The sequence below is a fragment of the Solanum lycopersicum genome, chromosome 2, assembly GCF_036512215.1.
Source record: "Solanum lycopersicum chromosome 2, SLM_r2.1".
Lineage (NCBI taxonomy): Eukaryota > Viridiplantae > Streptophyta > Magnoliopsida > Solanales > Solanaceae > Solanum > Solanum lycopersicum.
This window is the reverse complement of record NC_090801.1, coordinates 67,495,113-67,639,150: the sequence shown is the minus strand read 5'-3', so window position 1 is coordinate 67,639,150 and position 144,038 is coordinate 67,495,113. Positions and strand designations below refer to the sequence as shown.

The window sequence follows — 144,038 nt, the reverse complement described above, 5'->3', positions numbered from 1 at the left end:
TCAAAAAGTGAAGTTATTTGGAAAAGTATTGCAGGAAGAAAAAGAATGATAGCAAAATATCAAGATTCATGCAAAATAGAACAACGTATAGTAAAAAACATTGACAAAAAAGAACCATGTGATTACTAAATTATACTAATAATTGAGAAAAGAGGATATGAGGTTAGCCCCCTGCCACTCCCAACTAATGAGTGACCACATTCAGGTACCTACTAACCTTCTACCCTAATCCTCGATCTCCAAACCTTCTTATCTAGGGTCATGTCGTCAATAAGCTGCAGTTGTGTCATGCCTTGTCTTGTCTAATCAACTCCCTCCCCCCCACCCCAATTCTTTTTTGGTCACCACTACCTCTCTTAACTCCTGCTACAACCAACCTCACACCTCCTAACTAGCGTACTATTTGAGTCCCACTTCCCTCATCTTGTCCATCACGAATATCATTCCCACCTTGCCCCATATAGCTTTGATCCTGATCGTGTTTCTCCCAATAGATATACCATTTCTAACAACGTATACCTATATTAAGCTTGTATTCTTTATCAGAAAAAGACATATTTGGAAAAAGAAATAAATCCTTAAAACCATCACCGTCTCAAATTCAAACACACTTATAAGTTGAACCATAACAAACCGTAACATTAGATGTTAGTATCATATGTTCGAAACAATAAAGCAGAATATATGAAATAATCTAGAAAGAAAAATTTAACGAAAATTATGGAACAGCGAATTAATTATCCGAATTCGCTATGTGTCCTTAATAAGGCCCTGCCCCATATAAGAGATCTAAAAAGGTCATTTTCTTCTTTTCAATTTGTACGTGGTCATAAGAGATCATTTCCTCTCTATCATTAGATAAAAGATACATGCCAATATTAGGACATCAAATCAGTTGCCCAACGTACATTTTTCAAATTTGAAACAAGATCTTTTATCGTCCATTGCAGCACCAATTATTTTCTTTTCATGTGGTGCTGAGTTTCTTTTCCTAATGCTAGTAGAGCACCAAGTCTCAAAGTCTTTCAAATGAGGTGTTCTTTGAGAAAGTTCCTCTATATTTTCTCAATTACTATTTTCTTCTCCTTCCTAAAGTCTAAACTACCATTTTGGAATCATAGAAAGGGAAAACGTCAATATTACAGATGCTTATCAAAGTACTGAATTCCGAAGTTATCTTCAAAACAGTATTAATTCAAGTATGCCAAACTCAGCAAATCTTACGACGAAACAATAATAATCTTGCTCTCCAAGAACAAAACTTCCTAATTCTTCCACTCCAATACTATATATGACCTTTAAAGCATTCTTCCACTTTAACCTGCTTAGGCATATATTTTGATCATTTGGGTTCTATTATGAGATACAACGAGAATCACATCAGAAGAGTATTTTAAAAACCGAAATTACGAAATCAAAGTTTTCAATACCTTGCCGTACATGTCTGTACCATGCCCACCACCCCTAACAGTGAAAACCTAATAAACTATGGGAAATTTGTCGGTATAATCTCCCCCTAAAAGGCAATCCCTTGAACAAAGTTCTCCCACAATTGATTCCAAAAGCCCAAGGCCCCTGGACCCACTTGTTTCAATCACCTTGTGGCCTGACCACCATCTGGCCCCACCAGAATCACCAGCCATCACAAGATGATGAAAAAACTTTTCCTACCCATTAACTTCTCTCCACGTGTCGCCCTTGGATTCTTCCCCACTTGATAGTTGCCTACTGTTATTTTCCCTCCTTTCCCCCTTCATATTCCACAGTGCCCCATAAGTCTGCAGCATACCTGCTAAACTTCAGTATTCAAAGTACAATAGAAAATAGAGAGCAAGAAGAAAAAATACGCCAAAAATAGCTCAATGTTAAAAAAGGAGAACAGTGGGGGTTTAGATGGCAGCAGCAATTACTGGGCAAGGGTGTGTGACAGTTGCCGTTCAGTTACCTGTACCATTTACTGCCAGGCGGATTCTGCCTATTTGTGTGCAGACTGTGACGCCCGCATACATGCAGCAAGTCTGGTGACTTCTCGTCACAAGCGTGTGTGGGTTTGTGAGGCCTGCGAGCGTGCCCCTGCAGCCTTTCTTTGCAAGGCGGATGCTGCCTCACTTTGTGCCTCCTGCGATGCTGACATCCATTCTGCCAACCCCTTGGCACATCGTCACCACCGTATCCCAATTATTACCATTCCAGGTAGACCATATATACTCCTACATGAGAAAAATAACAAAAATTTCAATATATATGGCTTCTAAACCATAATATCAAAAGTGTAATGTGTTAAATAATAAAAAACATAAAATTGAACTCATCAAACTTAAATTCTAAATTCGGCTCTGATTCCAATCTCCAGGAACCCTTTACGGTCCTCCAGCTGTTGAAACTGTTGGCGGTGATTCTATGATGATTAGTGGGTCCACAGGGGAAGGAACGGAGGATGATGGGTTCTTGAGTTTGACACAAGATGCAGATGATACGATTATAGATGAAGAAGATGAAGATGAAGATGAAGCAGCTTCATGGTTGTTACTGAATCATCCTGTTAAGAACAACAATAAGAACAACGTTAACAATAACAACAATCAAACTAACAACTATGATATGTTGTTTGGTGGGGAAGTAGTCGATGACTACTTGGATCTTGCAGAATATGGAGGGGATAGTCAGTTCAACGATCAGTACAATGTTAACCAACAGCAACAACAGTACTTTGTTCCTCAAATGAGCTATGGTGGAGATAGTGTGGTGCCCGTTCAGGACGGACAGGGAAAACCTCTAATTTTTTACCAGCAACAGCAACAACAACAACAAAGTCACCACCAGAATTTTCAGCTGGGGATGGAGTATGACAATTCTAACACTCGACTCGGTTACCCTGCTTCTATGAGTCACAGTGTAAGTTTTCTTCACTTTATCCATATATCTCCATTCAAGCAATATGCACTTTCAATTCACAAGTTGTCTTAAAGATCTTCACCTTTTTTGCTTTTCCTTTGGCTTTCTTTTGAAACTTGATTTAACATAATGTTACAACGTTCATGTTGTTAATCAGTGACATCCTACACGGATGTTGCTGTAGTTCTATGTCCTGATCATCAAGATAAATCCTGCTGTCTTGCTAGTCTGTTTTCTTGAATGGACCAAGGGAATATTTATAGATCTAAACTTTATGCCTAATTTTTCAGATAACAGATTTCAATTTTTATGGACAATCAACTGTTGTTATCTTTTAAGTGATAGTTAACTGGAGCGATGACCCCTTTTGTTTTCTATATCAGGTTTCTGTTGTGTCGATGGACGTCAGTGTTGTCCCAGAATCTGCACTATGTGAAACTTCAAACTCCCAGCCACGGCCTCAAAAAGGGACCATTGAGCTTTTCTCAGGCCATCCAATACAGATACCTCTCCTTACTCCAATGGACAGAGAAGCCAGAGTCCTAAGGTACAGAGAGAAGAAGAAGAACCGTAAATTTGAGAAAACCATACGGTATGCTTCAAGAAAAGCCTATGCAGAAACAAGGCCAAGAATCAAAGGTCGATTTGCAAAGAGAACGGACGTAGAGGCTGAAGTAGACCAGATGTTCTCCACACAATTAATGACAGATAGCAGTTATAGAATTGTCCCTTCATTCTGAATGCAACAAAGAGAAGATCAATTACAAGTCTCTAAACCTAGTATTACTAGTGTATCTCTTACATTACTATCAATATAACTAGCTCTTGAATAATGACAAATGTTACTAAAGTAGTTCACCGAAGAGACTTTATTAAATTCTCTGCATTGATGTATATGCAAAAGGAGTTCGTCCTTGTAAATTATGTTGCAGAAAGTACGTAAATCTTTCTGAGGAGAAAGGAAAGAAAGAGCCCCTCTAGTGTAAATGGATTGACCTAAAAAGACAAAAAATAGTAGTTCTGCAAGAGCAAAGGATTCACTGCAGAATCAAGGAGGGGGTGATGTGGATGAGAAATCAGCACCCTAAAACCTTTTGGTACAAAATTTTACCACCTTAGTGGACCTACCCGGGACAATTTCATATACCAGATGCCTAAAGGGAAAAGAAAAAGAAAAGAAGAATTGACCACAGTTATCTTTTCCAAATTAAAAGAACTCGGTGCAGCCACAAGTAATAGGAGAAGCACTACTACCAACGACCTCTGGATGCTCAGTGGCTGTATATGACATAGTGAGCTGGTGCAATATAATTGAAGCTCAATTCTGCTTTCTGCTTTCCACTGTGGTCATCCTTCTGTTGGAACATACTCCTTTGGTCCAGGGGCTCTCTCTCTCTCATCTAGTATTTGTCACAGATTCTCTTTCAGCACAACGAACGACCCATCACTGAAGATAAAGAATAAAAGGTCCACTCTCAAAGGATAGGAAAGCACCGATGCAATACTTTTTCCTAAAAATGGTAGTTCATAAGCAACCATGTAAGTAAAATACTGCAATGGTCAGCAAAAGTTTAGTTGTAGTGAAGAATCAAGTTACATGATACCCCCTTAAAACAGCTAAAATACAGTTTTTATTCTGTAATCAGCAAGGACATAGGTTTTTTTCTCTTCACCTTTACTGAAACTTAAAAGTGAAAAGTGCATCAATTCAATTGACTACTAAAGTGATCATCCTATCTTGGGATCTAAAGGTTCTTTGTTTCATCCATTTCATTAATGTTAATTGACCAAAAAAAACATGGCAGTATGAACATTACTGGATGCTGGACTGTGAACTCTAGTTCCCACAACAGAATCAGAATCGTGTTGCCAAAAGCAAAAGGGAAGAAGAGCACCCCAGGGTATGGTCGGTTTTAAGTGCAAAGAACGATTAAAAAGCGCATGTCAGTGAAGGAAGACGAATATGAAGATGAAGAAATAAAAATAACCACAAACAAGCCATTATATGGACAAATGAACTGAGAAAAAAATTGCAAGTGAAACATAAATATCAAAATCCGTTGCAAAGATGCAAATTAAAGTTTCTAATTCAATTTTATTGACTAATTGTCCTTGACTAACTTTGTTCACTAAGTTTCTACCTACCTGTTTTAATCATTAACATTTTTTTCCATAATGCTTTTTTAACAAGTGATAAATAACTTGCTTTATAATTATTTGTTCTTTGACTTTGTCAATGTGAGCTTGTTCAAATTATTGGTCCTAAACCCAAATAAAGAGAGGAGGATTGCCGAAGGCATACGGAAACAGCTTCTCCACCCCATAAAGTTAGGGGTAAGATTGCATATATCTTACCCGCCCTAGACCCCACTTGTGGAATTACATTGGTTTTTGTTGTTTTTTAATTATTATTTTATTATTGCTCTCTTCATAACAAAACTTACAGGCATTATAAATTATTACTTAAACTTATTAAGAAGCAATTAGTTGGCTGCATCTTTCTAGGCACAGACTTACACTTAAGCACTGCCTAAACAATGCAAAGAACCTAACCTGCGACGCATCTAGCTTTGAGGTTTATGCATGCTGCATTTGCTCTTTTAACAAATTGCTAATAATCCAACAAGTTCGGTCGCGGTTACATAAATTGACAATCTTCTATCTCTTAGCAATCCATGTGATCCAGTTCATCGGATTTCCAGTCACAGTAAACCATGAGGCCTAAAATGAGTAGGTATTCCATGGCCCCAACAGTATGAGTGATCAAAACACAATGTCCATTTATCAGTTTTAAGCTGTACTGAGGAATCAAAGTGTGCAACTGCCTAAACAAGACGCAGAAGGAAAGCATATTGCACTTTTACCTTTTCTGATGTGAAGTAATTGTCCTGCATATCAAGGAATAAAATGGAAGTGTAGGTAAGAACTTTGTGGCTAAGAAAATTCATCCAACATGGCTTGGATGTCCACTTTTAGGTCCTTTTTGATCATTGAGTACTTTTAATATCCTATTCTGCACTGCTATTCGTTGGGCAGAAGAACTTTTATGCACCTCACAACTCACTAGCAAAAGAAAAGAATGAGCATCAATGTGTCATGGCCAATATTATTCGTGCCAGAATAAAGGACAAACAAGTGAGATTGTTTGAGATATTCCTGATCCAGACAACAGGATATTCAAGATGCTCTACTATCTTATACTTCCTTTTAAATCATGTCAAATTACTTTTCAGGACTTCAATAAAAATGTCTCATTTTAATAGTATCAGTTGACTGTTAAAGGACCTGGAGGCTAATCTAAATCAGCATTTAAAAAAGCATATAGTTTATAAACAAATGTAGCACTTTCTACTTTTGTGGAGGTAGAGTCCTGAGAAAAAGTGAAAAGTGTAGGTTCCGCGTAAGTCACCTGAGCACAGCTAAGCCTTTCAAGTTTTAGGTCCCTCAGATTCCAAGGGAACTTTAGCTATCTATTTCTGCTCTGCCATTTGCTGAGCCTTAGCACTTTTTCACAATTCATAAATGCCAACCAATCCACCATGGAGCAATTCTTGTGATTCCTATATGCTTATAAAATTACTAGTTTTTGGGAACACATTTATCGTGCATCAATGAGAAGTGATCTTCTTAAAACAATATACTAGTAATATATAAAAGATGTGTTCCATTATAAAATTAAAATTTCAAAAAGTTTCAAGTTCATAAATATAATGAACATTAATTATCTTTTGCAATTTAAATTAAACCTACTTCAGTGATTCTTCTACTAGTTCGCTCCAAACTTGCTTTCGATCTTCATAATTCGTCATAATAAGATTGAAGGGCCGCAACTCGTTGTCACAAAAATTAAAAGCGACTACCACTACTTTTTCTTCCACTACTCTTCTTTGAAGAAATTCCTTGATTTACTTCGCTATTTCTTAATGCAGTCTACTTCACAGAAGTTCCAGGTTTCAGTAAAATGTACTCTGTTACAGAATCAAGCTTAAAGTTGACATTAAAAGAATCATAAAGAAGTCTATTGAATAATAACACTGATTAAAAACCTTTCTAATCCTTGGGTTACAAAGCAAAGGACAATGAAGCATTAAGAAAAAGAACGCATCTTTAAGTTTTAAGGTCTGTCATTGCTTCTGTTAAATAAAATTCCATACTTGATATAAATTGATTTCATTTCTTAGTAAATTGAGAAGCAAAATTAAATTATTACTTTTTAAAAGATATTTAAGTTATTTCAATTCCCTAAAATGACTTTTCCCTGCAAATTTAGTTGCAGTAGAACTTTTAACTAACTTAAGGGAATATTTAATGAAAACTAACAAAACTATTTATAATTGTGTTCCTATATTTTATAAAGGCATCCAATTTTGAGTTGGAGAACATATTGATCCTGAATCTTTAAACTCTTAATATGTGAATACAGGGAAAGTGAATTAGAGGTAAGAAACTTGAGCAAAGCAGTTAAGGTAAAAGGAGACCGATTCTATACTAAATAGATCTTATAAAAACTCTTTTCTGGAAAATTCCTATTTCTTGTCATTGCTAGACTTTATTTAGGGCAAAAGATTTATTGATGGTTCATTCCATTCCAAAGTTAGTAATGTCTGGCGAACTTTCCTCTAAATAGCTAGTTGGATGATTGTTACCTATGGTATTGTATTGTATTATGTTATTAGTTTAAATATACTTGGTTCATTCCATTCCAAAGTTAGTAATGTCTGGCGAACTTTCCTCTAAATAGCTAGTTGGATGATTGTTACCTATGGTATTGTATTGTATTATGTTATTAGTTTAAATATACTTGGTTCATTCCATTCCAAAGTTAGTAATGTCTGGCGAACTTTCCTCTAAATAGCTAGTTGGATGATTGTTACCTATGGTATTGTGTTGTATTATGTTATTAGTTTAAATATACTGTTGTTTTAGTGGTTCAATAAATTTTAGAGTCAATAGCAAAACCACGCCTGAACTAACACTTTTTCACGAGTTTCACACCCAAATTATCAATTGTTCCCTTTTCCTACCTGAACTATCACCCTAAATGTATTAAAATACACCTCGACGCTGATTAGTTGTTCCCTTCCCACCTGAACTATCACTATCTACTCAACTAGTGTTTTATTTATGACGCAATTATATGCATCAAAGAATGCACTGCGGATGCTAATCCAGATCAATATTTTAAAACATATAGTAAAGACAATGTAGAGCTTCCTAACTTTTGTGGATGAAGAGTCATACCGTAAAGCTGAAAAGAGTAAATTCTATCTTAACAAGAACATTGAAGTTGTGGACCTGTGGATTCTCTTCCCACTTCGTAGTTGCCTACTGTTATTTTTCTTTCTTCTCCACCTTCACATTTCACAGCACCCCATAAGTTTACAGTATACCTGCTCAAGTTCAGTATTCAAAGTACAATAGAAAATAGAGAGCAAGAAGGAAAAAGAAAAGAAACAAAAAACAGTTCAATGTTGAAAAACGAGAACAGTGGGGTTTTTTATGGCAGTAGAAACAACTGGTCAAGGGTGTGTGACAGTTGTCGTTCCACTGCATGTGCCGTTTACTGCAGGGCAGATTCCAGCTTTTTGTGTGCCGGCTGTGACACCCGCATGCATGCAGCAAATCTGTTGGCTTCTCGTCACAAGCGTGTGTGGATTTGTGAGGCCTGCGAACGTTCCCCTGCAGCCTTTCTTTGCAAGGCAGATGCTGCCTCACTCTGTACCTCCTGCGACGCTGACATCCACTCTGCCAGCCCCTTGGCGTGCCGTCATCACCGTGTCCCAATTATGACCATTCTAGGTAGCCACACAAAACTTATACTCCTACATGTAAAAAATAACAAATATTTCAATAAATATGATTTTTGAACCATAATTTCAAAAATGTAAAGTATTAAGTAGCAAGAACAATTAAAGATTGAACCCATCAAACTTAAATTTTAAGTTCGTCTTGATTCCACTTTCCAGGAAGCCTTTATGGTCCTCCAGCTGTTGAAACTATTGGCAGTGGTTCTATAATGATCGGTGGGCCCACAGGGGAAAGCCGGAGGATTATGGGTTCTTGAGCTTTACTCAAAATGCAGATGATATGACTGTAAATGAAGAAGATGAAGATGAAGCAGCTTCATGGCTATTGCTGAATCCTCCCGTTAAGAAGAACAATAAGAACAACTTTGACAATGACAACAACGATCAAAATAACAACTATGGGACGTTGTTTGGTGGGGAAGTAGTGGATGACTACTTGGATCTAGCGGAGTATGGAGGGGATAGTCAATTTAACGATCAGTACGGTGTTAATCAGCAGCAACATCATTACTCTGTTCCTCAGAAGAGCTACCATGGAGATAGTGTTGTGCCAGTTCAGGAAGGACAGGGAAAATCTCTGATTCTCTACAACCAACAACAACAACAACAAATTCACCACCTAAATTTTCAGCTGGGAATGGATTATGATAATTCTAACACTAGATATGGTTAACCTGCTACTATGAGTCACAGAGTGAGTTTTCTAATCTGTATCCATATATCTCACTTCAGGCAACATGCACTTTGACGAAATTCATGGACCAAGGAAATCTTTATGGATCAAATTTTTTATTCCTTATTTTTAGATCACTGATTTTCACTTTTTATGGACGAAAAAACTGTAGGTGCCTTTTAAGTGATACTTAATTGGAGTGACTTATCTTGATGTATTCTCAGGTTCCCATTTCGTCAATGGATGTCAGCGTTATCCCAGAATCTGCACTAAGTGAAACTTCAAACTCCCACCTGCGACCTCCAAAAGGGAACATGGACCTTTTCTTAGGCCCTCCAATTCAGATACCTCCCAGCTTACTCCAATGGACAGAGAAGCCAGAGTCCTTAAGTACAGAGAGAAGAAGAAGAACCGTAAATTTGAGAAAACCATAAGGTATGCTTTAAGAAAAGTCTATGCAGAAACAAGGCCAAGAATCAAAGGCCGATTTGCGAAAAGAACAGACGTCGCTGAAGAAGACCAAATGCTTTCCACACAACTAATGGCAGATGGAATTTATGGAATTGTTCCTTCATAGCAATGAGTAGATCAACTATGAGTCACTAAATCTAGTAAAAGTATTGTATCTTACATCATTATCGAGCGACTAGCTATTGAATAATGAGAATGTACTAAAGTAGTTTTCCACAGAAGCTTTTTCAAATTTTCTGCATTTTTGTATATGTTCAAAAATAGTTCTTCCTTGTAGACTGCATTGCAGTCAATACGTACAATTGTCCAGAGGAAAAAGAAAAGAAAAAGGCCCTTCAGTGTAAAGGGATTGGGATTGACCCAACAAGATAAAAGTACTAGTTCTGCAAGAAGCAAGGAATTGACTGCAATATCAAGGACCAGAGGTTTTGGATTAACGCAGGACCTTTTTGGTATGAAGTGTTTATCTTCTTAGTGGACCTACCCGTACAAACATAGATACTGGATGCCTAAAGGGAAAAGAAAAAAGAAAATAAGAATTGACTGCAGTTAACTTTTCGAAAATAAAAAAGAACCGAGGCCAGCCACAAGTAATGGGAAAAGCACTATTACCAACGACCTCTTGTCGTCCAGTTGTATATGACAATGTGTGCTGGTGCAATATAATTGAAGCTCACTTCTGCTTTCTGCTTTCCACTGTGGTCATCTTTTTGTTGGAACATATCTTTTTGAATTTGATATATAATGTTCATCAATAGCAGCTTTTGGTCCAGAGCCTTCCCCAGATTCTCCTTCAGTACAATGAATGTCCCCCATCACTGAAGATAAAGAATAAAAGGACCACTTCTCTTCTCGAAGGATAGGAAAGCATGGATGCAATATTTTTGCCTAAAAATGGTAGTCCATACGCACCATGTAAGCAAGATATCACAACGATCATCAAAAAACTTAATTTAATGACGGAATCAGGGATATCCCCAATTCAGCTAAAACACAGCTTCTAATTATTTATCGGCAAGGAAATAGGTAATTTCCTTAAGGAATATACGAAGCACGTTAGTCAATTGTGAAAGGAAAATTCAAGGCAATAGAAGGGGAACGACATGGAATAGATGGATAATACTATTGAATTAAGCTAGTGAATTTATCTAAAAGACCAATCATCTGGATTTTCCTTTCACTTCTACTGAAACTTAAAAAGTTTAAAGTGCATCAAGACGATCAACTACTAAAGTGATCCTCCTATCTTGGAATCTTAAGTGTTCTCTGTTTCATCTATTTCATTAATTGTTTATACATAATCAACTTAAAGTACTTGGCAGTATGAACCTTACTGGATTCCACTGGGCACTAGTTCCCTGCAACAGAATGGTGTTGTCAAGAGCTAAAGGGAAGAAGAGCACCCCAGGGTATGATTGGAATTTAAGTGCAAAGAAAGGCTAAAAAGCACATGTTAGTGAAGGAAGATGGAGATGAAGAAACATAAATAAAATAAACACACACAAGAAGTTATATGGACAAAGGAAATGAAAAAAAAAATTGCAAGTGGAACATATATGAAGAGTATAATCATTTTAAATTTTTATTCAGTTGCACAAATGCAAATTTAAGTTTCTAATTCAATTTCATTGACTAATTGTCTTTGTGCTAATTTTCTCTAATGAATTTCTAACTCGCTGTTTTTATTTTTTTAACAAGTGATACGAATTGCTTTTTAATTATTGTTTAATGTCACCCACTTCAAAATAGAACTTAAAGGCCTTATAAATCAATTCTTTTAAGAAGCAATTATAGTTGGCTGTGTTATTGTAGGCACATGCCTTGCACTTGAGCGCTGCCTGAGCAACAAAATGCAGCTAGCCTGTGATGCATCTATATTCGAGGTTTAAGCATGCCTCATGAGCACTTCTAACAAATTGCTACATAATCCAACATCACTCTGGTTAGTATTAACAAATTCTATCTAGTTCAATTACAGAATACTTTTGTTTAGCAGAAATCAAAAGGGCAAAAAGTATTTATGAATACAGCTGCTTTACAAACAAACCAAAAAGATGTAGCTTAACATAAATGACTTGGGTTTCTTTATTAGATTCTCACCCATTATTTGGCTCAGTTATTTCTGCACTAATCTGTTTGCAATCAAAACAGCTTAACACTAAGAAATATGAATAAAGATACTTGCTGATCTCCTCATACGTGTTTGCAGGCTAATAAATTGCTAATCTATCTTTAGAAATCCCTGTAAGCCAGTTCATTCGATATTCCAGTAACAGCAAACTGTGAAGCATAAGATGAGGAGGAATTCCATGACCTCAACAATATCAGTAGTCAAAACACAGTGTACTTTTATCAGTCTAGAGCTAATATCAGGTTTACAACATATGCAACTGATTGAATAAGACGCAAAAGGAAAGCATATTGCACTTTTACCTTTTCTCGATGTGAAGTGGTCATTGATAAAGTAACAAGGCAAGTTCCATCTTATTGAAGAATACGACGAAAATGTAAGGAGGTAAGAACTTTGTGGCTGAGAAATTTCGTCCAAGAACGGCTTGGACGTTCACTTTTAGGTCCTTTTTGATCATTGGGTACTTTTAGTATCCAATCCTGCACTGCTATTCGTTGAACAAAGAACCTTTATCCACCCCACAACTCACTAGCAAAAAAAAAGAATACTCATCAAATGTCACACAGCCAGTATTATTCCTGCCCAAAGTAACGGACAAACAACTCATTGTTTGAGATATTCCTGATCAAGATATAGTTGAATAATTTGATTAACAACAGGATATTCAAGGTGCTCTACTATCTTATACTTCCTTTTAAATCATGTCCAATTACTTTTCGGGACCTCAACAAAGATGTCTCATTTAAAAGCATCAAGTTGACTACCAAAGGACCTGAGGCTAATCTAAACCAGCATTTAAAAGCATACAAAGTAGTTTATTAAAAAAATGTAGCACTTTTTGCTTTTCTGGAGGTGGAGTTCTGAGAAAAAGTGAAAAGAGTAGGTTCCACTTAAGTCACCTGAGCACAGCTAAGCTTTCAAGTTTGAGGTCCCTCAGATTCCAAGGGAATTTTAGCAATCTATTTCTGCTCTGCCATTTGTCTGAACGTCGGCACTTTTTTCTGAAACTCATAAAAGCCAAGCAATCCACCGTGGAGCAATTTTAGTGATTCCAATGCAATTAAGTTATTAAAGCTACAAACAACCTTTAGTGATTCCCTGATTCAATGTGAAAAAATTAACTGCATTGGTGGTTCATTCGACAACAAAATCCAGCTATAGTAATCTTATTTCTTGTCTATGAACTGCTAATTTCATAAAAGTTTGCTGCTGCACTAGGTGTCAAATAATTCTGCACACCAATATTTAGGCAAATGAGATACCTAATGATAATTTTACTTGTTTTACGTATTATCCCTCGTTAAAGATTGTATCAGTTGTTCCGGTAATCCTAACCAATATTCTAAAGACATGGTTTAAAAGAAAATTTAGCATTATAGATTCTATCTCAGCAAGAACATTGAAGTTGTGGTCCTGAATTTCGGAAGAAGTTACCAGAGCCGGGCAAGTTTGAGGTCCCTCTTGATCCATTGCACTTCAGTACCTATTTCTGCTCTGCCATTCGCTGAAACTCAGCACTTTTAACACAGCCCACATATACCAAGCATTCAATCATGGAGCAATTCTTGTTATTCTGACATTCATAAAATCATTAAACCAACTAAACATCTTTCAGATCCTTAGGACTTTATGTATCTATTTCTGCAATGCCATTTGCCAAACATCATTACTTTTTTTTATCTGATTTACAGCCACAACAAAGATTCTTTCGTGTCGTATCATCAATCTATCCAATAGTACAATTAAGAGGTAGCAAACACGGAATCAAGGGTGGCTAAACCCTAAAACCCAAGGGCCTCAAAATTACAAATCCTCCAAAAGAACCAAAAAAATCCCCAAATTTAGTTAACTCAAATACGAAAACATGCATGTAATGCAGAGAACATAAATAAATTAGAGCAAGAGGCGACAAAACGAAGAACCAAAAGCACTGGACAGAAGACGAAGCAGATACATATATATATATATATAAAAAGAGGCAACCAATCTGTATTTTTATATATTATTGTTAGAAGCACCGTAATGAGTACGCTAACTAAAATGTTAATACCGTATAGTTGTAGTGAGAAGCACCGTAATAAGTACGCTAACTAAAATGTTAATACCGTGTTGTGAAAATCACGCGTAATAAGTACGCTAAGAAAAATGTCAATACCGTATTGTGAAAATCACGCGTAATAAGTACGCTAACTAAAAATGTTAATGCCGTATATTGTAAGTAGAATATAAAGTGTTACTACTGCTCCCATTAATAAAAATTAATGTAATTTGTTGGTAATCTCTTACTTATTATAATGCATATGTATTTTTGAAAATTTATTATTGATGTAGTTATAATTAAAAATAGTAGTTAATTGTTACTCTGTCTCATATTATTTGATTTTTTTTCTTATTACACGTAATAAATAAAAATATAATTTTATTAGTTTTTCCCTTCAAAAATTTTACAAACAAATGTGTACACTTTTAAAAAAAATTAATTATAAAAGAGTAATGTAGACAAAATTTACACTATGTTTGAATTATTGTTATCTATTGTATTATATTGTATCGATACTATACCTACAATATTTATTTTGATTGTACCTTAAAATATATTGTATTGTATTGTTTAATTTCGTCATTACGTAACAATAAAAACCCCTATATTATGGAACAACCAATTTGGTGTGTTCCCATTGTTAAATTTTTTTTTCAATTATATATTTACATAATATTTCAAAATATTATTTTACCCTTTATCTTAATTATTTAAATCTAATCAAACCTCCTACCCTAGAATAATTAATCATATTTTCGTAAATTTATAAATTACAATACAGTACAATATGATCAAACCAAACAATTAAAATGTTATTAAATAACATAAACAATACAGTCTAGTCAAATATTGTATCTACCAACCATACAATACAATACAATACATTATGAAAAAATTGGTAACAATTATTCAACGAACTTGCTGATGAATACTATCTTAATTTAGTAAAATGGACAACTACTACCTGGTTAATTAATAATTTCTCTAAGATAATATTTTCCTCTGATTCTGACCTGGACAACGAAAAAACATTTATTTCAATAAGATAATAAAATAGGGATCCCGAAAAATAGAATATTTTTAGAAGACCCTATATAAAGATATGATCTCATTAATATTATAAATTAATGCTCCCTTCGTTTAAAAAAGAATGACCATTTTCCTTAACTTTCCACGTGACATGTTTAAGACCACAAGATTAAAGTGCATTTTGGTACATTTGACATAACTTTAATTTAGAACCACAATATTAAAAAGTTTTCTTTCTTTTCTTAAACTCTGTTTCAAGTCAAACTATGTCATTCTTTTTTAAACAGATGGAGTAATTCTTTAAAGTGTATATATATATATATATATATTGAAATACGATTATATGATTTTCTGTTTTTTCTTAAAATTTATATTTAGTTAAAGTTGATCATCTCTAATTTTTCTTAGTGTATCCAAAAGTTATGGTGTTATCTTTTTTAATTGCACCATAAAATTGTGGTGTCTTGTAGATGCGACAAGTGTTACCTTTCGCGTAACTAGTTCTAAAGGTATTATATCGTCTTCAACTTTATCATCCTTATTATTTTTTTCAATGGTATCCACAATTTCTTCTAAGATTTGGACCTATGAACAGATATCATTTTCATCCATTCAATAGGGTACCAACGTTCCTTTTAATGGTAACTGAGATCATTAATCATAACCTCAACTTCTTGCATGACGTTTTCACAAGTGATTCATTCAAATTATTTGAGATTTCATCTTTGAATGAGTTGTGTTGAAACACATTTTAAATGAATAAATGAAAATTTATTGATAGAATAATACCCCTACAAAATAGTAATAGCTCATGGTCCCACCTATATTGATTTGATGGGGTTTTATTCTATGTGGCACCTATTTTTAGTAAGATAATAAACTTCTATGAAGCGGAAAGAGTAATTATTATGCACATATTTTTGAAATTTTACTATTGATAAAATTATATTAAAATCATAAATGATTTAATTTTTTGTTGATTTCTATTTCTTAATTTGCTTAATTCACTTAAATATGAATCAACCATGTATCAATATTAGTTTTATAAGTTTGTCTTCAATTCTTTTGAAATATTTTATTTAGACATTTCAAGCTCAAACTAATTAGATTATCAACTAGTTAAATTATTAAAAAATATATTATCATTAATTTTAAATGTCTTCTAAAGTAACATTCACTATAATATTGATTTTGTAATACAATATATTATATAACTAAAAGAAATACACTTTAATAGATATATTAAGTCAAGCGAAACCTTAATTTTATTTGAAAACACTTTTAGAACAACTTCAAAATATTGTATAATAATTGAGTTTTATGAAAGGTTTTAAAACTATAATCAATAAAAAAAATATTTAAATACTTGTGTTATTAGGTTACGTAAAATAATTCATACATGCATATATTTGTTTTGCAAAATACAACAAATATTATAATTTCAATTAAAAGGAAGGAAATAGTTATCAAGTTACAATAAACCATCATATAATTTTAGAATTTATCAAAATAAAAATAAAATTAAAAAATTAAACGTAAATTTTCTTTTCTATATTTTGGCTTTAGATCACTTTATTTAGCTACCATTGCAATAGACTGAGAGTAGATTTAACACATAAACTTGTCAAAGCTATTCAAATCAAGGAATATAGCCCGTTATTTAAGATTTTCAATTATTGTTTGAAATAAAATAAGAGTTAATTTTCCTCAATAATAACTCATAATAATCAGCCGAAACACAAGCAACTACATATATTCTTCAAAAAATTTTAAAAAAAGTAATTTTTTTAAAATTTATTGTGTCCACCACCTACTTTACACGAATTACAAAATATTCTAAATCATTATCCTCACAATTTATATTGCGAAAACAACAGAGTTTAATTCTCCAAGAGCACGCTGAAATGAGAAGTACAACACACATTATTTGGCATCATTCACTAGAGAACATATGGTATGCAAATGATTTATCAAAATTATGAGAAATCATCAAGAACTATAAATAAAAAACTTTGACAATGTATTTATTGTTGGATATGTCGCAATAATTGATGGGAAATAGAACGAAGAAGAGGAATTTGAAAAGTTGAGAATTTGAAGAGTTGGGATCTTGAAAAGTCCTCTTATACTTTAATGAAAAGGCATTTGTCCCTCACCGGTGATAAAAAGAAAAACGGAGAGGTTAAATACATAAACACTCCTATTAATTGTTAAAAGGATTGGAAAGAGAGATCCCCTCGTGCCGTCGTCGTCCCTTGCTTCTGCTTTGGCAAATGATCGAGAGATTACTTTTTGGACAAAGTTTATTTTAATTATTTATTTAATTAATTAAATGGCCAAAAATATTTTCTTTAATTAGTTGATAACAATAACAGAAGTTTTTAGTTAATCGAAATGTTTTCAACTTTTTAGTTGACCGACCCGACTCGGATCCGCGCGTGACCCATTTTATTTTTCGTTTTATTTAAATTTTTCGCCATAACTATTCTGAAAGGTTGCAACTTTCAGGAACAGTTAATACCATTTGAAAGGTTGCAAACTTTCATTAATGGTCGTGTCAATTCTGAAAGTGTTGCAACCTTTCAGAACATATCCTTCTCGCCTATAAATACCACTCAGTTTTCAGAATATTTTTTAATAAACTTTTTGATCTTCCTTCTTCTTCTAAACACATTTTTCTTCGTGTACTTTCTTGTTGTGGATTGATTCGCTGACAGTAGAGTTTTTGGTATCCACACTCTACTGACTAAGATTATTTTACCTTAGAAGGTTATATTCCAAATCAAACCTCGGATACTAGAAGGGAATAATTTTTTTAAAGGGACACTGTGAGTTCAGTGGACTTGATTTTCTTCCAAACTAAAAGGTTATTTCAGATTCTTGTGCGTTTTTACAGATTTAAGTATTTTGTGAAATAAATTTTTGTTCATCTCGTTTACTAATTCTATAAATTTCAGTTACTTCATGTTTCTGAACAATTTATTACAATCAGTAATTTCTTATTTTGATAACAAGTAAAAACAACCCCGACATTAATAAACCACGAGCAAGTCAGATTGGGATCCCCAATGGACAACATCTACAACTTATAATTGATTTAGAGATTAGACGCGTGTTACAATGAATTCAAACTCTTCAATGTTAATTAGTTTGAAATCAAATTTAGCTTGAGTTCACATGATGAATTGGGCTACACATGAGCTTTAAAAACTTATGTATCAACAATTAACCTTCCATACACAAATAACTTTATTTTTTCGTGGTCTTTACATTTTATAATTCTAACTTTGTGATTTTTTATTTTTGTCCCATTGTGGTTTTAATGATTGTCCTCCAAAGCTTAGCTAAATAAAAAAATCAAAAGGAATTTTTTTTAAAGTAACGAAGAACTTCATACATTAAACTTATGTTAACTAGTTTTTCTTTAGCCTCAGACATATATTAGTATGAGTTGTATCAACTTCTCGAAGGCATAAAATTCTAAAACTGAACTAATTATATTAAAAGGCACGAGTTATACCCTAAAAAACATGAGTCCAATTCAAAAACATTATGCCTAAAAAGTTCATACACTGAAATATGCGTTGGACATAATTAAGTTAAATAATATGAACTCGTGCCTTGTAGGGCATAAAATGTGCTTAGCATTTTATTTTTTATTATTATTATTATTACTATTAAGTGTAAGATTTATCTTGTGAATTAGATAGCATTGAACTAGTGAACTTATGTTTTCAAGCAAACATTCTTATAAAAAACGTCTAGCGAAATTAAGTTATAATTAAGGATGCTTTTGATAACAAATTTTAATTAAAGGAATAGTAAGAATAAAAATTTAAAGATCACTATATACAACAAAGATACTTAATCAACACAGAGTTATCATCAAATATGGGATTACTTAGCTGTTAATTAAGAGATTTTTAATACCTGAATTTGATCATAAGAAAGTCATCTTATTCCTCTGGAACCTTGATTTATATATATATCACTTTTCTGTTAAAGCTACAATTCTTTTATCCTTCTTTTATGAATAAATAAATTATTTATGAGCCTATCATAAGTATGACTTAAAATTCATGAACTGAATTAGATTCTTAACCCGAAAGAACACGTTTAGCGGGCCCTATAGGCCCATTTCACAAGAAAATCTCCTTCAATTTCTTCAAACATTCACAATTACACATTATTGTTCATGTTATTTTTCCATACCATTAAATTACACTTATACCCTTTCAAAACCCATTTTCAATCAAAGTTGGAACTAGAACAGGTTCAGTAAATTTATTTAGACAGATTATTTTAAAGTTAGATTCATTCTTATTCCTACGATTTTAAATCTTTGATCCGTCTATGTTAAAATTAAATTATAGGATGTTATGATGTGCCCTATATTTTGTCCGCCGATTGTTTTTGGATCATATGAGATCTTAAATGGGAGATAATATAAAAAAAATGATTAGCTTACGATAACAATAGAGACATTAGAAGAAAACGTCACTAGAGTATAATCCACATTATCTTTAGTTGATTTTAGATTTAAGTAGGGAAAAAAAATAAGGGACCGATCGAAGAGCTTATTTAGGAAAGTAACACTTGCATAAATAGAGGGTTATTAGATTGAGATGACTATATTTATCATATTTTTTTATTAAACTTTATATACTTTAATTTCTTATTTCATATTAGAATAGAATGATTATCACCTACAAGTCTCCTAATTCTATTGTCCAATAAAGGATTGGATGACACGAGAAAATTCTTAGGTATACTAATTAGTACATTAAATGTCATTCCATATTTAAGTTGAAACGCAAATTAATTGTTGAAAACGTGTATTGTTAATCGATTTACATATTTCAATAATGATATATAATTAAGAAAAGGTCATGAAGGCAAGTTAAAGTCCAAAAATAAAATATCACTGTGTTTGACACATGGAGGGAAAAAAAAACGAGTCTGAGTAAAAGAAAGATTTAATTTGTTGTAAACCTAAATATTACCAAGCAAAAAATTAAAGTACACCCTCAAATTATTTGTCTTTCATTCTAAAGTAATAATTTCAAATAATTTGTTATTTTATAAATTTAAAATAAAATTCATTATTTTTTTTCTCAAATTGTTAGAGTTGTCCCAATTTCTTTTTTCCAATGATTTTGCCTATTCATGTCAGCATGTTTTAGCTTGTTTTGAGACTTCCGCAACTTCAGAAAAGCTGAACAGATCATGAGATTATAGTACAGTAAACGGGCACCAATTTTCACTAAAAGTGGAGCCTATTTTTCTGGGAATTTTTCTATCTTTTTGTGGCAGAAAACAAAAGAATTGAGTTATCTTTTTCTCTTCTTTTTTTTTTTTCATTCTTGAGTTTTGGAGAATTTGAAATTGTACTCTACCTTTAACACGGTGAATTTGTTCGTTTTTACTTATTATTTTTTTCAAGTTGAATTTTTACATTACATTATATTTCATTAATTATATTTCTAGATTCCTTTCTCGATTATTCATATTCGTCTTGTTTTTATACATGTTATTTCCTGACACAAATTAATTGCTTTTGAAAACTATACACACCTCAATTATAAGAGATGACACATTAATAAAGTGAATATCAAATAAAGAGATATTATAAATTAAAACAAAAATGAGTGTAAAATATTCACAGTCTCACCTGATTATTATGTTCTACGAGACATGTGCCAAAAACAGGACACATATTATGATAGAGGGAGTAAAACTTCCTTTTGTTCAGATATGACAAATCCTTTTAAGGATAATATCATGTAAGGACAAAAATCAAATAATACTTCTGGCTATTATCCATTTGATTATTCCTAAAACTCTCTTAAAAGTAGAATAGTTTTTTAAAAAATTATTATGTGAAAGGGTATATACAGTGCGGAGCTACACTGTTTGGGAATTCGAACCTCCTTCGAAGAAAAAATTATATTATTTGTAAATAATTAAAATAACTTTTTAAATATATATAGTAGATATCGAACTCCTTCGACTACTTTATGTATCTATTTCTTGAATTTGGAACCCTAAACTGTATCTCTGGCTCTGCCACTAGATATATATGGTAATAACTTATTTATTTTTAAACTAAAAAAAAATAATTTCACTAATTTACTTAATATGGATCAGAGTAATTAAAGAAACATAAATATGGTAACTAGGGGTAAATATGGAAATTCAAGAAATGAAAAAAAAGCTAGACAAGACTTGAAAAGTGATGCACCGTCGAATTTTTGAGTGCATAGATCATCAAGGAATACAGTATACCCAAAGAAAGAATCCTAAACCTTTTTTGAGTAGAAAACGGTTCCATTATATGGCAACTATTTCTCCTTATCGATGCACTGTTAAAACCCATCTTATAAATACAACAAAAATAACATATCATATCAATACCATAAATTAGAGAGAGAGAAAAAATGTCAAGTAATATGATGATGATGAAGCCATCACATAACGCAACTTCAACATTACTAGTAGACTCAGGTATTACCAAATGGAATTCACCAGTCCCTTATCTTTTTGGTGGTCTAGCAATTATATTGGGATTAATCGCGTTAGCGTTATTAGTCGTAACTTGTTCATACAAGAAACCTTCAACGGAAGAATCATCGTCGCGTTCAAACAACGTTAATGATTTGGATCACGGTCAAGACAAGAAGACGATAGAGTTGATGAAGCCGGAGATGGAACCTAAATTTGTTGTGATCATGCCCGGAGATTACAACCCTACGTGGTTAGCCAAGCCGACTTTGCCTATTCGCTATGGTCCCAACAAAGTCTAAGCCTGGATCAACAGTTCAAAATGAACAATATCACGTATTATGATAAAAATATTTTTAGATTAATTATTTTATTTTATTTTTTGATCTTTTGATTTGTTAAAACGTGTACATAGGGGTGGTATATTTTTTGTTTCAACTAATTAACAGCTAGTAGTATATTTTTTTGTATCAACTTCTTGTCATCCAATTTTTTTTATATATATATTTTATAGAAAAGAATATGGATCAAGTATCGTTTATTTGAATGTCAAGCAAATTAATTTAGGGCTTAATTTCTGCATTAATTAAAGCAAGAGAAGCACCATTGTCCACAGTTAGTTTCGAAAAAGTCAAACAAATTTAAGTTTAACTGAAAATTTATACATAAAATTTTTATTTTTTAAAAATAAAATTTATATATTTGTAAACTATTTAAAAAATAATATAGATTAGAATAATTTATAATTCAATATATTTAAAAATTTACAAAAAATTTATGTTCTAAAATAAATTTATTTTAATTTCAAAATTTAAAAATACCATATAAAATATGAGACAGAAGAAAATAATATTTAAAGCAACGAGACCCAGCCACACAATAAATTAAGCAAAAGACGGAACAAAACAGAGAACAATAATTGTTCCAATATTATATTTAAGTAACAATACACTTCTTTTGAGGAGATCAACAATAAACTTGGTAGAATAGAAAACGTATATAATTAGGCTTTAGCTAGAAATTTAATTGTAACTTTGGGTGGAAGTTTTATTGATTAAATTCTGGCGCTGCTTCCTTTTTTTTAAGAAAATCCCTGTGAAACTGGTCAATGACTCTTTCAATATCGACGAGTAGATGTTTGCTTCGTCACGTAATTAATTCTTACAATATGACACTTAATGCTTTTTTTTAATTTCAATTTGCATGTCATTGTTTGAATTTCAAAAGATAAATAGTTTAGATTTAATCGTAAATTTAGATATCAAAATCTTCAAGTTTTTAAAAATAATTTTATATATTTAAAAATTAATAAAAAGTGTTATAAGTCACAACAATTGACAATTCAACATATTAAAAAGAATATGAATAATTACAAATTACAGTGAAAGATATATTATGATTTAAATCTCGAAATTAAAAAAAGTACCACCTAAATAGAAGGAATATTTCTTCTTCTTTTGTTTGAGTTGCCTTATTGAAACTCTAGATTCAGCACATTAGAGTACTATCCTTGAGTTAAATTTCTACGTAGCTTTTATCTTTCTTTTCCCCTTTAATGTTGTTGAGAGAGAAGGGATATAATGTGAAAAATTTTGATATAATGTGAGGGAGTGGAGTATTGGAAATGAGATTTTAATTAAGAGAGAGTTTGGTGCATTAAAAGAAGGAATAGGTTGAAGGGGGACCAATATTTTTTTTTATTTGTAACATGGGAGACTCGTGGTTCCATCTTTAAAGGCTAGTAGTGTTTGAGTCTTTAATTTCCAAAATAGATTTTCTATTTTCGTGAGATAAAATAAGATTTACGTATATTCAATTCTTTTTAAATTTTATTTACGAAATTTTTACTAGGCATAATTTACTTTTGTTTGCTACAATGAAACTAGTGCACACTCAGTGCATAGTTTTTATGGACTTGAAAAATAATTTGAATGAGTAGTTATTAACTAACATTAAAGGTAAAACAAGATTATTTTTGGAAAAAAAGAAGTTCATATGCTAAAATGTATAACAGCATAAGTATAAGTGAAAACATATTTTAGACAATTATTCTATTGATTTGAAATGGAAAAGGTATTTATTTTGATTATAGCAAAGAAAGGTTAATCAGATGAAATGGAGCTATACAAACAATTATCCCAACAATTAACACCTTTTGTTATGCCCTGGCCATTTCACTCGTACTAGGCTACTAGCTAGATTTTATTTTATTTCTCAAATTCTAAGCTAATTATAGAAATTAATCAAGGCGGTAAAACGAATTAATAATTTGAGTAAATTGAAAATGAATTGCAATAAAATGGTCATCTTAACTCATGAATTGATAAGCACTTGTGATGTGCAATAAATTATTGAAAGAATCAACTTAATCAAGATATGACCAATTGGCACGGAGGCACATGGATTAGGTATTGGAAAGACTACTAATTAGAGATTTAAGTAGAGTAATCAACAGATTATTTAGTTGAATCTAAGAGATTAAGTCATAAATATATAAATTATGTTATGTTATGTTAATTAGATTGCCAAAACAACGAGTCTGTTACGCATGATTCAATTTGAGTTTCACCGGAAACTTACAGTGCTTGGAAAATGAATAAGGGAGTAACTAATTAAGTAAAAAGTATTTCTGTATTCATTTTATTTGTTTGTTATTAATAAAATAATTGATTTTTTTTTAATATTTATCATTTTCAATATATTACTAATTACTAATGAAAGATGATTATTGTTATTTTTAATTTATTCTTAGCATAAGTTACTTATTTTTTAAATTCTAATACTATACATTAACCAACAAGTGCATTTACAATAAGATATTTATTATAATTATTATTTTTAACCAGCACATAAAATTTGATATATATAAACAAATAAAATTTAACGAATAAAGAGAGCATGATTGTGAAATTTACTGCTAAAAAGAAGCGGGAGAGGACACTAATGAGTCAATCAGAGGAAGTTACATTTACACCACAACAACTTCAAGTTGACATTAATATACTCTTATCACCTAAGTTTATAATATATATTTTTAATTTTAAAATGAACCAATTTTTTTAAATTAAAAACGTATTAAAATTAAAAGGTAAAAATATTTTAAAAAGTTAAATAACATGGTATGAAATATATTATTTTACCATTCTGGCCAATTCTAGCTAATTTTTCTAGTCAAAAGAATTAATAATAATAAACGTAGTAAATTTATCATTTTAACTCTATTAATTGTTAGAATTTCAAAACCCCTTTAATCACTAAAGAGATTCTATCTTTTTCAAAAAAAAAAAACTCTAAAAATAATGAGGGTATAATAAATAAAAAGAATTATCCTTTTCATAATTTATCAAAAATGACAAACACAAAAAGAAAAACTAATAAAAAATCAAAATTGAACAAATACTAACGAAACAAAGTGAGTAGGACACATTTTTATGGCAATGTTTATTTTAGTTATATCTGAAATTGATGGTAATTAACTAAAATAAAAGATGAAAAAATCTATAAACCCAAAACTAATTATAAGTCAGTTTAATTTGATCAACTTAACGAAATACCTTCTTCTTTTTTTTTCATTTTCACATAAATTCGGTTAATTTAAGCGCATATTTTTGCTTTTGAGACTTCAAAATATATGAAGTTTCTTCTCTTGTTGACAAAAGGAAAGAAAAGAATAAAGTAAAATAGAATTATTGGCAGACAATTTATTGTTTGGGGTTGGTGGAACTTACGCGATGACTCAGAAACGTAATGTTTTAATTATGCGGAGTACTATTTATCCATTACTTTTTCTTCTTTTTTTTTTTGTATAATTATATTGTACTATAAAATAGCAAAAGACGATTTACCCCAAAAAAAAAAAAGTAAAAGAAGAAACCTTTTTAGTGCTTGGTAGCCAATCGGGGACGGAGTCTCTTTGATGAAAAATTATATTATCTAAATATAATTAAAATAATTTTATATATATATATAATAGATATCGAATCTTTTTCGATTACTTTCTATATCTATTTTTATAAATTTTGAATACCCTTATTAAAATTTTTAGTTCCGCCTATTTAGCCAACTAGTATTAATGGCATATTAGCCAGTTCATTTTCATATACTATGTACTACTTGGTGCGCTAGTTGTTACCTCTATAAGATTTATGACGTACATTCTCCGTCCATCGTTGTTTGTTATGATTTCTATTTTTAGAGTTAAATCATAAGAATTTTGATTAATGTTTTAAGATATATATATTTTTTATATTGATATGCAAAAAGTTGCAATTTATAGTATTTTTCATATAGTTTTTGAATATCTCAGATTTTTATTTGAAATATTGAATTAATGTAATCTAATTTAAGTTTGAGAATTAATTAAATTGACTTTCTAAATGCGCAATATGTGACAAATAAAAGTGGACGAAGGGAGTATTTCTCATCCAAGTCATCTTCCACACTTGTTTTTTTTTTAATTATAAATTTTAAGAATAGCGTAGTTTTAATATGAAATTATAATATATTCCTCTTTAATTTGTAATTACATTAATCCCTTAAAAGTAACAAAAACTAGATACATTAATATGTAGCTCAAATACATAAAAGAATATCTTTAATACATCATAAACTAAACTGGATACATAATATGTAGTTTGGATACATTAAAAACTATCTCAGATACATTATAGAATAAACTGGATATATAATATACAGTTCGGATACATTAAATAGTGATTTGGATATATTAATATGTAGCTCGAACACATTAAAGAAATTAAATATTTTAAAACTTTTTTAAAATAAAAAAAGATATTAAAAATAAAGAAAATATATTTCAATTATTTTTTCTTTTTTTTTTTTTTGGATAGAGAGTAATGCGACTACAATTAGTCCATGGGTCCAAAAGGAAGCCCATTTTCCTCTATTCGGTGGTTTAGCATTAAAGTTAGCACTTGTCCTCATCGATTATAAGTATCGTACAATAGTGTTCCGTTTTATTTTTGGAAGAATTAATTTTAAGTCTTTATACAATTGTGGAAAGATTATTTTTTTAAAAAAATATATAATTTTATATGGGCTCAATCGAAAGAGAGAAAAAAGGAGCCACTTCCGAAAATGTCATGGATGTATTTGCTTTTGGTTCCATATTAGTTGTAACACTATTAAAACTTAATATCGAATATCTATCCCAAAAAAAATTATCAATTTTTTAAAAATTAAATTAGAATTATAACAATTCATATGAAGATGATCATTAAATATATTGCTTAATCAAACTATAATATAATGGTGGAACAGAGTATTTGATATTGTCAAATTCTTCTTCTTTTTATTTATATATATCTTATGCTCCACTGAAAGCAACGTGATTGAAATTAGACAAGTGAGTAAGTAAAAAGTGAAATTGTTGATTGATTTTGACTTGGCATAACATTTAAGAAACTATATAAGATTTTAAAATTTTTTAGTTTAATAAGATTTAATTCTGTATTCATAAATATAACAATTAGAATTAAAAAGATATTAATAACGAAAGAAACATTCTTTTTAAAGTCGAACTAAAAAGAAAAAACAAAATAAATAAATTAAACTAATAAATAAATAAATGTGAAATATTTTTTTACTTCTAATGAAGGCAGAAAGGATACCTATGAGTCAACGAGAGAAAGTTACACACAACAACTTAATTAACATTTTTAATTAAGTGGAAGACCTAAACTAATAATTCCACATTACCCACTTCCACTCATTATTTTTTAACTCAAATAACACATTTTGGTGGCTATGTTTATTTTATTTATTTTTGAAGTTGATGGTAATTGACTTATTGACCTGGGTATTTTCTGTTTTCCTTTAGAGCTCCAATATTATGCAATCATTAGTGGAGAATGTAGTCCAATTTTTTCCGCTAGCTATATCTTTCTCATATTTAATGTTCCTTTTTTTAAATAAATTTTTTATTTGCTTTTCCGGTGAGATTCAAATATATCATCAATTTTGAGAAAATAAGTTAAAATTTTTATTTATTTATGTCAAAATTTTTATAAACGACGTAGAGAGCCTTTTCTCAAAGGTTGATAGCATGAATAATTTTTTTTTAAAAAAAATAATTTAACTAATGACGTGACTGTATCATTATTGACTATGTGGAAAATGATTTTACATAATTGGAACGGTTTTCCTTGACAAATAATGACACAAATAATCTTTTTCTTAAACAAAAATGACATAAATAAATCAAATTTTTAAATAAATATTTTCTCAAAATTTCATGGCATATTTAAGCATTTCGCTTTTCTTTTACTTGATCATTTTTCCATATTGCACATCAATTCCTATGCCAACATCTAACTAAAAATAGCGCAACTGCTCTTTAATGAAACAATAAAACTTTGACAATCTTGTTGAGTAGCGAAATAGTATCTTTATTAGTCAAAGCATGTTGAAAAATAAAGTAAGCAACATTACGCGTATGTATATATATGATAATGAGCGGTTTGATATGTTTGATTAAAAAAATATAATAATAATTAATATATATATTTTTTGTTGATAAAAGACTAAATTGTTTTTATTTTTTCATAACAAAAATAATACTCAAATTAAAAGTAACAAAGAACATGATGAATAACTTGCCTGAAATGGAGAGGAGTTAGAGCCTTAAAAGATTTTATTTGGAAATGACATTTTGAGAATTAAATATTCAATACGAATAAAAAAAAAGAAAATTAAATTAAAAGTACTTATAAGCATAGATATTGAAAATATACGAGATTCTACGTATGTGTTCAATTCGAATTGAGAATCTATGTTCAATTTCATTTAAAATTCTTGGAGAATACTTAATTCTAAAACCTTATTCATGCCTATATAAAGAGTACAAATTTCCATAAATTATTGGATATTTTTAAAGATCAAAATCTTAAATATTCCACAAATTGATAAAATCATCCTAAAATCTTAGGAAAGTATAATCAAGGAAGGAATAAAATTGTACCCGATTACCCGCAATATTTATCAATATAATTATATTTCTTCATATTTTATATTTTATTATGATGGTAAAACTCTAATTTTTTTTGCAAACACTAACAAATCATAAATTGAGATGACCAACTTATTAGTTTTGATTAATTAGCTTATAATAAGCACTTCAAGTCTAAAAATGTCTATAAATCACTTTAACCAGTTTATACTTAATTAAATACTTTCATAATATTCTTGTGCAGTTTTGTTTCTTTTTTATTTATTTACTACAGAAGTTCATTTAATTTAAACGCATATTTTCTTTTTAAGACTTAAAATGCATGAAGTATGATTACTATCTTTGGCAAGTTTCTTCTCTTGTTGACAAAAAACAGAGAAAAAACTACAACTGCCAGACGATTTTTTGTTTGGGGGTTGGTGGAACGTACGCGGTGTCTCGGAAACGTAATGTTTTGGCATAATTCATTGCGTTCACACTAAATTCAAGAATTTTTTATTTTTAAAAAAAATTAAATTTAGTATTTTTTATTATTCATTTACTTTTTATTTTTTAGTTATTGTCCATTTTGACAGATTAAAAAGAAATAAAATATTTTTATATATTATATCTTCAGTTAATTACTTATACTTTTAATTAATTACTTAAAAAAAATAAAACATTTTAAATATCTTAAATTTTTAATTAGAGATTGAAAGAGTAAAATATACTACTAGATTATTCCTTGCGAATGTTCTTTTTGAAGTAGATATTTTTTTAAAAGAAAAACTTCACAAATAAATTTATTTTATTTGGGAAGAAGTGTACGGAAACAATGGTATAGCATGAATCTTAGTTATGATGACTGATGCATAATGAGTTACAGTAATATGACAGCTAAATAATCCGTTTCAAATGTGACATTATGTGCACATTAAGAAGTAGAACGCCTACTCTTTTCTCTATTATTTTATTTTTGCCAATTATTTTTTCTCCTGTGTACAAATAGGAAAAAGAAAAATATTAAAATGGAAAAAAAAGTTTAAAATTTCTAAACCATATCCCACTAATCAGTCATTAAATATTAGGACGAGAATTAACATATTCATTGTACGAAATAGCAAAAGAATAAACTAATACAGAGTTCCTAGTACTAGTGGGCATATTAGCCATTTCAATTTTCATAGAGCGTAGTGCTTGGGGCTCAAGTTGTATTATCTCTATAAGTTTTATTGAGTTATTTCAATACTAAATTCTATCCCCCCTTTTTCTTTTGGTATTATAGTGAAAGTTATGAGAGAAACACCAACAAATTCAACCATTTACTTGGATCAAAATAATCCTAATTCATTTTGGCAATGGAAATCACCTCTTCCATACCTGTTTGGTGGTTTAGCATTAACAATGGCACTCATTATTGTGGCTATTATACTCCTCGTATTTTCCTTCTATCAACCGTGCTCTGACGACGACGAAGAAGATAAATCTGCAAGTAGGGGGAGCAACAGTTCTTCAACGGCGGAGATGTCTCCGAGGATCATCGTTATCATGGCCGGTGAACGGAAACCCACACACATCGGAGTTCCTATTCCTGATTGACTAATTCATACTCCGTCGATCGATCGATCGAACGACGCTTGCTGATCCGGTCCAAAAGTTTTGTTATATTAGCTCTCTCTCTATATATCTCCTAGAAACAATTGATTAGCTGGGATTGCATTTGTAATTTTCTTCTGGAGTTCTAGGATATATGTAAAATCAATCTCTGTAATACTTTATGTGAATCAAATCAAATTACTGTACAATTGATTCGAGCATATATTTTTCAAATTTCTTATAATTATGAGTACTTTAACTTTAATTTGATAAGAATTAGCAATTAAAAATTACTTCTTCAATTCACTTTTGATAAGTAGAATACAATTGGCAGAGGATTTTCTGTTTAGGGTTGGTGTACGCGGTGGCTCCCAAACGTAATGTTTTGGAATCAATATGGGAAAATGAAAGGACAGATACAAGGGATATGTATAAATCATTCCCTTTTAATTACTATTAGGGTTGGATCAAATGGATAAACGATAATAATTATTTTGATATGAATAAAAATTTATTGGGTAATAAATGAGTTGGATAAAATACTTATTTATATATATTTTCATGAATAAATAGTAATTTGCTAGTCTTTCTTTTAGATGAAAAATGTTCGACATACTTCATTTAGTTTTATTGTATCATAAAAAATTAAAAAATTCTATAACTTTTTAATATAAAGTAAATATATATAATAACAAGATGAAAATATTTTTAATTTCAAAGTAAATGTATATTTGCATTTTAGTACTAAAATATGCTTAATTCACTTTAAGCAATGCAAATACTAATACATTATTTGTTTATTTTATGTTATTATTGATTATCCAATATAAAATTAAATAAATAAATAAAATATAATTATAATTAATATTTTTGGAGGGTCAATGACTTCACCTTTTCAATTATAGAGAAGAAAGGAAGATAAGTTACACTATTTTTAGTAATATCATAAATTTTGAGTGGATAAAAGCTAGAAGTTCAATCCATTTGGCTAATTCATATTTTACCCATATTTTTATGGGTCAAATATGCATAACAACCCATATTTTATACATGTGAAAAGTCACTCACCCGACCCATTAAAATATATACCGATTGAATAGATCATCAAAATATGAGCCTATTTTGTCGGTACTAATTACTACTCATCTTAAAATTGACACTAAATAAAATTCTTGTGATCTTAGATTAATATTTTCACTCCAGACCATATTTTATGGAGATTTCATTGGTATTAGGTATGTTATTGATCTTAAACTAAATAGGTAGAAAAACTAAGTTAATGAGTTGAACAAAAAAAGAAAAAGAATATATTAAAAGTAAAAAAAAAAAACAAGAAAAAGTAAGATTTACAAATTCAAAGGAGTATATAGGTTAATTCAAATAAACTTGTTAAATTACTAATATAGGAAACAAGTATAAATAAAATATAAAAGAAAAGGTAGATTATTATTTTTCTATTTATTTTAATTGATCGAACATGTGAAATCAATGAAATAAAGGAATTATGCAGTGGGAAAGAAGCTTACTGAAAAAATGATATGGCATGAATCATAGCAATGATGACTAATCCATCATAAGTTAATTGTTTTCCTATTGTGTTACAATTTGTTAAAAGAAAAAAAAAATTGGATATAAAGATTTAAATGGAAAAAAAAAGAGAGTAGAATTTCTAAACTATATCCAATAATGAAGCATTATATTTTAGGTTGAAAATTAATATAGTCAACGTACAAAATTAAAAAGAGAAAAACATATTTAGCCATTTCATTAAGTGTAGTGCTGTAGCGCAAATTGTTACCTCTATAAGTTTCATCTGGGTAATTTTCAATTTTGATTACTTTTTTGTTGTATAAAAAAAGTTACGAGAGAGACGCCAACAAATTCGAGCATGAACAGGATCCAAATGGTACTGGTTCATTTTGGACACGAAAATCAACTCTTCATTACCTGTTTGTTACTTTGGCATTAACATCGGCGCTCATTATTGCGGCTCTTCTCCTCCCCCTCTGTACCTTCTACCGACAGTGGTTTGAAGAAGACAAATCTGCAGATCGGGGGAACAACAGTACTACAATGGCGGAGATTTCTCCGACCATCGCCGTTATAATGGCCGGTGAACGGAAACCCACGCACATCGGAGTTCCAATTTCTTCATCTGATAAATGTCCCGATTGACTAATTAATACTAGTCGATCGATCGTTTATTCCTGTTCCTGATCCTATCTATTAAGTTTTGTTATATAAGGGCGCTATCTGTATATATTCGATTCTCCTAGAACCAATTTAATTAGCCGGGTTTGCATTTATAATCTTATTATGATTTCTGTGTTAATTCAAACATTTCTTATAAATATGTGTATGTAAAAGTTAAAAATTAATTTCAATTTTATTTGATAATTAGCTGAGAGTCGAGTATGTCTATTTAACTAAACTAAAGTGTACCGTTCACCTTTATTATTCACTATAGATCTTTGATATGCTAATCTCTTAATATGAACAAATATATAATTTGTAAGTGCTGAAGTACTATTTGTGTAAATATGGATAGAAATGCGGTGAGCAGTTCACGCAAAATAGAGATATTAAGTGTGGATGAACCAATAATTAATTAGACTATCAGTCTTATCACAAAAATGTCCTGATTGATATATTTAACATTGGGCGAAAATCATTTTTTGCAATTTTGAGTCATAAATATCGTGGGTGTTTAAATAAAAAATATATTAATTTATCATTATCAACTTAAAATGAAAATGTTCAGCGGCAAAAACTTTTATGCGATATATAAATAAACTGTTAGGGACTTATTTCAAATTCAAAATAAATGAATTATTTATGATTAAAAAAGATTTTCATATTTACTATTCAATTAATGAAATTCTTAATTACTTTATATTTTTTAGTAGAATAGGTTAAGAATAGTAAAAAGGTAATAGTGAATTTGTATCTATAAATATTTTATAAAAAAATATATCAATACCTCAGCAATTCAATACAAATTAAAAGAGCAAAAAAGGCAGAGTAGAGAAATGAGGAGTAATGGAGTAATAATAACTACATATTGGATTGACAATAATGTGCAGACACATTACTCAACAATATATCTCTTCTACGGTCATCCAAAAAGTTTCTTTTCTTTCTATTTTAATGAAACTATTTTATAATAAGATTTGTTATAATATAATTACCATGAGTAATTTGATAATATGGTGTGTTGGAAATATATCTAATTGTTCTTCTCATTCTATTTTTTGTAAATATGATTTTGTGCCTCATTGAAATGATATACATGAAGTTACTTTTGAAAGTTGGTTAAAATGGACAAAGAAGTAAAAAGTAGTCTATGTTTCTTTTTTCCTAGGAAAAAGTAGTCTGCGTGAAATTCATTGTAAAATGTGGAGTCCCAAACTCAAAGGGTAGAAAATATTAACAAAAATTTCAAAACGGTATATAAAATTTTATATAAATCAAAATAATAAAATCGCTGCCGACGCAGCGATTTACTTCAACTGAAAAAGCAAAATCGCTGCCTCAGCAGCGATTTTGCCAAAAAAATTTTTTTTTAATAAAAAAATGAAATCGCTGCTCAGGGCAGCGATTTAACATTATTTTTTTTTTAAAAAAAATAAGGTATATCGCTGCCAGGGCAGCGATTTATGAAGAAATTTTTTTTAAAAAAAAAATCGCTGCCAGTGCAGCGATTTATAAAAAAATATATATATATATATTTTCCAATATAAATCGCTGCCTTAGCAGCGATTTATAAAAAAAAATAATTTTTTTGTTATTAAATCGCTGAGCAATTTTTTAAATAATTTTTTTTTTAAAAAATGTTAACTTATATATATAATTTATAAGAAAATATACATTATTTTTAAAAAATTAAAAATAAGTAAATATATTTTCTTTCTAAAAAAAAGATATTATATTGAATTTAAATTTAAATAATATTTGAATTCAAATAATTAATTTTTTTAATAAAAAATTAAATGAGAAAAATTATTTAATTTTTTTTTAAAACAAAATTATATACTTTTATATATATATATATATATATATAAAGTGAAAAGGATCACATGAAAATAGTAAATTTTTTTGTTTTTATTGTATAATTTGAAGAAAATTTTCACAAGTTAAAGTGGATGACATCACAATAGTAAACCTTTGTTTTTATTGTAAATTTTGAAAAAAATATTCACATGTAAATAGTACATCATACTTTGAATTCTATAAATTGGTACTTCAATTTTTCATACTTTGAATTCTATAAATTGGTAGTTCAATCTTTCAATCTTCCAATCCAATCTACTTTCAATCTTCCACAATCTTAAAATTTTTGTTATTCTTCAAATTTTCTAAAGTTTTTAAAAGCATTTTCTTTATAAGGTGAGTTTAAATTTATTTTATTTTTAATTTATTTTAATTTATTTTATACTTTTATATGATATTGTTGATATATTCAATCGTTTGATACTTATATTAATGTTAATTTTTATTTTTATTTTTTGTGTATAGATATGGATCCATCAAATTTATACGTACATCCTGGTCCAGTAGAGCATGATGTATTAAAAATTCAAGTTCATCATCATTCCGAAGGAATTTGGAATGGTAGCATAAAAGAAGAGAGATGTTGCTTATATACGCGTCGTGGTGATATTGAATTTTGGCAACACTTAAAATATCATCCATTACATTCTCGCATCCTTCAATATTTTGAAAATTGTAGATTTAAAGGAATTCTTGATGTTGGATGTGTGCCGTATGACTCCGGATTAATTTCTGTTTTAATTGAAAGGTGGCGTCCGGAAACTCATACTTTTCACATGCGAACTGGCGAGGCTACCATAACTTTACAAGATATTGAATTTTTATTCAGAATGGTAGTAGATGGTAGTCCTATAATTTTAAATGGAGCTGATTCTTTAGGGATTATAGGTAGACAAGAAATGATTTTTCAATTAACAGGATGGTTACCCGATACTAGTTGTTTTTCTGGTGTTAGTAGATTGTCAACATATAAATTGATTGAGTATATCGAAGGTTTGGAAGTTATTAACGATAACTCAACTGAGCATGAAGTTCAACAAAGATTTAGATTATATTTATTATGGTTATGTGGTGGATCAATATTTTCGGATAAATCTAATAATAAGATTAATTTGGACATTTTGATTGACATGAGAAATTTAGATTTAATGTCAACTCAAGCATGGGGATTGGCCGCATTATCATATTTGTATAATTGTTTATGCCGTGCGTCAATGAAAAAATCAAATGAAGTTTGTGGATTTCTCTCTTTAGTGCAGGTATACATATTTTTTGATTAAATATTTTTTATATACTAGTAATATGCACTTTTAAATTTAAGTGCATTATAAGTAATGGTGAATTTATTTATTGTAGATTTGGGCATGGGAAAGAATTATTCCCCTGCAACCATTGCCAAAGCCTCTAAGAACCAATCAATTTGAGACTTTAACTGCACTTGCACGTAAATGGATGCGATGTAGAAATCATCAAAATGAGGCACGAACTGTAATCAGTGTGATTAGGGATGTACTTGATAATCTAACTGATGAACAGGTATTTAATATTATTAGTATCTTATACTTTTCATATTTTATTTTATTTTAAATAAGAATATATTTTTTTCTGCCAATGTTGTTTTTATAATTATCTTACTTAATTATTTTTTTATAGTTTATTTGGCAGCCTTATTCGGAAGATGTTATTAATAGATTGCCTGAGTGGTGTCGGTCAGGATAACGTGTCTGGATGGCACAGGTGCCACTGATTTATGGAATTTATCGTGAGTGGCACATGGTTGATCGTGTTGTGAGACAGTTCGGTTATTTACAACATATTCCTGGATCGTGTACCCAATTTTTCGAATATCATTTTAAGCGTGATAAACGATCAAAAATAAAACAAGAAGATATAGATGCATTTAACTATACACAATATTTATGGGAACAACGTCAAAATCGTATATTTCGACCTGCATTTGTAAGTGATCAAACAGATTACTTCCGTTGGTACATGAGGCATACCCGCATGGTCATTGGAAATCCACAACATGTTGTACAAAAAGGGTATCAACACATGGCAGGAAGACATGAGGCATTAGTATGTATATTACATAAATTTCAAATTATTATGTCAATCTTTAATAAATTTTTTTTATTAATATTTGTTTATTCATTATAGGCTAGGGGTCATGAAATGCAGTATCGTCGAGCTCGGATGATTGAAAATGATGAAAATCAATCTAATGAAATGAGACAATATGCAGCGGAAGTCGCTCGTATTTCAATGGAGTCAATGAATGTGGCCTTTCAGGGAACGCGATTGAGCTTTGATCATGATTACAATTCTCCCACTCAATATGATGAACCACCACCAGTACAAGTATCTCGCCGATCACGACAAACAACACCGAGAGAGGGTGCTCGTCGAGGTAGAAGGACCACTAGTGAAACAACTGATTTTTCTGCAGGGCCCTCTAACACTAATGTGGCGACTCCCGAGCCTTATTATCCCACATTTGATTTTTCTGTAGTGCCCTCTAACACTAATCCAAATTTTTCTAGTCAGCAAACAGTTGGTTTTGTAACTCCGCAGGTTCCAATATCTGGGTTTGCACAATTTAGTGGTTCTCAATATGGTTTTCAACATGGTATGCGTGAATTTCCGATACATAATTCTCCATTTGGTGGAAGATTGAATTTTTCGAATGCAAGTATAATTATTTTCATACAATTTTTTTAACTTTTTATAATTTTTTTTTATTTTTATTGCATGTTTATTTGATTATATTATGTTATATTGTATTATAGGTAACTGCGTTTGATGATTCAAGATTTAATGCTGGGGCTTCACAAAATTTAGTTCTTAATAGACAAAATCCACCTCGGAGAACATCTAGGCTACACAAATCAACTAGATGTGGAACAGGCAGTCACTATCAAAATGAGGAAGATTTTGAAAATGAAGATGAAAATGAAGATGAGAATGAAGATGTAGAAGATTCGGATTCAGAAGAATAATTTTTTTTATGCACCTTTATTCTAAAAGGCTGAAGATTCGAATTTTGAAATATGTAAATTTTGTTGTTTCGTGCAAGTTTGAACAAAGTAATGAGATTATGTTTGAACAAGTTTGCAGGATTTACTTTTCTTTTTGTAATAGGTCAAATCAATACTTTTTATGTTATGTCAAATCAATACTTTTTATATTAGGTCAAATCATTATTTTTTAATAGAGTTCAAATCAGTAATATAATAATAATGTAAAGATATTATACGTACAATATTTAAAATGCACAAGACAAATTAAATTCATGTTAACAAATAAATATAAAAGATATATCATATGTCAAATCAATACTTTTTGTCAACATTTTTGTATGTTTGAACAAGTTTGCAGGATTTACTTTTTTTTTATCTCAAATCAATACTTTTTGTCAACATTTTTGTATGTTTGAACAAGTTTGCAGGATTTACTTTTTTTTTATCATAAGTCAAATCAATACTTTTTATGTTAGGTCAAATCAATACTTTTTATATTAGGTAAAATCATTATTTTTTACGTACAATATTTAAAATGCACAAGACAAATTAAATTCATGTCAACAAATAAATATAAAAGATATATCATAATATTAATAACAAGATAATAAAAACACATTAACCTTAAAAACATATACAAAATATTTAAAATCGAGTAGGACATCGTGCCTCTGTGTGACCTGTCTCCTTACAAACACTACATTTTCTAGTCATGCGAGCCGGAGCTATATCCATATCATTCTTAAGTCGGCTTCTTCCTTGCGTACCACTTGTCCGCAAATATTCAGTATTTGCAATTAAATTAAAAGGAGCTGGTGGCCAATACATTTCATCACCCACTGGATTAAATGTCTCACTGTATGTTCGTTTGTAATATTTTGCACTGTAGAATTTACTTACATAAGATTTTGGCTCGATTCCGCGAATTCCACAAAATTTGATGGTATGCGAACAAGGCATATGATAGTTCCTCTATTTTCCACAAGAACATTTCTTACCTTTTGCAGTAACCTTGTGGACATTTCCACCTTTACCATCATGAGCAAAAGTAAGAATTTCAAAAACTCCATCACCTGTGTTGTAAGTCATCATATCTGTGTGCCCTTGAGCTCTTTGATAATAATCATTAAATTTTTTATCTATCGCAAGAGGCCATGGCATATTACTTTGAAGTAATGCAATTGCAAGATTGTTTCTTTCGACAAAACGATCAACGAGAGCTTTGAACGTCATTCGAACCATGGCAGTCACAGGAAGCCCCCGAGCTTTTTTCAATAAATCATTATATGACTCAGACACATTTGTCGTCATGGCACCCCATCTACGACCACCATCCTTATACATCGTCCATTTTTCCAAAGGAAATTCATTTAACCATTCATATGCTGCAGGAGACAATGTTTTGATTTGTTGCATCCGTTGCATAAACTTTTTCTCCTGATGCTCAGTAGCAGCCAACCACATTAGATTTTCGAGTTCACTATTTACAATTTTTTTATTAAAATTTGCTTTTAAGTGTCGAACACAAAATCTATGATATGTGTTGGGTGGACTCAACCAATCATAAGATTGAACGCACTGCAAGATTCTTTGACGACGGTCAGAAATAAGACCAATTCCTTGTCGTTCACAAACTACATGTGTCCATAATAACTTGAGAAACCATGACCAAGACTCAAAACTCTCACGTGCAACTAAAGCATATGCAAGTGGAAAAATATTTCCATTCGCATCAATTCCAACCGCAATTAACAATTTGATATCATACAAACCATAAAGATGTGTGCCGTCGATAGAAATGACCGGCCTACAACTTTTGAAACCATCAATGCTCTGTTTAAAAGCCCAAAAAAGAAATTTAAAAATTTGCTCACCTTGCATTGTTGTAGAATGATGCTCCCACTCAATAATAGTGCCTGGATTGAATAATTGTAGTGCAGCCATGTATCGAGGTAATGCCTTAAATGAACTTTCAAAATCACCATAAACCATTCGAAATGCTTTTCTTCGACCTTTTTGTGCTTTTCTGTAACTAGGAGTATAGTGATGTTTTCCTTTGATAATTTCACGGATCATCTTAATATTTATGTCCGAATTTTGCATAACATATGGTATTAATGAAGTGGCAATCATGTTATCATTCAAATTGAAATGATCCTCCTTATAGTTATCTGTAAGACAAGTATGCGGTTCAATCATTTTTCCTGTCTTCCACATACCGCTTGAAATCTCTCTAACCCGAATCATCCAATCACACCCAAACTCATGACGCTTGCAAATAACTTTCCAACTTTTACTTTTGGATTGATTACAAAGAAATTCTTTTTTAATAGCAAGACTGTATGCTCTTACTGCAGATTTCATTTGCATCTTATTCATAAATAACATACCTAGTTGCATATACAAATTAAATTAATCAACATGCAATAAATAAATAAATAACCAACTATAAAATATTTAGTTTTCAACAATCGAACCTGACTGGATATGTTTAGGATTGTTTGAACTCCAAAGTGTCGTTCGAATGGAACCGTCATCTCTCGTGTACATAAAATCTTCTGCATTTTCGTCAGTGTGATCTAAGTATGGAATCGCTGTAGAATGATAATTAATACTTTGATCTTCAACGGATGCATTAGGTGCATTATCCACATTATCATCATCGCCGTCATACATATCATCACTGTCTGTTAATTCATGCTCGGAAGGTTCATCATTGTGCAACTCACCAACTCGTTCATCACCCATAACATTATTATTTACAATTTGTGTACAATAACTCACTGCATTTTGAATTTGATCATACCTATAAAAATAATAATATAAATATATTACATATAAGAAAAATAATTTTTAAGAAATAAGAAAACATTACTTTATTTACCTATTAGTTGAATCCGATGAGAAACAATTCAAATGACTGAAATTTTGGCTAGACTCTCCCATAATATTCAAATGTTTTTACCTAAAATTGTTGGTAGATTGGAAGATTGAAAGTAATATGAATATGAAGGATAAGTTCCAATTTATAGAATTGAAAGTCTCATGTACTATTTACATGTGAACTTCTTCAACTATTTACGATAAAAAAATAAATTTTACTATTGTCATGTGATCCTTTTCACTTTATATATATATATATATATATATATATATATATATATATATATATATATATATATATATATATATATATAAAAGTATATAATTTTGTTTTTAAAAAAAATTAAATAATTTTTTTCATTTAATTTTTTATTTAAAAAAATTAATTATTTGAATTCAAATATTATTTAAATTTAAATTCAATATAATATCTTTTTTTTTGAAAGAAAATATATTTACTTATTTTTAATTTTTTAAAAATAATGTATATTTTCTTATAAATTATATACATAAGTTAACATTTTAAAAAAAAAAATTATTTAAAAAATTGCTCAGCGATTTAATAACAATTTTTTAAAAAAAAATAAATCGCTGCCTAGGCAGCGATTTATAAAAAAAAAAAAATTTCTTCATAAATCGCTGCCAGAGCAGCGATATACCTTATTTTTTTTTTAAAAAAAATAATGTTAAATCGCTGCCCTGGCAGCGATTTGTAAGAAAAAACATTTTGAAATCGCTGCTTGAGCAGCGATTTCATTTTTTTATTAAAAAAAATTTTTTTTGGCAAAATCGCTGCTGAGGCAGCGATTTTACTTTTTCAGTTGAAGTAAATCGCTGCGTCGACAGCGATTCTACCGTTTTGGTTTATATAAAATTTTATATACCGTTTTGGAATTTTTGTTAATATTTTCTACCTTTTGAGTTTCGGACTCGTAAAATGTGGGGATAATAAGTCAATTAAGAGAGGAAGTTACAATACTACTTTTTTAAAAAGTGGAATTATAAATTCATTATTCGATACCCACTCTGAAATAATTTGCAGTTGATCCACTTTGTTAGTATTTTAAATGCTAGACACCTTTTGGTTGATTTAACTGTTGCAATCGAAGGAAATAGAATTGTATTCTTCTATTTTATATCAGACGATGTATTTTATTTGAATACATATGTCAATTTTTTTTAATCTTTATAAGATAGAAGACGATAACATATATTTTGCTCTTTTCAAGCTTCACTTGTAAAAATTACACTAAATGAATTATTGATAGCTCAATCTATTTAATTCTAATTTTTAGAATTCGTTTAATTATAAAAAAACGAATGAATAAACCTATTTCTTTTCTTTTCTTTACTTTTCTAGTTCTAGATATAACACAAACTAAAGTATTTTAGTATGGATCACTTTTTTTTGGCATTGCCACAATTTTTAGCATGGTTCATTTTGGAACTATATATTTAACTGATATAATTAGTGAAACTGCTAGATTAGCGGCCTTAACCTTTGTCCAAATTGACTCTCTGTAAAAATATATGACCCGACCCGGTTGGGTTGGTAGAGTGCGGTGGCTCGGCAATGTCATCAAAATTGTAAAATAAGTATTGAGCACTAAAAAATGTTGGTTAATCTAGAAACAAACTTGATTTATATTCCATTCAGTTACAGTAATTATATACTTTCTGTTTTCTTTTTAAGATCCAATTAATTCAAATCTATATTAAGAATTTTATTTTTGACATAAATAATTATCTAATAAATAAGATTTTTATATTCATAATTCAAATTTTAATGTCTAAAATAAAAAAATACTTGTTACGTCACCGCGATTTTTTAGCGGTAAGATGATCCGTTTCAAAAGCGACATTGTACTGTAATATGTACCCACATAAAGAAATCTCTTCTTCTTTTAAGTGGCAGACACTTTTTGCTAATTATTTTCTTGTCGTGTCCTACAATATGGAAAATGTGTTTAAAGTTGATTATTAACTTCATCAAATCTGCTTCTTCTTTCCATATCTCAAATCCACCCAAATTTAAATAATAATTTTTTTTTAAAAAAAAATCAAAGCTGGGGGCGTTATCTATTAGATTCATGTGGTGAAAATACATATATTTTTTAACTTAATTTTGTTGTCACCAGTCACTAGAGTCAGTTGTGGAACTAGTGTAATGCGTGGGATTTATCAATAAAATACATATATATAAACTATCACAAATGAGGTTTAAAGTATTTATTTATTATGTTTTAATTCAATATGAAGTTTAAGAAATTAAAAAAAAGAACTTTTAATTTATGATATAAAGTTGAAAATATATTAAAATAAATTTTATGATCTTAAGCATATTATATGAAAAAGAAATTTAAAAATTATCAAACAAAGGACAAAAGTATTTTTTTTTAAAAAAAACTAAAAAAAATAGAATTACTTGAAACGAAAGAATTAATCAACTTATATTACCAAAAATAAAAAGAATTACTGAACTTATTTTTTATTCACAGTGGGTTAGCTAATAGCAGGGTTCAAAAGTTGCTGAAATCACAGGTTTAAACTTTAAACTTCATTTGCTAAATTTTACTAATTTTTGCTATTTTAATTTGTTCTTTTATGTTTTTAGAAAATACCTATTTCTATATTTAAAACTTCATATCAAACATTTGAATTTTAAAAATTATTTTTTAAGAAATCAAACTTTATTTTTAAAAATATTAAGTCGAGTTAGATTAAGATATATATATTCCTATCCCTTACCGTTGAAAATTAAAATGTTTTCCACTTATATAACACTCTTTTATTTAAGATAAATAAATTAAAATGAAGAAATAATCTTCACTATTGACTAAAATCTAGACGAAGACGAATGTAGACTTGAAAACAAGAGAGATTCATAAATAGTTGAAGTACTAATAAGTACCAAAAGGATGTAAGGACACGTAACGATAATTGTTGACATAGGCAAAAAAATTGTCTTGTCTTCATACAATTCTATGAGCTGGTTTATTCAAATTTCTTCTGTCTTATTTTTATTTGAAAAAAAAATCAAATTGTTTAAATTCCTCACAAGGCCACTTGGTAATCATGAGTCCAACTGTATTTTTCGTTTGGTACGGAATATAAATATGAAAACTATCTGTTTATCAGAAAATTTCTTTATCAAACACATCCTAAATTCGAAGTAGTACTCTTGTTTCATCTAATAAAGGATAATTTAATTGGTGGAATAACTATAATATTTTATAAGATATATTATATATCATACGTTTAGTAATGAGTATTGTTTGGTTCCAATCATCTGTTACTTAATATAAATAATGAAATAAATTATATTATATAAAAAAATAAAATCAGATAATCGATAAAATATTATTATGTATTTGATCTCAATCAATCAAACGACCCCTTAAAATTTTTACTAGTTAAATTGGTCTAATTAAGCCAACTACCAACTTTATGATGGAATGTTAAATCTTTACAACTAAAAGTGGTATGCACAAAAGGAAGTTGTAATTGTTACGCTTAACTCTAATGTCATTTCGTCTCATGGGATATCTTCGGCCCATCCCATCCCTTCATTTAATTTGTTACTTTTGTAACTTAATGGCAAAGAAATATACAGTACTAATTAACTTACTTTTTACATACCATGAAACTACACTATGAGATTTGAAACATTGAATACAGAGGACTTAACCAAAATATTTAACGCCCGTTAAAACAAAATCAAAATAAGATATCTTTAAAAGATATTGTGCAATAGATAAATTTATTTATTTATCGTTAATCAGACGTTTCAAGTTTGAATAAAAGAGTCAGACTCCCATACGAATATCGAGAAAAAGCAAAAAAATATTTACCAATAAAATAAAATAAGAGGAGAGAGAGTATAAAGGTAGTGGCAAATAAGCAATTTCATTGAGTGTGGAAGTTGTTCACCTCTATAAAATAGCTAGAAATTTCCATCATCTGCCTCAGAGCTCTTTTGTGTAACAGAGCAGAGAGAAAGAAAAAATAATGAGAGATTTAAGTGATACAGCAAGCTCCTCCTCATTCTGGACATGGAGATCTCCACTTCCTTATCTTTTTGGAAGTTTGGGGATAATGTTGCTTCTAATTGTTGTTTCCCTCGTCATCCTCGCTTGTTCCTTCCATAAACGTTTTTCCTCTAACTCCGACCCGGAGAAATCTGCATGTACGCCGCCGAGCAGTACAATTGTTGAGATGTCTCCCAGTATTATCGTCATCATGGCCGGAGATCACAAACCTACCCACATCGGAGTTCCTGCTTCTGATAAACCTACTCACTCATCCGCTCCCTAATTTTGCTTCCCCTGAATCTCTCTCTTGTAAGCCCCAGCTAGCTTAATTTTGTAATTTTCCGGATTATGTAAAACAAACAACGTTGAGAAATTAGATCAGTCATGACTTATTTTTGCCGTAATCAGAGTTATGATTTGTTATGTATAATCTTCTCAACATGATATATACATATACACAGTTGAGTTCTTCACTTGTTTTTCCTTTTTTTTTTTTTTTTTTAGTATTAGTGTAATCAAAGCTGAGACTAACAAGAATTGGGCAAAACTAAAATCTATTTGTTTTTTACAAAATTGTTCTCTGTCCTGGTGTTTGTGGTGTTGAAGTCCATTTCGGATGAACCCTCTTCCGTCTTTGTAGCTCCTCTTTACTTGTGGGATTAATGAAATTTTAAAATTTGCTAATAGAGGATTGATTCCGTATTTGATTACTTTAATTAGAAGAACAAAGATTGGATTAGTGGGTGTTGTGATAAATGCCAAAACTAACTTTATGTGGATAGGGATGCGGCGAGCCGTTCACGCAAAAAAGTGTGAAAAGATCGATGAAACGAATAATGAGTAGATGATGACAATGAAAGAGAAAGAACACAAATTTTATAAAAAATTTCCTTGGGAAAAGAGGCACGAGTGTCGCTACTATCAATAATCAAAACACTTGTCAGTGATCAAAAAGCGTCAAGTTATCGAGTATTCTTCGACTCTAGATTTTGAGTTCAAATTTCTTTTAAAGTATGAATTTGAAAAATAAGCTTTTGTATGAGTAATGAATAACAAATGAAAAAATAAATTTTATTATATGTTGTTAAAATGCGAGAAACAAACAAAATTGAGAAATCAAAAAAAGAACTTGTCAGTGGTTGCTATGTTTTTTTTTTTGTAGTACGTGGTCACTGGTAAATTTTAGAATTTTCTAGAGGATTTGAAATTGAAATTCATAAATCACAGCGGGTAATTCAAAACTTTATCGAAAGATTTGAAATTGAAATCTCTTAATAAATTTTAAATTTTTTAAATTATTAACTTTTATTTGTAAAATCACCTTATATATATCGTATATTTTATTTAAAAAATTCAATTGCATCATTAGCTCGGTAGATCCACCCCTATGTGGCACTCGCAGTTCCCGAACGCAATACCTGAAGTACTTGAAATTAGTACAACTTTTTTTTTTTTTTGCATATATTCGGTAGGATATTCCCCCTATACTTATGCCTTACTATTACTAGAACGAGGCGCCGCGGCACTACAATTTTTCATGGTCAACAACTAAAAAGCACCTGATATTGATTTTTTTTTAAATTTAGCTTAAATTATTAATTTTATTTTTAAATAATTGATAGACTTAAAAAATATTATTTACTTGATTAACTCGGTAAGTTTAGGATGTTTCAATACTTCTCTCTTATACTCCTACAAGAGTTTGAGATCACATGTTATGTTTTGTGTCGCAAATCATGGATGTATCTATATTTAGTTAATCAAATAGAGACCCATTTCAAAGACCGTCAATTGTTCAGGAGCTAAAAAGTTTTAAAATATTTTCTATATTTCTCTCTTTAATTAATCTATTTAATAAAATTCAAAGAATAAGTGACATCATAACTAATTTTATATAACTATATTATTTTTTTAAAAAAAAAAACAGTCCGACATGTAAAACAACGACATTAACAGAATCCGAGAAAAGGTTGCACCAAAGGGATGTTGCTATCAGACTTCCCTTCGTGATTTAAATTAAAGTTTAAATAATTTAACGATCAAATTTGTTGTCAAACTAATTTTCGGATAATAATACAATACTTTTACATATAAAAATCATATGGACATAGTATATTTTGTGTATAATGGAACACTAATATTATATATGAACGGCTGAAGGGGGACGAATATATTAATCAAAAGCGATGAGACGCCTATAATTGACGCTGAACTTTAAAGCTCCACTATAATAGATTACGTATTGGCCCAGAAAGATAGTGTTTCATAATTAAATCAGATATTTTATTCATTACAAGAAGGTCCATGATTAATGCTTTTACCATTGTTTTTAAGTTCAATCGAACCATTACAGAATGTCAAATGCTTCTTTCAAAAAAAAAATTTAAGTGGTGCCACATGGATATTATTATTCAAAGTGACTTTGATATATGAAGTGATTTTTTTTGTAATATGTATACTTATAGTAATTATATGTTGTTGAAGAATTAGTTTTATAATTTTAATGTAATAAACAAAATATATATAGCTAATTACTACTAGTTTGAGATTTTGTTAATCGTTCTTGTTTCTTGACAAACTTGGGTAATTTCTTTCGTTTTTTTAGTGAAAAGTGAAAGTAATACATTGAGCATCTTTCCAACTAGATCCTGGCATACAAGTAGGTGTGAAAATAGATCATTATGATCATTATTGTATAACGAATACATATCGAAAAGATGCAAACAAAATGTTTAAATTATTCTACATGTATAGACACACGTGTTTTAATGTATTCCATCCGTTCCGTATATCACGAATCCTCTATGTACTAAAGTTTTACGATATGACTTATGACTAAGAGCCCGTTTGAATTGACTTAAAAAAGTATCTTTTAAGTTATAAATAAAAAGTCAAACTGAAATGAATTTTAAGTCAAAAATAAAAAAATGGGAAGACCTACTCTAGGTTTTAGACTTATTTTAAGTTATTTTTTATATTTGTCAAAAACTTTTAAAATCAAAACTAATTTAAAAGTAGATTTGACTAACTTTTAGGTCAATCTAAACGATCTCTGAGACAAAGCACACATAGGAACTACTAGTCTGCTAGCGGCTGTGTTCACTTTACTAGTTTACAGAGGAATCTAAAGGGCACATTCAGAATCTTCCTTCTCAACATACTCAATTTTCACCTTTATAAAGTGCTGGTAAGTAATTCCCGAAACCATAACGTTACACCAAAATTCCACACAGAGAAACACACAAAGAGATAACAGATGAGCCTTTCAAACTGTAGTAGCCCATATTCTTGTTCTGTCTGGAGATGGAATTCTACGGTACCTTACCTTTTTGGAGGCCTAGCTTTTATATTTCTACTCATTTCTGTAGCACTGGTCATTCTTGCCTGTGCATATTGCAGAAAGAAATCGCGTAATTCACGGGGTGAGAACAATGGTGGGAATGGGACGATGATTAACGAAATTCGCATGATAGTGACAATGAAACCGAAGATTGTGGTTATTATGGCTGGTGATGACAAGCCTAGCTACTTGGCCACTCCATCTCTTGCTTGACCTAATATAATAAAGTCATTTTAATTCTTGCATTTTCAATAGTTCTATATTAAGCTAGTATAGTAGATAACTCGCACTACCATTACTCTAATTATATTGGGGAATCTATCTATAGAGCCTGGTAGTTGTATGTTTATCCTAACAGGGAGCTACTCTGATGAGACTTTCCTTTTCCCAATTGCTTTCTCTAGATACCTCATATTGTTTGCTCCAAATGGAGAAACATATTAATGGACTTGTATGATATTGAATGATTCTCCAGGCGAACCTAAATTTAATTTTCTTCACATAATATATATTTTTAACAATGTTGGACATCATGTTAGTTATTTGTGCTCTAAATGCCCACTTGTCTTCATAGAGCAGGGAGAGCGAAGGTGTCAAAAAGTGTCTCACACTCGAGGGAATATGTTACAAATGTTCATTGTCTTCACAAAAACTCTTACATACTAGTAGGTTTTAAAGAAACGATATATGATAAATCCTTTTTTTTTTTTTTTCTATTTCTGAAGTTGCCGGTAGATGCTAAATGCAAATGGCCGTGGAAGTTGGTCAGATGCTTCCCTTCAGATGTCATGTTTCAAAAAAGTACTAGTAGAAGTTAATTAAAAAGATGTAAAATTAGTGATACAAATGTGCTTTACTAATGTATTTGGACGCAGCGGCTCGAAGCTCATGATCAATCATGTTATGGTGACTCGGATGGATCCCACTTTACTAGTTTAAGGAATGAGTCCTGAATAACTTTTCAAAAAGTAACAGCACCACTACGAATGTACAATAGTGGCACACATTGAACGTTCCTCATTCCCCGACACTACCGCCTAATATTTCATGTTTCATACTGTACTCTGTACAATGTTCTTTGGGATATTCTAATTTCTACAGTAAACCCAATCATGGGTGGTTAATTTGTAACACCAGCAGAAGCAAGAGTAAGACATAAATAATACGCTTATCTTTGGATAAACAATTGTATATTTTCCAATAAATTTTATATTCCGCTCTCTTATTGAGAGAGGAGTTCCAAGGGTGTTTTATTCGCCCTATTATATTAGTATATAGGATTCTCTTAGATTAACTTCCCCACTGTTGCATGCCTGAAAGAATGGCTGGGCATGTGGCACCACGCAAATAGTAACCGTTCAAACTGTTTAAAGCCACATTTAAGGCATGTAATTTGAAATGGAGATATGCATGTTGTTGAAGCAAAGACATAGGTAGCTATTTCACAAATTGAGCCTTATGAAGGGGACTGGATAACCAAGTCCAACACATACTTGCAGCACAAATATCTTAGCTTAGAATCCTATATGTGTTGGGATAGGCAGACAATTTTTTTTTATCAGAATGTCATGGAATCTATAGTGCATCTTGCATGATTCATTTCTTACAACTAGCCCCTCTTCCCTTTTCTATTATTTCATTTATTTGAAAGGAGACATACGCAACGTTATGACATGATAATTCAACTCTATGAGAAATAGATTAAGATCAGATTGGAGGGATTGAGCAAAGAAGGAGATGTAACATGTAAGAAGTGAGAGAATCACTAAACCTATAGTAACTGCAAACATTTGAGAAGAAGAAGACTTATGGTAAGAGGATTGTCGAGTATGGCTGAGATCACCTTGTAAGCAGCAAATGGAACAATATCTTTTTTTGAAAAATAAATGTACAGCGATATTAGGGGAGGTGCAGAATGCCAAGAGGGCTAATAATGCCTTACTCGCTTATTAGTAATGATTTAACAAGGCAACCTGCATAACTCTCATAAATGACAATATTTGAAAATACATAAGAATTTAAGAACATTTTGGTGGTTGACAACAAAATAAGCCTTGCAATCCCATCCAAACTTCTCATAGGCAACTCGATTATCAAAAGCAATTAATTTATTGCAATCTTCACAGCAGACTAGAGCCAGTAAAAAGAAACTAGTAGCAGTTTATATAAATGCATTTATGGTTTCAGAATCTTCTAATTAATCACTGAACACATTGTACGTGTTAAAGTCCCTTACAAAAGAATCACTTCACTGTCTACAAAAGCTGATCGCTTGATTTCAAATTTTTAAAATTACAATAACTAACAAGACAAGAAATTTGAGAGATACTGTAGACAGTATCAACAGCCTTAGTTTGCTCAGGATGAAAATATTTTTTCAAGTATTCAGATGAACAATGAGTGTGCTTTAGTTTGATAGTTTCTGTTACCTCATTGTTGCTGAGGCATAACAGTGTGCTCCTCTACACGCCAAAATTGCACATCTGCACAAATTCCATTTCAGAATCAATATATTTAGTCCATAGCTCCTTGTATTGATTCAAGGCTATGTCCAGCCAAGGCTTCATATCCCCATTATAGTGAATCACAGCAGCCTTGTGGATTTCATCCATGCTTACACTCGGATTGAACCCAAGTCCAAGTACATGCCACGACTTATCCAGTGATTTGGTTTTCGAGAAGAAGGTCATCAGCCCAGCTGGAAGTGTTCCCAATTTCCACAATGTACGATCCTCATTCTAATAAAAGAAATAATTTGATAAGAATTAATTCTTTCATAGGATATCTGATAAAAGAAATGAAGTCCTAGCTCAATCGATTCTCTAATTCAGTCTATTGTTTTCTAAGCTATGATAAGCTGTCCAAGAAAATTGAACATACAGAGATAGAAGGTACAACATAAAACAACTCACCAAATTCTGCCAGTAGTGATACTGCTCAGTGCATTTTTCACGCCTCCAGGCGTCAAGATCAAAAATATTCATCCCAAATGCCCAGGCACACGCCTTAGGGTTGAACTTTTCCCTAACAAGAGGGTGAGAGAAATTCAAGTACTGAGAATAGCGATGAAAAGATCCAAAGCAGGTCTCAACTGCCCCATTGACCTTCCCATCCAAATCGATTGTCCACAATGCAGTCAAATCCTTCTGAACCACAACATCATCATCCAGAAACAAAATCCTGTGAAGTGTTGGATACATCTCGGGCAAATAAAATCTTAAGTGATTTAACATAGACAAGTACTTTGGATTCTTAAATTTCATGTTGTTCACATCTTGCGTAGCATTCTCCGCACTGTTTTGGAAGTAAAAGTTCTGCAGCTTTGCGGACTCAAGTTGCTTGAGCACTGGAACATAGGAAGAAGTTAAGAATGTAAAATCTTCAACAGATTTGATTTCAATGTGAGCTTGCTGAATAGGCCTCATCTTAAACCACACTTTCATTGCAGCTAAATTCATCCTATCGGTAACAACATGGAACACGTGTTTCCATGGCTCCTCTGCGTTCTTTATAACTGAATTCACAACCACGGATACTGCAATGACATTATCTGAAAATATGGCATAATGATACAAAGTAGGATCCTCATATTCAGGCTCTGGGTCCTCATCCCTGTATTTTTCAGGATGTGAGATTCTCTCCTCCATAAGCCGCATAGCAAGACAATGCAAGCTCTTTGGAGTTGATTTAGCAGCAATCGAGCTGGCAAAAGCTCCATTTTTCTTTGCCTTCACGAACAACTCATTAACAGCAAATATTGTGTCCTTTAACTTCTGTATTTTCAATTGATTATCGTAAGACTCTTTTGAGTCAGCAATCAATAACCTCGCAAACTTGACCTTATCCTTAACCTCCTTCTCAAACTGTTTCAAGGAGTCGTCATCCAGGGGGCCATCAGTATCAAACAAATTTGAGCGGTAATTTTGCTTTGATTGTAGATCAGAAAAATTCTGGGCCAAATCTTCAAACATCTTAAGTTGCTTAGCAATTTCCAACTTCAGCTTCCTCGCATAAGCGGTGTACGCATTCACAAGTGCTATATGATCATTTGCTTGTTTATGTATTAAATCTAACCTAGTCTTCAATGGATCTGAATTTATTGACACCAATGACCGATGCAAGTATGCATTCCCAATAGTCTGTTGCGCATGATCAAAATGTTAGTCAATTTCTCTTTTGACATATTTCAGTGTAGCTAAATCTTTCCTAAATATAAACTGATATAATCTCCGCGAACATATTATGTATAGAAGATATAAAGCATGCCATATCCATGGAGAATGAAACATTTATGAGGGAAAGTTAAAAAATAAATTACCTCATCAAAACTCAAATCTAGTAATAATAATAAACAACTACTACTACTTGTTAAGGAAAACGATTAATCTTCAAGCTTGAGGAGGGAAAAAAAGAAAAATCCATTAGAGAACACATTGCAAACAACATGCATAAGCAAATAAGGTAAAATTTGAAAATTAAAGTCATAAGCGGAGAGTGAAAACGTACAGAATCGTGATGAGATGAGAAGAGGACGGAGAGAGTGGCGAGAAACAGTAAAGTAAACATAGCCGAGACGAAGATTCGATATGAGAAGAAATTCCGAAGTGCCGATCCGCCGCCACGGCCTCCTCGGACTGCAACCGCCATTTATTCAGATCTCTCTCCGACGGATCTAATTGATAATGTGAAAACACCACACGATTCTGCTCTGAATCTGTGAAACTACATATGCTACCCGGAGTGCAGATTGAGTTCAATTTATGTGGAAGAATAATGGGGATTAATGTGGAATTTGTATTAGGTAGAATTGTATGAGTGGAGTTGATTAATGAGATCTGAAGCTGGGAGTTGAAGATGGAGAGTGATCTCTCTCCCGCGTCGGTGGTTTTTTCCTGATTGCGAAATTTCAATCAACTCGGGATCTAACGCGATTGATTACTCCTAGTAAAGATGAAAAGGCATGTCCAGTGAAAAGGAAATAAACAGATGAAGCCCTCCCTTAATTACTTATGTTTTTCAGAAATAACCCTCGACTTTCTTTTATGATGTATTTTCTCTTTTTATTAATATAAAATATATATATATATATTACTTTTGTTTTAGAGTCAAAATTTTTAATATATAGTAAAAAAATAAAAATAAAAATTATATATATACATATATATTGAGAATATAAAATGCAAATAAATATAAATATGAAGGAGTCAAATTCATATATGTTATGTATACATATTTAAAATAATTTAAATTTTCAATATATATACACATAAAAGTAATTTTAATTATATATAGTCAAATTTTTCCTTGAATAAAATTCTAATGATCACCCTTAAATGCTTACTAGCTCTTACTCTACCTTTATTATCGTCCATGTGCAAATAACTTCATATGTTGTAGACGTCTAAATTATAAACTAATCCTTGACTACCTAACTTCATTTATAAATATTGCAAGTGCAACCACCACTAGTAATAGTTAGTTATGAGATCAACTAAATTTAGATTTAATTTTAGTTGAATGTGTTATATATATATATATATATATATATATATATATATATATATATATATATATATATATATATATATATATATATATACATGTGTGTGTCAAAAATGAACTCAAATTATGTAACCTGTTCAGAATTTTAAGGGTTGGGTTTAAGATAATTTGTATAAAGTTTCAATCTCAACTCATTCAAGTCTAATCCATTTAAATAAAATTCTCAATTGATCCCAATTCAATTTTCAATTTCATTTCGTTTTAAAACTTTTTATTAAGATATGTTCCTATATTGAAGGTATTAATTATTATTTATTTAACATCTTTTAGGATTTTTTATCTATCCATTTGTTACTTTTTTAACAAAAATATTAAGCAGAAATTCAAATTGTAATTATAAAATATGTTAAACTATTGAGATTAATCGAGTCAAAATCTAATCCGATCTAATCCGTTTTTAGTTCATTTAAGCTCAAAATAAACTCGGGTGGATCAAGATCCAACCCAATTTTTATTTCAATCCATTTTAATATTTTCAATTCAATCCAACCCGCCTATTTGACATCCTTACATGTATGTCTACACACAACATGCACAAATTTATTTCGTTCTAGTCATTATTACACTACTCTAGAAGTTCTAGTTATCTAAAATTGATTATTATCATTATTTTTTAGTAAGAAAAAATTATCTTTTTACATTTGTTATTTCCTATTTTGTTATGCTTTGAATTATTTTTTCTTTTGTGAGAATTTTACTAAGAACATCTTTTTAATCTCAACAATAGGGTTTAGACTTGTGTAATCTCTACCTTATTATAGTAAATTATTATAACTTTACAATTTACATGTTTCTTAAGAAATCACAAATAAAAGAATATTTTACTAATTTACCTCTTAATTGTTTTTTAAACCTTGCAAACTTGTCTAAAACTTTTAAAAAAAATAATCAATATCAAGGGTAAAATAGAATTATGTAATTAATTTTATTGTAATTGTGCAAAGGTAATTTAGAATAACCATTTTAGTGATATGCATAATTAGTATTGGGGTTAGATCTTGACAATTAATTATACTTTCAATAATTGAATGGGTTTTTTAGAATTTGTGTTTAAGAAAACACAACTTCTTTCTTAATTTACTGTATTTGTAAAGATGTGAAATTATACTTTTAAAAGTGCGTTGAAATCATATAATAAATATAATATAATAATAGTTACATAATATAGTAATTAAGAAAATATTTTTGTTGCCCTTAATATAAACTCAGAGTAGGTTTGGTTGAAAAAAAGTGTAATTTGGCAATTAGATATTTTTTAAATGGTAATTTTTTAAAAATTTAGTGCATGATAAATAGGTGGTGTTTATAAGAAAAAGAAGTGTTATTATTTATAACTATAACTAACATATTGTTCCTTAAAAATAGAAGGTATTAAATTAATAACTAATATCTGAAAAAATAACGGGCATCTTGATTATATTCCAAATAAGAAATATCTTTAACTTAATTATTCCAGATAAGTGATATCTTAAGAAATACTCCTAATTTAAGTTAAAACAACTAAAATTACTCGGGTTTCGTGCAAGAATTTATCGTCATGGAATATATAAATAATACTTAAAATCAATTAATTATTAAATTAAAACAATATATTATCTTACATACAAGATTATGTGTTGTTCATCTTGTATTTTAAACATACTTAGAACAAAACTTTGAACATCTTTGTAACAATACAAAGTTTAAGAACATTTTCACAACTAGAAAATTAAAACTAATAGTGAAACTAGAATCAGAAACAATTTTTTTTTAAAAAAATATACGAAATATTTTTCTTAAAAAAGAATTGTTGTTAATATGTGTCTAAAGAATCTTACTGATTCCAACAAACTTTGCAGAAACACGAAGTTACCAAGTTTAATGAACCAGTGAAGAACAAAAGAATAGAAGAACTAAAATTAATTCACAAATGTAAAGTTTGTAAAATACGTACCAGAATCTGAAAAATTTTTAATAGGAAAAAGATCAAGTCCACTGAATTCACAGTGTCCCTCTAAGGAAATTATTCCCCTCTAGTATCTGAGGTTTGATTTGGAATATGACTTCCCAGGGTAAAATGATCTCAATCACCAAAGTATAAATACCAAAAACTCCGGTGTCAACGAACCACTCAACGGCAGTAAAGTACACTTAGAATACTAGATTTAGCAGTTGAAGAAGAAATCCATGAATTCTATCTTAAAATGAGAGAAAATCCCTCAATTTATAGAAAACAAAGGATAGTGCGAAAAGATTCTTATTGTGCCTTGACGGAAAGGTCACAAACCTTTGGAAAAGTTACAATCTTTCAGAAAGGTCGTCACTTTTCATAAAAGTCGCAACTTTTCATAAAAGTCGCAACATTTCATAAAAGTCACAACTCTTCGTAAAAGTCGCAACTCTTCATTTTCCATTCACACTTTTTTTTAAATCCATTATTATGTAGTAACAAATATTAATAATGTAAAGAACAATGAAAATTATTACATTTTATCATTTATTCTTAATAATATAAGCATAAGTTAATGACTGAAAAAATGCAAACCAACATCTGTAACATAAACAGTGTTGTCAATGAGTCACTCAACATGAGCAAAATATCGAATATTTATTTGTGAAAAAGAAGAAGAAGAATTTTTTATGTTTTAAAATGAGAGAAAATTTCTCTATTTATAGATAACAAAGGGTAGTGTGAACAAATATTTATTGTGGCTTATCGAAAATGTTATAACTATTTGGAAAAGTTGCAGCCCTTTGAAAATGTCACAACCTTTCATAGAGTCGTAACTTTTCATAATAGCGGCAACTCTTCATTAAAATTGCAACTTCTCATAAAAATCGCAACTCTATATAAAAGTCAATATTTTTTATAAAATTCACAATTTTTCGTAAAAGTTTTATCTTTTCGCGAACGGAAAAGATTAGTTTTGAAAATAAATAAATTTTTAAAAAATGCTGGCACGCAAAAAGGTTTGAATTTTGGTTTATTAAACCCGGGAAACCGCCACAGGGAAAGTTCAAATAAGCGGGACGAGGGTTTCTAATTTTTACTCTTACTCTTTTGGATCTCAAGCACGAAGCTTCTTCTCATCAACACTTCACCGTCTTCCATTTGAGTTCCATCGGATTCCGATCACAGGTAATTCCCGACTAATCTGTCCGTCGCCTTAGATACATCTCCTGAAATTTCAAATGCTCAGTTACGTATAATGTTCTATTTCCATTGAAATTGATAAATATGAAAACCCCAGGCGATTTCGTCAAACTTTACAATTATTATTACGAGCTAGACATTCTGATTTATCTTCTATATTAGTTTAACTTACAGTAATTAATTACATTTTGTCTGTTCTTCATTTGATCTGGTAAAGTTAGTAGTTTGCATCTTATAATTTATTGCAGTGATGAAGTTGATTTTTCATGAAAACATTGAGTTTAAACCGCCTATTTTGGATATTAGACCGTACCTATATTATTCATTTTTGGAGTTAAACAACTAATAATTACTTTGTTTAAATTGAGTTATGTTATACCAGGAATGAGGAATGCTGAAAATTTATATAACGAATCCTACCTTTTTGTTGAAGATGTCAAGTTTCGCCAATTTTTTTTCCTGAACAGTAGAAGTCTAAGATATGTCAACTTATTGAATCTCATCAAAAGGTTCAAGCTATTAGAAAATGAGCACTTATATTTATTTAAGTAGTATATGTAACACGTCATTCACATGCGGGTTTAATTATTTGTGGAGTAGCAGTGAGGTACAAACAAAAATTCAGCACATAGAATTGTGTAAGCTTGTCTTATCTAAAAGTTTAATGCATTAGAGAAGAGACTCTCTTTTACTTTACTATTTACATCTACCACATGTAGAGACAGGTCTGTTGCCCCTCAAGCCTTTTAGAGAATGTAAACTTCGTTTTATATTTGATTAGGACTATGGCCTTGCTTATAGAAGATGATGATTCCTGTATTCTGTTATCTAATTAACTGGAAAAGATCCGACCTTCCTGATCATCTGCTTCTTTCTACTTTCAATTAGCAAAGAAATGAGACTAAACCAATTACGCTGAACTCCCTAGTATCTAACAGTGCTAAAGGAGGAAAAGTGATTTTACTTCTCAAGTATGGCATTCCAATTGAAATACTATTTTAATTTTCGATAAGGTTGAACTGTGAATTTTCTTGAGAGAACAGCCAGACTATAAAGAACAGCAATTACTGGGTGATTGAATGTTATTTTTATTTGCTGTTTCATGCTGTCATGCATAGACAAACTTTGTATTATTGGAAACATATTTTAAGAAATATACGAAACTACTCATGTGGTGGTGCTGAATCAGTAAGATGTTAGTATAGTTCATTAGCAAACAACCACAAGAGAAAGACATCTGTTGCCTAAGAATTATGCTGTTACTGAATAATGTGCCAAGCTAATCCACCCGTGAATTCATTTCAACACTATAAAGAAGGTACACCACAACGATACAATGTGTAATATTATCACCGAACTTCCCACTTTCCTAGATTACAGACTCGATATACTTGAAATTATCTTTCTTGGGATGGCCTGTGTGTCAAGCCCCACTTGTGGGACTTCACCGGTTTGTTGTTGTAGATAGGCTAGCAAAAAAGGTTCACTTTTATTGTGATATACCTGGGAGGTGAATGTTAAATATGACAAATTTACATTTTTTCAAAAGTTCAGGTTTTGATTGAGAGGAGGAACCAGTGGAAATCACTAAGAAGGGAGGTGATATCTGTACTACAATAAACATGACGGAAAAATATTCACAAGAAATTGTAGAATGGGAGTTCACACTGTTGGAGTTTGTTTATTAGTGTTACTGGTAATTCTTGATGCCCCTATGAATGTGCTCTTTTTCGCCTGTTACATAAGGAAGAAGTAGGATTGAGTCACATTTACTATAGTTGTGCTTGTATGCGAGTAGGTTGTGATAAAATGACATACTCAAATTCTGAAACTCTGAATATAACAATTAAAGCTAGGAACAGTGAATTTTGGAATCATTGGACTGCTTTATGACATGTTTCTCCTGTTCAGGGTATGCTTGCCGTAAACAACCTGACAGGCACAAACCTCTCTCCTGTCGTCCTGTTTAACTATCTTAGGCATGCAACTTTCAAGGAAAAAAAATCTTCTACTGTACTTGGCCAATTCCATTGGCTAAGCTTCTTTAGTGGAAGGTTCCTAGTGTTTCTCTTCCCATTTTTTCTGTTGCAGATTCATCACTGATTTTAAAAATCAATCCGGTAGACTTGCATAGGTCACTTGCTATCTCATGGTTTCTTACTTTTTCTTCTTTATGAATAGAGGTGGATTTTATTCTTTATCTGTTAATGCATGTATAGTGAAACTAGCATCATGAACAGCATAAAGAAGGGGATTTTTATTGAATAGCATACCAGCACAAGAAGAAAGGAGATACAGTAAAAACTAAATTCATAGCCTTCATCTTGTCAACATAAGAGATAGAGGGAAAACTCAAATTGTGGCCACCATCCCAACAACAAATATATAACAAGGAAATCAAAACCACAGCCTTATCCCAACCAGCATAACTTCCATTTTAATCTGATTAGTTATTCATTTTGAGGTAAACCACTGCAAGGTTCATTTTCAAGAGCTCTTGAGCTAGGACAAGGACTACTTAGCTGCATGCCAGTGATCATTTTGCGAAGTTCTGAAGTTTCGTTTTTCAGTTGAGCATTTTCTTGAAGTACTTGATCATGGCGCTCAGAGGCATGATTTAGTTTGTCCAGGAGCTGGTGATTCTCATTTCGGAGCCAAAGAACCTGTGCCCAAAGCTCATCTAGGTGCCTCTGCTTGCGCATGCGTGATCTCCGTGCAGACTCTCTATTCGATATCATTCTTCTCTGTTTACGTTCATTTATAAGAGTCCACTGTTGCTCATCAGCTTCATCAGATGTAGAGTTACTGTTGAAACATGTTAGTTGTGGATTGAGGTCTTGAACTTGAGGAGTGATCTGAAGATGATACAAAGGATTTAAGACCGTATTTAGCTGAAATGTGGATGGGTTATAGTTCACACAAGATTGAGATGGGAATTGAGTTGGGTTAGAAGGAAGTAGGTAATAGAAGTCTGTGACATCAGTGGGTTGCATGGCTTAAAAGTATATTAGTTTACAAGGACAATTTTTTGATTTAGATCTTAATGGAGGGTCAAGCAAAAGAAATTGGCTTTGAAGTGCGAATGATAACGTGAGCAGGAAGGGGGCTACTTATAGGATTAGGAAAAAGTTAAGACGGTCCCATATTGTATCAATTAGATACAGTACAGTTTCTCGAAAATGAAATCATTATAATGTAATCCTGAACATGTGCATGTGCGTATGATAACATCTGAGGGTCATATGGAGAGAATATTTACTCCATGAATATATGTTTTACTTAATCTGCTACATGGACATATACTCGACAGGAAGGGCCATCCAGGTAGACCAACTCAGCATTATTGCCAGGCCAATACAATCCATGATGTTTTCGCTCTATGATGGGTTTTGACAACAATGGTAACTGCCGTAAAAGAATAGTTTATGAGGTTTGTGAAGGCAAACCATATTTTGTAAGTGGAAAGATCATACACTTAATAAGTTGATGACTCAACAACCACAACATGATTTAAAAATACACATAATATGTGCATAGCTCCTCCTATGCATAACAATAGTGACTTACAATCACCGGTGGTAATATAGTTGTGAATATGAGGTGCTTCATATTCATGCTAGTTGCATTAGTCACCATAAAAGCTCTAAATTGTCATCGAGGAAAGGTGATTTTCTGCAGAGCTTGTTGCAATTAGTCACTGTACACTCTCTTTATCATGTTTAAAGTCGGAGTAAAGTTTAGAAAATGTGATTGTATTTCCAACCTAATGAACCGAATTGAAAGTGATTCTTCTATTTTTTTGTAATTTAGGAAAATAAACTCATCATAAACTAGATTCAATATTTCAAAGCATTCAAGAAATCAGATTGGGAAGTATCAAGCTACTTGATTAGTTTAAAATAACTAGTGACTCCTTATTGTTTTGTGCTTAATTCCTCTTATTTAGAAACACCCACTCACGATTGATTAATCTGAAGAAACACGTTAAGCTTCTCCCAGCTTTGTAAAATAAAAGTTCTGTTAAGACCAGTAAGATGATTAATAATTTTCCCGGAAAAGGAGAATAAGAATAACTTCAGCTTATTATAGTCAAGATAGATTCAGCGCTTTCCTCCGAGTTTTTTATAGGGTTCCTTATGGTCTCAGCAAGAACTTGCCTCTATGCTTTTGCAGCAATTGTTCTCTGCATTTTCCTCTGGCTTCTGTTTTAGAGGTCAAAATTTCTAAGCTGTACACAGTGTCTAGATTTACTCATACGACTAAAGTCATGTTTTTCGGTTGGTGGTGGAAGGAAGAGGTGGTAAGATATGGATGGGCTTTGAAATCCAGTCTTCCACTATGAAAAAAAGATTTCCAATGCATCCAAAACCAGAACTTCCTCAGTCCTTAGGGATAATGCTCTACCCCTTTCAGGTGGGTCTGTTGAGTGGACTGAATGGTCAAGAATATAATTACACAAGTATTGACTCCTCTTTCTATTCCTGTCTTCAAATTGTTTTGCCTTTGTTGCATTTCTTTCCGTCCTATACTTTATACACTTTAGCTTTTAAATGAACGTCCTTTCCTATATGACCATTTCTGGTGTTTGGGTGATTGATATAGATCACCGCAGAGTGTACCTATACATATACGGTACATTTGGATTTATCTTGTATCGAGGACTGTTTGAGCTGGACCTTGTACATTTTAGTATTTTGCCATCAGGTTCAGTTAGTACAGTCCCAATTAATTCTCTGATCTTCTTGTTTTACTCTCTTTTGGATGTGTTTTACATACTAGGACTCGAAATCAATTAAATTTTTTAAATATTCAAGAAAAACAACAATATTTCTACTTGCTCGGCAATCAACTTAGGGTGGAGATACTACACATGGAAAGTGAGAAAGACCCTAGATTCATTTCATGTTTATACCTTTATATCTTTAATTGATGTCCTTGCGGAAAATTTATGCCTTGGATGTCGAAATCTGTTTGGTGTCCTCTCATTTGGTACACTTTTGAAATGCCTGTGTTTTGAAAAAAAATACAATTGAAAAAGGTGTACTTTATGTGTTCTTGTCGTCTTCAGAAAAGAAAAGCTTGCTAGGTTGGAAACTCCTTGCAAAAGTAAAATTTATGATTATTAGGGTGTTTTTCTTATGTTATTGGTCAAAATGTCAGAAAACTATTTTCTTTAAGAAAATAAATAACTTTAAAATATGAAAAATAACTTTTCTAATAAAAGTTGAAAAAAAATATTACACAAGTGATCTTTCGAATTTATTGTCTCCTCTCTACCCACCTAATCCTCCAACTCCTATCCCTTGATCATCCCACCCACATCACACTGATTCCCCACTCATCATTCCATCTTGCCTCGTAGTGTTTTGCCAGATAACATATGAAAAGCAAAAAATCTATATATTTTTCAAGAAATCATTTCCATGGAAAACATTACTAAAACACCACAATACTGAAAGATATTGCCCACTTAAGAAGCTGGTGCATGTCAGCATATCTTATTTATCTTCCCGTAATTACGGCCATATCCCGCTATTTTACCCCTTATACCCTTCAAATAGCAAATCTTTCTCATCAGAAATACCCAGGAATACAAGTTATTGGGACAGTGCCCTAAACTATCGGCCAAGGTCTTGCACAAAGGGTACTTGATTTAACATCAGCCTCATTTGATATCAAATTCTCTAGATTATCTGTTAAAAAGGTACAAAAGCTGGTAGACAAAGAAAACAGAGATGCACGGTAGGTTTCTGCAGGGGGACCCTGCTAGTAGGGTGCGCGTGGCTGTCGTGTGCAATCCTATGGCCAATTGGCTACCAATCACATCAAACAGAAGCCATAATTTTTGAATGCTTCAGGTGCCGTGGTCATGATGATGGGGAACTCAATTTTGTGGTACTGTCACTTGTACCTGATATGCCCATTATTGCACCCCACTGACGTACCCTATTCAACTTCCCTTTCTTTTCTTCTTTCAAAAGGTAGTGAGTGCACATAAGTTCTTCACAACAATCATGTGTTCAACCCAATCAAGTTTTTGTCCCGACTAGCTGGGAATTGTGGCTTAGTTTTACTTTGCTTTTGGTCATTTTTAATTTCTTCACCCTTAAGCCTCAATAATTGATCATCTTTTAATTATTAGCTTTATAATTTATTTGACTGGTTGATCTTGATCATCATAAAATTAATCTGCATGACGGACGGGTACTCCATTTGAGTTCTTATTGAAGGTTGGCTCTCTAGTTACCAAGTGAAGGAATTTATCGAAGCCTGACCTTGCCCATTACTTTATTCTTGGGCTCGTTGTGAGTGCTGAAACAGATTTTGGAAAGACTTTTAAGCCATCAAGCTCTAAAAATTTGAATTGGGATGAAACTCCCAGGATCTTCTAATGGGCAGAAAGTGACTTTAGAAAGAGACAATTTTTGATAATTTTATTATATACACTACTACTTAAAAGTTGTGGTTGTGTTAATGTAACTGTTTTGGCCTTTTTGTGATGCAAATCAAGTTTTAAAATCAGGAACGGATAAGAATGGGTTTGTGTTGAATAAAAGCAGAGAGCAAATTAAAGTTACTTTATGATCTATTTCGTCACGACCTTAGTACATCTGTTAGCGATTCTAGACCCAATTGATAATTTTTTAGCTTTAAATATAGGGCCACTTTGAAATATATTGCTAGTCGTACTAAAACAATTTTATTAGTAATTGATTATTGGTTACTATCGACTTCTTTGAAGTCTGTACTATCCATTGCTTGTTTAATAAAAATTCCTATCAACCTTTTTGTTATGGCTTTGTTTTACTTGCATGCATAATCAATCTATTTTAATTGTTAAGAAAGTTGACACATCCAAGTTAGTTCACCAAGCTAAGAATTTCCTTACTGGGACTGTTCCATCTTTTATGTTTAACACCATAAATAGTTAATCCAAAAAGATAGATGATTAATTGTTATCATTAATTAGGTCGTTGACTATAAATAGATTGGTCAGGACAGGATAAGTTCTTCATGTGCTTACCCTTTTTCATCTCTTTTTTTCAGCTTAAAGTAACGTTAGAAGGGACTATTAAACTATTACCAAGTTGAATGCTTGTAGCTTTTGTTGCTTAACATGTTTAATAAAATTGACATCTCAAGGTGCAAAGCATAAAGTTTGATAAGTTGTGTGATGGTGCTACATTTCATTACTATTTACTTCGAGTTTTGGGCATATCATTGAAGTTTGCTTACGTACTTGTTAAGGTCTAAATCCACTATGAATTGTGGAGAATAAAGGTGTTTTAATTCTTCTTTAAGCAAATGGGTTTTCTCTTTAATTATTCATTATCCTTATGGTTTTGATGACTGTTGCTGCTGTTGTATTTACATTGTTCTTAGCCATTTATGTAAAGTACTAGTCTCTGAGAACGTATGTTGCAGACAATAATATATATTCATCACATATTCCACACAATCAAATATGTAACCCTATTGAAAGTCATCCTAACTATCCATTAGAGATGTTAATCTCTATGATATAGACGGAGAAACGCACATGTATTGTGAAAGAAAAGCAACTACTATATGATAAATGCTTGTAGAACTTTCACATATATACATATAAAATAGATATTAGGAAAGACAAAACATTAGTTATCTCAATTTTTCTTTTCAAGGAAATCAACATGACCTTTCTTTCATAATAGAAGATTATGTACTTTTTTTCTTGTAAAGATGGGTTTTATATAGGAGAAAATAATTAATTAAATTGGAGAATTGTAACTTAAACTTTATGTAAGAATTATTAAATGAAAGAAAGCGAATGAAGAGAACTAAAGTCTAAAACTTATGCCTTTACATATTTATCAATAGTTAAAGGCCTTGGTAAATGAATATGGTCAATAACTCAATATATTAAAGTTAGTATATTAAATTATTAATTTACCCTTCAAATTCTTTAGATTTTCTATTTTCAAAAGATGTTTAATCGATACAAATTTTATAGAATTATTTTATTAATCTAATTTTTTACTTTCTTGTTTTACATTATTAATATAATATGATATGATATTTGATAATTGATATGATTAATGAAACTTAGAACCGTCAGAACCAATTATTCTGTTTCTTAACCCTCTTTTTATGATCCTGTCATTTGACTGAGAAATAATTATATATCACTATGATATAAATGGTGCGATAAATAGCTCAGTGATTAAGGTAGTAGAATGCATAACTTAAATCTGTAAGGTTGAAAGGAAAAGCAATACAAAAAAGGAAGTTAATAAACACTTAAGGTACATATGTAGACACAAATATGACTGATTTTTGTGTCAATTTTGTCAAGTTCATGTACAGTGACAAACAGCTCAATCAATTGCCGACATATTTATCTAAAAATATTCAGATAAAAAATCTTGGAATTTTATTTACACTGTTGAGATTTCAAGTCTACTGGAAATTTAGTTGCAGTAGCATCAAAAGTGAATTTGATGTGCACCCAATTCCAGAGACATTGTTGGTATGTGGCTGCTTCTAGTGTAGCTTTGTTTTTAGTGCTGCTTACTTTCTCTGGTAATTTTAGAATTATACTCAACATAACAATGATGAAAATATCTTTTATTGAAATTTATCCAATTTCTTGAGATCTTGGAATGAATCTTCATACTACTATACATTCTTAGGCTACCCTAAGAGACGTGAGGGAATGAAGCTACACTATATTTTCTATGTTTAGCTAAGGCCTACCTTCTTAACTAGGGCCATGAAGTTGCTACTTGATTAATAGTTGAACATATTTGGTAAACTTAGGGGCTTATATTATGCAATACCTTGAACTACAAGGACAAATATGACCAATTTATGTTGTTGTTCTGATCTACTGACCACTAAAATGTATCAAAGGGCCTGGTTTTTTACTCAACTTGTAATTTTTACTTTTGGAGAGTCTAATTGACTATTTTTAGTGTTGAATTGCATAGATTAATTTTACATGGTAAAACCATAATTTAGATATCTAAAGAAAAATACTATCAATTATAATTTTTCTCTTAATATGATAAACAAAATAATTATTAATTAAAATTCATATAATTTAAACTTTTGAAAAATATTAGTAGCACTTAAAAAGACTGCCCACGCATACAAATATTCAATCCAACTATGATTGAAAAAATAATTTTCAGTGCCCCACAGTTTTGAAAAATACAAAAATAGGGGGGGTAGAATGTTGAACCAGAGGCCACTTGCAAGAGGACTAAATTTTATTTGCTGACAGTGGTATATGTCTATAACTACAGTACTAACAGCAGAAAACGTTTGCCAAGTTATTTAAGTGAAAAATATCTTGACTTAGAAAACTAGGGTTGTGGTGGAATAGTGACTACTATTTCATTCTTAATCAAAATCTTCGATTCAAATTTAGTTGTGGAAGTTGGTCCAAACACTAAATGTGGATTTATTTGTTTCCCCTTAGTATATCTAAACACAAGTTAGACGAGTAAAGTTGTAATACTTTCCGTAAATCCATATTTAATGATTTGTGTCATGTGACTTGCTTCTCGGATTCGTTTATTTTGATTGATTCAAAATTCATGCATTATCTCAATATAGAAGCAGTCGTATTTGAGAAGAAATTAGCAACGTTTAAAGTAAATAAAGTAGCCATACTCGAAAGTGTTTTTCTTCAATAAAGTTCTCGTATACTGTAGTTTGAAAAACATTTTGCTTTTTCGACTCTCTTTTCTTTTTAAAGAATTCTTTTTTTCTTCTTCTTTATCTTTGCTTCTTCTTCTTTCTTTCTTTCTTTCTTTTTTCCCTTCCTTTTGGCAACATCCGAATCATCATCATATAATATTAAATCATAAAGAAGTTTAACCAACAATTCAGCATGCATTAGATTTATTATTGTACAGCCTGAAAATTGCAAATTCACATACAAAAGTACATTGACCAGAGTCATCCAGCAACCAAAATCTGAATTAGCTTGGCCAAAAAAAACAACAAAAACTTGGGTGTTGAATGCAGCTACCGTAATTTAGCTTACCTTTTATGAAAATGAAATAAAAACTGTTCTAATGTTTTGGCATTGGTCCAGTAAGATGCCAGTAACACTATTCATCAATATGAAACTCCTTTCGTCAAGGTTAGGCAATGATCAAGTAAGATTACAATTGCAGGTCTTCTAAAAAGGCATTTGATCACGTGGGCTCTCCTCCTGAACCTAAAAAGAGATGACCTTTGAAAGAAGACGGTTTAATTGGATAAAATTTTATCAATGGAGCCACTGACAGAAGAGGGCTATACTATTGATGTTTTGCTCGCTTGATCAGAAAATTACAGCAACTTGTGTTGTTTACGAATACAATTATTACCATTTTATTTAATAGGACGGAGGACTTCAAAGTAAAGACAATAATGAACTACCAAGTTAGCACATCCCACATTTTTATGGTCAATTTCCTTCTAGATCTCTTCCTATACCTTAAAAAATGTTTGAGAGAAGAAAGTATCTGGTTGGAGAAGGTGGTACTTGTCCATAGGTGGATGATCTGATCTTGATTATCATTCCCAAGACACCTAATCACCTGCCTTTTTAATTATTTTGAAAGAATAACTAAGTATGCCGTCACACAAGACCAATATACCTCCCATCGATACGTACTGCCTTCTGTATTTGTCCAACTTCTTCATAACCGCAGCTATGATTTAGAGTAGATACATAATGCAGGCGAATACGATTGGAAATTGAGACAAAGTAGGTGAAGAGTAGAAAGAAATCACACGAACTGAAGGTAACATCTCATGGGAAGTAAAGAGTGAGCAACATAATCTCTACCAAGTTATATGGGAGAAGGTAACTCTGGAACAGTGAAAATTAGAGTGAAATATACCTAACAAGAACCCCTAATGTTGAGTTTGTTATGAAAAAAAGCAAAAATCAAGAAGTCTAGAAGACAATGGTTACTGCAAAATAAGGTAGGCTTAATCTCTGGGTAGAAAGATTTCACAAACTGTGTTCTTCACAGCATAGTTAACTACTTTTTTATATTAATCGAAAAAGTAATGGTCGGTATCGGTCAAAAATACAGTTGATGAAGATAAATCCATTGCTCATGGACAAACACCCCACTAGTTCGTGTCTCAACTCCCAGTTTTAGATGTGGTTGTGAAGTTGTAAAAACTAAAATTTCCTATTTCAAGAAAAGAGCGAGCAGAACAATTTCCACCCAGTAGGAAAAGAACTTCCAGACAACTGCTGAGAGAAGTTTCTTCCGTGGTAATATTTCCTTTATTTCCGACCAAGAGATTTGGCAGTTCTAGTCGCTCAGGAGGATGTGAGAAAGAAGCATCCTCTGTCCTTGAAAAATATACATCAAGAACTTCTTTTTCAAATGATAATGGACATGTACCTAAGATCATGAAGATGATTTTCCCTTTTCATTCTAAAAGTAAAGCAGGTTGCAATAGCTTAACACCAAACACATCATGACGCAATTAAAAACTGAGAAACTGTTATAATTGGAAATTTGATACCCTATCATCTTAGTTATTGATAATTTGATATTGTATAAGCGGTATAAGAGACAACAAATGAGTGTCACTCCTTTAGATGGGGGTAAGTAAATCTGGATCTTTCTTTATCAAGCAATTCTACAGCCTACAATGCAATAAAAATAGCTAAGAGTACCAGCATAAACTGGTCCGGGGAAGATCTGAATAAACAAAGTATCTCTTAAGGTAGTTCGCTTCAGCTGGACTGCTATTCATGACATTTGTTTGACTTGATGTTATCCCCAGATAAGGGGTACGGTTATGTTTAACAGCTGCTAATGAGTGCCAGAGAGTTGAAGACGCTAATCATTTATTTAGTTGTGTCTCTCTTGACACAGTTATTGAATATGCTCCTTTATACACACAAAGTTGATGATGCCCATGCCTCTAAAGGTAACTTATTTCAGCTGGTAAGGAAGGATTACTGGCAAGCAGCACCAAAAGGGTTAGACCATGATTCCAGTTCGCATTTTTATGAATTGTTCGGAAAGAGAGAAACAACAAATGCTTCAACCCAAGGTTTTAACAGTAATATATAAAATAGAAATAATTATATCTGTTCGCTTATATTGAAATACATACACAACATAGATATGGCATAATACATAAATATACCCTTTAACTTGGATTCAAATCACATTTATATCCTTCAACTTCGGATGTGCACAAATAGACACTCAAACTTGTATAAAGTTAAACAAATAGACACACATGTCCTACATGTCATTTTTTATCCTACGTGGTGTCCTACGTGTATTGTGCCATGTAGGACTCATTTGTTTATTTATTTAAAAGTTGGATAGTTAACGTGTCTGTTTGTGCATTATGAAAGTTGGAAGTCAAAGTTAAAATTTGAAGCTAAGTTTAGGGTCCAATATATGTATTATCCCTAATTAATTTGTACTCTTTAGCTCCTTGCAGGAAGTATAGGGAGCTGGTGTATTTTGTATCCACTTTGAAGAGGTACTTGGTGCTAATGTAGCCAATGTAATGAAATTCTTTTACTTGTCAAAAGAAAGCAGAAATCAAAAGGCTCTAGAAGTTCTGATAAGAAAGTAAGTATATATGATAAACACATGTGAAGGCAACATGCTGCAAGTTACAAATCCAGAGATTTGATAATTATGTGAATATTATAAAAAAGGTAAGCATCACTATATGATGCAAGATCTTTCGTACAACTAGATATATTAGAAATATTAGAATACACTAAGGTGAAAATTCTGAAAAGCTTCCCCAGCATATTACCAAGATAATGATTCGGCAACCATTTCAAGTTGGACAAGAAAAAAAGATCTCATAATTCTATGGTGTACACTTTCACCATCTCATTGAGAAAACAAAACCAACTCTAAATTTCCAAAATAGTACTCCCTTCATTTAAAAAAGAATGACCTAGTTTGACTTGGAACGGAGTTTAAGAAAAGAAGAAGACTTTTTAATTTTGTGGTTCTAAATTAAAGTTATGTCAAATGTACCAAAATGTCGTCTTAAACATGTCACTTGGAAAGTTAAAACAAAATGAAAGGAGTCATTCTTTTTTAAACAAACTAAAAAGGAAATAGGGACACTCTTTTTTAAACGGTACTAACCTTTGAATATACAGAGAATTAGAGTTTTCATCATTTTTCGGTGGTAATCCAACTAGCTGTCTATGTGATACTCACAGAATAAAATTGGCAACTTTACATATACAGTACCAACACTAAAAAAGTTAAGGAAGAAAAATATGAATAGATTTTCAACATGCTCAGCTAAAATGAGATTAGTACTATGTCCACGAAACCTGTCAACAGAACAGAATTTGCAATGTCAGAGCACAGATTCAAAATTGTATCTAACCTGAAAATCATTAACATGTCCTTGACCAGCACTCCTTCCATTTTCCCTCTCATAATCAGCATTATCCGTGGGCAACTCGTGGCGACAAACAGGACATGTATTACGGATATTTAGCCATGGCATAATACAATCACAATGGTAGTAGTGAGAACAGGGCAACCTAGTCATTTTCTCCGTTGACAAAATCTCATCTTTGCAAACTGCACAAGCTGCATTGCTTCCTTTCAAATGTTCATCACTCACGACCACCAAAGGAAGATTTTCCAGCACAGATTTAGCTGTTGGTGGACTACCCTTTAACCTCTCTTGGCTTCCAACAAAATCAACAGCACCAAACCCACCGCCATCTTGAAGTATAACAGCATTGTGAAGTTCAAGGCTCCTTTCGAGATCATTAACCGCCACCAGAAATTCCCATTCTAAATTCCTCGATTGCCCCCCTTCTCCATCTTCACCGAAACCCAAATTTCCTTCTTCAGAAGAGAAATCAGAAGAAACAGAAATTTCTTCCATTCGTCCAATCAGATAACTCATATTGTCCTCCCTCCCTTCAACCCTCTCAACTTCTTCCCACTCTGAATCTTCATCCAAATCCCCCTCATCACCAACCCGAAAACAGTTCCACAAATCCGGCACACTCGAATTGCCAATTTGGTGAATAACCTCCTCGTCTTCTGAATCGGACTCGGAGTCTACCCCAACGACCCGAAGTCCATCAAATTCAAACCCAAGCTCTAGTTCTTCATCGTCTGGCAAAACCCTAGAATTAGAATTGTTGTGAACAACATAGGGATGATCCGTTACTTCGTCATTTCGGGAGTCGAACAAATCGGTTACAAGGTCGGTGCCCGAGTCAAATGAGGGAATAAAGAAGGTGGGATTATAAGGAGAAAAGGAGTATGTGGGGTTCTCCTGTTCGACTTCGTTCTCGCTAAAATTGGTTGTCTGTATATGGAAACGAAGGCTATAATTTTCCGCCATTGAATTGGTAAACAAAAACAAAAGGGAGATTTTTAGCTCAAATTAAGTTTAAGCTCCATTGTTTTGGTTGTTCATATAAACAAGTTGGAAGATACCTTTTGTAATCTTTTTACAAATTTATATTTGGATAGTTTCAAATATATATTATAAAATAAAAATAACACTCTGTACACATTTAAGGTTATATATATCAAGTTATAAACTTACTTTTTAAAAATAAATTACTTATAGCAGATTATTATCGAGTTATAGCATATCAATTAAAAATATATTTAATTAAAAATAAATTATAAGTAATTATTTAAATACTAATTAATATGTTCAAATATTTATTTTTATTTTTTACAACTAACTTTTTATTTTTATTTTTTTGATAAAATAAAAAGAAAAAAAACGTTTATGTATGAATTGGTAACCAGCACTAATTGTGGGATTTGAATTAATTTTGATTAATAATGAATAATTAACAAATTAGCACATGTTAAGGAATTTAAAAAGGACTTAAATTATTCAGTTTTCTTAAAATGCTCAAATTAGTTTAAATCAAATTAAAACATGATTTTTTCTCTCTTTTTCACATTTTAAAGCTTTTAATATAAATAATAAATTATTATTAATTAAATTTTACATTATATAGTTACCTTTTAAAAAACAAAATCTAAATAATAGGGATTTGATTTTAATTAATTCCCTATTAAACGGTTGCCCAATAACTATCCACCCCATTTCAACCAATACATACATAGACATCTTTCCCCAATACACTCCATCTCTCCCCAACACGCGAAGATATTTTGATCTTTCCCAAATCTTGCCTCACTTGTCATTTCTTTCCAACACGCAAAGATTTTTTGTTCTTACCCAAATCTCGCCTCATTCATCTTCCCCATTATCCCTCTCAGATCAGTTCACCCAAAATCCAAACATCCCTCTCAGATCAGTTCCCCATTTAGTTCATACAGAATGTCTAGGAAAGGTAGTGAAACCCCAAGTAAAAGTAAAAGATTGGTCGATGAGACTGATGACTTTCATGTTCCTTCATTCAATATATTGTCAAAAACTCAAGCACAGAAATCAAAGGGAAAAGAGAAGTGTAGTTCAGTTGATTCGAAGATGGAAAAAAACAAAATCAAAGAGGCATTGAAAGTGATCGATCAACAAGAAAGTTTTCAAAAAAAACATCAGGGATACAAGCTACAAATAAACCCAAAAAAGTTGATAAAGTCAGTAAAAAGATTATTTCAAATTTGGATTACAATGTGTTGTGTTAGTGTATTTAATTTTTGCTTTTATTTGTCAATAGTATACTACATGAAATTGTATGATTTATGTATGAGTTGAGTTTTTAATATTTTATATTATAATTAAATATGAATATTGAATGATTTAGTGATGTATGTTTTATATATGATATAATTTGAATATATCAGTATATGATTTGATACATAATAAATGTATTAGTTTTGTATGATTTTGTGTATGAAATAATTGGTCATTATCGATACAGGAGTGTATGCATTATGTATTACCTTTGTATCATATATGTATGAAATGATATTCTTGTCCAGTTAAATATATGTGTATGAATGATATATTAATGTTGTGTATCCTATAATTTTGACTATTATAATAAGTATTGCAACTATATATTTTATTTTTTGATTTTGATGTATGAATTGACATATTCATACTAAATGAGTTTAGTATGTAGTTTTAAAGTCACATATTAGTTTTACAAATTTTATAGGAGAAGAAGGTTCAATCACATTTATCTTTCTGTATCAACATGATTTCGTTTGTTGATTTGTTGACCTTCCTCGGTCAAGATAAGTTTCAGCAATTTTTACAAGAAATTTCATTTGAATTTTTTTATGATTTACATAACATAAAAATTCGATGTCAATTGTTATGTCATACTTTCCTTCTTGAATTTGAAACTGGCAGGGATGACATATTCATTATCAATGTAAATGGTACAGAGTTACGTTTTGACTTAAAAGAGTTGACCGTTGTAACCGATCTAAAATCTTGACCAATTTCTGATTTTGTTTCTGATCCATCTGTTCCAAATAGATTAATTGCAGAAAATTTCGGAGAGTTTGACAAAGTCCCCAAGTCAAATTTTTACCACAAGTTTAAATTGGAAAACTTTTGGAAGAAGATGACCATTTATAATTAGTTTATATAATTCATACACACTTCATACACATTTAATATATCATTCAATGTCCTACAAACTACTCCAATTAAATAAACACAATATAATTTTAATAAAAAATTAATACAAAAACATATATTCTAATTTCAATAGAAACTAGAATATTTTTTTTAAAAAAAGGACTTTCATAAACATTTGATACACGTTGCAATTACTTTTCATACACTAATAATACAAACTCCAGACTTCAAATAAGCTATACGTAACATGACTATTTCATTCAAAAAAAATAATATACAAACTGTTTTCAGATAATACAGTTATCAAAAAAATCTAACACTGTTGTACATGTAAAAAACATCAAATTAATTAAAATAAACAAATCATAATTAAAAGAAACAAATCATAATTAAAAATCAACATGATGAATTCCACTTTCCATCATGTTTAATTAATATTGACATAATGTTCTTCATCACATCAAATCAAATTGTTTCAAACGCCAAAATTTATCAGGTTACTAAAAAACAAACTGAAATATGCAGATCTAAAAAAAATCGTGAAATTTTGGGGAAAAATGACTTCTACGTTGATGCCAATCTGAAAATAATCGTGAAAATTTGAAAAAAAGATGAATTGTAACGATGATGCAAATAGATTTCAAAATGCCAATTTGAAAAAAATCTGAAAATAATCGTTAAAATATGGTAGAATTTTTTAAGGAATTAAATAAAAAAAATAATAATATCATTTAAACTAACTAGAGATTTTTAAGGTAATGATGCTAATCTGAAAATTTTTGATATCCCTAAAAACGTGTTAATCTAATATTAATTTTTAATTAAAATTCCTTAAAACGTGCTAGTGTATAGTTCAAAATGTGCTAACTACATTTAATGTAATTAATAAAATATCTCATTTTCCATTATTAGTTTATCTGTTTGTTAATTAGGTATATTAATTATCCATTGTTAATTTATCCCTTTTTTATTAATTGTTAATAACAATTTTTTTAATAAATTATAATTAACATTATATTTATTAATAAAATGTTATAGATTGAAATATTAAATGTTATACACTGAAATTCAAACTCTAATGCTATAACTTGAAAATATTACTATATAAAATGCTATATACCTAATTTACACTATTATAAAATAATTGATATATGATAAATATAATCATATTTTTGTTTTTATAAAAAGCTAAAATCATAAACGGTCAAAAATCATAAAAAGAACTTATCGACTATACAATATAACTTGGTTATATATTGATTATATATCATATATAATCTCAAAATCTTAACTATACGTAGAATCTATTTATTTTAGAAAAATTATATGAATTGATAAACTTTAATAAATAATTACTAATTTTATCAATATTTTTTATTTATTATCATTTATAGCAATATTATGTTAAATCTACAATATGTATTAAAAGTAAATAATGTATGCAATATATATGAAATAGAGTTGTTTTTTAAAAAATATATTATGTTTGTTTCGTAAAATTTTTACATATTTTATTTTAAGTGTATTAAAATGTGTAATAAATATATTATTTATCATTAAAACTTATAAAATATGTAAATAATAAATTATTTTTATATGTATTAAATTTATATTATAAATAAATTAAAAGTGATTAAGTGGAAAAAAAATATTTATTACTATAAATGGTAAATATTATTTTATTATAATATATTGTAAATTTCCCTAAATTTCATATATACCTAAATATACACTGACTATTTAATCTTAACTAACTCAAAACTATGTCTAAACAATCTGAAAATGTGTGATATTTTTTTTTTTTAATGTTTCAAATCTATTGATGAATTATTTTCTAAAAACTATTAATATTCTTGGTACATTGAATTTTTTTTTTTTTTAAAAAAAGCTGGAAGAAGAAGAATAGGGGGAAAAAATCTAAAAGATGAAACTGGTAACAAAAGATGACGACAGTAAAAGTGGAGAAGAAATTAACCACTTTTTATAATTAAATCGATGAATAATCATTTGATATAATTATCCTAAAAAAATTGTCTCTATTTTATTCATTAAGTGTTAAGGTGATAGTATTTTATGTATGGTCTATGAACATAGTGCCTTAAATCTGATCCAAAAAGTAAGAAGAAATTGAAGAAAATGTACTTATGACTATGTTTTAACATTATGAACGTTGCAATATAAAAAAGACTGATTATTTCAAATATATAGTATCTAATATTCAAAATGATTGTAATCCTTTTGATTATTTATTGCTATGGTTGAAAATTAAAATTGTACCGTAAAATGGATCAAACATATTAAAATTTAATATTTAATATGATTTTAAACTACGAAAATTAATACTATTCTAATTTTAATTTTATTTAAAAAATAAATAAATTGAATCGAGTTACTATGAACTTTATAATTATTTATATATTATTTATATTTTATTTATAAAAACTCAGGTTAGAGTTTTGGTACACAATTTACTAGTATTCCTCCCTGGGTAGTTTGTCAATTGTTGAGCTTGAGGTTTTCATTTTATTTTTGCTATACAAAAATAGTATTCTTCTGATATTTGATGTATAATGATTTTAGTATTGCTTATTTAAATTTCTTTGTTTGTTTAATTGATTAATTTAATCTATAAGAAATTTTATATGGATGGTTTCTGTAAGAGGTGTCGGTGTGTATTGAAAGATGTATATACTTATCATATTTATTGCTTTCAAATCGAAAAAAATTAATACTTGCATTTAATCGAATCAAATCATAGTTATTTTTTTATTTAATTATAGAAATTTAAAAATAGATTTTTAATCAATAATAACTCCAAAAGAAACCATGAACACTTCTAAAATAAAACTCAAATATACAAAAAAATATATATATATATATATATATTGAATTTGTTGTTGCGTTCAACATATGTCGACGACTACAGGCATGCCTTCTTATATGAAAAATCTATTTCTAAGATATCTCATTTTATGTCTGAAGTGGAATAGACCGTTAAGAATTTAATGGAAGACAAATTAAAACGGTGAACTTTAATAATAGATTTAAAATATTTATTTAAGTATCACTTGAGTAGTTTAGATCTTTTAATTTACTCTATCAAATATTTATCAATGTTAATTATTAAATTTAATCAATACTTTAAAAATAAATTTAGTAAAAGTAAGCACTTTATTTATTGAAATATATACAAATATGAAAGCATACAATGTTGAAGTTCAAAATTTTGACCAAAAAAATGTATAGCATACAAAGTCCTTATATTCTTAGTTGTAAATTTAATGAACTTAAAGACCATTTCCTTGAGTTCTCATACATTGACAAGTATTTTAGTGGTATTTCAATAATTTTTGGAGTTTGAAGTTAAAAGGGTAAAAAAAAATTGGTAAAAATTTTAAAAGGGTATATTAATATTTTTTAATTAAAAAGATAAAATTATTCTATTAAAAAAAATTGGCAAAAATTTCAAAAGGATACATTAATATTTTTTAACCAAAATGGCAAAATCGCTCCCAACGGGCAATTTTATTTTGACAAAATTGACATGTCAATATTTTTTTAAAAAATACAAAATCGTTATTGTGTCAGCAATTTCATCAAAAAGAATTCCTTAAAATCCCTGGCAACGATTTTGTCAATTTTTTTTAATAAAGCAGCCCCTGCCTCTATTGTTGGCTTGCTGAAAAGAGAAGAAGATCAATTTTTTTTAAGGAAAAGGAAAAGGAAATCACTGATGTAGCAACATTTCAATTTAACTTTTTTTTTAAAAAAAAAAACGCTACACGCGCTACTATATTAAAAGATTAAAATAAGATCAATTTTGTCCTTTTGGTTAAAATTTTTTTTTGATATGTCCTTTTAGAATTTTTAATAATTTTTTTTTACTTTTTTAACTTCGAACTCATAATTTTTAAATATATATAGGTTTAAACTTTGAAAATGATTTGACACATATAAACTTAATTCAAATTAAAATACGAAAGAAAAATTAAAATTTCAACTTCATGAATAATTTATGAAATTCAAATTCCTAAAACAATTCATAGGATTTAATGAATTAGAGAAAGACAGAAGAAACGTGTTTTTTAACTTGATTTCTTGATATCTTTATTAAGTTTATTATAAGATGTCTATATATCGTTTTACTTTTGAAAATAATAGTTAGTACCTCATCACTAGTCAAAGAAGGGAGGGGTGCCTATTATTTTTTCTATTTTTTTATTTTTTGTTTTTTGTTATTGTTTTCAACTGTGGATCCATATCACACACACGTATACGTTATCACTTCACAATTACCATTTTTAGGTTTAAAGTTCGTATTATTCTCTACGATCGAGATATATTATTTAATAAATAAATGTAATTCGAAATTTAATTTGAGTATTGCACACATTTGTCTTCTACAAGGTATTTGTGTATCCTTGAGCAATTTTAATTTCATCACTAAACACATACACTTTTGCCTTATGTGCTTTTAAATTTCACTTTCCTACTAATAGTTACATTTTTTATATAAAATTATTGTTTTATCATAATTTTTGTGATAGACTATTTACAAAAAAAATTCATTACACAAGGTGATTCCTTTTGAAATTGGTTAATAAACAAATAAATTTATATGAAACAAAACGAAAGGTGTACATGTGAAACTTAACACAGGTATTTTTTTCTACAAAAATAAATTAAAGAGTCAATTTAGTGAATCACAATTAGCCAATAAAGCAAATCGCTTAGATTCCTTGCTAATCTAGTGTGTTCACGTTTTCATTAGCCACGTGTCACCACCTTATTCCTACGTTTATGTTAGAGAAAAACTTACAATAATAACTTGCTTAGTGCTTACCATGTGATTAATTAAAATTAATACACCTACAAAGGCCAATTCTAATTTTTCTTTTGTTTTGTCATATTGTCATTATTGACATAATTTATGTTTACTTTTGTCGACTAACTATTAATGATTACGTGACAAACACATCAATGGCCTACTTTGAATGGGACTTTGATTATATTTTATTTTTCTATTTTGTGATTCTCACTATGAATTTAATTTAACTTCTTTCGCTAATATATACTTATTAAATTTAAACATGTAAACATCTAGAAGGACAGTGATTTAGTGTAAACACTTGGAACAAAAATTTATATCTCTCAAGTATGTATTAAATTATATTCATTTATTGTGATTAAATAATAAATTGAGGTTAAAACTTACAATTAATATATTCTTTCTGTATTATTGAACATAGTGATTCTAGAATTTGGAAATTCATGTTTACATTAGGAGCTTCACTATCCAAAAATGTATGATCACACTATGTTTAGAATATAGTATTGGCTTTTATATTTCTAAAGGGACATTCTTATATATAAAGTCACAATTCTAATTTCATTTGAGTTTTTAGTATTTTTTTTTATATGAAAGCATATTTAATTTTTTTTATTGTATTTGATTTCTGAATGTGAATAATTTTGTCATTCGATATATTTTGAATTTGATCTTATTTATTAATATATTTTATCCCTTCTCTGATATGAAAAAGTCTTATTGTTAACCTTAACAAATAATTTTGGTGGTAACTTAAATAAATTATACCCGTATATAAATAAATTAAAAATATTTTATACATAAAATTCACGTTATTTATGTAAAAACTTCATCAATATTAAAAATACATATTTGTATTTTTACATCATGGACAATGCGTATAATATCAATCCACCTAACAAAAAATACTTTCGACCAATTATTGTTCAATTCTTGTTTATTAAATTATTATTTCAAAGAAGAAACAAAATTCTTATTTCGTCGTCTATCTATCTTTTGACGACTTGAATTATATTATATATATTTGTATAAAGTATACTAGTATTTTGATTGTTTCAGTAAACAAAAATCACGATTATTTTACTCTTTATTCCAGTTAAAAAAATTTATAAATAATATCGATATATTAACTTTTTATCTTTTATGAGGATTCTATCACACAGTAAAACAATTTAATAATCCAATTATTATAATTTGAATTATAAATAACATGTTTAATTTTAATATTTAACTGATGAAAATTGAAAGATCAAAATTGATATAGTCATACTTATTTATCTTAAAGAATAAAAAAAATTATCAGATAAAAAATCAAACAATCACTAATAAACTAATAAAATAAAATTTTAACTTTGTTAAGTATTGTTGGTAGACAAAGAGTTAGTGATAACAAAAAGTGCCCACAAGAATAAATATGATTCGCCTTCTATTTTTTGATAATAATTATCTCAAGTTATTTTATTTATAGTCTTAGCAATTCAAAGACAAAATCACTCGTGAATTTTTCCATTTTAACCTGAGCAATAACTTTCTTGAAATAACAAACAGCTTGACTATTAAGTTCATAAACTTTTTTTAAAAATCTTTTATCTTCTTATATTTTCATCAAATAAAAATAGATTAAATAAATTGAGAAAAAAATCTTATAAAATGTGTAAAAAGAAAATTTGAGGCAAAGGGAGTAGAACTCAGTTAAATGAATTAACATGGAAATGTTCCTTATATAAGTAATAAGTATACATAAACCTAACATTTCTTGATCTTGAAAATAGCTGAGAAGGACACACGTCTTTTCTTTCTTCTCTTTCAAGATAAGAATTAGTAAAGGCAGAGTTTTGGATTTTCTTTAACAAAGTTTGAGTCAATGAAACTGTTCATACGTATAAATTTATTCAATCAATTCTTTGCGTGAAGCTTTCTTCTTCTTCTTCCTTTTCTGTTTCTTATACTAAACCTACAAAACCCTGTTAAAGTTTTGGCTTCGGATGAATTTTTATTGGTCTTCAATAATTTTTGAGAGACTGCTGGATTGTTGATTTTTTATTTATTTTTTTGGATTAAGGACGATATATCAAGATTTTCCAATACTGGGTTCTTGAATTCTTGTTCAATTTTTGTGTCACTCTTGTGGAAAAGGTTTATCTCAAAGAGTCTTGCTTTTTTAAAAAAAATCCATTTCAGGTATGATTTTTAGTATCTGTACACTAAAAAGAAAATTGAGTAGATTCTATTTATGGGAACCGTTTTTTGATTATGTTTATTGCTTACTTTCTTGTTTAATGTGGTTTTTTGTATCGGAATTATTGATTGCCACTTTGTGGGTAAATTGGAGTTAATGAGATTTAGTTATGGGTTCTTTTAACTTGTGTAAATAATTGGATTTTGTCCCAAAGAGATTGTTTCACTAGTTAAATTCATATATTCATAGTTCAAGCTTGTTTGAAATTCTTGTGGAATTTGTTCCGGGTATATCAGAAATAACTTCTCCGTGTCTCGAGGTAGTGGTAAAGTTTGCATAAACTGCAGGCTTCTAATCAATAGTGTAAATTAAAAGTTTGGTAGACCTCACTTGTGGGATTATAATACTGGGCATATTGTTGTTGGGTCTTGGAATTTACTATTTAGGAGGTCATAGAACGTATAACTGATACCTGTTAAGTATTATGTGCAGATTATTTTTTTGTCTGAAGGATCCAAAAAGCATAAGCTGATCGTAAAGTTTCCAATTTTGACCTCTCGAAGCTTCAGAATTCAAACATGACTATTGGAACTGTAAAAGAGAAAAAATCAAGAAAGAACAAACAGCCAGTAGTAGATGACCAATCGCCATTATTGCCTACAAAGCATCAGAAAGATGGCGGATTCGATGAGTTCAATGGGGCTTCATATAGTGGGGCTGTATTTAATTTGTCGACTACAATTGTCGGTGCTGGTATCATGGCCTTACCTGCAATTATGAAGGTGTTGGGACTCATTCCTGGGATTATTATGATCATCTTGATGGCTTTCCTCACAGAAGCTTCAATTGAGTTGTTAATCAGGTTTAGTAGGACTTCAAATTCAGTTTCTTATGGAGGTCTTATGGGCGATGCTTTTGGCAATTATGGGAAGATGTTGCTTCAAATATGTGTACTTGTTAACAATATTGGTGTTCTTATTGTATACATGATTATCATAGGTAGGTAAGGATGAACTGATTACCACACCCTTAAAGACTTAGCTTCATGTACTTTACGTTCAAAAAAGAAAAAGACTTAGCTTCGACTACTTCTTCATCCGCAGTTAATTCCACGATGATTGTGATACTCACTCTTTATATTCTCCTTTCAAAGGTGACGTGCTTTCTGGAACAACTTCAAGTGGAACCCACCATGCTGGTGTCCTGGAAGGTTGGTTCGGAGTTCATTGGTGGAATGGACGATTCTTTGTTCTTCTTGTGACCACCCTTGGTGTATTTGCACCATTAGCTTGCTTAAAGCGTATAGGTAAGTACTTTCTGTAGATACGTCAGTTTTTTGGGATATTACTTAATTTATACAATCTTTTCATGCTATTTTATCACTGAAATATGAATTTCAGTCAACTAGGTATATATAGATCTTGGTTGCCTTTTGGTAAGCAGCTCAATTTTTTTTTTCATGGCTCTTCAGAATACATGGGCAGTTGCTACATTCCTATGAGTAGATATTATTTTCAATTCTGTGCACTGCAGAAATAAACTTAACATCAACAGTACTATTTCTCTGTATTACATGTGCAATGTGGTGACATTATGTTACTCAATTTCCTTTGCAGATTCATTGAGATATACATCTGCATTATCAGTCGCCCTGGCTGTTGTATTTCTGGTCGTAACTGTGGGAATCACCATATTCAAGCTGATAAATGGATCAATTCTTATGCCCAGATTGCTTCCCAGTTGTCATGATCTGACGTCATTCCTCAAGCTCTTCACAGTTGTTCCTGTACTGGTCACTGCATACATCTGTCACTATAATGGTAATGGCCCAATTATATTTTCATGCGGATATTGCCGTTTTGTTTTACTGCTAATATTTTATGAAAGGGAGGTATACATAGATTCGACCAAGTTTAAAGGTAGAAACATCTCTGCTATGCTTGAAATTAATCTAAGGTACATATTTCCCATAGTTTTTGTATTCTTATACTTTCAGATTTCTCAGTTGGAGGAGTCTTTCATATAATCATATAAATTCTTTTATTATATAAGTCATGACAACCATATATATATCTCAGATTAATTCAAACAGTTTTATTATATTCAAAGTACTATTAATACAAAAGTTCTGGTTGTTTGGTGCATTAATTGATGATTATTGAATGTGTTATTCAAATATATCATATTTCAAGATCATTACTGCTTGCACTATGACTTTCTTTTCCTACTCTTTTTGCAAGTCCACTTCTTGATTTGATCTGACCATGGATGATAGAGAAACCATCAGGAGTTCCTGTTATCTTTAGATGATCCTACTTCTAAGTCGTTTGCCCTCCGTGTAGTCCATTCAACTGTTTAGTCTACTTCTTCTAGCGTTATGATTGACTTAATATAATATCCTATGTGAAATTTTCTTCCTTGGTGCACATTCTTGTCAAATTGGATGTTGCAGTTGTAAATGGAAATTTAACTGTACATCCGTCTTGCTACAACATTAGACTAAACAAGCATACTTATGCAGTTCACTCCATAGAAAATGAACTTGAAGAAAGCAGGCAGATCAGAGCAGTGGTGCAAAGTGCGCTAGCTCTTTGCTCGAGTGTGTATGTGCTGACAAGCATTTTTGGTTTTCTCCTATTTGGCGATGCAACTCTTGATGATGTGCTTGCCAACTTCGATGCTGATCTTGGAATTCCATTTGGCTCCTTGCTTAATGATGTTGTGCGTGTCAGCTATGCTGCCCACCTGATGCTCGTCTTTCCCATTGTTTTCTACCCACTGCGGCTTAACTTGGATGGCCTTGTATTTCCTTCTGCAAGCCCTCTAACCCTGGACAATTTGAGGTTTGCTTTAATCAGCGGTGGTCTCATTGCCATCATCTTTTTGGGGGCGAATTTCATCCCAAGCATCTGGGATGCGTTCCAATTCACTGGAGCAACTGCTGCTGTTTGCATAGGGTTCATATTTCCTGCTGCTGTTACTCTCAGGTAAACACATTTCTGTTGCACAATTTATTTAAGGTGTTACTTGACTGATGCTTAGCAAATCCAAAACTTGGGATTATAGCTTGCAATATATATCTTGTCTGCCAAGCGCCCCCCACCTCCACCTCCCTACCCTACCTGCACGAACTTTAAAGGAACATGATAGTAGTTGGACTCGTTTGAGTTGTTGCATGCATGAAAGTTTGTGAACGGAAATTGCTAACCAGCTTTGTTGGCACATCTGATCAGCCTGCATTTGGTGGCCTTCGTAAAATTTGGTGCGAGCATACTTGCTGTGCCCTCCGGTCAAGAAAGTGAATAAGCTGACCTCATCTTAGTTTGAGTTCTGTTAACTTTTTTGTTGATTGGGAGATGTCTACTTATGTTTACCCCTCCTTTGAAAAAGCTGGACATTTGAGACTACTGACAACAAAGTTATCTGACTTCTATATGGTAGAAGAGTTGGTCAAAAAGCAGAGAATATTTTGTTTGTCCAATGTTGAAAGGTTACTAATAGTTTGCTTCGTGGAAAGGAGTAGAAGACGTCACGTCTGAGAATTCTGTGCTATTTAAGTTGGAGGTGCTTGGATATCTCATGGTTAAATACAATCATAGGATGACAATAAATTGATTACAACTTGCTTTTGTTACTGATACCAGATTTTCCCCAATCAATCCTCTTCGCCCTCAAATTTCTTCGCTGATCCACTGGACGGTATCTAGTAAGACCTTTATCATTCGACACGTTAAGAGTTTCAAACTGATACTTGTGCTTTCATCTTTCTCATTCTAATTATGGTAGGAGGTACAAGAGCAATATCTCTAAAAATTGGATAACATTTACCTTGTTTGCAGTTTGGAAGTTTTGTCCAGGCAGGACTCTATGTTGATTGATTCATGAATTTATGTTTGTTGGTTCTTTCCGAGTCCTGGGCCATTGATTATTTGAAGTTTAAACATTTAGGTGTGAATTTTAAGAATTACAAAGATTGGATACATCTTTAGCGTATAATTGCAATATATCTTCTTCTCCCTGCTTTCAAACCCCACATCCTCTCCCCCCCCCAGGTGTATGGCGAAATCAGATGAGCATTTATAGAATTGGTTGTATTTTGTTGCAGGGATCGGTATGGCATAGCAACTAAGAGAGACAAGATCCTAAGTATTTTTATGATTGTCCTTGCTGTCTTTTCGAACATGGTGGCCATATATAGCGATGCATATGCCTTGTTTAAAAAGAATTCATCACCGCGCGAGTGATTTCTCATGTACCTGTGTGACACGAGGAATTCGAAGTATCAGTTGTACTCATGGTGAAGTTAGGGTGAAGGCAGGATAATACTGGTTAAGCTTTTCTTTGAAGCTACTGGAGTCTAGTTCTAATAAGTTTACAAACACTGCTCAATATGAAAATTTGAGTAGCTTTGCTTAACATGCATCAAGACATGGCTGCAGCCTACAGTCTTGTACAGTGCCCGCTGAAGTTATGTCTTACATACGAAATGATGTATAAACAGCAAATTCAGCTTGGATTGGCTTCAGTTCTCTGTATGTTGATTTCTTGTGTATTCATTTCCATTGGTTGGGTTTGTTGCTGTTTTTTCTTTTCCTTAATGAATCTCCGGGTCCCAGACGCCCTTTTTAGTTGGCTGGTGTTTGGAATTCAATTTATTTTGCATTGTTTCATTTTCTTTCCTGTCAGTACTTTTGGTCATTGCAGAGTTTTTGTGGTTAAATGAGTGAGGGGAACTCTGTAAAATTCTGTTATATTAATTGCTTTTTTTTAGCAATGGTAATTGCACGTCGATCTCTTGTATATATTTTTTCCATCAAGCAAACAAATTTCATCTTCTGAAGAAATATAAGTGAAGCATGAACTACTATTTGATTGGTTAAATTCTGAAACAAAAATACATTGTTGCATTCTGAATACAGGGACAGGGCCTAAACTAACTCTACATAATAATAGTTACACTACACCTATTTACAAAACCCAGCTAGTCGATATTCAAACTTTTTGCTAACGAAATAATGTCCAAAATGACCTCTGTACTGCAAATATTCAAACTTCGTGCTACCAAAATAATGTGCAAAATGACCTCTATGGATTCCCAGTACTAGTCACAAAAGGAACCAATCTTCTGTAATCTCTTCTCCTCCCAAGTGCACAACTGTCAAGCACTCTACCTAGCATCAGCCTTGTGTTTTGAAGCGCTAATTCTTTCGCTGATAAACCTGATTCAGATGCATTAGGTTGGACTACTGCTGTGGAGCCAGCTCCAAGTCCGAGCATCGCATACTGCAATGGCCCACTTCGAGCCTTAAATGAGGTCTGAGGCGCAAGAATCTTCTCTTCAGAGCCAGCAAGTCCATTCTCAAACTGTCCTGGCTCATGCGGATGTGATCCAGGTAAGCTACAGCTCTGCAAGAGGGCTTCCAATACACTAAGTGCCTCCCAACACAAAGTGCTCTCTACCAACTGAGATACAATTGCATACATATGTGGACTTTGAGCAGCATCCATTGGAGTATGCTGAAGCAATGCCTTCAGCATGAGAAGTATGACACGCTGATATTCAACTGGCCCTTTCTCAAGAAGACGTAGGAGATGCCCAAATGCTAGAGCCGAGTGCTTGGGGAACCATTCATTGCACAGTAATGGTGAAACACAAGCTAGAAGGTGTTCTATATTTTTTATCTCACCGCGGGAGTAAGCCATGAACACAGTAGCCAATTCATCTATCGATTTTGCTCGACACCAGACAGCTATATTGGTTGCAACAGAGCAAGCTTTTTGATACTGGTGATGGAACGGTGAAGCAGGACCAACCCCTGCGTCTTGGTTAAGCTGTAAGCAGAGCCAGGGAAGTAAGCCTGTTATGTTCATTAGTAGGCGTGTTTCTGCATCACCAAAGATTGAATCACATGAAGGCACGGTGATTCTCGATAGAACTTCAATAGAGACACCATGACTGACAGTTGACATAAGGCCTTTAAGAACCAGTGGTTGCACTCCTTCAAAGACTGGCACCTTTGCATTTGAGGGTAATGGCTCACTAGCATTCCGTGATTCCAGATGCTGGAAGTCAGAATTGTCACCAACATTTGAATCAAGCTCATCTCTGGGCATGCTTGAAAGAAGTACATTCTCAGTAGTTCTATCTCGGAATGATAAGCGATCAATTACACGACAAACGAGTTCCAGCACCTGACAATACACATGAACGAAGTCTGTATGCATCATGGCAACACAACCCCAGAAAAGCTGGGGATATAATATCACCTTTTCTGGCTCCATATTCTCCACCATCACCTGTAATGTCAACAAGATCTCCATGACAAAGCCTAGAACAGGTGGTACTGGGTTACTCAAGCATCTGTGTAGGCAACGTAGCAAGGATACACAAGCATCATTAGTTACACGAGGCCGCAGCGCCCGGTATATCTGGTGCGAGCGGCAGGCCAGGTGTCTTGATGTGCATTCCATAGCCCATTTAAGAGCCTCTGCTCCCCAAGTTTCCCGTAGATCTCCTTGGAAAAAGATAGCATCCACCATGCTCTGCACTAAAGCAGATAAGAGTGCTGCACTTGGCAGTTCTGTTCTGACAACTGTAGTGTCCTCATTCTCCCACATCATGCTACCTCGCTTAGATTGAACATACTTTATCAAGCTCACTACTTGCTGCTTGTTCTCTCCATCACTATTTTCAACGTCATACAATTCCAAATGACGCCCAGCAAGGGAATACAACAGATTAACCAGAAGGTGCTGACAATGCTCCAAGACAATATCCTCTGAACTATCCATGGAGACGAAAGTGACATGAAAGAGCAATGGTAAATGCTCCCGGAAATCTTCATCATTCTCATAGGCGATTTCAGCAAGTAAAATTAACGCTATGTCTGCATGGGTGAGTAGGTGCTGTTGATGACCTTGCAATGCTGATTGAAGTTCTTTTGCATTAACAGCATGTGTTCCAGCCGCCAAGTGCAACCCTTCTTCCCCAGAATTTGGAGTATCAATGTGATAATCTCCGCTGTCTCGAGAGACATGACGACTTCGTAGGCTTCCTGTTGAACTCCGAACTCCCATTAATGGCCCTGACATGTTCACCAGGGAAGGAAGAAGTTGGCCAGACCGACCAGCAGTTAGAGGAACAATATTCAATTCAGGAGGCATAGGACTCAAGGGGCCCGAGGCACTTCTGCCTCCAACCCCTGCTGTTCTCCAGCTCAAGCTCCCACTTGTGTTTCTTAGAGGACCATCAAGAGATCCACGAACTAATAAAGGTGACATGTGCGGTTGGCTGTCTACAATTGATGAAACTTGAGCCACAGACGGTCCTTGTGAGAACTCCAACAGAAAGTTTCCATTACCATCTCCTCTGTTTGCACTAGACCTCAGAGGCTCTATGTTATCTTCAAGCATACGTTGAGCCAGTTGATAAACCAGGTGATCTATAGTACGTTGGGGGCAGATACGAGCCAAGTATAAACCAACCCTTTTAGCAACAGAGAAATATGTAGCAAATGCACCACTTATTTCTGCTGACGCATTTGAATCACAATCTTCAATCCCTTTTGCAATCAAAAAATCTAAAACGGGACTTATGTTCCTGGGTTTGCTAGCAATTGTGCTCCAAAGCTTTTCAATTTCATCAGGAAACTGATCACCATGTCTCCATGTCACATAATACAGACTTTTCAACAATCTCTCACTCCAGCCAGAATCCTTAAGTTTCCAGAAATTGAGATTCTCTATCCATGGAGCCATGCAGGTGAGGACTTGGTGCTGTGCAATTATATCAACAGCATCAAGCTGTCTCTGCATAATTTCTTCACAAAGCAACTGGCTCAGTTCAGGATGATCTTTAGCAAGTTTGCAAGAGAGTTTGTATTGGAACTGTTGATACGAGTCTGGAAGGTTCCCAACTACAGCAGCTCTGTAGCTTCCTGAACCCTCCATCCCATCATCGGCCCATTCACGGACAGAAAGCGTCTCAAGCATTTGAAGGGCATCATCACGAATCTGTCTGGAAGGATCCACCACCTTGTAGAGGATCAAACTTAAGAGTCTCTGTATTTCACATTTTGGAATCTCTTGACGCATATAGACTTCAGCTAGCACACTGAAATAGCCATCTGCAATTGCAGCATCAGAGTAGTAGCACTGTGCCAAATAAAGACTCGTAAGTATTTCAAAGGGATAAAAATAAAAAACATGTATGCTAAACATCTGCCTAGGGCAAGAAAAGTGATAACTTGCTCCATGTCAAAAAAATCAAAGTAGAGGATCTGAATTTTCAAACATATTTTTGATACTAGATAGAAAATAACAAAATGATATAAGAATGCCACCACTGCACCAACTAAACAGAAGGCATAACAGAGGAAACTCACTTTCCAATCAAAAATGCATAAAAGATTAAATACTTGCTAAATGGTTTACCTCCTGAAAACAATGGGGATAATACAACACATAAAATCACTATATTACACACCTTCACCCACAATATTGACAAGTCACATAAAATTCATGTTTTAGAAGGTTTGCTTACAGAATACATTTTAACAAAATATGTAGTGTACAATAAACGAGTAAAACTGCACCATGAACTTTCTATAAGCATTTGGAAAAAGAAGCAGCACCTGGTCAATGCAAGCAGGAAACAGGTCCAAGTTTGTTATAAGAAGATTTCTTAAAGCTAATTTTGCAAGTGAAACTCGAAGATGACCTCCTCTGTGCCTATCACGACCAGTTGTTCCTCTGCCACTTTCACCAGTGTACTTTGAATAAGATGGAGTTCTTGGATCAGCAGGTGAATAACCAAAGGGTGCCCTTGGTGCAGGCTCAATGAATAGGCTATTTATCCAAGATATTACACGGCCACTCATCTTTCTGGCATTATCATCAAAGCAGGGTCCATATAACAGTGAAGCCATTGCATTCATGGAAGCCCATTGGATGGCTTCTACCTGTTCATTCAGTTCTTTATCAAATGTGAGTTTGTCAATAGAATCCTTTGATCGAGAGTGCTGAGTAGACTTGTAACGCTCAACTTCACGTCGATAATCATTAACACCATCCTGACTCCATGTATTGCCAGCATCATCGCTCCAGGAGAGTAGAAGATCAAAAAGCCGCTTCCTAGTTCTAATATCAAATTTTTCTGATTTTGACTCAACAAATTCAGGGGCCAGAGATCTCAGTACAGAAGCAAGTGCATAACGGAGTGGTTGCATCTCCTGGAAACTCTCGGCAGATGCTGTAAATATCTGTCTGGTTGTTTCTTCAATGAACTTCAAATAATGTAGGCGGAAAACAGGCTTCCTACTAAGCATTCCAGGCCAGATGTTTTCAGAAACTGTACGGTATATATTTGCAATGTGAACACGAAGTTCTTCTCGACGGGACCTTTGGCTCTGCAATGAAACGATCGAGATTCTACTAAACAGAACCAAAGCACAGAATTTGTACCGACAATGACAGAGACAATCAACAATTTACAAACTTTGGCATGGGGGTCTCAAAGGACTATGTAGCTGCAGTTTTGGCAAGTTCCAAACCTGTACTTTTCTTCGCCATAAATATGGAAATATCCTATGCATGTAATACATGTGAGCAGTATATTTTTCAAGACATGAATTTGACATCTGATTTCTTTCTTTCTTAACATCAATTGTAGAAGATTGTTAGAAGTTCTTTGAATAGAGTAAGATGCTAGTATATAAGAACATCATCAGCAACATATGCTCTACAACTATAAGCATTCGTTCAAGCAAAAAAGTTTTAACCTGGATTCTTGTAAGGCTTATTTTAAGCACAACATTATTGCTTGGCATTTATGTACCTAACAAGTATGCATAAGCTCATAACCTGACAAAGCAACGGGAGGGAGGGAAATGAAAAACCACAATAAGGAAAAGAAGTCCAGTTTTCGAATATTTGCTTAGTCTAATTTGCTCCACATTTATGTTTTGGCTTGCTTTATTCCAATTTCTTCTAGATTCCGACTTTCCCATTGAGCACATTTTCTCGACGATTCTTAACAATATTATCTTTCAATCATCATGGTTTTACACATGTAGATAGGTGCATTTGGAAGTTTGCGGGGATATGACCAAACCGTCTCAATCGACCTTTTTGAATTGTATCCTCTAGTAACATACATAGATAGAGGATAAAACCAGAGAAGATGCTTGAAACAGTTCATAAACTTCCTACATAGACATCTGGCTGGTACACTTTAAACCAAAATGTTGAAGTTATTAAATGGGAAAAAAAGTAGACCTAAGATCACATGGAAGAAAGTTGTCTCAAAAGATCTACAATCTCTTAAAATCTATGCAGATTTAGCAAGAAATAAGACAAATAACAAATTAGAAGCGAAAGATTCATGTAGGCAACACTGACTAGTTGGCGTAATGCTTAGTCTTGAAGTATGTTTACAATATGCCCAATGTTACTGGGAGCCTTTTTATCTGTTCAGATATACAGATGCCAGTAGGAAATGTCGATAATCTTAGTAATTTTTATAAATAAGAGAACCTCTAGAGTCGGAGAACACCCAAATTATCAAATATTTGAATAAAACGGGTCCAAATAGAGCAAAATGAATATGCTGAGCCAAACTAGCTTAGCATTGAGGTGTCGTTATTTTTGTTTTCTTAGGTATTCTTTTGTTCCTCAATTTCATCTCCTTGCTGACTACTTCAAGTTCGTCTGCTAACACTTAATGCCAGATCAGTTTCTTACTGTAGTATTAGAACCATAAGGAGTATACTTTTATAATTCTCAATACTAGCACATGAGCACATTAAAAAACTCCTAAGCTACTTAGTAATATATAAAATGGACAAAACATCAAATTGCTCAATCAATCCAGACAAAACAAAAACGAAAGCAAGATCACTCTTTTACTGAAATTACATATAAAGCAAGTGACCACAAAAGGAAACCACGATGACAAGAGTTTGAAAAAATTACCTTCCATTTTGGTTTCCCTTCTGCCTCCAGAGAGGCCTCGTCAATGAAAGATGCAAGCTCACTAAACATGACTTCACATATTTCAAGATGGGAGTGCCCCAGAGCCATTGTAGCTGCATGCTAAACAAGCAGGAAGAAGAAGTCACTCAACATGATGCCAACTCAAAGAAGAGTTATATTTCGCTCCTTTTACTCTTTTCAATCATGCAGATACTTTATTTTTGGGAAAAAAGAACTTCGTTACATCCTAATTTTTTGGATGCTTATATTTAGTATCAAAAGTTTTGGAGAATAAAAAATCTAACAATACTTATCTCAAAAAGGTACAGATAGAATTGCATTTAATGTGCACATGAGGTTTATCAGTATTGACTGTCAAATTTTAAGCAACCCCAAGATATAGCACTCTTAGCCCGTCAATCCTACAGAAACTCTTCCAGTGATATGAAATATTTGTTCTTAAGCAAGTCATTAGAGGCTAACATATCAGAAAATAATATAGACAGTGGCTTAACAAATTTTTAGACCACGTATACAGTTGGAGCTTGGATGCTTAAGTATCCCCAGTGAAAAATAAAGGCAAGAAAAAAATGAACCCAAGTAAATCACACTCATGCAATGTTCAGATTTTCCACCATTACAAATCTCTTACTTACTGCTACTCCGACCAATAAATGTAGTAAAAATGATAACATAGATTCGATCATTCTGCTATTATCAGAATGATTACAGGTAGTAGCTACTCACTATATTTGTTTCAGAGCCAGACTTTAGGGACGGGAAGATGAGGTGGAAAAGTTCTTTTATTGCTGCCGTGCCACCACCTTCTCTACTATCAGATGGACATGAGCATGCAAACATAGCATACATCAGCCATTGATCTAGCTTGTTGTCAGTGTCCTGTGACTGATGGGCCTTCCCTCCCAACTCAGCAGGCGTTATATGAGCAAGCCGCTGAATAACTTCCAATCTGTATATGAGGCATCAACATTATATGAAACTTCAAACTTTCTGCATAGAATTACTGTTAAGTTTAAAAACTTTAAAATAAGGAATTGCATCAATGATTGAGGAATGGAACTTTAAATATTCAATGGCTTTAACAATGGTGAGAATATTCCTATAGAAGACATGCTTCCTGAAAGAACTCTGAATTCCTATCAGGAGAAACTATCACCTTATGGAATGGGCATTCGTATATTTTCCTAGGAGGAAAAAATACTTGAGACTAATGGTAAGTAAAGAATTACATTTACTACGTTTAACTTTTTTGGCAAGCTATTTACTAAATTATAGGTGGACAACCATTACACAAATAATTCCACAACAGGGTCATTTTGGCTTCCCCAAGTATACCAAAATGTACTCATGAAAAAAAAAATGACACATTAAAGCAGGAAGCTTGGGACATTTCGGCATGTTTCAGATATCTATATTTCCACAGATTGCTTACTTTGCTTCCTGAACAGAACTTGGACACAGCTCCGATGCATGCTTGACAAGCTCGCTAAGACAGCGGGCCCATCTGTTCTTATCCGGGCTCTCAAAGAGTATAGATTGGAGAGTAACATCAGGGGGTACAGGATCAGCCTCTCGCCTCAGATCAAATGGACGGCCTGAATCCCAGTAACAACTCTGAACAATATCATCCTGCAGAAGCAAAGATCCTTACTAGATATGCGCTTGAATTTCCTAATAAAAATAAGAAAATGTCAGGATGCATTAAAAGGGAAAGAGAATGCTACCCACCCCATGCTCTTCTAAAACATCAATTATGAATATCGGTTCAGCTTCATCTTTCAAAAGATTATCTGATCTCTCATGCAATGAGAGTTCCCTTGTATCATTTCTTAAAGCACGAACACAGCGCAGTAACTCCAGTGCTGTGTGCCGGATCTGACTATCCACTGAACTAAGGAAAATAAGACCAACTGCATCTATCTCTGAAGCACGAAATTCAATTGTTTCTTGAGAGTGATGGAAAGAAGATTTCTTGAATCCCTCTGTTCTCTGCACACGCTTTGCATCAGAAGCATCGTACTCCACCTTATCATCAACTAGACAAGCTCTCCAAAAACGCATGAGCTCCAGAAGGCGCCCCAGAGAAGTCTGAATGAGAAGGGGAAACTCATCTGGAAGACGTAGAATGAAGTTTGACATCCCTCTCATGACTGAAAAGCGACGATGTGGCAGGTACCTGACAATCCGATTGAGTACCTGTACCGCTTCCTCACGCACGCCAGGATCAATACTAATGCCATGTTGAGGTATTATCTCAGTAATTTTATCACTTCGGCCAACTTCTTCAATCAGATATGGTATACACTTCAGAACTGAGCGGAATAGATATCCCTGAGATTTCTCTTTTGTTACAGCATCTGGCACAACAAAAGAGTTCTATAAATAAAATCACTACTTCACACAACGTATAGGGGCAGTTCAATCTCACAAACCAAAAGATACATCGTAGGGGGATACATGGAACGTAAACGTGGCTAGTTTTTTGGGTATCAAACCTAAAAAGTGTGGATGATGAATAGATTTGGTGTTATGATTTTACAGTGTAAACCATAAACATGGCACAAAGCAGGTATAAGGACAAGCAGCAATTAGCAGAGACAAATGAGTGACCAGTGAATGGAAGACTTTCAAGCTGTGAATTTAGATATGAGTAACCAAAGTTTAATATGTCAATCTATTAGATGAAATAAGAAATTGAACATCCACACAAACTTACTGAGACAGATTAATGCAATTAGATGCAATACCCACACATAATTCTGGCATTCATACTTCAAGTGGCATACTTTTGAAATGCACAAAACAGATAAAAAGGTATATACATCATGATGGGGTATCTCTTGATGTATATGCAGTTAATAGAAGCTGACCAACAAATAACACATTTTCAACGGGAAATACAATTGAGAAAAGCATCTTAAGGAGGTAACAGTCAAAAACAAGCTAAAGTACAAAATTCTTGAATAAATTCCACATGTCAGCTGACCTTATCATAAAGATATGCAAGTTAAGTCTTATCAATATTCTAGAGTACAAGTGCTATTTGTACCGTAGATAATTACCTATAGTGGTCCTTGAAGAAGTAAGAAGTGCCTGGCTATATGTCCTGTGACAAGATCTCAAAATTGACTCAATTGCAGCCTTCACTTTTGGGATGAAATGGCCAATACCACGAACTGTCGATAAAGAATGACATGAGTTCAGAAAAGCAAGGCCAAACGAATAACAAATGCCAATGAAACCGAGTATATTATCATTACCATGGAGAATTTCCAAGCCAACATGCTGACTGGTCGGAGACATGACAATGGCAAGCAAAGCACGAAGACCAATAACTTTAGCTTCACTTGGACTGTCTTGCTTCAGCAACTCCAATATCATATGGTTCATAGCAAAATCAATGTTATGTTCAGCAATAGTCGCACAGAATTCGACGAGCTTATCATGTTGTACATCCTGTGTAAGCATGCCTTTTCTGAGAACTGTAAGGAGCTGTGATGTCACACTGTCTAGGTAATCCCAAACACGATTTGGAGGCTGGGAATCACCATGAACACTCAAGTAGAATCTCAGTACACGATGTAAGCAGTCTAAGGCCATGAATCGATGGTTCTTGTCCTATGAAAAGGATCAATATTATATGTACGCTGAAAAATCTTCAAAAAGGCAGCCACAACAAGGTTATATTTTTTTGCAATAAAGATTATAATTACAGCTTACCTTCAGATGCTTATACAGTTGTTCCATGTGAGGACCAAAGTTACTGAGAAAAACATGTGGATCACCAAGACACAGAAGAAGTGTCACTAAAGGATAGCCAACCTAGAGTTGCAGAACAAATACAAATTAGAGAAACTACGATAATTACAAAAAGGGGGACTATAAATGTAATATTAGCATTTCTATTTCAAAAAATAAATGTAATATTAGCATTTAAGAGAGGACTCTTCAGTATGTTCTTGTGTTCCTTCTCACATTTTGAGAGAGCAAGGCCTCTTCACGTACAAAATCCACATGAAGCTCAGGACAAGCTGAGTGTTTATTATTCATTGGAACTTTTTCCAGGCTAGTATATAAATGTGGTAAGCACTATGCTGACCTCTAGATGATAACTTATAGTGTGTCCTGAGCTGAATGAAGGAAACCAAGTATAGCAAATTCCTGTTATTCCCTGGATTCCAATTTATTCTTGCAAAAACACCAGCGTGTTACAATAGAAGATCTAATACATGTATCTTGTAGGCCCCTTAATTGACATTCTAGGCGCAAACGATATAAAATATCTACTAAGATTTGAGGAAAGAGACAGCAACATCAATGAAAAGTCTGACCACAAAACCGAAATGTAAGAATGTATGTATGCTTTATGGAAAAAGAATGATAAAGAAGCTATCTGGGTCAACAAGCAGGAAGGGGAAACCATCTCACTTGAGAACAAACTTGAGGTACAGTTTGACAGCAAATAAAGACTTTAAAATTTTGAGATTCCTCTTTAAATATTACTCTCTCCATTTCAAATTGTTGGTCTTATTTCCTTTTTGTTTCGTTTCAAAAAGAATGTTTCTTTCCTCTCTCATTTTTTGGCAGTCCTTTAGTTGTAACATGTTCAAGACCACAAGATTAAATGACATTTTGGGATATTCTACAAATCCTTGGTTTAAGACCACAAATTCAAAAGTAGACAAAATTGAAACAGAGGGAGTACTAAATAGGTAATTTCAACTATCCTTGTGACAAAAATAGAGATTACATTGACAAGTAAAGGTCTATAAAAAGATTTCTATGCTTACAGAGATATGTTTGCTCTGCTTATCCATCCAATGCATGAGCTGTATCCTTATTCGTGCCACAGCTTCATACCATAGAGTTAGCGCAGGATCTACGCTTGAAGGAGGCCATTGACCCTTAACACCATCCGCAAGAGGTGCTAGGATATTGGATAGCATATTGCATAAGGCATGATGAAGTTCGCTTTTTCGTTTGTGAGGAGCACGATTCAAAGGGTTAGCTTTAGCCACAAAGGAAGCTGAAGCATTCAGTCCACCCTCTGTCTTCACCTGAAAATAACATATCTTAATGATGCTTCTATGCATATCTATTCAGCAAGAAAAACATGACACATACCCCTAGCTTGAGATAGCGCATTCCATTTATAATACTAAGTGCTTCACTGCGAGCAACATTAGTATCTATACGACGGGTATTGAGTTCCATGAAAAAGCGCTCCGTCACTGAACTAAATCTGTTGACAGACAATGGGAAAACATTAACACTCACATAAACTAACCATGAGGCTGAAAGTCACCTCCTCATTGATTAACATGGTTTGTTGCAAAGATTGTGAATTCAATAATGTCTACAGGGTAAAAGATTTATCACAACTGTATGAAAGTAACTTGTTATTTTCCAGTGAAACACGCATCAGGGTAAAGTACAGAGTTGATTTCAATTTTTCCTGTTACTTTCCACTTTTTGTTCTATCTGTTGAATAGTATTTCCAAATTAAGCAACAAATCTCGGTATGAGTAACTATTAACCGATCAAGAGTTGAGTTTGAACATTGGACTACAAAATATTGGGTTCCCTTTACTTACCTGATCCGAGATAGAGCACCAAGGAGTTGAGCAACTAAGTCTAGAAGAAGCCCCCGCAAATCAACCAACGAAGGATACTCAACCTGGCTAACAACTCTGCAACAGATAAAATTGGTTCAGTATATGGACTTAAAAGCCAATAGTTATTTTATAATTCTAGCATTCGAGTTAAGATTACAGGGTTGATTAGATAAAAAAATCAAATAATTAAGATTAGATAAACTCACTTGACTGTCTAACTAGCCATAAAAATAAAGACATTTAAACAAAACAAAAGCAACTTTACATGTCAGAGTGATAAATATAAGTACATCTGATATGAAAAGGTTTAGATTGCATATTTGTCCTAGCTATCATACTGTAATCCTTTTGAAGTCCATTAAAGACCTTACAGGTGGGGAAGGCAATAAATACAATAGAAATACTGTGCTTTCCATTCATACCGTCTCAAGAAACAAAGCAATCCTTTTGTTTATATGGTAAATACTAATACAGAAGAACATAAATCATGTTGTTTGAATGTTGTACAAGAACAGGGTTTTGAAAAGAAAAAAAATATTGGCCTTTTAATATGTTCTGGCAGACAAGACCAAAAAAATTAAATAAAATACATAAAATAAAATTCAGGAAGAGGAATGAAAAGCATACTGAGGTTACATTATGGCTCTAGCAAATAAGAATAAACCACAACAGGATAAATGAACTAAAAGGTGGACCAAAGCACTTGTCAATAACTTGTACTATCATTCTGGAAAAAAACAAAAGAGGTAATTGAGTAGTACCATAAGTTTTGAACTAGCTTTATAACCTACCTGTCTGCATTTATTAGCCAATCGAATACAAAATTCTCAAGCCCAATCCAAAGCTTCTCTGCAGTTCAAGGAGGCACATTTTACTCAACTAGCAGTGGATTAGCTTCCTAGAGAAAGGTAGACTTGTTGAATCTGTAAATCTACCTGTAAGCCCTTCTTGTGGACAACATTCCACAAAGCGAATACACGCAGAACAAAAGATGCACTCCACTGCAAGCTGAACCAGGGAAGAACTTACTTTTTTTATAAGGATTTGAGAAATTTAAGAACCATGAAAGAACTTCCTCACGAGCTTCAACTAAGATACTTAAGTTGCTAAATCATACAGAACTTAATCAGATACTTCACAAAAGGAGAATATGCATGTAAAGTACCTATGATATAATACCACTTTGGTATCATTAGTCACGAAATGAATAGTGGCCTAAATGTACAGCAGTAATCCTTCATGCTTATTACTCTGCCAGTTGAGGTAATAATGGCTACTTCTTTTAATCCTTCAGTTAGAACAGTTTTGGGTTTATTTTCTTATATTATAAAAACAATCTCTTCCTTTCTGGTTTCTTCCAACTTCCTGCAGACAACTGCATGAGGTTCTCTCTTTATATATTATATATATATACACATTAAGGTCAACTTTATGAGGTTCTCCAGTTTTATCGAGTCCCAAAAGGAAGCAAACACATGAGGTTCTACACTTGGAAAGTTAAGTTTCTCTTAAAGTGAGAGGACGGCTATTTTGCCGGGAAATATTTTGAGCTGCATAGCGGTGTTGTAATTTCAGCCTACCAGATGTGTGATTTAAAAGAAGTGACTCCCATAGTTCCATTCTTTTGCTATTTCATAGATTGTGTGATAAGTCATTTTCAATGAATTTGTTCAATAACCAGAAAATGGAAGTGCAGAGGAACAACCTCATAGCAAATTCCATGCTAAAGATGTGAATGAGGGAAGGACTCATGACTTCCTTTTCGAAAAGGAGTCACAGACAAGAGAGTTGGTAGATTAACAAACCTTTCTCTGAAATGTTGATGCATCATTTGCACCTTTGGGAGATTCGCTGCAACCAACCATAGTACATCAGATTCAAAGCATTGAAAAATCTCTCTACTGTAGTATACACATTATTGTAGTGTAATCCCATCACATTAACAAAGCTTCATCAGAAATAAAAATAGATTGATGGCATGGCGATTTTCATGATAGATTTGTACTTCCTATGCGTCCCCTAGATCTCAATCAATGAACTGCACTACTTCATAAAAGAAGACTATAAGAGTGATAATTTCAGAAAGATCAAGGTTTCTTTATTGAACAATAAAACACTTATCACGTGTAAAATCTCCCCATGGTCACCTCAAGCCAAAAATGGTAAGTCAAGGCCCCAGCTATTAGAGGTCGTCCATATTCAAGAACAGTAGCAGAAAATGCAATTGCCCGCGTGGCAACTGATCTCCTCTATTTTCCCTTATCCTAGTTCTACTTTTTCAAAACTGTAACATACTTATCCAGTCCCAGATTAACTAGAACGAAATGAAACTACAACTATTATTCCGCCATCCCATTTTACCTGGACACGCAGTTTAAGACGTTAATTTAGTTTATTTTTATATAAGTGTTAGTGGATGAATATAGTAAAATAATGGTTGAAAACTGGGTATTTTGTTGTTGCTGTAATGGTTGAAAACTAGCTCGGAAGAAAAAAGATCATATCAAATCTTAAAGGGAAAATGCACAAGTACCCCCTCAACCTATGCCCTAAATCCCAGAGACACACTTATACTATTCTAAAGTCTTATTACCCCCCTGAACTTATTTTATAAGTAATTTTCTACCCCTTTTTAGCCTACGTGGCACTAGTTTGAAAAAAAAAAGTCAACCATCGTTGGGACCACAAGATAATGCCACGTAGGCTAAAAAGGGGTAAAAAATTATTAATAAAATAAGTTCAGGGGGGTAATAGGACCTTAATATAGTATAAGTGTGTCTCTGAGATTTCGGGCATAGGTTTAGGGGGTACTTGGGCATTATCCCAATCTTAAATGTTAATAGCTAAAAGAATTTGAATTGCTGAAAATAGTAGTATTATGATTGGGATTGGAATAATGGCAAACATTTGAGATTTCCCAAAATTAAAAGAAATGTTTATATTGTGAAGTAAGGAGTAATTAACAAGCTACTGAATAATTTACCATGGTTTATCATGTATGTGAATTCTCATACAGCACATGTAAGGGGAACAACTGTGCAATATATATTTACCAAATGGATTTGCTAGCACAACTGTATGAACTACGAAGGAAAAATTTTCTTTCACCAAAATGAACTTGCATTAATTGGCAGCGGAATGATGAAAACTACACTTTGACTTAACACATAAATGAAAACCATGTACCATGATTAGGATAAATTGTAACTGAAAATGTGCACCTTTCTCTCCATCTTAGAAGGGCCTCCAGGAGAGGAACAGGTGTGTGGCGTGCAACCATAGCCAATGAATCCAGTACTTGCTCATAGGCTGGATCAGATGGCCGAAGGTACTGTCCATCCTGTACTTCGTCAAGTGAGAAATTTTAGATAAAGTTGAAGAATCCAAGTCAAAAGGAAATTAATCACAAAAACCTATCCGGAAAAAATTAAAATAATAATTTAAAAAAGAAAATTAAGCAATAAAACAACTTGTTTTGCATAATCCAGAATCAAACTAATGGATGTAAAGTAAACAACGAAAATATTCCGCTCCACCTCATGTTAAGTAGACCATGCTTGTCATTTTCCCTTTGTGGGGTTAGAGGACCAACTTGGCGGAGCCAGGGTACCGTAAGTGGGTTCATCATCAAAAAATAATACTATATATATAAGGCCAAAAATACTTTTTATGTATATATAGTAGATGTTGAATCCACTTAGTCTCTTTGTTTATTTTCCTCCATATATTCCCCCTTAGTAAAAGCATACCATAGTTCTCCTTTCCACACTTGAGAGCTAGAGGCAGCATAAAAGGGTATTCCTCAGAACAAATTCTAACGCGCTTGCATTAACTACTCTCGGAGAAGTTTATCTTTTGTCTAAACCAGCATAAATGGAAGAATATGACTCCAGAATCCATCTTGAACTTTCTCTTAGTGTTACAGGAACTATGCTGCCGACTAATATGACAAGCATTTTGCAAATATCTTTCTTGACATGAAGTTAAGAATCATAATCATAGTACATCACAAACATACAAATAATCCCCAAAATGGTATCAGCACATGAAAATAGAGAAAACTTTTGGTTAAAGAGTACCTGAGCTTGAGCAGTTTCAATGCGACGCCTAGCAAGCGGAAGGAACCTCTGAAGCAACGCGTCAACAATCAGCTTAGCTGCACTCCCAGCCTTCATTTCTTTTTTACTTTTTGTTCTCTCAATCTTACCCCACTTTGATGCAACTGCAAACTTCAGATTTCATATCCAGTAGAAACTGTCCACTTCGTACCTGCGCGTGATCCCAATTCAGATTGAAGGACTCCGAAATTTGACTCAACCAACTACCCCTCGATCCCAAGCTAATTTGAGTCGAGTACGTGAATTCGAAATGTAAAGTATAAATTAGGGTTCATCCAGATACTGTTATCATGCTAAATTCAGCCAATTTGTTACAAAGAGAAGTGGAAAATGATAAGTACTAACCGAAAAGAGACGGTACCGGAATCGGAAATCCTGCTACTTGAAAATTCATTGGCGAGTGAATAATCCATCTTCATCTTCAAACTTAGTCATTGATATTGTTTTCCAGTTTCTATCTTCCTGCCTGATACTGATTTCTTTCTCAGGTAGCAAAAACAATAAAGGAAGCGTTTCACTGCCGGGTCATTACTGCAGTTTTCTTGTTCTGATAGTTGGATTTTAGCTGTAGACCCAATCAGACCAGTGCTCTCTTCGTTGTCGTCAATATCGTCAGACTACGTTTAATTATCTTTTCTTTTTAACAATTTGCTGACTCTTTTGTACTGAGGCCCATTTGTTTGTCTTATATAATTTGAACACACTTATTAATTTGTATTTATTTTTAAAATGATAGTATCTAATATATTAATCCCTTTCTATTGTATTAAGTTTCAGTAATTTTTTTATTTTTTTTTGTACTTTATCGTAGTTCAAAAATTAAAATAATTGATTTATTTAAAGTTTAATATAGATTTATAAATTTTTTTAATACTTGTCTGTTGAAATTATATATTTTGTAGGATTAAATTATTTCACTTGTAAAAATATAATTATGATTTACAAAGGATACGTACATATTATTTTACGAATAATTACTATAAAATAAAGACAAAATTAGACACAACTTACATTTATGAATGAAGTTTCGAACTTGGAACAAAAAATAATTGAATTCATTAGTTGAACTCAATAGTACAAGCAAGCATGAAATTTAGATAAAGATAATTAAGTTTTAATATATGACTGAAGTTATTGTGAAGTTGATAGACTTGCATATTATTTAATAAAATTTATTTATGATTAAAATGACGATTCTAAAATATAATATATGTTACTTTATTCTACTAAAATGTTGAATATATATTTGAATATCAAGATGTATAAAAAAATACTTGTTATGATACTTAATATCTAGAAAATAAATATACTTATTTCTTTTAATATTTTATGAAATAAAACTTATTTAATTAGAAGTTACTCAAATAAATATAAAAATTGAATAAAATATCAACTAAATTAATACTCACGTTAACAAAAATATTGGGAAGAAGGGGATTATAAGATGATTTATGATTATAACTAATTAAAAAATTGATATATTTTTTAGGTGACGATTGTCAATGATAATAAATATTGATGATTAATAATAGTGATTAACAACAACATTTGATGATAATAATTGGTGATGGAAATTAATAACTCAAGAAATACATAATTATCTAATTAAACTTAAATAGTTTTTAAAGTACACATCTAAAATTTGAGTTAGTCCTCTTACGTCACAAAACAATTTTAGCCATTGAAAATACACCATTTAAACAATAATGATAATTTCAAAATCTGTATGTGTGTTCACTCAAAAAAATAATTTATTTTCTATCACCCGTTTAATAAAATATCGGATAAATCTAAATTCTTTTGCATTTCAACCTCTAAATTCAACTGGATTATTCATTTCACTTTATAACTCCTTTCCACTTGAACTATTATTTGTTAAAATTATTAATTTTTTCAAATGCAACCTTTAACTAGACAAGTTAAGCGAATTAAACAATAAATATGATGTTTGGATTATCAATTTGTCGTGGAAATGTGTATTCCAAAAAATTTACTCTGCACATTTTGTATCTTTATCGGATATTGCAACAAATTGGCCATTATCTAATACTTCAATTTTAATTATTTTGAAGTTTAAGATTATAAATTGATCAATTTAACAATTTAAATTATGAATATTTTTTAAATTGTTATAGATAGAATTTTCATGAAAGATTTGAATTGTAACGGAATAATATAGTCTCAGTCCATCAAACAAAACACCTTTTAAAGCATGTCTGGATGAACTTAAAAGCTGATTAAACTGACTTAAAAGACAGTATTTGATTTATCACAGTATTTAGTAAATATCAAAGTAACATATTTTAAGTCAAAAATAATTTATTTTAAGCCAAAAGTTAAAAGCTAAATAAAGGGTACTTTTTTTTTCAACTTAAAAGTCATATGTTGACCGTATATTACTTTTTTATCCAAATTCTTTTGTTTTTATTTTTATTTTATAATTATTATTATTAATAATATTTTATAATTTATTATAATTATTATTATTATTATTTTATTATTCTTTATTGTTATTATTATTATACATTATTATTATAATAATTAATATTTTATTATTTATTATTATTATTATTATATATTATTATATGTTATTATTATTATTATTATTTATATTTTATTAATATTTTATTATTTATTTTATTATTCTTTAATATTATTATATATTATTATTTTAAATATACTATTCATATGTTAAAGTAAATTATTAAAAGATAAAATAAAATTATAAAAAAAAAACAGTTTTTGTGAAGTTATTCTCACAAAATTTTAAATCGAAAAGAAATTTTTTATTCATGCATTTAATTTTTAAAAAAATTAATATATTTTTTAAAAATGTTAAGTGATACAAATTATTTAATAAGATATATAATGGTTAGTAATAACTTATTTTAATATAAATACGTACTTTATTTATAATTTTATTTAAATGCAATATTTATTATGTGTAATTTCTTTTTAGTTATTTTCTTGCTTTAGAATTATGTATATATAATTAGTTAGATATAATTTCATTTATGCAGAACATTCATATTATACAATATTTATATATATTTTTAGAAAATTAGAAATAAGATTATTGGTGGATAAAATTTGTATGATTTTTGTAATATAGAGGACGTAAATATTTGATTTCAAAATATAGAGGGTCTATCTTTGATTGAATATATATAATATACAAATGTTTAATGTAATTAATTAGGATTGATACTTCAAAGTTATATGAATTTTATGTTTTGTATAATATTTTAAAAGCATCTTGAGTTTTGACTGTTTTTATTATAATATTTTTTCATATTATATTAAAAATAATAATATATACTTTAAATTTGTTTACACAATAATTAATCAGATTATTTAATTAAAGCCTATTTAAATATTAGTAATGTCGTTGCCATCGGAAAACTATAAAGATGTTTTTCTTTCAATTTATTTTTGTAAAAGATTATATTGAAATTATAAAGATTTTTCTATATCCGTTCGATGTTATTATAATTTTTGAATGAAGCTCCATGAACATTTTTATCCAAGTAATATTTGTATGCATCTCTACTACTCAAATAAAAAAAGTACTAATATTGATGAATCTTTATTATGATATGATTCATCTGAGGTTGAGATATGAAGACAATTACATAATACGAGAAACATTATTGTAGTTTCAGTTTCTTCATATTTCGCTCACATACATTCTTAGTACGATCTAATAAAATATACTCTACTTTTATTATTTAACTTCTTTCTAAAAATTTAATTTGTAAAAACAACTCCTTCAAATAAATAGGAGTAATTATTTTGCCAACTCGATTAATTTCAGATTATTAATGTTGAGTATTATAAATATAAATTTTTAATATTAAAATTTAGATATAATTTATCTTTTTTATATTAGAAAATATAAAGTAAAATAGATCATCTACACTTTATTCCTCTTTTTATACTTTTAAATTTTTCCCTTTTTATCATTAAGACATAAAAAATAGAAAATAAATAAATTTTTGTAAAAAAAAGTAAAAAGGAGGATTTTTTGAAACTAAAAAAGAGATAGTATAGTTTTTTTTAAAATATTTTTTGGTTATATAGTTTTTTACTACGCTTACATTTTTAAGGGAAAATACTCATTTATGCCATCGAACTTTTAAAAAAGGTTCATTTATATCATCCATTAAAAGTTTGGCGTATCTATGCAATTATCGTTTAGAAAAAGACTTATTCATACCATTATTTTTTAACAGTAATTTTGTAAAACCATTTTTTACACTTGGCAAGTTCTGATTCAGCCACATCATTTTAAAAATAAAAATCATAAATCAAAATTCTAAAAAAATATTAAATAAAAAACCCATCCAAATAAAGACTCACCCAAGTAAAGACCCACCCAATTTTTTTTAAAAAAAATCCCTTATAACCCATTGATAACCCAATTTTTCATTCACTTTTATCCTAAATATCCTAACTAAGGACTGCAATCTCGTTTTTGAAGATTAAAGAGGTTAGTTGACATATTACTACTTCATAAATGAGTTGTGAAGGAAGAACCATAATTTTGTCGGATAAGGAGAAGAGACTGTTGTCCTTAAGTGAAGAAATCTCCCTTTTTTGTTAGAGTTTTCAGATTGAAAAATTAAAGGAAAGAAATGGGTCACTAATATAAGTTAAAGGGGTTCTTTAAAAATAGGATTTAAAAAAAAATATTGGGTGGTTTTTTTATTAAATAATAATATTAAAAAAAAATTATGTGGCCGAATCAAAACTTGTCACGTGTAAAAAGTGGTTTTACAAAATCACTGTTAAAAAATAATGGCATGAATGAGTTTTTTTCTAAACGGTAATGGTATAAATGAGCCAAACTTTTATCGAATGACATAAATGAGTCTTTTCTGAAAGTTCGATAGCATAAATGAGCCTTTTCCCATTTTTTTTTTTTTTTGTAAAAACAATTTTTTAGATATTGAAATTTCAAGAGAGAAGGGTGGGTGATACTTATGATCTTTTTGGTAGATATATTTTGTGGTTCATTTTTAATGTTTAACTATGGAATCATAAACAATTAATCTCATCAATCATTTTCAATGCATTGGAAACATAATTGAAGAATATATTCATTATTTGAGTTAATGGGTAAAAATGTCCAGAAAAAAAAAACTAGTTCATAATGTGAACATGTGCCTTTATTATTATGACCAAACTTTTCTCGCTGAAAGAATTTTTCCTTATGTATTTTGTCAAAATAACCAACAATTATCATAAATGTTGATTATAAATAAACTGTGTTAGTGAGTTTTGTGTAATCACGAGTAATAATAAATGACAATGATGATCGTACATAACGATTCATAATGGAATATTTAATTATAATAATTGAGAACTAGTATATGAGTGGTGAATGGTGATGAACGGTGAGATTAAATATAAAAAATAAATAAAGGAGTAATAAAATATCCTCTATGCATGAGTCATAAAATATTTGTGAAACGAAAAAAAGAGTAGATCGAAAACTGAGATCTTAATTATTCTAAAATTTCTTATAAAAATTAATTTCCTTATAAAAATTAGATAAGATAGTTAATATTTGAAATACAAATAATTATTAGTCAAATTATCATTAATGCAAAATATTTCAGGCCTGTTTACTAGAATTTACTTTTACAAATGAGATGCATGCAAAAATTCATAGACTATTTTCTTGCAAAATATAATTAGTAGTAAATTTTTTATTTTTTATTTTTTTTAAAAAAAGAAGCCCTTCTTCTCAAGGGAGTGCCACGAAAAAATAGGTATAAATCCTTTTTGGGATGCTTTAGACCCGTATCCGGAGGGCTTCAAGATTTGGGTCCAATTTCTCCACCTCTTCTTGCTGTTCCTTCCGTCTTCCATTCTCCTCCACCTTCCTCCTTGCCACTAAGTTCATCTTCCCGTCTTAGAATGACGACTGACATGAACCCGCCGCCGCCCCGGAACCCTAAAACCGCCGCGGTTGTAACCCAGGAACCTCATGCTTCAAACTTAGATGAAGTTTCGACCTCAAACTCTACTCAAACTTCAATGAAACCCCCACTTCTAAGCAATTCGGATTCAGATTCGGATTCATCCAAACAATTCGATCAACAGAAGTCCCAATCACAACCTTTTATTTCTCAAAGTGATTCAGAACCTACTAGTGATTCAGAACCTACTAGTGTCAATGCCCAAAAAGACTCCAACTTGAGTTTAATGAAACCTCCACCTCCAAAATTCCTTAGCAAGTCGAACTCGGATAAAATTGGTGCTGAACATGAACAAAGTGCCAATTCTCAAGATGACTCCAGCTCTGTGTCCCGAAGTAACGACACCAATGAAGACAAAAAGCAAGAACAACGATCAGCTGCTTCGGTTCCGTACACGATTCCGACCTGGAGTGGGCGTCCGTGTCATCGGTTTTATCTTGAAGTGCTTAAAGATGGATCGATCATTGATAAATTTGATGTGTATGTGTCTGCAAACTTATGTTTGGTTCCTCATAAGCTTATTCTTCTGTTGTGCTGGGTTTTAAGTACCACTTTCGGTAACACAATCAAACGAATCGATAAGGAAGAAATTTTATTGTGTCCTTCTAATTCTATGAATATATTGACTAAAACAAAATAACTACTGTCCTTGATTATCACATTAAGTTTTTTTTTTTTTGAGTAGTATCTATATTTTTGGTACAATTGCCTAATGTTTAGTTTATTGGTTTGAAATTGTCTATCATATTACTAGAAGCTACGTGTAAGGGTTACTGAGGTTTCTTATCAAGTGCTATCTTATTTTGTAGCTCCTACAATTGAACTTGCACAAGTTTAATTTTTCTAGTTAAACATTCTGTACGGGTTTCTATATCTCTCTTACTGTTCATGTCTCCCGAATGGGGAGGACGGCCCATTTGCATTGTTTCTGGGACTCTGCAAGGCTTCATTTTTTGTATCAGTTGCTGGGATTTTACTTTGTTTAATGGAATTCTTATCACCTTTTACTGCTGTCCAGGCACAAGAAGGGGGCGTACATGTTTGGGCGTGTTGATCTTTGTGATTTTGTTCTTGAACACCCGACCATCTCTCGCTTTCACGCTGGTAATGCTTCTTTACTTCTACAAGTGGTATATATGGGACTAACTTTGCTCTACCAGCCTTTTATTTCCTTATATCGTTGTGCTGTTGTGCTCTATGGATATTCTTGGTGTAATTAACACAATTCATATGCAAATATTTGTTCAGTTTTTTAAAAAAGATTTTTGATTGGCGTTGATTATGTAACCACCATCTCTTTGCAGTTTTACAGTTCAAGGGAAACGGCAATGCTTATGTTTATGACCTTGGTAGTACACACGGGACATTTGTTAATAAAAAAGAGGTATTTTAACGTATTATTATACCTATCAGTTACTCTAGTTAACTCAGAATATAAAACAGATGAGGAGGTTCAAATAATCAATTGCATGCCTTCAGCTTATGTATCTTGCCTTCAGCTTATGCATCATTCCTTTTTATAGTTGTCTGCTCTATCCTCTGCCCATAATTGTTACTGTCAAGATCATTAGTTCCATCCTTGTCATTTGTTATGGTGTGGTTTCATTTTTCAAATTAGTAAAGAGCATATATACTAATGGCTTGCCCATTTGCAAACTATTAGGTGACAAAGAGAGTTTTTGTGGATCTCCATGTTGGTGATGTCCTTCGATTTGGACAGTAAGTTATTAACTCCAGCTTGTTGAAGAAAACTGGCACTCTATGTTGTTATGTTATCTATCTGATAGGATGATAGTTAAAATCATGTATATTTGAGATTCTAGGATAGACTATATTCATTATGGATGGTTGCCTCATTCTGATATTATGATCCAGTAGTTCCACAGTGAGCTCTTTCATTTATCTTTTTTTAGATACAAATTTCATCATTCAAAATGAGAAGGCAAGTTGGATGAGAAGATTTTAAGACCAACAAAGTAATAATACGATGAATGTTGGGCCTTTAAGATGCAACATTTTCACAAGAAGAGTGTCCTAGAAGTACAAAGGTTATGTTGCAGGCGCAATGATACAAAACTACACTGGATTAAAAATGATCATGCTCGGAAGGAATAAACAAGTTCTCTTACTAGTGGTGTTATAATGTTTTGGCATTTTTCTAATGTTCTTCCCTTTCTACAGATCATCACGATTATACATATTTCAAGGACCAACTGACTTGATGCCACCGGTATGACAGTTGTGCTATTGCAATTCCAAAGATACTAATTATTTTTGTAATGACAATTGGAATGATATTAACTCCTATTTATTCCTTATCTATGTCACACCAGATGTTCTAGGGGTACAAGCTATTTAATGCCCTTGGTCGGATAATTCATAATTGTTCTTATTTATAAGTTAAAAAAGCAGAGTTCCTTTTATTTCTTAGAACATTTTATACAGTTATTCTTGCTTGTCTTGCCAATGCAATATAGCATTTTTCATCAAATCCCTTTTGGAACTGATTACCAGAACAGATGACACATATTCAACAAATTGAACGGCAAAATTTTACCAAACAGAACACTTTTATTAGAGTTAACTATTTTCAAATGCATTACTTTGTTTTTATGTTGTAGGAAGCTGACCTGAAGAGGGTAAGACAAGCGAAGATCCGGGAAGAGATGCATGACATGGAATCATCACTTCTCCGTGCAAAACTGGAAGCATCTCGTGCAGATGGGATCTCATGGGGAATGCGTGATGATGCTATTGAGGAGAACGAGGTCAGTTTATGTGTCTCATTTTCCTCTAGGGTATTTGGTATATGTTACAATTCTTTTTGGATAACAGTTATTACAGTTACTCTAGGATGTTCCCCTACACATATCAACTAATTTCTCACTGGCAAGGTTTTTAGTGTTAATTTTTCTCTTTTTGTTTTCCGAATGTTCCTCTCTGTAGGTTGTTAGACAACTTAAATCTCTGCAGAGGTGCAGAGCCCAATCCCCAACCCACCGTTATTTTTTTTTTGAAAGAAATTGTTTATGTATTTAAAATATTCAGCAACACCTTTGACAATGTTGTGGACTCCATAATAAGTGATACTGTCCAAGGAATTAAAGAGTCACGGGTTGTGCATGTAACTGTATGCTTTGGTTGCTTTCACCTGCTATAGACGAGTTAAACTTTTTTTCTGAGCACTGATCCCTTGCACACTGCAGTCATTCTTTCCTGCTATTATTCATTCAATATTTTAAATTCTTGTAGCATGTGATGAAATCCTGATAGAGTGCTATCCGAATTGATTTTGATGCTAGGATGAAGTTGACGAAATAACTTGGCAAACTTACAAGGGACAGCTTACAGAGAAGCAGGAAAAAACACGTGAAAAAGTTGTGAAAAGACTTGAAAAGGTACCCGTTTACTTAATTTCTCTATGTTACTGTTAACCTGAAGGATCTCTTGAGGAAAAGTACCCCTTTGCAAATGTATGCGAATCTTATTGTACCCCTTTTGATTTCAGATTGCTCATATGAAAAAAGAGATAGATGCTATTCGGGCCAAGGATATTTCTCAAGGTGGATTGACACAGGGACAACAAACTCAAATTGCTCGTAATGAACAGAGGATATCACAGGTTAATAGCTCCTTCATCATTTTCTCTTTGATTCCTTAATACTCAAAGAAGATATTCTTTTGTTCTATTTGGTGTTGAATATCACATGTTCATTTAACTCCTTTCTTATAAGGTCTAATAATACTCCAGTATACTGAGTGTTTTAGCAATATCCTAGGGTAGCTTGGCCACTTCCTTTAATTCATGTGTTGAAAATTTATCAGATAGTGGAAGAGCTTGAAAACTTGGAAGAGACTTTAAATGAGAGTATACGGGAAAGTCTTGGTGCACGCACTGGAAGGACATCCAATGGAAAGAAAAAGGAGCCTGAAGAAGAGGAGTTTTCAAGGTTAGTATGTAATTTGCAGATCTTCAATGATCTCAACTAACTTCATTGTTTGGTTGATGCTTTATGCAGTACATAATTCTTGAAATGATCTTAGGAATGTTAGATTGGCGTTTGGCCATGAAAATTGCGAGTATTTGAAAAAAAGTTGTGTTTGGCCATGAGTACCAATTGAAGTTGTTTCTGAATTTTTGTGAGTATTTTAGAGTGGAAGTATTGTTTTGGTGTTCTTTCACATTCCTGAAAATACAATTCTTTGGCCAAACGCACACTTGAAATTGTCGTGATTTTTATTTAGTGAGTGGAGCTAGTCCAGTGACAACATGTGGTTAGTACATAATTTGTAGATCTTCAATAATTTCAACAAATTTCATTGTGTACGCCGTATGTTTGCTTGAAATGATCTATATAAGGTTGGCAATATACTTGTGATTGTCATTAGTGAGTTGAGCTAGCGCATTGACAAGGTGACTTGAATTTCTTACCGCACAGTGAGGAGGATGAATTCTATGATCGCACACAGAAGCCTTCAAAGAGAAAAGTTGGCGAAAATCAATCAATTGAGACAGCTGATTCTCTTCTTGATAAGAAGGATGCCATTGTCAGGGAAATGGAAGACAAGAGAAAATTATTTCTTGATGAAAAGGATGGTACAGGTCAGGAAAGTGCAGTTGAAGCTGGAGATGAACTAGATGCTTACATGTCTGGCCTTTCATCTCAGCTAGGTGCGTGATTATTTTAGCAAATAAACTCCAAAATTGTCTGAATGCTAATTTCTTATCTCGTTGGAGGTAACATTTGGGTTTCTTTTTATGATATTATATATTTGAGATTTCAGTTAAATTTGACAAAGCTTGTGGAGTATCTGGTGGCATCTTATCATGCACTGGTCTCTCACTTTGTCTCTTCTGTTCATAATGGGACCAATCCCTAATGATTGGTATTATTTTTTTTTTTTGGTAACAAATGTAAAATATTACCATGCCATCAAGGAACAAGTACAAACTAAAGAGCACCTATTTCCAAGATCAGGAACTAGGCCTCCAACCAAAACAAACTAGTTACAAAGTAAATGCTGAATGAAAGAACTACATTTCTGTGCTTTCTTGGAATGACTAACTAAATTTAACCTTTCTATTATCTCCTTCTTTAACTGTGTTGCTACCTCTTTCGTATGTACATGCTTCCCTTTGAACCTTCTCCAATTTCTTATTTGCCAAGTGGTGTAAAACAGCTCCACAAATGGCTGCAATTACCTCCTCCTTAAATTGCTTCCAATGTTTCTTTTTGATGTTGCCTAGTACTTGATTGATCCCCTCTTTTTGCAAGGCAATACCTGTCCATTCACTAATCTCCTGCCATACACTTTTCATCCATGTGCATTTTTCAAACAGGTGTTCATTTGTTTCCATAACTTTCCCATCACATAGGCAGCATTCAATATCATCAACTTGAATATGCATCTTCAAGTTGATGATATTTTTAAGTTTTTTTTATTTTTTTTAATACATACAAATATGGTGCCTGCAGCTATTTTTTGGTGCATCTGGAATGAAAGAAATTGTAGATGTTTCGATGGGGTTTCAATTCCTAACCACATTCTTAAATCCAACTGTTTAGTCTGCTTATATAGTTGGTTCAACCAGGCCCCTGTAACCACAGTTGATCTTTTTTTGGACTTTGTCTGCTCTTTAGTCATCTAGTAAATTCTTGTACAGGAGCAGACCCCTTTTATGCTGTAAATATTTTGCCTTGCATCTTCTTGATGCCTTCTAACGAATTCTCCTTCATAAAAAAAAAAAGCTGTCAGTTTATAAGAAGAATGATTGTGCATTTATCTAAGAGAAATGCATTGGGTAGTTTTGTTCAGTTAACAACATGCATATCTGCTGAACGGTGTAGCTAAATCCTTCCACTCCAGTAACACTTGCATATTTATGTGTATGAGCATTCAATATTAAGCAAGGGATCATTTCTGATAGTGGAAGAATGGGTATCCCACCCATGAATTATATTCAAACTCCTTTATTGAGATAGAATTTTGATAGAATTTAGTATGCGTCTTTTGTTGACCTTTTACTTTTTGGTTCTGTGCCAGCTCTGGAGAAGGAGGAAAAGCTTCACAAGGAACTCGCTACTCTCCAGACGGAGTTGGACAGGGTACTTTACTTGCTTAAGATTGCTGATCCTACTGGTGAGGCTGCTAAAAAGAGGGAGCTGAAAGTACAAGAACCAAAGACCAATATGACCAAAACTGTTGCAACTGCTGCCCGTCAGCAGCCTCCACCCGAGCAGAACAAAAAAGATAGAGCAGAACCTAAGGTTTTAATGGAGAAACAGGATACTATTGATGCGAACTCTTCATTCAGTCAAGAAACAAAGAAGGAGATTGTGGCTGATGCAGCTGGTGGTAAAAATGTTGTGTACATTGCTAGTAAGCCCCAATGGCTTGGTGCTGTAGATGAAAAGAAAAAACAAGAGAAAGTTATTGAACGACAGACAGAACTGCAAGACAATGATCAATTTGTTGACTACAAAGACAGGAATAAAGTTTTGGTAAAACCAGATGCTACACAGTTGACTGCTGACTCTGGAATTGAAAGTGCAGCTCCTGGACTAATAATAAGGAAGCGCAAGCAAGTTGAGAAGTCTGATGTTACTGAAGTCAAACATTCTCAAGAATCCACTGGAGCTGATTTACAAGCAGAAGATGCGGTAGCTCTGCTGTTGAAACATTCTCAAAGATACCATAGTACTGATGATGAAGTGGAATCCAGCGGAGGTGATGTATCACATGAAAGTCAAACGAGGAAGGAAAAGAAAAAAAAGCAAAAGAAGGTTCTTGGTCCAGACAGACCATCATTTCTGAAGAGTGAGAAGGATTACAATTCTTGGGTTCCTCCTGAAGGTATGCCACTTATTTGGTTCATGCCTACGCTTAGTTGCTTACTAATGGATGTTCAAGTTTTTTTTTGACAATTTTGCTGGTCTTTGTGAAACTTTTACCAGGGCAATCAGGTGACGGACGCACCTCACTGAATGATCGTCTTGGTTACTGAATGGTAGAGATTTTGATCGTTTGACACATAACTAACTATGGGATGGGGTAGCTCGGCTTACAGATTGCTGATGGATCATGTAACTAAATAGCATTTACAGCTTGGTTTGAGATCTCATCTTGCGAAAATCCTTCACAGGGACATCTGAGCGAGAACATTTGTTGTTTGAAGAGAAGAAAAGAAATAGAAAACGTGAAGATACAAGAGCTGGATTATGATCCCATTCTCCCACTCTTGCTCCTGTACCTTCTGTTAACAAGAACCTGACACCTTCCTGATTGAATTGTATATAGAGATTGACTCGGAAAGGATAGAGATAATGAGAAAATGTGCTTGTAATGCAATGCTTTGTGCCCGCTCCAAAAAAGCTCATAAGTGATTTTGTGTAGCATGATACAAGTCGATTTTATTTTTGTATAATGTGTTCGACAACCAATTAATCAAGATTTTCAATGCACGAAGGCCCAATAGAAAGGGAACAGCTACCGTTTCTCTATTCTCAATATTTGATTCCAAAAACATCTGATTAAGAGTGAGAGATTGTATTCTTCTGAAGGCATGGAATTTTACATTTGAAAGCCATACCTCAAAGCTGACACCTTTTGGGAGAAAATAATTCTGCAGAATCTTATCATTCACCCTTAAAACCCCCAATCATAGTTGTGTTCAGGGGAACAACATAATTCTCTAGTGATTTTTCATACACTTCAGAAGTAGCTGTGCTTCATTGATCTTTACCAAAAGTCTCAACAGCCTTATCTGCTCCCAGAAACCTTTAAGTTCATATAGAACAGTCCAGTATAAATCGAATCCACCATCTTTTACAAGCAAAATCAGCTGCAAAATCGCTTTCGTTTTAAAAGCCCAGATGAAAAATCGAAAACTCAGTTCATGATTCTTCCGTTGAGCTTCTAGAATAGAAGATACAGTGTTACGACAAAGGAAATAAAACATGTACAACCATTTTCCCGATAGAAAGAGAATGACTTGGAAGAAACTGAACGATACATTTGAGAATTTAGGAGTTTCAACTCTGAACAGAGAGAATTAATATACTCAAAGTGATGTACTTTAACCGGAGATATCGGGAGGGTGGCCGGCGGCGGTTATTAAGATACTCAAGAGTCGAAAAATCAGTTAGTTGCTGTAAAAGCTACTAAAATAGTCTTGAGAGAGAGAGAGAGATTGCTTTAGTATAATAGCCCATTCAAACGCCAAGTTGGCCTTGGATTAGATGACTTGAACATTCTATAATTCTTATGGTACACCAATAAATATCACTTAAGATATAATCATAATAATAATATAAAATAAGTCTCACAAAAAAAGCTGCATAATCATAACCATGCTATTGTACTTGTAGCTAGCCCAATCTTCTTCTATATAATTGGGACCTAACATTACTAGCTAATACACCACTTGAGACAACAAGTGTTGATTAATTAATTAATACTACTAGATTTGACAGAAGTTGGGTGTCTGCAGTCACATTTTAATACAATATGGATGATCATGGGCACTTTGGGCCACCTCTTTTGGTCTTCCAGTTATTGTAGCAAGGGCAACTTTGCTTATTGCCATAGGTACCAGCAGGAACACACAAACACTTTGCACAGCATTTCTGGCAGAAAAACATACACGGCTTCTTATACGATGTCTTTGAACACCGGTACGTGCATTTTGGTTGACAATCTGAAAAATTACAACAACACACTTCATCAGGACGGAGCTACCTACCTTTATTAAAAATTTGTACGGTAATCTCAGCATTATTCCTATGAGAAGTTGAACTTAAAATTAGTTAGTGAGTTTTTATACCTTGAGGATGGAGTCTTCCCTCACTAACACCATACTGCAAACACCACATATAAAATATAGTTTAGTCATGGAAATTAAAATTGATCACCTAAGAAAGTACATAAAATCGCAAGATGGATCATACCAGTTGGTTATTTCTCTGTTGTTGCTGCTGCTCATCACGCATAATGTTGGCCCTTGAAACCTGAACACACAACCACACACATCATTTAATATATTTTCAACAATACGTGTATATATATATATATATATATATAATTCGAGTCGAAAACAATAGAGATGCGCAAAACATTTGGGCTCACCTGATTTTGAGTCAGGAAAACCACCAAAAGAACAAACAAGACAATGCTCATTTTCCCAGCCATTGTAGTAATTTTGTGTGAAGCTAAGAGAGGAAGTGAAGTGTGTAGAGCTTTGAGAGAATCGACTTCTATTTATAGAGAGGGATCTTCTCAAGTGGTTAATCTCTTTAGCCTAGCACTTGCTGTTGTCACACTCCAACAGTATCCCCTATGCAAAATTGAATAAATCTATACACAGCATCGATAGTTTGGTCCAAAATCTATTAACTGCATCAATATTTTTGGACCAAACTATTAACCGGAGCATTTTATTTCAATTTCGCATAGTGTAAGAAGTTTTTTGCCCTTTTTGTTCGTTTCAAGTCAATTTTTTTCTCATAGTTCAGTTCAAAAGCCATACATAGCATAATCTAAAAAGTATACATTAAGTACCAAAATAGTCCTCAGTATCAACAATTTAAATTTAAGAAGATAAAAAGAGATCACATGTCTTATTTATATTTTTCTCTGCTCTTAAAAGACGTTACACTTTTGAATGAAGTGGCCCCAACAGGTCATGTCATTAATGGTAACTGTTTAATTAATTACCAATTTATAGAAAAATGACAAACAAATTAAGATGAAATAAGCAAATATATAAATTGAAAAAATTGTCTATAATAGTATGTGAAACATATTTCTCATCTAGATCATTCAATTCTTAGTCTCCAAGCAGTAAGAAGGTGTGTGGGAGGGTCATTAATTCATAATTGTCTTTTTCAACCTTACCAAGGCACATGGCTCTGTTCTTCTTTTATTTGGGATAAAAAGGAAAATGAAAAGTTGAAAGCTAAAAAGTTTCTCCAAGTAGTGATACAAAATGAAAAAGAGAACAACAAAAAGGATGGAAAACACAAAACTGCTTACATTTTGGGTTTAATAGATGGAAAAACACTTAGGAAAGTGCTTTCTCTGAAAAATAAGTTTTTTTTTTTCATTTTGGATAAGTAGGAAAATATATCTCAAAAATATTTATACGTTAATCTAGCAAAATACAATAGGAATAACGAGTGTGAGATGGTCAAGAAGTGGGGGTTGGACGAGGTGGGGAGTGAGGGTTCAGGAGTGCGATGGTCAAGGGGTGGGGTTGGATAGATGGAGAGAAGACAATAAACTTAGAATGTCTCTTGACAATTATTTTCTCTATTTTATTTTCCTTATTTTAAAGAATTTATTTATCTAAAAAAAGAAAATATTTTCTAAAAATTCTTTAATTCATTAATTGAGATGAACCGTTAAATTAATTCACGAAGAGAGATTGGCTAAATTCATATAAGGAGTCTAACTGTTCCTCATCCCACTTATGTGGGACTTAACAATGAATAACCAAATATTTTTTGTGCTTCATTTTTTGAAATTTTTTTATATATCGAAATGGGTATGGTTACCATCTAGTGAATTCATTATCATATATCAACACCGAACTTCAAGTCAATTTTGATATTTTGAAATAGCTTACAATTCACACCAGAGATGTAATTTGCGCTAGACAAGCCCGATGAAATGAGCTCAACAATTGATGGGGGATCGATCCTTAATATTCCTTAAGGAATACCACCAGACACCTGTTGCACCAATTAAATCACCCGTGTGAGTTATCCTATTTCGACATTATCATACATCTATTCATTTTTTAAAAAATAAGTCACAGTGCACTCGCTTTAAATATGCGGTATCGGTTAGACTTGATAAAAAAGATGACTGAATTTCAGTCATATTAATAGAAGTTTAGGCAAAATATGTAGTGATAAACAGAGTGGTGACAAGTATAGTACTAAATAATTTAAGAGGAAACAAGTTGGAGTGAAGAAGTTATCTCAATTATCTCACATCAGCATGTGCAAATGAAAACAAATGAAAGTGATAGCATACCCTTCACCATGTGCTTTCACATGCCCTTTTTAGAGGTTCCAGCTTTCAATTTGCCCACCACCAACAATATATGTACAGCAACTTCCATAATATAAATGGACTTCAACAATATTTCTTCAATATCCAACTAACTAATAAAGTGCCTCAAGTACATGCTATTTTCGCGTTTCGTCATAGATTTTGAAGTCAAAATTTGAAAATTTTGAGTTCTTGAAGTTGTAATATTTGAAACATGAAATTGCGTCTGGACATGCATTTTACTTGAAATTCAAATCTTGAAAATCTGATCAAATTTCATGGCCAAAACACTAGCTATATCCCATGATTGTTTTGAGTGACCACTAATCTTCCCACTTTATGTTACTTTTCTTCTCTTTTGTCTTTATACTTGGAGTTTCGGAAAGCAGAAGCCGATTCAAAAATTGAACTTAATATATTACATCGTAAAAGTTCTTTTAACACTGATTCATAATATATCACTAGCTCGGTCCGTGATACACCTAGTTTCAATAATGCACTTGGAGTTTTGCAATTTTCTCTTTTAATAGAGATTCCATTTAAAAGTTCTTTTAACACTAATTCATAATATATCACTAGCTCGGTCCATAATACATTTTTTAATTAATTCCTAGTTTCAATAATGCACTTGGAGTTTTGCAATTTCCTCATTTGATTGGGGCTGAGAGTAGGTCAGTCATGGGATTAATTGGTTGTATTCATTGAACAATCGAGAGAGTTCCAGCTTTATAAGTCTGTGCAAGTACAAACCTTGCAGGATATTAACAAGTATTTGTGTAATTCGAGAATGTGGCGAAATGATCGGAATTTCTCTTTTTTAACGGAGTATGGGGGAAAAAATTACATGCACCTATGTAGCTTGAATACAAATCCTTGTCTTTAACCATGGTTAAGTAGTTTGAATTAATAGATCAGAAGAAGTGTAGCCATAAATCACCATTTGCTTGCAATTATATGCTAGGCTCTTCATGATTCACGTTTAGATACTTCTTTTTTATTGCCTCAATTAATAGCATTACATTAAAATAAAGAAAAAGATGATGTTAAAAAGAATGACCATGAGAATTGCGGATCTAGAGCATTTGATCATTATCTAAAAAATAATAATTCGAGTTTCGACAAACTAGTTTTTGAATTTTTAGGAATATATCAAAACTAAAAAAAAAAAATTCAAGTAAAATACATATCCAAATATAACATCAATTCAAGAATCACAATCCAAACATAACTTCAAGTTTCAAGAATCACAACCGCAAGAACTCTTTTAAGTTTAAAACTTCAAAATCTATGACCAAACGAGAGTTAAGTCAAACAGAAAATGTTTATAAGGAAATGATGATACTTTGAAGACACAGGTTACTCCTCTGTCAGAGTTTTACTGCTTTGAACAGAAATTTCCTGGAGACTACTGTAAGGAAAGGGGTTGTACTTGATTGTTTATCAACTGTCACTGGCACTGAATCATATAGCAAGATTGATCAAGGCAACTCTTAGATAAAAGACATTTGTTATAGCATATATACAGAAGAAATAAACAGATTTTGTTAGTATAGAAGACTCGCCACCAGAAGATCTTGCAACATTACAGTTGTCTCAACCACTATACATCTTTTAATCTCAAACACAGCCTGAAAGCTTGTAAATTTCGCTCTATCATACCCATGTTCTCTCGTAATGGTGGTTATAGCACAAACCAATACTATTTACAATAAAAATACAAAGATTGTATACTTTGCATAAAGGAGAACAACCTACGAAGCCTGGAAATCAATTGTATCCTTGCACCTCAATGCTTCTGCAGTAGAAATTAGACCCCAGAATGATCGTCTATATTTTTTGACAAGCTTTCTTCTGACCATGACTAAATTACGAGGCACCATCACATATCCACCATAATCTGTTAGAAACAGGTTGGTAAATCTCAATTCTCAATGCATACAGGCTTCGACTGGAAGTCTGTCCCAGCTGCACTAGAGAGTGCAGGTTAACGATCGAGAAAAGAGCCAGAGCATCCAGGATGTAAGACACTAATCGTGTTTTATACATACAGCAGAATCTGCATCTCACCGGATTAGTAAGCATAAACTTTTCTCGTCTTACCATTATGGCATTTGAAACACAAGAAGGCCCTGCCCAGCTTAGTACTTCAAAGAGGGGTGAGGTACACGTGAACCTAATCAATTGAAGAAATAGGGAGATTCTATGACATCTCTCAAATCAAAGTCCCCACGTTCAGGCAAAGGGGGGAATGACAGTGTAGGATAGGAAACTTGGAAGCCCTCCAACAACTGCAAAAAGATGGAAAGAAACAAATATGAGCGGAAAATGAAGTAACATTTTCAGATTTTGACACATCAAACGCATTAAAGTAATTTTAGTGAATTAGTTGATCAATGGGACAGGTTTCCTCTTGCAACTACTTCAGAAGGAAAAACAAAGAAGCAAAGAAGTATTTGGATTTTTTTTTAATTGAACTATTTGTCATTCTCGTTCAACTTCATCAGCTCTGTTTGATAACAGGAAGAGCTGCAACCATTTCCCATACAGATTATTTCTTCCAATGGTGAAAGGAAGCTGGGCAATACTCATCTTTTAAAAACGTTTTAATGCTTCCTTACATTCTTGTTTGGAAGGCGGAGTGTAGTTAGTTTCTCAAGTAATAACTAATAAGGAACACTGAAATTGATAATGTGGAATTTCTACTTCTCTGATAATGCTGATACTTACTTTCTCTAGAATTGGCGTTTCATAAAGCTCTACAAACTTTTCTCTCAATATCCTGTTCAACTTATCAACATCGCACGCATGCGTCCAATACGAGTCATGAACACCTGTAGCAGAAAATGTTCAATTGTTTTCTTTCCGCAGAACCCACACAAAGTGGGGGCAAAAAAGAGAACTAAAGGAAACCTGCAAAGTTTAAGCCAGCCCTTCTGCATGCAACTGCAGTCATCATCATATGTGAACCATCAAGGGAGTGAATGAAATTTGGCGGAAAAGCTGTCCTTTGCCTCTTGACCATTACCTGCAAAGGCCATAGAAAGATAAGCAATTTTCTTCTGGAAGTTTACCAAGTTGAATCTCAAAGAGGAAACATTTGAAGAAGAATATGTAAATGAAAGTGATAAATGGACATTCATTTGTATCCCATTAGTTCCCACCTTGTTGATATAGAAGAACGATATATTAGATAACATAAAGCATGAGGGCAAAAACAAGTATATACCTTTTCTGTTTCCCGTTGCAAAGTCAAAATTTGAAGAGAAGTCTTAATCTGCAACAAGATTTGCCAAATAGAGATGTAATGACTCTTGAGTAGTTTATAATAGCATGGGGACCAAAAATAGACAACATAGTAACACTCACAAAATGTCTTCCAATTTTGCGGTAAGGCTGAACAACTGGAAGCCCAAGAGGAGTTGTCCATCTGACTGGTTCATTTTCAGAAGCAATTATCTGTTGAAAAATTAGAGGTCAATGAAGATACTTGAGCAGAACAAACTCTAATGCACTTTTATTCCCTGATCAAATATTTGTGCAAATTATCCAATCTCAATTTTTTTTAATCATTGAATAAACATAGTTCTTGTATAATTTGATAACCCTGCTTCAGATGGAAAATCTTTTTTTTTTCAACTGTCATCAGATGCTAAATCTTTGACCTGTCTTCTGAAGGCTCAAAGTAATTAATCCAAATACAAATATGCTTATGAAGGGCATCCCACCCAAAATAGCTGATAGGACTAGTCTTATCTACGAAATTCAAGGAAGTTCTTTTTTTTGAAGGGCCATCCCACCCAACATACCCAATGAAATCCCACAAATGAGGTCTGGGGATGGTCTACTATACGCAGAACTTACCACTACCTAGTGGAGGTAGAGATAATTGGTGCATTTACATGGTGAAAAATTGAAGTGGATAAATGGTGCTATACCACTACCTCATGGAAGTAGAGATAATTGGACTTTGGAGTACCCACAAGATCCCACTTGTGGAAAACATAGGTTCTACCACTTTTGTGTACCACTTGCACACCAAACTTTTCCTCCACTATCTCAACGGTCCAATCAACCAGGGAAAAACCCTTCGGCCCGTTAAAATCTTTACCATCATGTGTCAATAACAACAGGAACATATAATCACAGATATACATGTCCACATTGATAGTTTTAACATCATTAGAAACAGAAGTAGAAAAACAGGGTTGAGCGAATATACAAAAAAAATTGACTAAGATCAACTAAAAGATGGCCACTGAAGAGTTATTACTCACTAAGAGCTTGTGCAAGAATTAACCAGTCCGGTAGTCGACACCATAGTGTAGCAACATAACTGCTCTTTGACCTAGACAGAGGGTGATCGAACTTGCAACACATTTCAATGGTGATAAAGTAAGCAATTAGGCATACCTTAGCACATTCCCCAAGCCAAGTCATGATGCTGCGTGCCGCTTCAAACATCTCCCCCAATGCAGTTAATGTGACCTAATCAATGCGTCAAAAGATGCTGGTCATTGACCAAGATAAGAACTTAATTACATATGATGGAATGGGCAAATCAATGCGTCAAAAGGTGCTGATTATTGACCAAGATAAGAGCTTCATTAAATGATGTAATGGGAGATTAGTTATTGCCCAAGTTAATTAGCACTCTATAAGCATCACAACATTGGTAATATCTTCTTATAGAACTTCATGTGGTATGATATGCCGATACATTTAGAGGAAGTAAACAAAGCATGTGACAAGTGGGCTATTTATGGGTGCGAAACACACACAAATTGTCAGTCACTTCCAAGCAAAGCAGAAACCAGATACAGCTGCCACCAGAAGCAGCAGTCTTGTTCTTTAGTTTTAAGCAATTTTAGAGCTGATTCTCAACTGATGACAGTTAGGCCTAGAAGCAGCTACCAAAAGAGTACAAATTATAATAAAACCCATTTATCATGTTTCAATATGTTGATATAGAACACCTATCGAAAAATTATCAACATATGGTACTCCATCTTGCCCTTACTTTTGCGGCATAGCAAGCAGCACCAAATAGTTCAGTATCATCAGCAATTGCACCACGCTCCTTTAACCTCCTCTTTATTTGATCACGAGCCCCAATGTAAGTGACCCCATAGACTGATGTCATCACTGTCTGCTTCACCAATTTCCTGTCAACCTGTATGACAAGCCATAAACAAACCTTCGTGATTTAGTTGCCTTATCATCAAGCAACTGCAACACAAAAAACTCATGAATATCAGTAGCAACAATTCTCTTTCCGGTGGCACACCAAAAGTCTATCTGTCAAAATCATTTATCTAAAACTACCAACAAATTCAGAAAAGGGGAGTATGCTGTTGGCTGTGGCCTTAACAAGGTGATCAGCATGATACCTGATTAACTAAAACCCTTGCACGAACAGCATCTGGAAATTCTGCAGGATCTCTTTGTGCATCTCTATTCATAATATCAAGGACTCTGAAAAATAGCCACATCAAAATATTGTTCACTATCTCTTATTCCTCAATACCAACTTCTAAGGGTTTATACTTAATTAGCTAGAAGTGTTAAGATGAAAGATATTCCAACTCAATGTTTCTTTTGACAGTTAAGGGGAAAACTCTGAACCTTTAAGCGTTTGAACCTGTGACCCTAAAGTGAATATAAAATCTTCAAAAAGAAAGAGCTTCTAGTTCTAATTCAGCAGTGATAAAGATCCCACAAAGTATGAATTAATGCCTCGTCCAACGCTTGGATATCAATAAATTTTCCCTTCCACATTATGAAAAAGCTTATCTTCATCTCCTTAAATATTTTCATATGAGCACAACATGGGGTCTCTGAAAATTTTCGTGACATTTCCCAGAGCTCACAGATCGACAATTTGAGAACTCCATAACTAATTTAATGATATTCATCATTCCAGAAAGTTTAGTAAGGGACTCCAGATTTTGTCTTTACACAATTAGATGCAGAGCAGCAGCAAAATTTTGAAGCCAAATCATGTCATTTTGGGAATGTCTGTGGCCCACGGGTTCATTGTTTAATTGAAGTGTGACCTTTCACGTGCTGCACTCTTATCCTCCTTAAAAGATCATAGCAAGCAATAAAGTAAAGCATAAATTACCAAAGATACGATGTTCTTTCTATTCCAATACAGTTTTTTCTCCAAACATTAATAGTAGAAACTAAGGAAAGCTTTGCTATGGCAGGAAAGGTCGACCTGCATAAATTACCAAAGATACGATGTTCTTTCTATTCCAATACAGTTTTTCTCCAAACATTAATAGTAGAAACTAAGGAAAGCTTTGCTATGGCAGGAAAGGTCGACCTGCATCCACTCCTAATGTTCTAGTCTGAAGCAGGCCAGTGGTTTGTCAAATGCTAATGACCAAGTGTTGGTACTATAGTTGCTACTGCAGGAAAATTGTTTGCTTCACATGCAATTAGGGGTCAAGAGAAAGCATAGCAGCACCTCAAGACCTCTTAGTCCATTAACAGGAAAAAGGATTTAAAAAACTCACCTAGCTGCTATGCCAGAGTAAACATCAGCAGGTTTTTCTCCAGCAACCAAATTGACTGCAGCAGCTCCCAACTGAACCGATGAATGTCAATAGAAGAGTTGATTATGTAGATCCATAGAATATTATAGATAACAAAATAAAAAAGTAATAAATAATTTGTTTGGCTCATCTCGCACAAAGAAGGAAAATGAACTCTCTATGCTTGATTGGTAAGATAAGAAAGAATGGAAATAGTGTTAAAACTGATGGAGACACTCTAAACATGCATCTGTTTTACTAATTGTAACTGAACCACATAAGATTCTGAACCCTAAAGAGGGAAATAGCAAGGAAGATGAAAGAAGCAAATGGTGGTGGTCTAGGCTTTAATATAATTCAAGCAAAGTTAAAACATGTCAATTGGGTGGAAAGGGGGAATGCATATCAGATATATTGTAATCAAACACTTATGTTCAACATCGCACTTTTTATTACCTTATCTCTTCCGAGGGCAGCATAATGTTGTAAACCATTGCAGGAACCATCCTGAAAATTACAACAGAAAGATACAAAAGTTTTATGAAATAAATTTTTCACACAAACTCAAAATATTACATAGAAGTTCAATCAAAAAAGATAATGTACTTAGGCAGCAAATGGTCTCATTAGTTGAAAATCATATCAAGTAACATTTCTCGAACAACAGTTAGTTTGAGACATGAATAGCTGTCAGGTGCAACTGAGTTCTAGCCCAACTCCTGTAATCTACATGAAATGAATTGTCAACTTTCACCAACTTATATTAAATGACTCTGCAATAAGACCAAAAAGAAAATTCCTTTTGTTTGAACTTTTTCATTAGTCAGGAAGCAACTTACGAAATCAGCCAGCTTTTTCAAAATATGTAGTTTATAATGGAATTCAAACCCCAAGAAACTGTTTGAAATACATGCCCCATCAATGGCGAGGAAGGTAAATATACAGTCTTTCTTAAACCATTGCAAATCATGTCATATATCAATGATTTCCACATAAGACTTTGTGCTGCCTTCTAATCATACTGACATGGTTTTCATAACACGTAGCAATGGCTTATAAATAAAGGTGCAGCTGTACTCTCAGTTTGAGTCAAACAATGTTTTTCCGTTCTTTTTTGAGAAATGGTAATACATTAGGTCTATCGGAAATGGCCTCTCTGCCCCAGAAAGGTAGGGGTAAGGTGGTCTGTGTACATCCCAACCTCCCATCCCCACTTGTGTGATTACACTGGGTAGGTAATTGTTGTTAGTACATTATCAACATAGTATTAAGGAAGTAATCTGTACAAAGGGTTATCCGAAGCAAAGATAGAGCTTCAAAAGCATTTTTACCATTCTTTGTAGGGTTCCTGGAAATTCAAGCATAGATTCTGCATTATTTTACGATACTTCCTTACACCAGAAAGGGAAACACATTATACAATTTGACTTGCTCTTGTGTATAGTGTTGAATTTTTCCTCAAGGCATCTAAGGTTTCTTTCTCTCCAAAACCTCAACAGACAAATTAAATGTGCAGGCCTCAATAATAGTGAAACTTGCCTGGTGTACAGGAACATGAGAAATAACTGTCTCTGGGGATGAACTTCTGACAGCTTCACTAAGATTAATGCATACGGCCAGGCACTGAAAGGGATCCTCTGCATTCAACCACCAGCACCTTCCTTCGAGCGGTTTGTCAGCAGAATCAAATATATCATCCAAGTGACTTTCAGTAAAAGCTATTCTACCATCAAGAGATAATTTATCCACACCACCAGCAAATAAATTTGCAAGGTGTATCTTTAACCAGCGCAAGCCTGATTTTCCAAGAGGACGACCTGCTGCAAACTCCAGGACACCCCGACAGATATCAGAACCGAGATGGTTTAAATGTGGATGCATGGGGTAAGCGCGACCTCGGAAATCAACATTGTGCGGGTAGAAGAAACCTTCTTCATCTTTCATTCTATGCGCTACCTGTTCAATCATGGAGAAGAAAACCTCAGGAAGAAAATCTAACAGTAACAGACGCAGAAATATATGAGCCGTGATTGCAACTGTGCCCGAATAAGATTCTCTATATATGTTTCCAGATGTAATCGGAAGTTTAGTAGAACATAAAGAGAGAAGCAACTGGAACCTACAGCAAGTTTCAGCTCGATGTCACATCGTTGTGAGTGTCTTTCTCTGTTCTCTTTCTTGACAGATTTTACTTTCCACCTCCACTTCGTGCATACTGCCTCATCTTCCGTATCTGGTTCTTCTGGCAAAGGGACCTGCAAACAACAGAAATATTACAGTGATCGTCCATACCACATAAACCATTTTACACAGCTTATGAAATTCATTTACTTGACAATGACAAAGAAAGTAGCTTTTGTATCTCAAAAAAATAGTTAAAGCATAGAGCAACTAACATCATCACGGTCCACCAAATCAGCCAGACGACCACCACCAGCCCATATTCTATCAACTACAGAAAGTACCCTTTTGTTTATCCTCCATTTGGTACTTCCCAGAGTATCAAGAGCCTAGATACAAGAACAAATGTCTCAAGTTCCATGAGGTGAGCAAAAAAAGGAAACACGTGATATCAAGATTTAAGATTGGATAAATCATTGGCAAATGAACCTCAAAAACTGGTTGCAACTGGTTCCGGGAGGTTCTCTTTACTGCTTCACGTTGTTGTCTTGCTCCATGTGTCCGCATGACATACGAAGGCAGATAGAGGTGTCCACCCTTGTCATAACTGTAGACAGAAAACAAGACGTAGACACATTTTCTTGTAAGGAAAAACAAGATATAGATACATAAATATATACAGTATATATATGTGTGTATGCGTGGTATATGTACAAGGTGAAAGGAACAGGAAATAGAATGGAAAAACAGAGATATGAACAGACTACAAATTACTATACCCTGTCCACTTCACAGGAGGCACCAACATTGGCATGTAAGGTATCACCATGTGTCTGGCCTGCTTGCAAGACAAAATTAAACAAACCACCGAGGATTGTTCTCATAGCTAGTAGCTCAATAAAACAAGGCTAGCTGATCAACAAAAGAAGTTTTAAATAACATATATCTCCCAAAGAGGCAAAAAAATACTTACAGTTCTTTCAAGTCCTTTGAAAACCAGTTCATCACATTGGATAACACCATATCTTCTGCTCGCACTTCTGTGAGGGAATAGTCCCACAATTATCATCAATTGTTTTTTCTCAAAGATAATCATCAATTGGTAGTCACAATTAAATTTGAAAAATTTGACATGAAGAGAATGAAAAGTACTTTGTTTCTTTGGCTAAAGTTCTAGTACTATGTATAAAGGCAGGTCGAATGTCAGGTGGATCAACTGCTAACTGATCAGCAGGAGACTGTATATAAGCTGTCTGTAGGAGGAACTCAATTAAACGGCTTCCAACCTAGTAGAAGAAAAAGTACTGTCAAAGTTCAACAAATCATACATAGAAAATTTTTGAAGTTTCAACATCAACGAGGGTAAGCCCAACCTTTGCTTTAGCATCTTGGCCCCAGGGCTTTGAATCGTCTTGACTTCTCACTATCTGGTTCACTGCACGTAACTTCTGTTTTTTCATTAGACTCGTGACTTTCTTGTGTAATTTCTTTTGTTCTAGAGTGGCATGTTCTCCGTCTTCCATGTTCCTATCTTTCTCGGCTTTATGCTTCTCTGTTTTCTCTAAAAACTTGTGTATTCTAACCTGGTGCATGAGGAAGTGCATGATCAGCTCCAGGTACTATCAAATGGAAGTCTCTGTGCTTTTCAAACATTTCTCCCCACCATTTCTTGAAACTTGACACAGGGTAAACCAAAATGAGGTTTGTCACAAGATAGCCAACATAAAACCGAATAAACTCAGTTCCAACATGCTTGGAAACTATCTTGTCTAACATATAAGATGATGACAGTACAGTTCAATTTATCATTAAATTAGATCTAACACAAATATTTTTTAGTATACTTGTTAGCTAGAGAAACCACATACTGGTAAAGTTAAAGCCGGTCAAGCCATAGCTAGTTAAACTACCTTATATCACTGCAATACTTGAACATCTTGTGCAAATTGCGAGGCTAAAGTATGTCATATTGTGCAGTTAATGAGTCTATGACCAGTCTTTGTTTTCAAAAACTTGCAGTTCATTTTCTGATATTCAGACTTTAGAATCTAGTGCAAAAGCAGGTGAAGTTTCACATTCTATTTTTACCTGGAACTACATTGACAGTGTCAACAAGGCAATTTCTAGACCATAATATTCAAAGCGGTAGCACTGATTTTTTCTTTCTTCCCTATATCATCATAATTAAAAACACTAGTTGCATAGATTTAGGTTAAATGTCGAATGATTCCATTGGGCAAGCATTTGTTGTCAACTACAACTTAGCTGTTTTCATGGACAACTAATTAGAAGTGCAAAACGCTAAAAGTGTCGATGTACTAGGTCAGTAGTGCTTCCTTCACTTCTACACTTCTAGTTCTGTCAGTTCTACATGAGTATTATTGTCCAATGTCCACTTTTGATAGTTCTAAGTATTGTACAGTTGGTCTCTTAATATACTGACACACAATTTTTGTAACATTTATCTGTACAAACTTCACAAAAGTGAAAGTAATATTCTCCAGACACTCTACTGCTCCATCACAACACTTATAGAAGAGGAGCTGAATAACACAGAAGAAAATTTTAAGAGAAAGTTCATAATGCAGCAAATTTGATGCTTAAAAATAGTGTTCTCTAGATCACAAACATAAAATTCCAGGATAACCAACCTCCTGCTCAATTGCATCACCAATAGTAAGCGCAGCTTGTACCACTCTTACATTACCATGTTCACCCCCTGTCATCAACAATCCCATCAACTTATGCATAGTGATAACCGCCATCATATCCGCAGGTAACAGGTGAAAATATTTTGAATACGCTGCTTTAGACTTCCCTTGGATACATAATTCCTGCTCTTGAGCTATCTTGTCGCGCAAAGGCTCAAACCACCCCAAAAACAATGACTTTACATATGGCAAATTGGGTGCTAATTTTTGCTCACACATATCAAACAAAAGCTCCCTGTACTCCTTTGCAGCTTGTTCCCATGCCTGTGTCTCTATCTTGACTTGCCTCCTCATAAGTGCTGGATACTTCCTGCGGTCAATACCACTAGTCAACATCCTTTGCTTCCTCCGCCTAAAAGTAAACTGTTTTTTCTCTTCTTTCTTTAATTCAGTTAACAATTCTTGAACTTCACCAACCACAGACACATCTTCCTCCGCATCAGTGGAAGATACTGCAACAGCCTCAGCTACACTAGCATAGTTCTTTCTACAAATATCGTTGTTACTCACTTGACTTTTCATAGCACACAACAAGGGTCTCCTCAAGAACTCATCCCCAGGAAGAAATTCACCAAGATTCTGAAACCCCATCTCAAGAAATCCACTATTCGAACAAGAAACAGGGATAAAGGATCTTAATGTTCTTTTATCCTTGAAAACAGAATGTAGGCCGAAACCAAGATAACTATAAGCATGATTCTTAGAGGTAAGAAGAATCTTTTGCGGGGTTCTTGTAGAGAACTGTTTGACTATGTTTCGCCACATAATAGGAGAAATATGATATGGGTTTGTTTCTAAATCAGTGAATTGGTCGAATCTGATGGTTAGGGAAATAGGGGTTTTAGTGCAGGACATCAAATTGTTCAAGATTTTTTTGTAAAAGAAACAGAGTTGTACTGAAGAAACAGATATATATTATAGAAGAGAAGCAAGATGAAGGATCAAGAGATATTCATGAAACTGAATTACTGCGAAGTGTAAAGTAAACCAAGAAAAAGGGAAACTGGATATATTTGTATAAACGGAGATGCCTAACAGCAAACCGACCTTATAAACCCTCCTTAAATCTTGGGTCCGTTGTGGCTAATAGAGTCTATGCACTCTACTATATATATATACACTTTTTTGTAACTTCATTCACCTGCTTTTTTACGAGCTAGACCCGACCAAGGGACACGTGTAAGTATTCCAGAATTTTGGTTTCTCTAAATTTTAATTAAAAAAAAAAACATAATTTGGGTTTTTTAATAATGCATTTGGGAGTGAGAGTGGTATAATTCATTTTAAAAGATAATATTTTACTCCATTTATTAAATGCATACAATGTTACTTCGATTCGTAAATAAAATTATTTTAAAATTGTAATTATTTATTCTGTCTTGTGTGAAATTAAATGCATGTAAAAGTATCAGTTGAAGAAGTTATTTCAAAATTATAATCTAATTTCCAGACCTTTGAAATAAATTTTACCTTCAACTAAATCAACAAATAACTACAATTGCATAGTGTCTTTTTTTCACATAGTTTGAAAAACTTCTTTTAAAAAATTGTCAAAACAGCTGAAAAATGAGGACTTCTATTTACGAAGCCAACATAAAATTCAATCACTAGATTAGTTTTTACATTAGTTAGTCACAATTACGGCTGTGCTTTTCTGAAGTTTAACCAAAAAAAAATTACTGACAGATCAAACAAACTACAAAAACTTGATTAAAAAAAATATATAAAATCTCGAATTCACTTTCTACCGAGAAACTTTTCATCCATCTTAATTAGCAAACGATACAAATGGGGTTAAAGGTAGCTGTGATATCTTATTTATTACCCTTGTAAATCTTGAGTAGTTCTTTTCATTGGTTGGTTTATGGTACTCCATACCACAACAACATACACTTTGTAAATATTTTGTGAACTAGTCTAGTCCACCGAAGTGTGTAGAATCATAATAAAGGAGAAAGATCGATATGATAAAGAGTGTCGAAGGAGGGAAGATGACAACTATGATTACTCCAAAACCAAACTCAAACCTGGGTGGTTTCATCAGGATTAGATGCCTCATGAAGCCACAATAGAAGATTCGGTTCCCTTCCGGTAGTACAGGCAACACAACTTCAGGGTATTGAAGCATAACATTTGCAATTTGGTACAGGCACGGGAGAGGAAATGATATAAATTGCCAGTTACAATTTGAATTAAAAAGAACGACCACAAAGATCTATTGTACTTTATAGCACTGTATCTCCTATGTGTTAAAATAATAAATAGATCTCCTGTCAAATGGGCCATAAAACTTTTAAAAGAACATTTTGTAATGGGTCATATAATCACATAACCCAACGAGAGAAACCCCGCCACTTTTTCCTTGTTACTAACCCAATTCATCCAAATTGTAGGATCCCGTGTGATAACTATCATGCTAAGACCATTTTGGTTCGCCGTGGTATCTACAAACAGTGTTTGCATTGGGATGTTTAGTTGAGCTCCGGAGCACGTACATTCTTGGAAAACTGCTATCTGAAAGCAATCGTATAACTGTAAGTGTAAAGAGTTCGACAAAACATTTAGGTTTTTTCTGGTCCGTCAAAGACTTGAAATGAAAATCATTACCGTCTCCAATAAAATAAAATATAGAAGGCAAAATTAAGCATTACATTCTACAATCAACCAAAATATAGTTTTACTTTATATTCGCATCAGCTCATCATAAGGGAGATTAAACAGGTAGACATCGGATCTCCTTGAAACGCTTCCAGCAAAAGCAGTGGATGACTTACAACAAAGTAGATCCTTTCAGCCGTTTCTGCAGCTTATTGTCTAATCTCTAGATATTACTCCTGAGGTTCGAAGCTCTAAAGGTTTTATCTGGATGACTTATTTCAACAAGTATTTTGGAAATTTTTCTGATAAACAAACAGCTTTTGTGCTAACATTATACTGTACAATGTTGGAAAGAAACACATAGCAACTACAAGAACCTCAATTGAACTTAATTTTAGTGATTCTTTAGAGGTTTCAGCAGCAGGCACCAAGCTTCAGACGACACAAACATGACCTACTCGGGTATCAAATATATGGAATTGTTTCCAGAACAAAAAAAATGCAACATACGCTCGTGCATTTCAGTTACATGCAAAAGTTTCCACAGAATTCAGGACATCCATAGATTTCCTTTTGTTGATGATAAATTAATTAAGCAATCAAGAACTCAGACAGAGAGCCACAGATTACAAATAGGAGTATTTACAGTTATTTGAGATGAATAAACCTGCACAAGGACTTCAAACATTGACCAAATGGCTAACCATGTAGTACAAGGAAATAGACATTAAGACTCCAAAATGATGAAGCAAATCAATCATAAGAAAGAAGGAAAATCCCTAGTTTTAAAGGAACATATGGACAAGGTAAGAATTAAAGATGAAACCGATAAAACCAAATAAACAACTAAGTGTCCAACAGCTGAAGGTGGTAAAGACTACCCTTTTAGACTAACCTTCATCAGACATTCAGACATTTGCTCCCACTGGCTTGAAGCAATCAATATTGCACAATACGGCAGATCTCATCATGTTGCCAAAGCTGCCACCAATAACATCTATCAGTCATAACAGTTATCACATTTTATACAAGATAAGGCTATTCTGAATTAACATAGCGGCAAAAGAGACAAAAATAAATAAAGTGAAGAACTCTTAGACAGTAGTAACCTAACCGATCAATGCTTTTTCTAGCTTTCTCTTGTTGTTCTGTATTATCATTTGCCTTATCTGAGAGATCCACACTCTTGCTCGACTTCTCCTTGCGGTCTATGCTAGCTCTGGATTTTTCTCTTTGATCTGTGCTTATTCTAGGCTCTCTCTTCTCTGTGCTTAGCCTAGATTTCTCCCTCTGATCTGTGCTCGACCGGGGTCTACAATCTGTACTGCTTCGAGGTTTATCTATTTGGTTTATGCTAAGAGCAGATACATTTCTAAAACTAGTTGATTTCTCAATAGCTGATATGAACTTCTTCAGATGTATTATGTACTCTGGGAAGAGCTCCAAATCACAATGGTTACCAGTTTTAACCCACAAAGGCTCATATTTCTGCTTAGATAGCTCAAAAAGTTGTTTGCCATGGGAGCAATCAACTACATCATCTGCAGTGCCCTGGAAATCCCAGAAAAAATGCATATCAGATACCAGCTAGCATTTCTGAATCCTAGAGTTACCATTATAATATCACTAGAAAAGAATAGTTTGCTCTCTAAAGAAGGTACATCCAGAAAAAAAATACTATACTGTGCTCTAGAACAATATATCTTCGCCGTATTCGTATTTTTGTTTACAAACAGCGAATTTGTGATTGTAAAATATGACAGGTACGGAATCATCTTAAGACTTAGAAAGGCAAATTACTCTTATTACCCTGTCCTATTTTGCATCGACTTGCATAAATCTCTAGAGGAAAAGGTTTGCTGAGATATTACATTTGAGTCTTCAAAGACATCTTATAACAAAATGGCTGGAAAATGTAAAAAGGGAATAAAGATGTAGATACAATTAAACTAACAAAAAAAGGGAAGATGTAACATTCTATTTGAATGTGGTGGACTTATGCAATTTAAGGAAAAGAGGTCATATTGATGGGATAGACTAAATATAGAAAGGTCAACCAAAATAGGATGGAGGAATGAGTATCGACAACCCAACAAATGGAAAGGCTAGACCTTATGATAGAGAATTCTATTAAGAAAAGAAATAAATTATAAATATTCTAAAACTCAAAACTTATCCTAAAAGAAAAAAAAGAAGTGGTGAATATTTTCAGGGGCAGGGGTGGAGTAGACTCGTAGAGAGTCGTAAGTGGAGGCTAAATTGGAGAAATCCGAAGGCAGAATTGCCAAGAACATCAGATTTTAGTCCAACCTCTATTCTGGTTCCTCCATAAACACAATCAGGCAAAAAGGATTTTATATACCCCAATATGCATAATCCCAATGACCCCATTTCATATCCAAAGATCACAGTTAACCAGTAAATTATTTTATAATTATTGGCAACACTCTGTTTTATCACTATAGCTGTATTAGTAAATGTTGACAATTGAAAAGAGAAATGAATACTCACGTGAATAATGAGGACAGGACATTCAACCAATGGTATTTTGTCAATATTCTGCACCACAAAGAAGCAACCAATTACACAATGAACTCCAGTCCTTCAAATCAACTTCACAAACTGCTCGAAATATAAAGCTAACCTTATATATGTCAAACCAATATGTCCGCTTCACTGCATACATTACACGAAGTCCGGAGAGTATTGGGCTGTGAAGAACCACTGCCCTCAATCTTGACAACCGCGACGCCAGATCCAGTGTGGGTCCACTACCAACCGACTGTCCATATAGTATGACATCTTCCTCTTTCACCCCATATGTCTCTTCAAGACATCTATATGCAGCTTCTATGTCGGCGTAAGTATTCTGCTCACTAGGCTATAGGAAATTAAGAATATAAGAGTTTAACACTTCAAACTCAACAAACCTCAACCCTAACTGATCTTCAAAAGAAATCTTTAGTACCTTGCCGGTGGACCGCCCATACCCTGAATAGTCATATCTGCCAGAAGAAAGGAACGGGGTTCAAAATCAAAAAAAAATTCACTAGCTGTTCAAAAGGACGAGAGTAAGCGACTTTTTCTCAAATCAGGGTACTCTTTTCCTCCAAGTTCATTCAGACAATATTTATGCAACCGGATAAAAAGGGGATGAAAGGACGCAAACACAAGATCGCAATTACATAGATCTCACTCTTTGGAGGTCATAACAGTTCCAAAAAGAGCTGAAAGGATTTCCAAGAATATACATGAGCAAGGTATAAGTGTTACTTCTACAGTCCGCGTAGTCCAGATGCAAGAAATGCTTATTTCTTACCATAAAGAATCAAGCTTTACTTCTCATTTCACCAGATCTTACTGGAAAATTAATCCTAGCTTTCATCAGTGTATCATTTCAACTTCAGCTGTGCCGCAGGAAACAATTTCTCAACTAGTCTTCTCTTCATATGAAAGAAGATATAGAAAAGCATCAAGAATAATGCTCCTTTGTCCCAAACCATTTGATACCATTTTATTCACATACAACTCTTACAACTTTCAGGAAATAAAATAACTTCCAAATGTAAAACTTTGGTGGGAGTTTTTCTCACAAGGACAAACTTTTTCATCGTGCCATGTGTTAATCTGAGAGTCTAATCACATAAGATGGAACAGAGAGTATTTCAACTTCAATTATGCTGTGAGAACAGAAACTCTCAATGGGTCTATCACCTTACTACGTTTCCGATGCAAGCATTATTTTATCACTGAATCTGAAGATGCATCAACGGTATATGTTAGGTTTAAGGAAGCTTAATTGTAACAGAAATTGGCAGGAATGATTTCAATGCTAGAAATGCCCCTCGTCTTAACTGGATCACGAATAATAGAATCTATTCCTAGAATCTATTCCTACTTGGAGGTTGAGCTAGATCACCTTTGGTCGAGAAGTCAACTAACTTAGTGCATTCCACACCCCACCCCGTAGAGGGAAATTTACCAGTGAATGTGGTGAGGGTCACTGCTCTCCCTTTCACTCGAAACAAGAGTTCCGTGCCAAGCAAAAACAAAAAAAAAGTGCCAGACATATAAAAAGATCTTCTAAAATAACCCTCCTTGATGTATACACTGGATTCTACTATTGAAACAAAAAAGCCACTGTACCATTCTCATCCGACAGCAAGACATACTTTTCACCCAAAAAAAGGAAAAAGCAAAAAAACTTAAATAATTAAAGTTAAATAAAAAGTACTAGTACAAGAAGCACGAGAAAATATACCCCATCAAATTGACCCGGAGAAGGTGACTTAGTTCGACAAACAACTCGTACATCTGACCTAGATCAGCCGCGTTGCCATGCGAGTAAAGCACCGTCAGCGTCGCCGCCGGATTCCTAATATACACCGCGACAATCTCCGTTCCCTTCTTCGTCGGTAGCTTCAATACGTCAACGTTTTCCTTCGCCGCCACTTCAGTCAACTTCAATTTCCCCGTCGATTCTTCCACCACCACTCCATACGACGGCGGATTCGGCGGAAAAAACGCAAACTTTGCTGCCATGGACGATGTCACCGCTCCCATGGCTTCCGAACCAAAATCTAGAAATGAATTATTTACACACAGAGTACAAGTAACAGTAGACTATATCTCTCTATGTATAAGTGTAGGATCCCAAAATCTAGCTAGGGTTCCGAATCGAATCCGTTGATGGCGAAAAATGGCAATCAATATATTAATTATACGTATATTTCTACGGCTAAATGTAGAGATTTGGTTTGAAGAGAGAAAAAGGAAAAGGAAGAGGGATTTCCGGCGTTAAAAAGGAAGAGAGCACGTGTATAATAAACGCTGCTTACAAAATTAGGTGGTGTACGCTGCCGTTGTACGGGATGAACAATGTACTACTCATCTCTTTGATTGACACGTGTCGCCTTAGGTTTTACCGATGGTGCAGAGATGTCTGTTTTACTACTATCACAATAATTATTATTATATGCTATTTAATGCAAGATTACTACTCCATTTCAAATTATCTATACTATTACTACCTATATCAAAAATATAAATATTTATACTTTTACGTGATATATTTAAAATTACAAAAAATGAAATGATATCCGGGCTAGGGCAATTAATTCAAATACGTAAAAAAAAAAAATTAGTAAGAAAATATTAGTTGGTAATAATTGACCTGTGAAAACATGGGAATTTGGAGGATTCGAAAGAACAGTTTGAATTAGACCGTCTAAAGGCTATTGTGTCTATCCAAAAGTTTTATAATCATGTGATGTATACTTTTTTAATTTATTTATAACGAAAATGAAATGAATAATCGATGTATCGATAGATAACAACATAGCAATTATTAGGTTGAATAATCGATGTATCGATAGATAACAACATAGCAATTATTAGGGTTTTTTTTCATTTGTATATAATTATAATCATATGATATTTGCTATTTTTTAACCAGGCTAATTTTAATTGTCCATATAAAGTTAATTAAAGAAAAAGGCATTGATCATCAATAATTTATTTATAGTCCTTTTAATAATTAATGTTTTTCTATATTTATTTGTTTTTATTTAATAATCACCAAGATTTTGTTTTGTTATTAAACATACATGGATCTTTTAAGACTAAATAAATGTATTGAGAAATAAATAGATGAAAAGGTTGGGCTCAATAATGTTTATGTAGTATATCTACATTCTACAATAATGCATGCAATTAAATACAGTTTGTTTTTATTTTAAGTGACATAATTACATTTTCTGGTAAAGTAATTTAAAGTGAGTAAAGATAAACAGGGCAATAAGAACGAGTAAACGACCCTAATGGTATAAAAATAAATAATAGTAATTTTTGACAATTTGTGGATGTTTTCTTATTGACAAAAGCATTTTTAATATTTGAAACAAAATACTGTTTACCAACTTTGCAGTTAATACTCCTTTTCTTTTGTATAATTATATTAAATTTGATACTTACTAGTTGGTTAAATTAATTTGTTTGCATAAAGCTTATAATTTGCTCATCAGCGGAAAAATAATAATAAAATAATTAATTTATTCAAAAGTTGTAGTTTTATATAAAAAAATAAATTTTAAACCTTTCAAGTTTTTTATTATGAATTAATTTCGGCCTAATATCGATATCTATATGGATGTCAAGCAACTAGTTATTGAGTCGAAAAGAAGCAATAAAAATTAGGGTCTTCAAAAAGGTGAGTTCGAAATCTAAATAAACCACAAAAATATAAAAGTTATCAAAATAAGCTATTATTTTAGTATGTAACCAAAATAAGCTTAGTGGAAGAAAAAGTTTCACTTTATCTAATTTTCTAAGCGTTTTTCGTTAGTGTCATAACGTGTATTTTAATATATAACAGAACTTTTTCTTACACTTCATAAGAAAAATATTTTTCACGTTTTGAAGAAGTTTTTTCAGTATTCTCATACAATTATATGATTTGACATATCATAAAAACAAAAAAAGAGTTACATTATGTATTTTTTTTTTAATCTGAAAAATCTTTCAACCTCTATTTAAGGACGTTTAAACATAGTTGATAGCACCTACAACATAAAGTCTTCTATTTTTCTTCAAATCAATCTCAAAAAAAATATATCTTCTACGCCTAAAGTTAAAGTTTCAATTTATTAGGATGGTGAAATCTATATGGCGGAAATACCGTTTATTATAATTGTCCTCCCAAACATAATATTAAATATCCAATTAACTTTTTACAAGGCATACCGTTTAAAGTTTCAATTTTTTACAAAGTGGAAGAAAATTCCACTTTATAAAATGTAAACAAAAGTTCTACTTTATAAAGTGGTATAAAAAATTACATTTTATAAAGTGGAAGAAAAAGTTACACTTTATAAAGTGTAAGAAAAACTTTATTTTATATTAAAAATACACGTTATGACACTAACGAAAAACGTTTAGAAAATTGAATAAAATGAAACTTTTTCTTCCACTAAACTTATTTTAGTTACATACTAAAATAGTAACTTATTTTAGTTACTTTTATATTTTTTAAATTTATTTAGATTCCGGACTCCACAAAGGTTGATTTGTGACTCAGGTCTAATTGACAACTAATTAAAAGGATAATAAAAAATAACGATTTATGTAAATTATTTGAGAAAAATATCTAGCCCTTTTATCCCCTTTCTTTAAGTCTAAACTTCTCCTTTTCTTTCTAGTTATCTTCTTCAACCATCTTTATTTTACGAGTTTATTATTATTTTGCAATTTCTTTATTAATTTTATTTTTCATCGTAACTTTGAGTATAACAATCATAATATTTGAATGTTTAAATTATAAAATTAGAGTCGTTACGTATTAAAAAAAAAATAGACCCTCAACTTTTTTAAAAAAAATTGCACCGAAATACTAATAATAAATTAATAATGTAGTAGTAGTACCCAAGTTAGATTTGTTGACCTGTGAATGGACAGCTAGCGTTGTTGTGGTGTGGTCTCCACCAATAATTAGGACAAATTGTCTAATTCTCATTATTTTAAATACGCAACAAATTAATTTAATCTAGTTATTTATTAACGACAAAATAACGGACTCTACTAATTTTATCCTGTCTTTCTATTCTATATTTTTTTTAAAAAAAAAAAAGAAGTAGTATTTTTTTCATGATAATTCTGAATTGTTCAATCATTGCAGCAATTAAAATATTTTAAAACATTGTAATTACTATTAAATTGGATTTTGTTTTTACTTAAATTTTTCAATCACAAGTTTTGTTTTGTCAAAAGAGGCAAGAAGATAACCATTTGGATTCTTTGCATGTGAAGCGTGAACGTATTTTTGTCCTATTTTGATTTTTTAAATTATTTTTTAAAAGAAAACAAATTCATTATCTTCTTTTAAAAAAAACTAAAACTCAAGGTTTAGTTTTTGGGAAATTCCCAAGGCAGATTGCATGTTATCTATTTTTGGACTTTTGGTTATCAATGTTATGATTTCGTTATTTCAAAGGGAAGAAAGATAAAATTTTCTTGAGGTTTCACCTTCCATAAATGGATTATTTTTATTTGAATAAATAAAATAAAAAATTAAATGGATTATTTAGTGTATCGGATATTTGTGAATTATGATTTTTTTCCATAATTAATTAGCTTTCACAATCTTACTATTTACATAATGATATTGTTCTACAAACACCTAATTGACTTGAAAGTTTTATACCATATGTAACTCATGACACGGTGAAGCCATTTGAGATTCAAACTTCAAGATATTTTGTCAAGCCCCACCATTTGAATTTTGTAGGAAATACGCGCAAAAAGTCCTCATTTAGGACATCTAGTTGATTTGGTTTAAATTTAAGTTTTGATATTCAACAAAAATTAATGATGATGGACAAAGTTATATGTAATTTTACTGGTCAGAAACGACATATATTGCATAGATTACCAAAGTCATTTTCATCATATATGTATGTATATGTGTATATATATATATATATATATATATTAGATAACTTTAGGTTCGTCTATGTGGCGCCATCACAAATTAGAATTACCTTTTAATTTATTTATTTTCAAAACTAATATTTCTCATTTGATGGAAAGTTGTGATTTTTATGAAAAATTGCGACTTTACTAAAGATTTGTGGCTTTTATGAAATGTTATAACATTCCTGAAAGATGCAACTTTTCTAAATAGTTGTAACATTTATAATAAGACACAATAAACATTTGTTCCCTCTATCCTTTGTTGTTTATAAATAAATAAATTTTCTATCATTTTAATACAACAAAAAATTTGTCTCCATCACAATTAATTGTTTGTGTACTTAAATCCTGTTAAGCGGCTTATGTTACAGATCATGATATGTGCTTTTACAGTCATTAATTTATGCTTATGTTATCAAAGATAAATGATAATATGTAATAATTTTAATTTTTCTTTATATTATTAAAATTTGTTATTGTGTAACCTTGTATGTAAGACAATATAGTGTTTTAATTTTAATGATAGATAGATTTTAAGTATTATTTCTAAATTTTGTGAAGTTAAATTTCCACACGAAGCACGGGTAATTTTACTAATATCGTATAAAAAAGAACCTTAGGTCCGCCTACGTGTCTCACCACCACAAATTAAAATATCCTTTTAATTTATTTATTTTCAAACTAAACCTTCCTCTTTCATTAAAATTTGTGACTTTTATAAAAAGTTGTGACTTAAATGAAAATGTGTGACTTTTATGAAAAATTGTGACTTTATGAAAAGTTGTGACTATAATTAAGAAATACGACTTTTATATAAAGTTGTAACATTTCCGAATGATTGCATGTTTTTTAAATAGTTGTAACCTTTCCGATAAGGCATAATAGATATTTGTTCACATTACTCTTTGTTGTCTGTAAATACAGAGATTTTCGTTCATTTTAAAATAACAAAAATTCTGAACTTTTTCTTTTTCTTCTTCTTCACAATTAAATATTTATATATTTTGCTCCTGTTGAGTGTTCCAGTGACACCATTACTTATGTTACAAGTCATGGTATGTAATTTTTCTTACAATCCTTAACAAAAATTAAGAACTTCTTTTACTTCTTCACAATTAAATATTTGTGTACCTTGGTTATGTTGAATGACTCACTGACACTATTACTTATGTTACAAATTTTGGTATGTGTTTTTAAAGTCATTAATTTATATTTATGTTATTAAGGATCAAAATGATAAGATATAATAATTTTTTATTTTCCTTTATATTTTTGATGTTTGTTACTACATAATCTTGAATGTAATATAATACAATGTAAAAATTCTGTGATATTACATTCCTGCGCAAAATATAAGTAATTTTACTATTTTTATAAAATAAATTTAAATCACATTTATGTATATATACGAAATTCGTGTATAATGGAGAGAAAAAAACTTCTTTAAACATTTTTATCTTCTTAAAAAAATAATATAGAGAATATATAAAATTCCCAAAATTTCATTATTCAAAATAATTTTTTTTTTCTTTCCTATTGTATTTATTATTCCGGTTGTTCAAAGAAATTGTTGCAAACAATTAGATAAGCAATATACTGGTCAAAATTAGCAAAAACTCTTTTTCAAAAATCATGTAATTTTCATAATTTTTTTTTATATATTTCTGAAAATTATTACTACTACCTACTCTGTAGTTCAGTAGTGGAAAAAAAAAAACATGGTAACGCAATTCACGAAAGAGGCAAGAACGGAGAGATGATAACATACAGGATTTGGTTTTGACGGATAGCGATATGCGCTGTAATTTATACATTGAGGTAACCTTTTTCTACAACTTTTTATCATTTTTAGCCTCTAATCAGTAGTCCCTCCAACAAGATTCGATTTTGTTCGAATCGGATCTGTGAAACCCAGTTGGAAAAAGATTCGATCCATACCTCAGATGATCCTTTTTGTTGTTGGTGTTTTCATCAATCAAAATTGAGCATTTCTAAGTTCTATGAAGAACTGTTTACATTGTAAATTTAACCTAATTGGAGTTTTGCCTTGATTGAAGTTAGTTTGGGTTTGGTCTGGTGTGTGCAGCTCAATTAGAATTGGGGTTTTGGGGGATTAATTGTACCCACATTCAGAGGTTCTAGCTAAGTGGGGATTTCTGGGATTTGATTCAATGGTTGAAATAGCGGAATCTTCGGAATCTGGGTCTGGGTTGTTGAACTCGACACAGGTAAAAAGTGGGTCTTTGCCAGAAGAGGACAGTATTCACAGGCAAGTTAGCAGCTTTGGAAGTAGTGGCTCCAGGAATACAAGCCCATTAGGGCGTATAGGATCAAGAAATACAAGCCCTTCAAGGCAGAAAGTGGTTAAGACGAAACCAAGGGGATTGGATGAAGAGACTGTAACCACATTTGTTAAAGCGGTTCAACCAGATGTTCAAATGGAAGATAATATCTGGGCCATGCTCCCAGAAGATTTGCTGAATGAAATCTTAGCTAGAGTTCCACCGTTCATGATATTTCGGCTCCGATCTGTTTGTAAAAGGTGGAATTCAATTTTGCAAGATCATAGCTTTTTGAAGTTTCATTCCCAAGTGCCCTCCCATGGACCCTGCCTTCTTACATTTTGGAAGAATTCACAGACCCCTCAGTGTTCGGTATTTAGCTTGCCACTAAAACAGTGGTTTAGAATACCATTCACTTTCTTACCACAGTGGGCATTTTGGCTAGTTGGGTCTTCAGGAGGTCTTGTTTGTTTCTCAGGATTAGATGTGTTGACATTCAAAACTTTAGTTTGTAATCCCTTGACACAGACTTGGAGGACGTTGCCTAGCATGCATTATAATCAGCAGAGGCAGTTGCTTATGGTTGTTGATAGAAAGGATAGGTCATTTAAAGTTATTGCCACCAGCGATATTTATGGTGACAGGTCTTTGCCAACGGAGGTATATGATTCAAAGATCGACAAATGGTCGCTTCACCAGACAATGCCTGCTGTAAACCTTTGTTCCTCCAAGATGGCATTTTGTGATTCAAGACTGTATTTGGAAACTCTCTCCCCACTTGGTTTGATGATGTATCGGCTGGATACAGGGCAGTGGGAACACATCCCTGCTAAGTTTCCACGCTCATTGTTGGATGGGTACCTAGTTGCTGGAACTCACAAACGCCTATTTTTGGTTGGAAGGATAGGGCTCTATAGTACTCTTCAAAGTATGAGGATATGGGAACTAGATCACTCAAAAGTCGTCTGGGTTGAAATAAGCAGGATGCCTCCAAGATATTTTCGTGCACTTTTAAGACTATCTGCTGAAAGATTTGAATGCTTTGGACAGGATAACCTAATATGCTTCACGTCTTGGAACCAAGGAAAAGGCCTTCTTTATGATGTCGATAAGAAGGTGTGGTCTTGGATTGCCGGGTGTGCTCTTCAATCATATAATAGCCAAGTCTGCTTCTATGAGCCAAGATTTGATGCTTCAATATACTAAAATAGTGCTTAGCTTAAATTTCCAACATACTTTTTACCAGGGTCATTAGCTATCTTGATGATTCAGCAGTCTTGTTTCCTTCAAGTCCTGTACTGCCTGCCGTTCATCATTGAACTTTCCTCAGGCTAGATTCTCAAGCTTAAATTTTATCCATCTTAATCTATCTGGTAAAAGTTTGAATTCATGTGGAAATTCCCCTAATTAGCTGAAGTGAGCAATTGGGTAAGGTTTTGATTCTGCACATTAATGGCCTGAGGTGTTATTCGAGGGGGAAGAAGTTGAAAACATTTCCTTGCTTGGACGAGGTTTCATGAAGACCTGAGTGTCAGGTATCTTCTCAAGCTGACTGTGGGGATGGACGATTCGGGAGTATGGTTGTAAGATAAAATTTTGTTTTCAGCTTATGTACATTGATCTTCTCTTTGTAAGTAATCAGCACATTCTTGTTGCTTTTCTTAACTGAAGTAACAAAAAATCACTGTGATCTTACATTTCAGCTCTTCTTTATCTCACAACTACCAACAGCTTCTTTAATTTACATGTTGATGGTGATCAAACTGCAGGATAGTTGGACATTCATGCTAGTTATTCAAATCCCTTGTCTTTTTCTGCAGGAATGATGTTTATAATGATTTACTGCTGTCTTAATTATGTTACGTATTTCTTATATTTTGAAATTGTGCCTTTCTTAGTGTGTTA

At 32.3% G+C, this 144,038-nt stretch overlaps 12 protein-coding genes and 2 long non-coding RNA genes across 23 annotated transcripts; 7 read left to right on the top strand and 7 right to left on the bottom strand.

Annotated features, from left to right (window-relative positions):
• Positions 1-1,862: 1,862 nt before the first annotated feature.
• CO3 (CONSTANS 3) lies at positions 1,863-3,635 on the top strand. The gene is made up of 3 exons (NM_001329782.1): positions 1,863-2,193; positions 2,354-2,895; positions 3,279-3,635. The coding sequence occupies exons 1-3, from the start codon at positions 1,863-1,865 to the stop codon at positions 3,633-3,635; spliced, it is 1,230 nt and encodes a 409-aa protein (NP_001316711.1).
• A 1,812-nt stretch (positions 3,636-5,447) lies between these two features.
• On the bottom strand, positions 5,448-5,896 carry LOC138341875 (uncharacterized). The gene is made up of 2 exons (XR_011214950.1): positions 5,760-5,896; positions 5,448-5,616 (listed from the first exon to the last, which is right to left on the bottom strand). It is a non-coding gene; the product is annotated as an uncharacterized lncRNA (long non-coding RNA).
• Positions 5,897-8,363: 2,467 nt separating this feature from the next.
• On the top strand, positions 8,364-10,255 carry LOC101246004 (CONSTANS 2). The gene is given in 5 exon segments (XM_019212470.3): positions 8,364-8,694; positions 8,862-8,936; positions 8,939-9,396; positions 9,600-9,726; positions 9,729-10,255. Coding segments are annotated over 5 exon segments (1,215 nt in total). The 3' UTR covers positions 9,953-10,255.
• Positions 10,256-34,373: 24,118 nt separating this feature from the next.
• On the top strand, positions 34,374-37,476 carry LOC138341874 (uncharacterized). Its single transcript, XM_069293921.1, has 3 exons — positions 34,374-34,476; positions 34,606-36,219; positions 36,301-37,476. Exons 2-3 carry the CDS (start codon positions 35,869-35,871, stop codon positions 36,859-36,861), a joined length of 912 nt encoding a protein of 303 aa, XP_069150022.1. The 5' UTR covers positions 34,374-34,476; positions 34,606-35,868; the 3' UTR covers positions 36,862-37,476.
• Positions 37,477-49,588: 12,112 nt separating this feature from the next.
• LOC101246582 (glycosyltransferase family protein) lies at positions 49,589-52,383 on the bottom strand. The gene is made up of 3 exons (NM_001329780.1): positions 51,921-52,383; positions 50,327-51,553; positions 49,589-50,152 (listed from the first exon to the last, which is right to left on the bottom strand). Exons 1-3 carry the CDS (start codon positions 52,059-52,061, stop codon positions 49,877-49,879), a joined length of 1,644 nt encoding a protein of 547 aa, NP_001316709.1. The 5' UTR covers positions 52,062-52,383; the 3' UTR covers positions 49,589-49,876.
• Positions 52,384-55,891: 3,508 nt separating this feature from the next.
• Positions 55,892-63,415, top strand: LOC104645704 (uncharacterized). The gene is made up of 2 exons (XR_011214954.1): positions 55,892-56,094; positions 57,664-63,415. It is a non-coding gene; the product is annotated as an uncharacterized lncRNA (long non-coding RNA).
• A 2,550-nt stretch (positions 63,416-65,965) lies between these two features.
• LOC101246882 (E3 ubiquitin-protein ligase CIP8-like) lies at positions 65,966-70,685 on the bottom strand. 3 transcript variants are annotated; one of them, XM_010317897.4, is made up of 2 exons: positions 69,490-70,685; positions 65,966-66,331 (listed from the first exon to the last, which is right to left on the bottom strand). In XM_010317897.4, exons 1-2 carry the CDS (start codon positions 70,468-70,470, stop codon positions 66,317-66,319), a joined length of 996 nt encoding a protein of 331 aa, XP_010316199.1. In that variant the 5' UTR covers positions 70,471-70,685; the 3' UTR covers positions 65,966-66,316. The 3 variants fall into 3 exon arrangements, with proteins under 3 accessions (XP_010316199.1, XP_010316198.1, XP_004232122.1); XM_010317896.4 differs by having other exon boundaries at positions 65,966-66,316; XM_004232074.5 differs by lacking the exon at positions 65,966-66,331 and adding an exon at positions 67,591-68,071.
• An 8,236-nt stretch (positions 70,686-78,921) lies between these two features.
• LOC101247382 (amino acid transporter AVT6A) lies at positions 78,922-84,429 on the top strand. Of its 3 annotated transcripts, none has more exons than XM_004232075.5 (6): positions 78,922-79,657; positions 80,148-80,654; positions 80,809-80,961; positions 81,272-81,475; positions 82,177-82,642; positions 83,761-84,429. In XM_004232075.5, the coding sequence occupies exons 2-6, from the start codon at positions 80,234-80,236 to the stop codon at positions 83,897-83,899; spliced, it is 1,383 nt and encodes a 460-aa protein (XP_004232123.1). In that variant the 5' UTR covers positions 78,922-79,657; positions 80,148-80,233; the 3' UTR covers positions 83,900-84,429. The 3 variants fall into 3 exon arrangements, with proteins under 3 accessions (XP_004232123.1, XP_025885382.1, XP_025885383.1); XM_026029597.2 differs by having other exon boundaries at positions 79,167-79,657; positions 80,136-80,654; XM_026029598.2 differs by lacking the exon at positions 83,761-84,429 and adding an exon at positions 83,495-83,680 and having other exon boundaries at positions 79,228-79,657.
• A 76-nt stretch (positions 84,430-84,505) lies between these two features.
• On the bottom strand, positions 84,506-101,071 carry LOC101247677 (uncharacterized). Of its 2 annotated transcripts, none has more exons than XM_004232076.5 (18): positions 100,726-101,071; positions 100,342-100,531; positions 99,484-99,602; positions 98,068-98,113; positions 97,198-97,270; positions 97,054-97,111; positions 96,242-96,337; positions 95,772-95,889; positions 95,438-95,704; positions 94,368-94,469; positions 93,908-94,265; positions 93,710-93,823; positions 92,376-93,004; positions 92,080-92,276; positions 91,374-91,596; positions 90,627-90,746; positions 88,289-89,062; positions 84,506-87,809 (listed from the first exon to the last, which is right to left on the bottom strand). In XM_004232076.5, exons 2-18 carry the CDS (start codon positions 100,435-100,437, stop codon positions 84,741-84,743), a joined length of 6,459 nt encoding a protein of 2,152 aa, XP_004232124.1. In that variant the 5' UTR covers positions 100,438-100,531; positions 100,726-101,071; the 3' UTR covers positions 84,506-84,740. The 2 variants fall into 2 exon arrangements, with proteins under 2 accessions (XP_004232124.1, XP_010316200.1); XM_010317898.4 differs by having other exon boundaries at positions 100,742-101,041.
• A 4,987-nt stretch (positions 101,072-106,058) lies between these two features.
• Positions 106,059-113,873, top strand: LOC101247975 (uncharacterized). Its single transcript, XM_004232077.5, has 12 exons — positions 106,059-106,844; positions 107,383-107,468; positions 107,669-107,748; positions 108,028-108,083; positions 108,546-108,594; positions 108,986-109,132; positions 109,667-109,762; positions 109,873-109,986; positions 110,190-110,314; positions 110,804-111,036; positions 112,410-113,219; positions 113,321-113,873. Exons 1-12 carry the CDS (start codon positions 106,303-106,305, stop codon positions 113,368-113,370), a joined length of 2,388 nt encoding a protein of 795 aa, XP_004232125.1. The 5' UTR covers positions 106,059-106,302; the 3' UTR covers positions 113,371-113,873.
• A 699-nt stretch (positions 113,874-114,572) lies between these two features.
• LOC101248254 (protein GAST1-like) lies at positions 114,573-115,593 on the bottom strand. Its single transcript, NM_001309377.1, has 4 exons — positions 115,491-115,593; positions 115,313-115,372; positions 115,189-115,222; positions 114,573-115,062 (listed from the first exon to the last, which is right to left on the bottom strand). Exons 1-4 carry the CDS (start codon positions 115,551-115,553, stop codon positions 114,881-114,883), a joined length of 339 nt encoding a protein of 112 aa, NP_001296306.1. The 5' UTR covers positions 115,554-115,593; the 3' UTR covers positions 114,573-114,880.
• A 3,316-nt stretch (positions 115,594-118,909) lies between these two features.
• Positions 118,910-129,898, bottom strand: LOC101248533 (DNA-directed RNA polymerase 2B, chloroplastic/mitochondrial). Of its 2 annotated transcripts, none has more exons than XM_004232079.5 (19): positions 128,728-129,898; positions 127,450-127,659; positions 127,229-127,362; positions 127,050-127,116; positions 126,856-126,914; positions 126,566-126,683; positions 126,352-126,465; positions 126,079-126,210; positions 125,495-125,911; positions 124,412-124,462; positions 123,938-124,008; positions 122,807-122,891; positions 122,437-122,589; positions 121,830-121,904; positions 120,786-120,875; positions 120,646-120,693; positions 120,330-120,444; positions 120,147-120,250; positions 118,910-119,707 (listed from the first exon to the last, which is right to left on the bottom strand). In XM_004232079.5, the coding sequence occupies exons 1-19, from the start codon at positions 129,640-129,642 to the stop codon at positions 119,597-119,599; spliced, it is 3,069 nt and encodes a 1,022-aa protein (XP_004232127.1). In that variant the 5' UTR covers positions 129,643-129,898; the 3' UTR covers positions 118,910-119,596. The 2 variants fall into 2 exon arrangements, with proteins under 2 accessions (XP_004232127.1, XP_069150024.1); XM_069293923.1 differs by having other exon boundaries at positions 127,050-127,113; positions 128,728-129,872.
• Positions 129,899-130,951: 1,053 nt separating this feature from the next.
• LOC101248828 (uncharacterized) lies at positions 130,952-136,519 on the bottom strand. Of its 4 annotated transcripts, none has more exons than XR_003245665.2 (7): positions 135,647-136,519; positions 134,354-134,390; positions 134,030-134,266; positions 133,897-133,944; positions 132,495-132,936; positions 132,281-132,366; positions 130,952-131,301 (listed from the first exon to the last, which is right to left on the bottom strand). XR_003245665.2 is itself a non-coding variant. In XM_026029596.2 (7 exons), the coding sequence occupies exons 1-6, from the start codon at positions 135,946-135,948 to the stop codon at positions 132,294-132,296; spliced, it is 1,134 nt and encodes a 377-aa protein (XP_025885381.1). In that variant the 5' UTR covers positions 135,949-136,519; the 3' UTR covers positions 130,952-131,319; positions 132,281-132,293. The 4 variants fall into 4 exon arrangements, 2 of the variants coding, with proteins under 2 accessions (XP_025885381.1, XP_004232128.1); XM_026029596.2 differs by having other exon boundaries at positions 130,952-131,319; positions 132,500-132,936; XM_004232080.5 differs by having other exon boundaries at positions 132,500-132,936.
• A 5,023-nt stretch (positions 136,520-141,542) lies between these two features.
• Positions 141,543-143,835, top strand: LOC101249133 (F-box family protein). The gene is given in 1 exon segment (NM_001348175.1): positions 141,543-143,835. A coding segment is annotated over 1 exon segment (1,317 nt). The 5' UTR covers positions 141,543-142,022; the 3' UTR covers positions 143,340-143,835.
• Positions 143,836-144,038: the final 203 nt, after the last annotated feature.

Excerpts from the sequence above, each read along its gene's own strand:
- LOC101248533 (XM_004232079.5), bottom strand. The coding sequence starts at position 129,642 with ATGTCCTGCACTAAAACCCCTATTTCCCTAACCATCAGATTCGACCAA. Across the intron at positions 126,466-126,565 it reads AGTTGCAACCAGTTTTTGAG|GCTCTTGATACTCTGGGAAG; the intron begins GTTCATTTGCCA and ends TCTTGTATCTAG. Across the intron at positions 124,463-125,494 it reads CTCATGTTCCTGTACACCAG|GATGGTTCCTGCAATGGTTT; the intron begins GCAAGTTTCACT and ends TGTAATTTTCAG.
- LOC101246582 (NM_001329780.1), bottom strand. The coding sequence starts at position 52,061 with ATGGCGGTTGCAGTCCGAGGAGGCCGTGGCGGCGGATCGGCACTTCGG. Across the intron at positions 51,554-51,920 it reads TCTCATCTCATCACGATTCT|ACTATTGGGAATGCATACTT; the intron begins GTACGTTTTCAC and ends CATGCGCAACAG. Across the intron at positions 50,153-50,326 it reads ATCACTACTGGCAGAATTTG|AATGAGGATCGTACATTGTG; the intron begins GTGAGTTGTTTT and ends TTCTTTTATTAG.
- CO3 (NM_001329782.1), top strand. The coding sequence starts at position 1,863 with ATGTTAAAAAAGGAGAACAGTGGGGGTTTAGATGGCAGCAGCAATTAC. Across the intron at positions 2,194-2,353 it reads CCCAATTATTACCATTCCAG|GAACCCTTTACGGTCCTCCA; the intron begins GTAGACCATATA and ends TCCAATCTCCAG. Across the intron at positions 2,896-3,278 it reads CTGCTTCTATGAGTCACAGT|GTTTCTGTTGTGTCGATGGA; the intron begins GTAAGTTTTCTT and ends TTTCTATATCAG.
- LOC101247677 (XM_004232076.5), bottom strand. The coding sequence starts at position 100,437 with ATGAAGGCTGGGAGTGCAGCTAAGCTGATTGTTGACGCGTTGCTTCAG. Across the intron at positions 94,266-94,367 it reads AACTGTATAAGCATCTGAAG|GACAAGAACCATCGATTCAT; the intron begins GTAAGCTGTAAT and ends TCCTTTTCATAG. Across the intron at positions 91,597-92,079 it reads AGTTCTGTTCAGGAAGCAAA|ATTGGAAGTTATTCAGCGGC; the intron begins GTAAGCAATCTG and ends CCTCATATACAG.
- LOC138341874 (XM_069293921.1), top strand. The coding sequence starts at position 35,869 with ATGGCACAGGTGCCACTGATTTATGGAATTTATCGTGAGTGGCACATG. Across the intron at positions 36,220-36,300 it reads CAGGAAGACATGAGGCATTA|GCTAGGGGTCATGAAATGCA; the intron begins GTATGTATATTA and ends TATTCATTATAG.
- LOC101247382 (XM_004232075.5), top strand. The coding sequence starts at position 80,234 with ATGACTATTGGAACTGTAAAAGAGAAAAAATCAAGAAAGAACAAACAG. Across the intron at positions 80,655-80,808 it reads TGTATACATGATTATCATAG|GTGACGTGCTTTCTGGAACA; the intron begins GTAGGTAAGGAT and ends CTCCTTTCAAAG. Across the intron at positions 81,476-82,176 it reads ATACATCTGTCACTATAATG|TTCACTCCATAGAAAATGAA; the intron begins GTAATGGCCCAA and ends ATACTTATGCAG.
- LOC101247975 (XM_004232077.5), top strand. The coding sequence starts at position 106,303 with ATGACGACTGACATGAACCCGCCGCCGCCCCGGAACCCTAAAACCGCC. Across the intron at positions 107,469-107,668 it reads CATCTCTCGCTTTCACGCTG|TTTTACAGTTCAAGGGAAAC; the intron begins GTAATGCTTCTT and ends ATCTCTTTGCAG. Across the intron at positions 111,037-112,409 it reads TGGCCTTTCATCTCAGCTAG|CTCTGGAGAAGGAGGAAAAG; the intron begins GTGCGTGATTAT and ends GTTCTGTGCCAG.
- LOC101246882 (XM_010317896.4), bottom strand. The coding sequence starts at position 70,470 with ATGGCGGAAAATTATAGCCTTCGTTTCCATATACAGACAACCAATTTT. Across the intron at positions 66,317-69,489 it reads GACATGTTAATGATTTTCAG|GTTCAGGAGGAGAGCCCACG; the intron begins GTTAGATACAAT and ends ATCTCTTTTTAG.
- LOC101248254 (NM_001309377.1), bottom strand. The coding sequence starts at position 115,553 with ATGGCTGGGAAAATGAGCATTGTCTTGTTTGTTCTTTTGGTGGTTTTC. Across the intron at positions 115,373-115,490 it reads TTTTCCTGACTCAAAATCAG|GTTTCAAGGGCCAACATTAT; the intron begins GTGAGCCCAAAT and ends TTGTGTGTTCAG. Across the intron at positions 115,223-115,312 it reads AACAGAGAAATAACCAACTG|TATGGTGTTAGTGAGGGAAG; the intron begins GTATGATCCATC and ends TGGTGTTTGCAG.
- LOC101248828 (XM_026029596.2), bottom strand. The coding sequence starts at position 135,948 with ATGGGAGCGGTGACATCGTCCATGGCAGCAAAGTTTGCGTTTTTTCCG. Across the intron at positions 134,267-134,353 it reads ATGGGCGGTCCACCGGCAAG|CCTAGTGAGCAGAATACTTA; the intron begins GTACTAAAGATT and ends AATTTCCTATAG. Across the intron at positions 132,937-133,896 it reads GTCCTGTCCTCATTATTCAC|GGCACTGCAGATGATGTAGT; the intron begins GTGAGTATTCAT and ends TGGGATTTCCAG.